General features: G+C 36.4%; 1 protein-coding gene across 3 annotated transcripts; it reads left to right on the top strand.

Annotated features, from left to right (window-relative positions):
* Positions 1-13,308: 13,308 nt before the first annotated feature.
* Positions 13,309-131,347, top strand: MIB1 (MIB E3 ubiquitin protein ligase 1). Of its 3 annotated transcripts, XM_058556823.1 has the most exons (21): positions 13,312-13,561; positions 34,453-34,624; positions 36,505-36,634; positions 43,002-43,106; positions 45,287-45,353; positions 47,385-47,589; positions 54,786-54,969; positions 61,586-61,730; positions 63,308-63,441; positions 70,059-70,166; positions 83,122-83,319; positions 85,644-85,795; positions 105,618-105,750; positions 108,748-108,834; positions 110,572-110,733; positions 113,070-113,251; positions 115,105-115,297; positions 119,811-119,889; positions 123,764-123,877; positions 125,164-125,264; positions 128,981-131,347. In XM_058556823.1, exons 1-21 carry the CDS (start codon positions 13,333-13,335, stop codon positions 129,119-129,121), a joined length of 3,021 nt encoding a protein of 1,006 aa, XP_058412806.1. In that variant the 5' UTR covers positions 13,312-13,332; the 3' UTR covers positions 129,122-131,347. The 3 variants fall into 3 exon arrangements, with proteins under 3 accessions (XP_058412808.1, XP_058412807.1, XP_058412806.1); XM_058556824.1 differs by lacking the exon at positions 70,059-70,166 and having other exon boundaries at positions 13,310-13,561; XM_058556825.1 differs by lacking the exons at positions 115,105-115,297; positions 119,811-119,889; positions 123,764-123,877; positions 125,164-125,264; positions 128,981-131,347 and adding an exon at positions 114,821-114,881 and having other exon boundaries at positions 13,309-13,561.
* Positions 131,348-134,685: the final 3,338 nt, after the last annotated feature.

Raw genomic sequence — 134,685 nt, 5'->3', positions numbered from 1 at the left:
ATAAACACTTGGGATGTTTCCACATTTTGGCTATTGTGAATAACGCTGAAGGAACATTGTCATACAAATATTTGTTTGAGTGCCTGCTTTCAATTCCTTTGGGTATATACTTATGAATGGAATTGCTGGATCATATTGTAATTCTTGTTTCTTTTTTTTATTGTGGCAAAACATACATAACATAAAATGTATCATTTTAACCATTTTTAAATGTACAGTTCAGCGGCATTAACTACATTCAGATTGGTATGCAGTCATCACCACCATCATCTCTAGAACTTTTTCATCTTCCCAATAGAATATTTCAGTGAGATGTTATAATTGTGGTAGATATTGGAGGTAGAGAAGTAACAGAAGAGAAAGTTTGTACAGTTTGGCCCTAGGAATTATAATTGGACTCACTGCCAATTTGCATCTTTTTCTGTGATGGAATGCCTGAAAACACTCAAAAGAGTTCATGGTAACATGAGGAGTTGCTGGAATTTATATGTGGAATGTTTGACTACATGCCAACAGAAAGGGAAAAAATTGCTCTGTAAAGTCTTCGTGGGAAAAAAACAAAACAACTCTAAGATTTCACAAGAATCTTGTTGCATCTTTCAAGTTCTTACTGTTGGTAAATTTAATTTGGGAGGACAAAGGAAAAGAAGTGCTGTTTGTTGGTTGGGATCCGAGGTGTTAGTACAAATTTGTGGGGATGATGTGAGTATGTCTCAGCTCCCAAAGACAGATTCTGACAGCCGGGGAGTGGGGAGAGGCCGATATTGTTCCTACTTCTGAGCAGAGTGCCTTCAAGAGCCAGCCTGGCACACAGGTCAAAGATTATGGCCCCTATGGCCCTTCATTTCTGACAAGTGGGGCCACACAAATGTTTGCTGTGACTCCTCAGACAGCAGCCCTTGGCACTTCTCAAACCTAAGCATGTTAGGATATATTAAAAAGTGAACCAAGAACCATTATATGTACAAATATTATTAACTCCTTTGTCATACACTTGAGGCTGCTGGGACCAGAGAAGTTATATGGTTTACTGAAGCCCACAGAGCTAGTAAGCATCAATGTTAAGCTAGAACCAAAGTCTCCTGACTTCAGTGCTCATTTCATTTCACCACATTGTTTCTATTCAAAACGCTGACACTATCTAAAATGTCAGATGATTTCCTCTAAATCTGTTTGAATCTCAGAATTCAAACAATTTCAGTTTAAACTCTGCAAGAGATGTTCCAACATAATCATTAGTATTCTTTTTTCAAAATGTTTTTTTCTTGAGCATTTATTCCACTTTCTTTGCGCTGGTTTCCTTGCTTCTGCTCTTGGACCAAGTGCTCTGGGTAGAGCTGACATCACACCCAACTCAAGAGTAACATGAAACCCAGGCCTATCATGATCTCAGAGTTTGATTCAAGGATAGATATATGGTCCACGCAGTGTTGTTTTGTCACAAGGAGACTTTTGCGGGGAACGTTGGGAGAGGCGGGGACCTCTTTTTTGCTGGAACTTCTAGCAATAAGGATACACGAAGCTAGGAGCTTGAGGCCACTTGGTGACGACAGAGGAGGCCAAGAAAAAGAAAGGCAGAAATGAGAAACAGAGAAAAACTGAATCCTAAAGATGTTGTTTGAGCTCCTAAGTCAATATACATATTAATCTAGAACTTCTGTTTTTTTCAGTTATACAGTCTAATAGATTTCTTCTTTTGGTTAAGCCAATTTGAGTTGAATTTTCTGTCCTTTGAAGTAAAAAGGTCCCAACTAATATAACATTGTTTTCATTGTTCTGAAAAAATAATTTTAGAAAGGAAGAGGATGGAAGTCACTAGAGAGTAAATTTAAGTAACATACTTAATTATGAGTCAGGAATTTGAATTAGTTAGGATTGCTTTCAGCTTCACGTTACAAAAACAACTAAATAAGAAGGATCTAAAAACAACTTAAACAAGAAGGATATTTATTATCTCATATAAAAGAAATCTAGAAGCAGAGAAGCAAGGAAGTACCAGGGTTGGTTAACTCATCAGTGCAATGATATCATTGAGGACCCAGAATCCCTTCTATGTAAAAGTTGGGGCATAGACTGGGAAAAAGTGGGACCCTGAGACTTAGAATGAAGACATTTGGGTAGATTCAGATAAATCTGAGACACTTGAACCCTGGTGTCCCCCTTAGAGTCTTCTTTTTTTTAATGTACAGTGTTGACTAGTCCTTCCTTCTGTTTTTTTTTTGAGGAAGATTGGTCCTGCGCTAACATCTGTTGCCAATCTTCCTCTTTTTTCTTTTTTCTCCCCAAGCCCCAGTACATAGTTGTGTATCACAGTTGTAGAGCTGTAGCTCTTCTACGTGGGATGCTGCCTCAGCATGGCTTGATGAGCGGTGAGTAGGTCCGTGCCCAGGATCCGAACCGGTGAACCCTGGGATGCCGAAGAAGAGCATGTGAACTTAACCGCTATGCCACCAGGCCAGCCCCATATTCTTCTTTTTTTGTTTCTTTCTTTTTCTTTTTCACTAACTTCTTATGTTAAAATAGTTTAAGACTCATAATAAGTTGCAAAAGTAGTACAGAGTTCCCATGTACACTTTGCCCAGTTTTCTCCAACGATAATATTTTATATAACCATAGTACCTTGTAAGAAGTAGGAAACTAGCATTGGTACAATACTATTAACTCAGGTACAGACCTTATTCATATTTTGCCAGCTTTTACATGCACTCTTTTTTTTTGAGGGAAGTGTACAGTTGTATGAAATTTTATGATATGTGTGGATTCAAGTAACTATCACCACAATCAGGATTCAGAACTGTTCCATCACCACAAAGAAACTCTTGTGTTACCCCTTAACAGCCACACCCTTTCCTCAGCTCTAACCCCTGGCAACCACTGATCTGTTCTCTATCACTATAATTTTGTCACTTCAAGAATGTTGCATATTTGGAATTATATAGTATGTAACTCTTTGAGATAAAGCCTGTGAGATCCATCCAAATTGTTGTGTGCATTAAGTTTGTTCTTTTATTGAAAAGTAGTATTTCATTCCCCTGAGCTGTCTTTGCCAATCAAAACACTCCTTTTCCCCATGTCTGAGGAGACTAGTCTTCCGGTGATTGAAGACCCTGTAGTGAATTCATCTGAAGTAGTTCCTTGTCTGACCTGGGAGAAGATAGATTATAAAACCCCCCCAAACTGCAAAATTTTGCAAATTTATATTGTCAAAGACCTAAGACTATGTGTGGGAGTGGATTCTACAAGTGCTAGACAAAAAAGAACAGAACTTAACATCGGGCTGGGTCGAATTTATCAACATGGGAGCCCTTACCAGAGTTTTCAGACACAATGTGTAGCTCAAGCAGCAGGTCAGCTGACTGAAAACTGGACTTAATGGTGGTTTACTTTTCAGTAGGTGGAGATGCCAAAACTTCCCTGATATAATTTCAAGGAAGGAACTCAAAAGCTTCAGGAGTAGGAAAAATTGTCCCAGAGGACACTCTCTTCACTAAGATATTGAGAAATGCATTGATGAGGGGATCACCATCGTCTTTAAAAAGCTCATTGACGGCTGCCATCTACAGGTCAGGGATGATAGTGGGCAATTTCATCATTGAAACAGGTTCCTTGATTTCAAGCCAGAGTAACAGAGGCCAGGTGTCAGTGCTTAACCACCAGAGACTAGGTAAATGCACTTACTAAAACGGGCGATAAGACCAGAGTGGCAGTCAGATATTTTAACTCACATAGATCTTTGGTAGTGGCTATTAACCACAGTGAATTAAATAGATGGGCACCTTAAGTAATTTTTGATCTACACAATCAGAAAAACTCTAGCCCTAGTAGGCAGAGATCTGTTTTGAGTCACCACAGTGAAGAGCCATGGCTTTCCATCCAGTGTATGGAGTGGTAAGCCATTTCACAGGTCCTTGAATGAAGAGGAGGCTAGGTCTTCATGAGAAAGGACCCTGTGACACAGCCAAAAATTTATCCTATAACTCCCCCACCCTTTTTCTCCCCAAAAGGTATCAGCAGCCATTTTCCAGAGTGAATGGGCACTAGGGAAAGGGAAATTTCATTTTTAGGAATTCCTATATACTGGCTATGAGTATGCCAATCCTTGTGGGCACCCAAGAAGCCACTGGAATCCATTGGTCAGAGTGGTAGCTTATGGCGGTCACATGGTTAATCCAGTTTTGGCTCTAGTACATTCTATAATGATAACCACAGTTAGTTCCCTAGTTTCTGAATGCCGAGTTGGAATAGACATACTTGGCAACTGCAAGAATATGCACATCGGCTCCCTGATCTATGGAGTGAGACATAACAGTAAGAACGTCCAAATGGAAGTCTTGTAACTGCCCTTCTTACTGAAACAATAAACCAAAAGCAAAACCACATCCCTGGGGGAAGTGCAGAGGTTAGTGCCGGCATCAAAGACTTGAACATGCAGAGAGAGTGATTCATATCACCTCCCTATTTAACTTGCTATTTAGCCTGCAAAGGAAGATGTGTATTATTGTAAAGTTAATCAGGTAGTGACTCAACTACAGCTACTGTTTCAGATGTGGCCTCTTTAATGGAACATATCAATATGCAGCTCCAGCTATCGCAGCTGTTATAGTGGCAAGTGCTTTTTTCTCAGTGTTACTTGACAAGTATCATTACAAACATTGCTTTCACCTAGTAGGAGCAGTAGCATAAATTCAATGTCTTTCCTCAGGACTATGTAAAGTCTACTGCTCTCTATCATCATTTAGTTTAGAGAGACCTTGATTGTCTTGCCATCCTACAGGACTTCATGCTGGTCCATTATAGTGATGACATTATATTGATTTGACTTGGTGGGCCAGAAACATCAAGAATCCTAGATGCCTTAATAAGACACATGCATGCCAGGGGATGGGAGATAATCTCCAAGAAAATTTAGGTCTCATCACTTTGGTGAAGTTACCAGGAGTCCAGTAGTATGGGGCATATGAGAATATCCTCTCTAAAATAAAAGGCAAGTTGCTGCGACTTGCCACTTTAACTGCTAAAAAAGAGGTAAAACACTTGGGCATCTTTGGATTTTAGAGGCAAGATATATCACATTTGTATTGCTCTGTCCCATAAGCCAGTTTTGAGTAGGTCCCAAAGCAAGAGAAGACTCTGCAGCAGGCCTGGACTGCAGGGCAAGCTTCTCTGCCATGTGGGCCATATGACCCAGCAGAGCCAATGCTGTTAAGTATCTGCGACAGATGGAGATACTATATGGATCCTCTGTCAAATGTTGATAGTAAAATCCCAGTGTAAAACTCTAGGGTTTTAGTGCAAAATTATGCCCTCTTCTGTCAGTATTTTCCCTTTATGAAACAGCTCCCGTTTGCTCCTGCGTTGTGGTTGAAACTAAATGCCTGACCATAGAATACCAAATGAGATATATGCTTTGAACATGTGACCAATATATGGTGCTCCCATAGTCATAATTGATAGGTTCAGGAATCAAGGGTTTGACATGGCTCTTTTCACTATCACACTAATAAATAACTACCCTGGAAAAATTTTTTGATTCTCATTTCTACAACTTTGTGTTTTACTGGTTTAAAGAACTTATTTCCCAAATGAGGAATGTTTGTACCAGAGGACATTAAAATATTTCCACTGAATTGGAAGTAGAGACTGACACTTGAATATTTTGGGTTCCTCAAGCCACTAAACCAACAAGCAAAGAGAGAATTACTGTATTGACTGAGTGATTGGTCCCAATTATCAGGTGGAAGTGGGATTCCTGCTACAGAAAAGGTTAATAAAGGACAGTTTTTGGAATCTAGAGATTCTTTGGGGCACATTTTCATATTGTTTACTTATGTTCCAGTAAAATTTAACGGTAGCCTACATGCATTAGTTAGGTTTCTTCAGAGAAACAGAAGCAATAGGATGCGTATATATATATATATACATCTTTATATTATATATATTATTATTATATTGTATTATTATTATATATAATATATAATTTTATACATATATATATAAAGAGATTTATTATAAGGAATTGGCTTATCTTATGGAGGCCGAGAAGTCCCAAGATCAGGAGTTGGCAAGCTGGAGACCCAAGGAGAGCTGATGTGTATGTCTGAGTCCAGAGGCTTAAGAACTAGGAAAGCCAATGGTGTAAGTTCCAGTCTGAAAGTACTACAGACTCAAGACCCAAGAAGAGCCGATGTTTCAGGAAGAGTCCAAAGGCCAGAAAAAAAACTATGTCCCAGTCGAAGTAGTAAGGCAGGAGCAGTTACCTCTTACTCAGAGTTTTTGTTCTATTTAGGTCTTCAGTTGATTGGATGAGGCCCACTCCTATAAGAGAGGGCAATCTGATTTGGCCAGCCCTTGGGGTCCAGTGGTTAAGATTCAGTGCTCTCACTGCTGCAGCCCTGGATTCTTTTCTGGGTCAAGGAACCGCATCACTTGTCTGTCAGTTGTCATACTGTGGTGGCTACATGCTGCTGTGATGCTGAAAGCTATGCCACCAGTATTTCAAAAACCAGGAGAGTCACCCATGGTGGACAGGTTTCAGCAGAGCTTCCAGACAAAGACATACTAGGAAGAAGGATCTGGCTACCCACTTCCCAAAAAATTGGCCATGAAAACCCTAAGAATAGCAGCAGAGCACTGTCTGATAACAGTTTCTGAAGGTGAGAGGATGGCGCAAAAAGACCGGGCAGGGTTCTGCTCTGCTGTACATAGGGCCACTAGGAGTTGGAATCAATTCGACAGTACTAACAAGTCTGCTTTACTCAATCTGCCTATTCAAATGTCAATCTCATCCAGAAACACCCTCACAGATACACCCAGAATGACGTTTGATCAAATGTCTGGGTACCCCATGGCCCAGTCAAGTTGACACACAAAATTAACTATCACACTACAACAACCCACTAAGGACTGAGAATGAAGTCCTTCAGGAATGAAGATTTGGAACACCTGCCTGGTATGGGACTCTAATCAGTTGATGTGCTGGCTGGGGGAAAAGGAAATATGGGCTATGTAATGGAAAGAGGGAGTTATAAATATCAACTACAGCCTTATGACCAGTAATAGAAATAAGGACAGTAACAGCTATGCTGATTTTCTTCCTTTCTTACATTAGTTTCCTAGGGCTGCTGTAAGAAATTACCAGAAACTTGGTGGATTAAAACAACAGAAATTTATTCTTTCATAGTTCTGCAGGCTACAAATCCAAAATCAAGGTGTTGGCAGGGCCATGATCTTTGAAGGCTCTAGGGAAGAATCTTTCCTTCCTTCTTCCTAGTTTCTGGTGGTTGCTGGCAATTCTTGGCATTCTTTTTTTTTTTTTTGTGAGGAAGATCAGCCCTGAGCTAACATCCATGCTAATCCTCCTCTTTTTGCTGAGGAAGACCGGCCCTGAGCTAACATCCATTGCCAATCCTCCTCCTTTTTTTTTTCCCCCCAAAGCCCCAGTAGATAGTTGTATGTCATAGCTGCACATGCTTCTAGTTGCTGTATGTGGGACGTGGCCTCAGCATGGCCAGAGAAGCAGTGCGTCGGTGTGTGCCCGGGATCCAAACCCGGGCCACCAGTAGCGGAGCTCGCGCACTTAACCGCTAAGCCACGGGGCCGCCCGGCATTCTTGTCTCATGGGGCATCACTCCCATCTCTGCCTCCACTGTCATATGGCCTTCTTCCCCATATGTCTGTGTGTCCAAATCTCCTTTTCTTGTAAGGACACCAGTTATTGGATTTAGGGCCCACTCTATTCCAGTATGACCTCATCTTAAGTTGATTACGTCTACAAAGACTCTTTTTTCAAATAAGGTTATATTCAAAGGTACGGGGTGCGGGAGTAGTTAAGACTTCAACATATCTTTTTGGAGGCCATAATTCAACATGCAGCACTTGTTATGTATAAAACCAATTATTTTTCTCCTTCTTATTTCCCTATTTTTTTTATTGAGGTATAATTGATATAACATTCTATTAGTATCAGGTATATGACATAATGATTTGATATTTGTATATATTGCAAAATGATCACCACAATGTCTAGTTAGCATCTGTCACCATATATAGTTATAGAATTTTTCTTATCATGAGAACTTTTAAGATCTACTCCCTTAGCAAATTTCAAATCTGCTATATATATATATATATTTTTTTTGTGAGGAAGATCAGCCCTGAGCTAACATCCATGCCAATCCTCCTCTTTTTGCTGAGGAAGACTGGCCCTGGGCTAACATCCGTGCCTATCTTCCTCCACTTTATATGGGATGCCGCCACAGCATGGCTCGACAAGCAGTGCGTCCGTGCATGCCCGGGATCTGAACCGGCGAACCCGGGGCCACAGCAGTGGAGTGCGTGCACTTAACTGCTTGTGCCACCGAGCCGGCCCTGCAATGCAGTATTCTTAACTATGGTCACCATGCTGTACATTACATCTCCATGACTTATTTATTTATTATTTATTTTTTTCTTGGTGAGGAAGATTAGCCCTGAGCTACCATCCCTGCCTATCTTCCTCCACTTTATATGAGATGCCGCCACAGCATGGCTTGACAAGCTGTGTGTTGGTCCGTGCCTGGGATCTGAACCTGCAAATCCTGGGCTGCTGAAGTGGAGCGCGCAAACTTAACCGCTACGCCACTGGGCCGGGCTCCTCCATGACTTATTTATTTTATATCTGGAAGTTTGTACCTGTTGGCCCCCTTCACCCATTTCACTCATTCCCCAACCCCACCTCTGGCAACCACCAATCTATTCTCTCTATGGGCTTGTTTTTTTTTTTGGCTCCCACATATAAGTGAGTTCCTACAGTATTTGTTTTTCTCTGTCTGACTTATTTCACTTAGCATAATGCCCTCAAGGTCCATCCATATTGTTGCAAATGGCAAGATTTCATTCTTTTTTATGGCTAAATAATATTCCATTGTATATGTACACCACATTTTCTTTATCCATTCATCCATCAATGGACCCTACTATTTTATATAAGGAGTGTGGGTGGTTGTTTGAGCCTTCTCTCTTTATTTTTGGTCAGTCTAGCAAAATGTCTGTCAATTTCGTGGGTGGTTATTAACTTTATAATGTAGGTTAGAGGGTATCCAGGAAGGATTGTGGCTGAACTAGAAGTGGAATTATCTATATGGTAAGGGACGGGACTTTGTGCCTTCTCTTTTTGGGGATAAGGGGTGAAGGTATCTTCATTTTAAGTGGAATAGTTGCATCCTGTTAGGCAGATGCATGATGTTGTTATGCGGAAGTTTAAGTATGGTGGAATGGTGAGAATGGTGCTGAGTACCCAAAAGGGTAGACTATTCCTGTTATTAGAGAGACTAATGACAAACCAACTGACAAGAGGAGAAGCCATTTTTTGTTTCCTGCTTCTGATGGAGCTTCTAGCAGCTTCGGGTTTCTACTCAGGCAGGGCAGTTCCAGGGGCTGCAGTGGCAGAGTGTGCCCTGCACTCATGGAGCTCTGACTTTGGCAGTGGTAGTGACAATGGTAGGCAACTTTAGGCTCCTGGTCCCCTGCAGCTTCAGTGTGAGTGTCAGCCAGCTTCCGGGCTCCTGGCTTACTGCAAAACAGCAGCAGTTCCAACCTCAGCAGCCTCAATGGCACAGTGATCATGGAGGTAACATCGTTTTCTCTTTTGCTCCTCTAGCCCTAGGGGTGGTGTTTCCCAGTAGTTATTAATCCCTTTTTGCTTCTGCAGCCCTTCCAACACTTTTGCAAACAGTTTGCTGTATTAAATTCCTTCTGTTTGAATACTTAGAGTGATCTATGTTTTCCTAAGTGGACACGAGCTGATACACCTTTCTTCTTGGGCACCCAGCGAAGCTACCCTTTTTCCTCCCTTTTAGTTAGATGTGACTGAATTCTAGATGATGAAATGTGATTGAGTGATATATGGTATTTTGGGGGCCAAGACTTTTGAGAAGTGAGTATGCTCTCTTCTACACTTTTTCCTACTTTCATAAGCTAGACTTGGATAACTTTAGGGGATGGTGGAACAGTATGAGTATCTGAATCACCATGTGGAGGAAAGCATTAGGCTATTATATGAATGGGAAACAAAAATTGTATCTAAGCCTTTATGTGTTTTGGGGTCTATCTGTTACAGCAGATAGTGTTACTATACTAAAGTTACCCTCCAAATATTACACATTTTTTGTAGACTGTAAAGCAGCCACAAATTCATTCATAGTAGTAGAATAGCAGGTGAATAGCAAAACTACTTCATTTCTGGGGCAAGGATTTATTTATTTTATCTTACTTATGGTTGGAATGAAAATCTTACTAGTTTTGAATGACTCTAAATGTTTCAGAACAGATGGGCAGATAAGCAAACATATGTGCAAAATGACTGGGTTCTAAACTTGACAGACTCATGTATGACATAGTGGTCTCCAAAGTGGGGTGCATCTCCTTTGGAGAATACCAATTTAAACATGTATGGATGCAGAAGATGATCTACTGGAGTGAGGAAAGAAAGTATGAAAGTTTTCTATATATATCTTATCCTCTTATAATTTCTATTTTTGAGTATGTTTTATTACATATGTAATATGGTAGTACATATATAATTTATGAATAAATAAGTACACCTATTAGAAGTACATGTTCAAAAATTTTGTACTGAAAGGATGTAGGATCAAAAACATTTAGAGACCATTGGCAAACTGTATTGATTTAAGGGCCTTGAAACAGTCTTAGCAACATGATATTGTCATAGATTCACAACATATTTAATAAGGGATGGATAGATAAGAAAGTGTTTAATATCGAGAAATACATCCAGAATTAGATGGGTTATCATTTTTAGCTCTATCTCTTAACTTCCTCTGTAATCCTGGACAAGTTACTTAGTCCTGGTCTCATTTTCTTAGCAAATATGGGGATTGGGCTAATTTGAGGTTTTCACACTGTGCTCAGTGGTACTCCAGAGGTTTTGACGAGTTTCTGTAGAGCCCTTGCAAAGGTAGGAGGAAGGAAAGACTACAGGCAGGCTCCTGCCTTGCTATATTGCTTCATCTAGAGTAACTAGCTCCCTTTATAGATCATATGCACAGCGAAAGAACAGAGGGTTTGGGGTGGGGGGAGAAAGAAAAGAAAACCACTGGGCTAGATCACCTCTTAAGAACCTTTTCCATTTTAAGGGTAAATAAAATTCAAAGTTACAACTAATCTCTGGTAATAAGAATAAAAGCCATGTCTTAATAAGTATAAAACTTCCCGGATGAGATAAACACAATTAAACATGTGGAAAGCCATTATTAATATGTGTTTGATGTAAAACGCAAGGTTGCACTATTGAGTTTAACATCTCAGTTGGCCTCTACTTGAGTAACTTACTTTACAAAGTCAACCACAAGTATAGCTGTGCAGTGGCTATATTTTTTTCTAAAATCTTTTTATCAGCTTATTAATTCATATGATCAATTTAACTGGTTAACAAGGAAAGAAGAAAACCAGAAAAGATTCCAGAGAGAGAAGACAGAGTTGGCAGAGTAGGAATACTTAACAGCGCCCTTAATTGAATAGTTGCAGTTGAGTAGCTCTGGCAACAGCACCTTTAAAATTTCCAAGATGAAAATGTTTGAAACAAACTAGAAATTTGGCTGGCCTATTTTGAGCAAATATTTTAACTGTTTAGTTTCGAAAATTAGCTCTCCTTGGCCTTTGGGACTCCATGTTGGCATTTTCCTGTTACTTCTATTTACATGAAAAATTAAGAACATTTTATTGATTTCACTACATAATAATTCATTGGTTACATTTTACATTCCCTTTCTTTCCACTTGATTATTCGATTCTGTTCGACTATTCCCCCCTACCTTGACTCAGGAAAAGCAACAGTGTGCTAACAACAGTGTGCCAGCATGCGTGCTGGGCTGTGAAACAGTGGTTTTAAATCCTACACAATATATTGTCCTTGAAGTACTATCAGCCAGAAACCACTCTCACAGTCCTCTTATTTTTCTCTCAAGGTTATATTTTGTGATTGGGGCAGAATTTTGTCGTGAGTGGGGGAGTTATCGATAGGCAAGGTGCTTGTAAACTCTTTCCCAGGAGCTTGCGTTGTTGGGAGTCTCCTTACCACCCTGACTCCGCATGAAGGCGAGACACACATCATTCAGTACCATTCTGCTCAGCTTAAAAACATCACTAGTCAGCCACTCTGATTTGAAATGTTTCCAATTTACACTTAATTTATGCTATAATCTATCCTATTCCCTGCCCGGTTAAAAAAGAAGACTACAACAACACGGAACCCAAATTCACACTTAGTACACCCAGGTACACTAGAACTCAATGGAAGACTGACTTCGTCATAGCTACCGAGTTTCAGCAGCCTGGTTCGCATCCCCATCCTCACTTCCTCCGCCTCCACCTCCAGGCCGGCGCGACGGAATTCCTTCCCCGTCCTTTCCTTATAGCCAATGGGGCGCGCCGCACCAACAGTAGGCGACAGCTCCAGGGAACCGCCCCTCCGTCGCCCCAGTCTGGGGCTGGGCGTCTACCCCATTTTTTCCGGTCTGCGCGCATGCGCACTCTCACTGGGCCCTGGAGAGACGCTTAGGCATCGATTTTCCTCTCCTTTCTTTTTCCGTCGCGCGGCTCACCAAAACCGTTCCCCCTTTACTGTTGCTGAGGAGCCCTCTGCTAGTCACGCAGAGGAGGTGCTGCTCCGGCCTTGGGCGCGGCAGTACCCGGATGTGGAGCCGCTCTCGCCAGGCGAGGACTCTGTGGCGGGGCGGAGCGCGGCGGCGTGCGCGCGGGCAGACAGAAGGGGGCCCCTGGGCCCTGGCGCTCGCCGGACGCCGGGAGGTACCACCGCTGCTCACGGGGGAGGCGGCGGCGCCGGCGCTGGGGAGCCCGTCCCGGAACGGGGAGTCAGGGGAGGAAAAAGGCCGGCAGTTAACCTTGCTTCCTGCCGCCCTCGCCGTCCCCCCCGGGCCAGCCTCCCCCGGCCCCCTGCGCTCCCCGCGCTCCCGGCCGGGGGAGAGCGTGGTTTCCTGGCGGCCGTCGCTGTAGCCCGGCCGGGGAGCCCGGAGGAAGCGGGGGAGTCCCCGCCCACGGCCCCCTCCCCCCTGCCCGCCTGCCGCCGCCGCCGCCGCCGCCTCCGAGCCGCTGCGGTCTGGCCTCCAGTCCGAGCAGGGGGCGCGGCGGCGGCGGCGACGGCTGGGGAGCGGCTGTGGGCTCGGCGGGGACCGCGCCGCCGGCCCCGTGAGTTATTCCCACGTCCCCCTGGGCTCGCTGCCGCCCCCGCCCCCGCCGGCGCCGCGAGTCCGGCCCGGGCCCAGCTCCCTCACGGGCCCCCCGGCGGCAGCGGCGGCGGCCACCGCACGGGCCCCGATGAGTAACTCCCGGAATAACCGGGTGATGGTGGAAGGGGTCGGGGCCCGGGTAGTGCGCGGCCCAGACTGGAAGTGGGGGAAGCAGGACGGCGGCGAGGGCCATGTGGGCACGGTCCGGAGCTTCGAGAGCCCCGAGGAGGTGGTGGTGGTGTGGGACAACGGCACCGCCGCCAACTACCGCTGCTCCGGGGCCTACGACCTGCGCATCCTGGACAGCGCGCCCACGGGTAAGCGCCGGCCACCTGGCCCCGGGCCTGCGCGCGTGGGGGGAAGGGGCGAGGCCGGGGTGGGCGTCCGGCCGCCTTGGAGAACCTTGCGGTGGAACGCCTCGGCCGCAGCGCCCGGCTGGAGTAAGCGGAAAGGGAAAGAGCCAAAGAGAGTTTTAGGTTCAATATCTAGTAAACAAAAACTTGCCTAAAAGACTTCCCTCCCGCCTTCCCCAGTCCCCAAGGGAAATGATGGCAGTACCATCACAGAATGCTTTCAAGCCTGGAAGGCACAAAGCAGCGGGGAGACAACAGACAGTTCCCTTCCTCCTCCTCCTCCCCCTCGTCCTCCCCCTCTAGGGAAGGGGTCTGGAGGGGCCATTGAAATTAATCAGCCTCTAAGTGATAACTGTCTGAAGGGAGGCTTGCCTTGCCATATGGTGTTCACTTGACCGGTTACAATTGCTGAGGGGCCTTTCTTACCTCAGATTTGTTGAGGTTTTTTTTCCTCTGTCTTTCTTACTCTAACACGTAGAAAGACTTGAAGTTCAGTAGCCTAGTGCTACTTGGGCCCTGTGGAATGATTTTTCTTCTGAATTGTTTCATTTTATATTTTTATACCAGTAGAGGGAAAAACAGTCTAAGCTGTTGAACCATTTCTTTGTGTTAAATACTTCTTCCAAGTGGAAGATAGGCACAGGGGACACCTGATATGTTTTTTTGTTAACATCTTATTTCATTTGTAAGGTTATGTCAGAGACTTATCCATTAACACAGCGATGAGTCAATGTCCTTGATTCACAAAATTTCAAGGATATTTGTTATTGACTGTAGAATTTTTATGTAGTCTGATAAACTGAAGGCTTGCTCTCACAAAATAAAGATCTAATTTATTTTAATGGAATTCATTTTCAAATAGATTTATCCTTGATATTCTATTCACTAGAAAATAGTTCAAATTTAAGATTTCATACTTTTCAGAATGCATAAATAAGCTCCTTCTAAGGCTTTATGATTGAGTTTGACAAAGCCTAACAAATCCTGAAATGGGTACGTAGTTATTGTTAGCAATAAAAAGGAAATTAACAGAAGCCAAGTCAGTTTTTGAGTAGGTAATTCATAGGATTATGTTTCTTAGCTGGCTTTTTAAACATTGAAAAGGATATATGTACAGGACCAATAGAAAAGATTCAACAGTACAAAAAGGAGGCAGCCATTGTTACTAGTTTCTTGGGTATTCTTACAGAATACTCTGCATCGCAAACATATATATTAATATACTGCAAATCTACCACCCTTTTAAAGCCCAAGTGGTAATAAATTATATTCTCTTCTGCACTTCTGTTTGTTAACTTAATAAAACATATTAGTGATTGTTCCATGTTAGCACTTATAGGTCTACCTTATTCTTTCATAGCTGCATAGTATTCCAGTGACTGGATGCAGTAATTTATTTAGCCAGTGCTTTGTTGATGGTCATTTATATTGTTTCAGGTCACCTTATTTACAATGATGCAGTGAATAAATCTTTGTACCTAGGTCCTTGTGCATATGTGTTGAGTACTTCTGAAGTGGAATTGCTGCATCAAAGGGTACACATATTTGGGGCCGTCCCCGTGGCATAGCAGTTAAGTGCGTGTGCTCTGCTGGCTTGGGTTCAGATCCCGGGCGCACACCGAGGCACCACTTGTCAAGCCATGCTGTGGTAGCGTCCCATATAAAGTGGAGGAAGATGGGCACGGATGTTAGCCCAGGGCCAGTCTTCCTCAGCAAAAAGAGGAGGCTTGGCATGGATGTTAGCTCAGGGCTGATCTTCCTCACCAAAAAAAAAAAAAAAAAAAAAAAAGGGTACACATATTTAGCATTTTTATAGATGTTGACTAATTGCCCTGGAAGACATTTTTTACCAATTTACACTCCTAGCAACAATGTATGAGGCATATGCCTGTTTCTGCACACTCTTAAAATTTCATCATGCTGGTTCAAGCTAAAGTTTGACCACAACTCACTAATTTGAAGGCATCTTGGGATCAGTAATTGTAGGTTTATGGGGAAACTGAAATATCTTTCCAGGGTAAAGGTAAAGTGTAACATCCTGTACCACTGATTTTTGAAGGGATGTTAATGTTATCTATATGTTTTGTAGTATGGAGTTTATCTGTCATATAAATATTCATTATCTTGTATAAAAGCAGGTGTTTTTCAGAGGTAATTGTTTTAAAATCTTAGTTTAATTTACAAGATAATTTTACACATTATTTAATTTGTGTGTAGCAATTCATCTTGTTCATCTGATTCTTTTAGCAAACATTTTGAAAGCATTTCTAGATGTAGGATAGCCTTATGAAATGCTTGTTGAAATGTATTTTAATTTCTATGGCTTAATTTCTGCAGGTTTTCTTTTTTTTTTTTTAAAGTATTGAACAAATCACAAACCCTTGGCTCTGGTTTTGCTCCAGAACTATAATACTACTTTCAGTGTTTTTCTTATCTTTTTTCTTCAAAATATTTAATAATTAATGTCCATTGGCATTTTATTACATTCTCAATATTTGCTAAATATATTTATTATATACAGTACTTGATATTTATTTATATAATAGTTAAGTAAAAAAATTTAACCTTTCATTTGGAAATAATTTCAGGCTTACAAAAAATTACAAAACTAGTAAAAAGAGTTCCCTTCTGCTCTTCACCCACTTTCTTCAAATGTTAATTAACATCTTACAAAATACAATTATTAAAACCAGAAAAGTAACATGAATACTATTAACTAATCTACAGACCTTATTCAAATTTCACCAGTTGTCCCACTAATGTCCTTTTTCTGGTCTGGGATTCAATCCAGGGTCACATATTGCATTTAGTTGTCATTTAGTCTCCTCCAGTCTGGGCCAGTTTCTCGGTCTTTCTTTGTCTTTCATGACCTTGACGCTGACCAATAATTTTATAGACTATCCCTCAAATTGAGATTGTCTGATATTTCCCCATGATTAAATTCAGATTATGTATTTTGGGCAAGAATATCATAGATGTAATGTTTTGCCCTTCTTAGTGCATTATATCAGGAGGTATAGGCTACCCATATGTCTCATTAATGAGGGTGTTAACTTGGCTAACTCACCAGCATTTTTACCCACCATTGCTTTGCACCTTTAGTGCAATGCCAACATGAAAAAGGCAAATAATGTCTTGGTATTGTTATGAAAATACTTTTGACTTCATAAAACCCCTGAAAAGGCCTTGGGGACAACCATAGGGGTTTAAGAACCACAGTTCGAGAATTACTGCCCTAGAGAGAATCTCCCATTGGGCATCAAGAGGCTTGTATAAGAATATTCACAGGAGTGTTGTATGTAAAAGCAAAAAGTTGGAAAAAACTTAAATGTGCATAACAGGAGAATGAATAAACGAACTGTGTGAATTTATACAATGGAGTTCTGTACAGAAGAGAAATTAATGTTAAGCAAATAAAGCAGGAAAATAAAGTTTCTTGAAAAAGAAAACCTACGGTGTGTTAAAATGCACAACAATACTATTTATTGTTTAGGGCAGGGTTTCTCAGTTTTGGCGCTGTTGTTCTTTTGGACTGATTAGATGATTCTTTGTTGTTGTCCTTTGTATTGTAGGCCAGCATCCCTGGGCTCTACCCACTAGTTGCAGTCATGATAACTCACAATATTTCCAGACATTGCCACAAATCCCCTGTGTGGGCAAAATTGCCCCCAACTGATACTCATTGGTTTAGGGATATGTACATGTGTGGTTAAAGTATACCAAAAAAGTAGTGATAAATGCCACGTTCAAGGGAGTGGATATCTTTATGTTGAAGGAAGTAGAGTGCAGTTGATGAAAGTACCTCAGGGGCTATAACGATTTTGGTAATGTTTTATGTTTTAAACTGGGTGGTGGGTGCATAGATGTGTTATATTTTTATGCCTTTTTGTGTGCTTGACATATTTATAGTTAATTTGAAAAAGTCTTAATGATATTTACCAGAGGATAACTGAGATTGTCATTCTTTGTTCCTTACTTATACCTGCATTATATGAACAGGAAATTTATTGCGGTATGTTTGGGAATTACAAAATGGGTGATGTTTAAAGTAAATTCTGTGCAACTTTTCTGAGAGTTCAGGATTCTACAGTGGTTGGGTCATTGTGAATCTTTCCCTTATTGCGTGTTGGAGATTTTGTCTGAGGGTTGTATGTGGGGTCTGTAGTATTTTGGCATATAAGCTTTATTTTTTTTCTTTCAGATAACACACGATAAGTTTGAATTTATGGTCTAGAATAGTCAAACCTTGAGAAGAGGATCATTTAGTATATATTTGAATGATAACACTTCTATCCAGATATATTTGGTCAGTTTGTAGTGAGCAAGAAGATTGTGGAAATATATGTATGTTATTGTTGAATTAGTTTGGAGTTAATTTTGTGAAGTCTATTATTAAGTAGGCATAGTTGACCTTTTATCTTTTAGGTAGTGATTTTACAGGATTTGGGGAGAAATGTGTTTTTATTTAACGCTTGTTCTGTGGTCACTTGACTATAGTGTTGTATTGTTCCCAGGGAAAGAGTCGAGAGAATGATTTTGGGTTTCTTTTTTTAAAATTATTTATTTATTTTTCCCCCCAAAGCCCCAGCAGATAGTTGTATGTCATAGTTGCACATCCTTCTAGTTGCTGTATGTGGGACTCAGCCTCAGCACAGCCGGAGAAGCGGTGCGTCGGTGTGCGCCCGGGATCCGAACCCGGGCCGCCAACAGTGGAGTGCGCGCACTTAACCGCTAAGCTACGGGGCCGGCCCTTATTTTGGGTTTCTAATTGAGGTTCTTTCTACCCTCTTGGGTATGGATAACAGAAAGTTAGAGGGATTAGGTTTATTCAAAACTGGCTTCCAGTATTGTTGGTCCAGGCTGTTTTGGGGGCAGTTCTTTGTCCTTTTCTTCCACCCCCTAGCTAAGAGTGCTTTTTAGGTCACATGTGGACAGACTTCTCAGATGTCAGTACTCAATTGAAGGTCTAAAAGTGCTCACCCTGGATAAAAAATGAAATGAATTAATAACCCTTAGCTTTTCCTTTCTGAGGCCCCCTATTTCTCTCCCGGTTTGTTTCTAGAACTACAGGAGAAAAGAGTATTATAAGGGGTCAGAGCCTTAGGAAAAAAACAGGACTTATGGGAACAGTGTTTAGGAAATAGGATGCCAGACCTAAAAGGGATGAAATGTTGTGAGATTTTTCTTGCTGATGGCACCTGTGGGGAAAACTTGATTTTTTCTTACCGATCCTACCTATTTTAAAGACTTACGTAAAATGTCTTTCCCTTTTTATCTCTGTCTGCTAAAACAATGTTTTAAGTGATGAAAGTCCATCAAGTTTTAATACTCCCTGTAGATTGCAGCTTGGTTGAGCTGAGGACCTCAAGAAGGCGAGTAACCCCTGTATCAGTACTTCTCAAACTGTAGTAAGCACACAGATTACCTGGGGACCTTTAGAAATGCAGATTCTGATTCAGTAGGTATGGGATTCCGTGAGATTAGTTCTCACAGGTTCCCAGGTGATGAGATGTTGCTGGCTCATGGACATACTTTGAATAGCAAGATGCTAAGTGACTACTTGTCACTTGAGATGCCCAGGCTCTTTGTTGTCTCCTTTTCCCCTCAGCTGATTCCAAGCCTTGATTGTTTGTTGGTAATACATGTCTTCAGTTTTAGAGATTGATGTTATCGGGCAGGGAGAAGAGAAGAGTGTGTACATCTGAAATAAAGGAACATGAAATAGCTTTCTAATATATGTATTTGTTTGCAAATATAACACTATCTTAATATATATTTCTGGTTGTATACTTTACTGCTTTATCCCTCTGGTTGGATTAGATATATTTTTTTTGGATGTGTTTCCAGATAGCCACTCACCAGGGTCTTTCCTCTACTTTCTTTAATTGCTAGACAATGTGATCCCAGTGCACTCTATGCTTCTATCTGTTGCCGTAGGTATGCTGTGTTGTAATTGTCTTTTACACTAGATTGTTAGTTTGAGAGGAAGGAGTGTGTGTGTATGAGTGAGTGATCCTTGTATCTCCATTTTCTAGCAGTTATGGCTCTGAACGAATATTTTCTGAATAAAGTGCTCTTTTCAAAGAGCTTTTGATTCATTTGATTTAAGGTTAGATAAATATTATCTTAAAACAGGTAAAAGGAAACTGAGAGATTAAGAAACTTGTCCAATCATAAAGCTAGTGAATGGCAGATACAAGGACGAACAGTCAGTTCACGCTTTTCCCTCTCTCTCATTCTGTCTTCCATTTATAATATAGTAGTTCAGAAACGTCACCATTTGTATCACTTTTCCTGAGGGAAAATTGATTAGGAAACTTAAATAACTTACGCTAGTCTGTGGTATGGTTATTTGATTAACTTATTGTAATACTATTGTTGGACATCAATGGTTTTTCTGTTTGTGTGTGTATACAATCTGTAACAGGAGGGGCCGGTCCGGTGGTGCAAGCGGTTAAGTGCACGCACTCCGCTGTCGCGAACCGGTTCAGATCCCAGGCGCGCACCGACGTACCACTTGTCAGGCCATGCTGTGGCGGTGTCCCATATAAAGTGGAGGAAGATGGGCATGGATATTAGCCCAGGGCCAGTCTTCCTCATCAAAAAGAGGAGGATTGGCAGATGTTAGCTCAGGGCCGATCTTCCTCACAAAAAAACAAAAAAACAAAAAAAATAGTCTGTAACAGGTAGTTCATTATATATAATTATATTTAGCCTCCTTTAGAAAACATATCAGTCCTGTGAAAGAGAGTTTTTGCTGTCAAAGCAAGTAATTGAACTGCACGTGAGGCTGTCAGATTCTCCAGCTCCAGCTGGTCAGCCTTTGCTATCATGGTATTGTTTTTTTACTTTATTGGGGTTCTTAATCTTTTATGTTTTCTTTGTTCCAAACAGTGGCTCAAAGTCCCAGTCATCCTGCACTCTTGAAGCCAAGCTCTGCACTTGGCAGAGGATATGACATTGTCATATCTACTAAACTATCAGATCTTACCCAATATTCAAATTACTGAAATCTCACCTGTTTATAAAGCTTCTTTTGTTTTACGAGGAAAATCGGCCTATTAATATTTATGTTTGTATGTGTGTGGTCAGGGGCAGCCTAGATAATTACATTACCTGGTGTGGGAGAAAATTTTCAATTAGAGGTTAGAAGCCAGCTAGCTGGCTTTTTCCTTTAACTATAAAATAAATGGATTAGATCAATTTAAATATAAATTTTCCTCTAGCTTTAAAAATTTGATTTGATGTTAATAGCAATGAGCTAATAACTATTCACACAGCTAACTCACAGCTAACCCAGGAAATACAAATAAAAAAAAGATATCTTTAACCCCAATTGGATTGACAAAAATTAGAAGTCTAAAAATAGTATGTATTAGGGCCGGCCCCATGGCTTAGTGGTTAAGTGAGCGCGCTCCGCTGCTGGCTGCCCGGGTTTGGATCCCGGGCGCACACCGACTCATCACTTCTCCGGCCATGCTGAGGCTGCGTCACACATACAGCAACTAGAAGGATGTGCAGCTATGACATACAACTATCTACTGAGGCTTTGGGGGAAAAAATAAATAAATAAAATTAAAAAAAATAAAAATAAAAAAATAAAAATAGTATGTATTGATAAAGAATATGGGGAAATTAGAGCTCTCAAGTTATCGAGATTGTACATTGGTACAACTACTTTGAGAAGCAATTTGGCAACACCTTGTAAACTTTGAGAATGCACATATCCTGCAACTGAGAAAATTCTAGGTATTTTTCTATGAGATCTCAATCACACATCCATAAAGAGACATGTATTAAGAAATTCATTGCAGTATTTTTTATAAAAGCAATAATTTGGAAACTACTAAAAGTTTATATGTAATGAGTATATTATGTTACATGCATCTCAGACAATAAAATATTAGCAGTTAAAATGAAAGAATTAGCCAATATTTACCAAATAGGTTGTGAAAAAGTAGGTTTCAAAGGGACACTGTAGATAATACTGTGTTTTTTATGTAAATTTTAAAGAAGACTAAAAATTATGGAAAAATATATGTAGAAAAAGGATAAATGCTAAGACTGAAAGGATCTAACCTTCAGGGTGGTATTTTGGTATTTTGCTTCTCATCAAAATATTCTTTTTCAAAAAATGAGAGCAATGTGATTTTTCTTCATTGTTTTTGAAAATCTTGGTTTAATATGTTAGTAAATCAAGTCTGATTCTAAGTTCAATTTGTTTCCATTCTTGATTTTGCTTAATGCTATAGCTTTTAGGAGACCTCACAAAGATAGATAATACATTTCAAAGGGAAGAGGTGCATTTCTGGTGTATGTATGCTGGTTATTAAGCTCTTGTCTCTTGGCTTCAAAGCCACCTTCTGTACTCTGCCATGTGAGCCTGGGCTGAGACTCCGCACATGATATTTCCCCTTTGCTAGCTGGATGCCTGGTGGCTCTGCCAATAGGGCATGCTGGAAGGAGACTGGAGGGGGAGAAGGGACTTGTTCTTTCCTGTTTTGTTTGCTCTTCCTGTCAGTATCATCTCAGCAGGATTTCAGTATCAGTATTTGATTCCAGTTTGCTTATTTCCAACACCACCAGAAACAGCCTCCATTGTGCCACCTCCTCCTCCCCCTCCACCCCAGCAACACCAGCACCAGCACGATCCCTCTTTAAAGATCTGGATCCCTGCCCTATGGGAGCCCTCCTTTAAGCCTCTTGCATTGTAATAATCCCATTTTTTTCATTGTTTCCCTATTTCTAGAGGTGGTGGATTGGTTTCTGTCTCCTGATTGAACCCTTGACTAATACAATGTGTTTACCAAATCTCAATCTTATTTTTCTATCCTGTTTACCAGTTAAGTAAAAATTTTCATTGAAATTTAGCTGATAAATTTTCATTTTTTCTGATGCTAATCATTTCTTACAAATGAGTTGGAAGGTGTTTCATTTTTATATTTTGAATAAATGAATTAAAAATCCACTGAATTTAAAATGAAGTAAAAAACTATTTTCTTTTAAGGATGCAGATGTGAGAGTTTATTGGTGATACACATTGCTTCAGCATTAAAGACCGTGTAATGATGGAAACATATCCAAACAGCAGTTTTCACATTGCTCAGTCTAGTTTCTTTTGGATAGCATTTATTTTCTCATTTATTGTCAGACATCATTTTTACCTGGAAGGGACAGATTAAATGGGTATAATTAAAGAAAAAATCTCCTAAAGAGCATAACACTAATGACTGCTTTTCATCACAGAAAATGTGTGCAATTTTGGAACACATTATCATTTTGTAAAAGAAAAATATAGAACTCATTCTTAATTTTGACTCTTAAGCACTTTGTCTCAAGATAATCAACAATGTGTGGTTTTGTATCATTAGTATACACCCCACAAATCTGATTAACTAGGCACAAAAAGCTGCAGCATGTCTTAATGTGCCAGAGGTGAGCAGCAATGTTAGGCCCTCATGCTCTCACCTCCCACTCACCCTCAGTATACCTTGTGTTCCCTGTGTGACATGTGATTTTTTGTGGGGACCCACTGAGGGTGCTAGTGTCAACTGACTAATTTACAATGAGTAAAACCTAATTTCATTCTTAGATTTTTAGAAAAATAAATATGAAAGTAAATGTTGTAATGAAAGTTAACTCTTTATTCAGAATGCTTGGGACTGAGTTTATAAACTTTTGAATTTTAGAACTGTAATATGATGTGTTTGCCACATAGTACATAACTAACACCCATTTTGAGGTCCACAGCAGCCCCTTGTAATCAAATACAGTAATATTTCTGCAGCGAAGCATATGAGTAATTATACTAAAGGGATAAATAAAAATTACATACTGTATATAGCCTGTTGTTTGTTCAGATCATGGTTTAGCACTAAGTGAGTTTGCTGCTAATTTATTAAAAAACTTAAGAGTGTTTGGATTTTGGAATTACAGATAAGAGATTGTGGACTTATATTATTTTCTCTTGCATTTCAAAGGATCATCTTCTGTGTCTCCTGGGTCATGTACCTCACTTTGGAAACCATTGCTCTAAGTCAGTAAGCAAGAGCTTATGCATTTTAAGTACCTGTAGGAAAATGGCTTTTTTGGATTATTCCTCCTCATTCTCCTCAACCCATTTCTTTACTCACGTACTTGTGTATGTCCCCGCACTATTTAGCTTGCCTCTTTTACCATCGTGTCTGGATTACAGCAATTGAACCATCTCCTCAGATGGAACTAGGAACACAGCAACAATTTTTATCTTTGTAAGCCCATAGATTAGCTCTATGTAGAGTAGATAGGTTCCTGTAAAATAGTCTGGTACTTAAGTTATCTTTAAAACTTGGTTTCTGAGGGAAAGTTGGTTCTGAATTCTAAACCACTGGCTTATAAATGAACTTGTAGAACTCAACTAAGGTAAGGTGGGGTTTAAATTAGTAGAGGAGCTAATGGAACATAGCAGATAGTCCAGACATTCACTTTTGGCTTTGGAATACTTCTTTTTTAAGCACATTTACTTTTGTAGATACTTGCTTTGGTTAGAATTAATTTATATTCTCTAAGCACACTCATGATGTGAGTGTTTGGTTTTCTCCAGGGGTGGATTTATGTTCTTGATGATAATTTTGTCCCTAAAAAAGCAAGAAATGGAGTGGAAACCTTTTGATATTAAAATCATTATTTGAATTTTGGGAGTTTTGCAGGGCTAGTGATAATAATTCATGAAATCTTGGGATTGTGATATCTCACATTATGGTGCCTCGCTTACCCCTCTCCCCCAGTCTCTCTTCATGGAGTAGTGGAAAATGCACCAGCTTAGTAGGGAAATCCAAGTATTTGTTCATTCTTGATTTTATCAAGTGGGCCTGTTAACTAGGAGAATGGACTAACATTTACTGAGCTCCAGTCATGTCAGGCACTATGCTAAGTGTTTTACATACTTTATCTCATTTAATCCTCATAAAAATGTTATTCCATAGCCTTCATTTTACTGGTGAGATAACAGGCCATGAGAAATGAACTAACTTGCCTAAGATTTCACAAGTTGATGGTGGAGATTCAAATCCAGGTTTGCCAGCACTCCCTGGCCCCCCAACTTTATAACAGTCTCTTTGAGCTTTAATTCTTCATCTGTAAAATGAAGTTGGAGTAGGTCAGGGTACAGAGACAGGTGTTTTGCTTCTAAAATGAAATAATGAGTTTTTACCAGTTAGCATGAAAAAAAATTAAAGTGGATAAAATTCTTAATTTTGTTTGACTTTATTACGTTTCTACCCCTATGTAACAAGTGCTAGATATGTTACTAAAATTGCCAATTGTGTGCCTAATTTGACACCTTGTGTCTTTTGTTGGGACTGTGTGGGGCATGATGCAATTTTATTAAGCAAGCTTGTAATAAAGGAGAGTAGCAAAGCCTGCAAAAATAGAAAAGAGAATAACTTGTCCAACAGAAAAGATACGATGAGGGAGTTGTAGATTTTGGGTGAGACATCTTCAAAGACATTTTCTTAAGGCATAACAAGAGTTGGATGGAAGTAGATGGTGTTTCACTCTAATACACTATTGAAATTAATTAAAAATAGATAATATTTTTAATTTTTAAAACATTTCTCTTTGAGATTTATTTGAATATTAGAATAGGATTTAATAACTTGTATTTTGAGTTCGGTAGGTCAGATGGGGAACATGATGCCCTAGATATGTAACTGTTTTTCATATAAGATCAGAATGAAGTAGGAAAACACCCTGGTAAAGTGAAGAGCATAAGAGGCCAAGCTTTGTAATCAGACCCACCTGGGTTTGAATTTTGGCCTGCCACTTGTGTTGTGTGACTTCAGGCAAGTTACTTCTCTGAGCCTCAGTTTCTTCATCTATAAATGGGGATAATAATGCCTACCTTTTAGTATTGTTAGGAAGGTTAAATAAAATGTATGTGAAACACCAAACTTGATACTAATGAATAGTGGCCAGGATTATTAATAATAACAAACCTATTTTTATTAATTTAGTAATACTCAAGAGTAAGGAATGTGGAGTATACCAACCAGCTGGCAGGTCACAAAGGCCTCACCCTAATTAGGAATTTTAATTACACTCGAGACAGTTTCTAAACCAGTAAGTAGTTTGATGGTTCAGGGAGAATAAGATGCATAGTCTAGTTGGTTAACCCTCTTTAATCTCTGTAAACTTTTTGTCCCATTGATTTAGGGTTAAAGTTGAATGAATCCGTAAATCAGAAATAGGATTTCTTGGTTGGTTGAATGACATCAACAAACAGTTTTGCCACAATAAGTAATTTAGTTTAAACACTGGTTAATGACTTGTAAATTATTTTTTAATGTTAGGTGAAATCTTTTAATTAGGGCGCCATACTAGTCTACTAGGGATGTTTATTTTTTATTTAAAAAATGTTTAAAAATTTATTATATAATATTTAAGATATCCAAGTAGATACGTGATTAATAAATACCTGCAAATCCATCTAGAAATAAAGCATTACTAATATATTTCAAATACTCTGTGTACTTCTTCCCAATTTCATTCTCTTCCTTCCTCTCCTAAGGTAACCACTATCTAGAAATTAGTTATTTCCATGGGTTCTTTACATTTATGCTATATTTTTATACATCTGTAAACAATATATAGTACTTTGCGACATTTTTTATTCTTGTATAATTGAAAAATTCAGCATTATGGTTGAAGGATTCATCCATGTTGAATTTTGTGGCTGTTGAACATTCATTTTAGGTATTCCATTGTATACCTAATGTATGTTTCCACTCTCTTGTTAATGAACAATTATATTGTTTACCTTTTCTTTTGGTGTTACACAAAGTGCTAATTCAGATACTCTTGTTCCATGTTGAAGAGCTTTGCAGAGTGAACTGCTTGTAGTGAGAGCTCTTTCCGTCATCTTTTCTATCTAGAAATTTAACATTTTACTTAAATAAATCAGTGCTTTGTGAATTGGAGCTGTTTTCCTGGCTTTCTTAAGAACACGTGGTTATTGATCTTGAGTAGCATGTTTTACTGTTCTCATAAAATTTTCCAACAAAAAGATTTAAGCAATGTAAGTTCTCTAAGTTATTGAATTTAGGCGAGATGCCATTAAAAGGTAGAGCAGATGGTCATTTGAGTATTAGTAGAATGAGTCAAAAGCTGTCGTCAGGTGGTTCATTTAACGGTGGCAGATGTCTTCATAAAGCTTAGCCAAAGGGAAGGAGCATTCACTTTCTGGTCAATACCGTATTCTATAGGAAGGAGAAAAAGCACTAATAGGTTTAGTTAGGGAATTAAGTTTTATGAAATGAAAACTTTAAGGAATAACTCTTGCCAGTGCTAAGGAGGTTTAGACTAGGAGGGAATGGTTTTAGATGGGAATGAATTGGGTGGATGTAGTAAGGGGAAACAAAAAAGCTACCAAAGTAGGAGATCAGTAAAATGTTGGCCTTGTTGATTTAATGCCCTTTCTCCTGTTTTATGTTTTCTTTAAATATCAACTTTTGTTTTAAAGTCAATTAATTGCATTCTCATTAAAAATTCCATAGTGCTCAGTTTGGTGGTGGAGTGGGTTGCTTTATTTACTTTCTCTAGTTCTCAGCATTGGTCTGTTTCACAGCTGTTTAGTAGCTTTGTTGGCATTTGAACTATGGGAACCAAGAAAGGATTTGGATGTGCTTTTGTGTGCATTAATGGTTTCCCTGAAGTATTCTTTAAAACCATGAATCGTAAAAGGTTTTTTGTTTTTTCTTTTTTTTACCAGTTATCATTGTGTGTTTAAAAGGTTCCTTTTAAAGAATGCCTCTACTGAGATTATGAGCTCATGAATGTTATCACTATACTTTGTGGAAAATGAACTTTGAGATGAAAAATTTATAAAACTGGACTTTTTCTCATTTTGGTCAGGTGGGGAGGTGGGGATACATTTTCTCTATGCCTTTCATCAACCAGCTCTTATTTGAGGAGCTGTGCAGATAGTTTAGGATAAACCCCTACCCCTGAGTGCATAGTGGATACCAATTTGTTTAGTGCGTTTTACTTTTTGTGATGACATAGGAGACCTATTTTAGACCTTGTTAAGAAACTTAACCGTGGTGTGGACATTCACTATTACTGCTATTTGATATTAATTATGATGTTTTTGGTCATGGTGCTTTCCTGTGGTAGAACAGATTAGACTTCAGGCCTGTGGCAATGAGGAGTGTACTTAGGTAAGGTATGTATTGTCTTTTCATAAGCATGGAATAGCTCAGTTAGTGTAAGGGTTAAAAGAATAAAAACTTCTAAGTAGCCGTTACATACCAAATTGCTAAAGCAACTATTTGCAAGTTGGTTTCTCTAACTATTTACTTAGAGTCCCTCATGTTTTTATTTTAGCTTTTATTTTTTTTTCCAGTTTTATCATGTATATTTTTAATAAACTTTTAATTTTAGAATAGCTTTGGAGTTACAGAAAAGTTGTGAAGACGGTACAGAGAGCATTCATATACCCCACACCCAGTTTCCCCTACTGTTAACACCTTACATTAGGATGGTACATTTGCCAGTATTAATGAACCACTTTTTTTTTTTCTTTTTGCAGGGAAAGGTTCACCCTGAGCTAACATCTGTTGTCAATCTTCCTCTTTATTTTCCTCCCCCAAACCCTAGTACATACTTGCGTATTCTAGTTCTAAGTCATTGTAGTTCTTCTATGTGAGCCACTGCCAAAGCACGGCAACTGACAAATGGGTGGTGTGGTTCCACGACTGGGAGGCGACCCTGGGCTGCTGAAGCTGAGAGTGCCCAACTTGAAGCACTAGGCCATGAGGGCTGGCGCATTAATGAATCATTATTGATAGGCTATGGTTAGCTAAAGTCCGCACTATCTTCAGATTTCCTTATTTTTTTACCTAGTGTCCTTTATCTGTTCCAGGGTCCCATCCGGGATTCCACAGCACATTTAGTCGCCATGTCTCCTTGGGCTCTTTTGGCTGTGGCTGTTTTTGCCTATCATATATTTTCGCAAATCTTTTCCTCCAATTTATAATTTCCATTTCTCATTTATGTGTTGTTTTCTGATGTATATAAAAATTAAATTCTATATTTAAATATATCAGTATTTTCCTCAGTGATATCTTCTGCTGTATTTATACTTAGTTCTTCCCTACATCACAATGACTAAAATGTTTACTTATGTAACTTTTTTTTTTTTTAATTTTTTGTTTATTGCAGTAACGTTGGTTTATAACATTGTAAAAGTTTCAGGTGTACATCATTGTACTTCTATTTCTGCATAGATTACATCATGTTCACCACCAAAATACTAGTTACAACCCATCACCACACACATGTACCGAATTATCCCTTTCACCCTCCTCCCTCCCCCCTTTCCCTCTGGTAACCACCAATCCAATCTCTGTCCCTATGTGTTTGTTTATTGTTGTTATTATCTACTACTTAATGAAGGAAATCATACGGTATTTGACCTTCTCCCTCTGACTTATTTCATTTTGCATTATACCCTCAATGTCCATCCATGTTGTCACAAATGGCTGGATTTCATCGTTTCTTATGGCTGAGTAGTATTCCATTGTGTATATATACCACAGCTTCTTTATCCATTCGTCCCTTGATGGGCACTTAGGTTGCTTCCAAGTCTTGGCTATTGTGAATAACGCTGCAATGAACACAGGGGTGCATGTACCTTTGCAAATTGGTGTTTTCAAGTTCTTTGGATAAATACCCAGCAGTGGAATAGCTGGATCATATGGTAGTTCTATCCTTGATTTTTTGAGGAATCTCCATACTGTTTTCCATAGTGGCTGGACCAGTTTGCACTCCCACCAGCAGTGTATGAGAGTTCCCTTCTCTCCACATCCTCTCCAACACATGTTGTTTCCTGTCTTGTTAATTATAGCCATTCTGACGGGCGTGAGGTGATATCTCATTGTAGTTTTGATTTGCATTTCCCTGATAGTGATTTTGAACATCTTTTCATGTGTCTGTTGGCCATCTGTATATCTTCTTTGGAGAAATGTCTGTTCAGGTCTTTTGCCCATTTTTTAATTGGGTTGTTAGTTTTTTTTGTTGTTGAGATGCATGAGTTCTTTATATATTTTGGAGATGAAGCCCTTATCAGATGTATGGTTTGCAAATATCTTCTCCCAAATGTTAGGTTGTCTTTTCGTTTTGTTGATGGTTTCCTTTGCTGTGCAGAAGCTTTTTAGTTTGATGTAGTCCCATTTGTTTATTTTTTCTATTGTTTCTCTTGCCCGGTCAGATGTGGTGTTTGAAAAGATGTTGCTAAGACCGATGTCGAAGAGCGTACTGCCTATGTTTTCTTCTAGAAGTTTCATAGTTTCAGGTCTTACATTCAAGTCTTTAATCCATTTGGAGTTAATTTTTGTGTATGGTGTAAGGTAAGGGTCTACTTTCATTTTTTTGCATGTGGCTATCCAGTTTTCCCAACACCATTTGTTGAAGAGACTTTCTTTTCCCCATTGTATGTTCTTGGCTTTTTTGTCAAAGATTAGCTGTCCATAGATGTGTGGGGTTATTTCTGGGCTTTCGATTCTATTTCATTGATCTGTGTGTCTGTTTTTGTGCCAGTACCATGCTGTTTTGGTTACTATAGTTTTGTAGTATATTTTGAAATCAGGGAGTGTGATACCTCCAGCTTTGTTCTTTTTTCTCAGGATTCCTTTAGCTATTCGAGGTCTTTTGTTGTTCCATATAAATTTTAGGATTCTTTGTTCTATTTCTGTGAAAAATGTTGTTGGAACTTTGATAGGGATTGCATTGAATCTATAGATTGCTTTAGGAAGTATGGACATCTTAACTATGTTAATTCTTCCAATCCAAGAGCATGGAATATCTTTCCATTTCTTTGTGTCTTCTTCAATTTCTTTCAGAAATGTTTTATAGTTTTCAGTGTACAGATCTTTCACCTCTTTGGTTAAGTTTATTCCTAAGTATTTTATTCTTTTTGTTGCAATTTTAAATGGGATGGTATTCTTAATTTCTCTTTCTGCTACTTCATTGTTAGTGTACAGAAATGCGACTGATTTTTGTATGTTGATTTTGTATCCTGCAACTTTACCATATTTATTACTTCTAAAAGTTTTCTGGTGGATTCTTTAGGGTTTTCTATATATAAAATCATGTCATCTGCAAATAGTGACAGTTTCACTTCTTCCTTTCCAATTTGGATCCCTTTTATTTCTTTCTCTTGCCTGATTGCTCTGGCTAGGACTTCCAATACTATGTTAAATAGGAGTGGTGACAGTGGGCATCCTTGTCTGGTTCCTGTTCTTAGAGGGATACTGTTCAGTTTTTCACCATTGAGGATGATATTAGCTGTGGGTTTCTCATATATGGTCTTTATTATGTTGAGGTACTTTCCTTCTATACCCATTTTATTCAGAGTTTTTATCATAAATGGATGCTGTATCTTGTCAAATGCTTTCTCTGCATCTATTGAGATGATCATGTGATTTTTGTTCTTCATTTTATTAATGTGGTGTATTACGTTGATTGATTTGTGAATGTTAAACCATCCCTGCATACCTGGAATAAATCCCACTTGATCATGGTGTATAATATTTTTAACGTATTGTTGTATGCGATTTGCTAGTATTTTGTTGAGGATTTTTACATCGATGTTCATCAGTGATATTGGCCTGTAATTTTCTTTTTTTTTGTGTTGTCCTTGTCTGGTTTTGGTATCAGGGTAATGTCAGCTTCGTAGAATGAGTTAGGGAGCTTCCCCACCTCCTCAATTTTTTGGAAGAGTTTGAGAAGGATAGGTATTAAGTCTTCTTTCAATGTTTGGTAGAATTCACCAGGGAAGCCGTCTGGTCCTGGACTTTTATTTTTGGGGAGGTTTTTGATTACTGTTTTGATCTCCTTACTGGTGATTGGTCTATTCAAATTCTCTATTTCTTCTTGATCCAGTTTTGGAAGGTTGTATGATTCTAAGAATTTATCCATTTCTTCCAGATTGTCGAATTGGTTGGCATAAAGCTTTTCATAGTATTCTCTTATAAACCTTTGTATTTCTGAGGTGTCTGTTGTAACCTTTCCTCTTTCATTTCTGATTTTACTTATTTGTGCCTTCTCTCTTTTTTTCTTGGTGAGTCTAGCTAAAGGTTTGTCAGTTTTGTTGATCTTTTCAAAGAACCAGCTCTTGGTTTTATTAATTTTTTCTATTGTTTTTTTGGTCTCTATTTCATTTATTTCTGCTCTGATTTTTATTATTTCCCTTCTTCTACTGATTTTGGGCTTTGTTTGTTCTTCTTTTTCCAGTTCCTTTAGGTGCATTGTTAGATTGCTTATTTGAGATTTTTCTTGTTTGTTGAGATAAGCCTGTATCACTATAAACTTCCCTCTTAGAACCGCTTTTGCTGTATCCCATAAATTCTGGCATGTCGTATTTTCATTTTCATTTGTCTCCAGGTATTTTTTGATTTCTTCTTTGATTTCTTCGTTAACCCAGTCGTTGTTCAGTAGCATTTTGTTTAATTTCCATGTATTTGTGGCTTTTCTGATTTTCTTCCTATAGTTGATTTCTAGTTTCATACCGTTGTGGTCAGAAAAGATGCTTGGTATTATTTCAATCTTCTTAAATTTATGGAGACTTGTTTTGTGGCCTAATATGTGATCAATCCTGGAGAATGTTCCATGTGCATTTGAAAAGAACGTGTATTCTTCGGTTTTTGGATGGAATGCTCTGTATATATCTACTAGGTCCATCTGTTCTAGTGTGTCGTTTAAGGCCAATGTTTCCTTATTGATCTTCTGTTTGGATGATCTATCCGTTGGTGTAAGTGGAGTGTTGAAGTCCCCTACTATTATTGTGTTACTGTCTATTTCTGTTTTTATGTCTGTTAATAATTGCTTTATATATTTAGGTGCACCTACATTGGGTGCGTAGATATTTACAAGTGTTACATCCTCTTGTTGGATTGTTCCCTTGATCATTATGTAATGCCCTTCTTTGTCTCTTTTACAGTTTTTGTTTTAAAGTCTATTTTGTCTGATATGAGTACTGCTACCCCAGCTTTCTTTTCATTGCCATTTGCATGGAGTATCTTTTTCTATCCCTTCACTTTCAGTTTGTGAGTGTCTTTAGGTCTGAAGTGTGTCTCTTGTATGCAGCATATATATGGGTCTTGTTTTTTTATCCAGTCAGCCACCCTATGCCTTTTAATTGGAGCATTTAGTCCATTGACGTTTAAAGTAGCTATTGATAAGTATGTACTTACTGCCATTTTTTAACTTTTTTTTTTCCTCAGTGTTTTAGTAGTCCTTCTCTGTTCCTTACTTCTTCTATACAGAATTGATGGTCACTTTAGTTTGACCTCTGTCTGAAAGCTCTACTCTTTAACTCCCCTCCTCCCTCCTTTTATGTTTTTAATATCATATCTAACCTCTTTTTTGTGCATTTGTATCCATTACGTTCTAATCATGGAAATAGATAATTTTTCCTATTTGTGGTCTTCTCTTTTCCCCTTAAATCAGTCCCTTTAACATTTCTTGTAGCACTGGTTTCTTGGTGACTAACTCCTTTAATTTTTGCTTATCTGGGAAAATTTTGATCTCTCCTTCCATTTTGAATGATAACCTTGCTGGGTAGAGTATTCTTGGCTGTAAGTTTTTTCCTTTTAGCACTTTAAATATATCGTGCCATTCTCTTCTAGCCTGTAAGGTTTCTGCTGAGAAGTCAGCTGATAGCCTTACGGGGTTTCCTTTGTGTGTAACTTGACATTCTCTTGCGGCTTTTAGGATTCTCTCTTTATCTTTAATTCTGGACATTTTGATTATGATGTGTCTTGGTGTGGGCCTCTTTGGGTTTATCTTGTTTGGGGCTCTCTGTGCTTCCTGTACCTGGATGTCTGTTTTTAGCTTTTATTTTAATTGTGACATACACCAGCATCTCCAGTGCTTATACAGCATCTCCAATGCTTATGTAACTGCCCCAACTCACTCAGCTGCTTCCTAGAATTAATCCACACTCATTGTAGAAAACTTGGAAAACCACAAAGGGTAAGCCTATCAGCACATTTTGGGGATTATCTTTCTAGTTTTTCTGTGCACGTGTATTGTATGTATTAGGTAATTTATTTACCAAAATGGTATACTGTAATTCTTTGCAAACTACTTTATAAAATAACAATATAGTTCACCATGTCAGTAACATTTCTTCTACAACATGGTTTATTAACTGCATTGATTTTTTTCCTCTGTGGATTATCATAGTTTACACATAAATAGCCCCATATTTTTGACACCAGTAATGTTAAATTTTTGTTTTTACTACACACAATTTAGTATCTTTAGATGTACCTTTTAAAAAATTTGAAGGCAGTGTCAAGTCTTTTAAGGCATTTGAAACATTTTGTCTTACCTTCCATAGAGGTTGTATCAATTTATATTTCCTTCTCAGCAGTATCTGTCTGGCTCTCTTGACACCATCTTCACATGCACCGACATATTATTTTTCATGTGTGCCAATCTGAGAGGATAAAATTGATCTCTCTTGTGTTTCCTTTTTAAAATTATGGAATTAATAATATGTGTTTAATAAAACTAAATAATTCAAAAGTGTATAGAACAAAGCATGAAAGTGCCCTCCCCCTCCCCATCTGTGCACCTCCAACCACTGTCAGCAGTTTGGAGTGGGTTTTCAGATTTTCTCTGTTTATACGCTGTGTATACGTGTACTCACAAGAGCATGCGTGTGACTTCTAGGTTTTGAAACTATGTATGATACATTTGAAATATTATTTCCTACTTTACAAAATGCTGTGTTGTTATTTTTCCCCTTAGAGAATAATATTCAAGTAAATAATACTTGTCATTGACGTAAGCATGTATCCTTGTTTTAATAGGCATCAAGCATGATGGAACCATGTGTGATACCTGCCGCCAGCAACCGATCATTGGCATTCGATGGAAATGTGCAGAGTGTACAAATTATGATTTGTGTACGGTTTGTTATCATGGAGATAAACACCATTTAAGGCATCGCTTTTATAGAATTACTACACCAGGAAGTGAGCGGTATGGGAAACAATTTTTCTTCAGTTGCAATTCCTTTTTTGTGTTAAATTTTTTATACTATTAAGCCTTAAAAATAGGAGTAGGAAATCGTTTCTGGCAGCTAGTTTAGTCAGGAGGTAGCAGGTAGCAGGCTAGAGGTGGAGCAGGCCCCAGGCCTGCTATATAGTGAGAAAAGAGCTCTGTGAAGATGGAGCTGTATGTATTATTCCAAGATAATCTGGGCTATTCTTTGTCTCGTATAGAGACTTGGCACTACTACTCAATGTTTGGAAATGCAAGGGTAGCCCAAGAGAGGCTGATTATTTTCTTCTTACTATGCATTCTGTTCTATTAATTGCTATCAGATGAACACTAGGGCCCATTGATTGAATCAAGAGGCATTTATTAAGTCTATGGTGTAGCTGCTGTACTTGTGCACATTTGAAGATAAATAAGACAGTATTCTTAAGGAGTTTACAAGTTAAGGGATTATTTGATCAACAGTGATTATCATGTGATGTTTCGGACTTTCTGTAGAGATATGTGTTAAGTGTTTTAGGAGCAAAGAGAGAGGAGTATTGTGAATGGGTGTAGAGTTTCAGGTGATTGAGTCTTCTCATGTAGACATGGATAATGCATAGACGCAAGAATCTAGCCGGTCAAAAGGAGGCAGCAGGAGTAGTAGAAAAATGGATTTTGATGTCAGACTGTCTTGATTCAAATCCTGGTCCTACCATTTATTAACTGAGTAATTTTGAACAAGTTATTTATTTTTGTCTTTTGCTTACAATTTTTTAAGTTAGGGTATAAAAAAGACATTCTAAAAATGAATAGAATAATGAGATCAAGTAGAAAAACAAAAGAAAAAAAACCCCCAAATCTTCCTGATTTCATGAATGAGAAAGTTGTAGAAGAATAAAGGTTAGATGATGTTGGAGAACCAAGCTGGTCCAGGTAGTTGAGTGTAGAGTCTTTTTCAAGGTCCATAGTCTTCTGTAGGTGTGTAATGCCTTGGAGACAGTTTACTGTATGTCAGATCCAGCCCACAGATGTATTTTACTTGGCATATACAATGCTCTAAATTTTTGAACAGTTGCTAACCTGTTAAAATCAGGTGATTTCACACAAAAATCTAAGTTTATGAATTCTGAACACACACACACACACACACACACACACACACACACGGACACAGACACACAGACACAGACACACAGACACCCAGAAGACTGTCAACACTGGGCCTGCATTTGTTCATGGCAATAGGTGGCTAAAGTGTATAGAAGCACCTGCACCCTTTAGACAGGTGGTGCTCTTTAGTTCAGCAAAGTCCCTACCACTCCCTGTTGTCTTCCTAAGCCTGAGATCAAGTGCCACTTGCCATTTGTCATTGCTGTGGTGCTGTCTTTCTTAGGCCCTCATTTATATTACTTGCCTGACAGTTGTAGGGATTTAAGTTGGCTATCTCTAAAGTAGTGAAGAGTTTAATGATACTCTGAAGTGATTAGAATGGGTTCATGTGTTGATTGCATTACTGTTTACTTTTGTGACCTTGGGCAAATTACTTACCTTTTTGAGACACAGTTTCCTCATTTGTAAAATGAATAATATAATGATACCTTCCTCTTAAGGAGTGTAACAGACTTTTGTGCTTTTGTGTATAGTACAAGCTCAGTGAATATTAGCTGTTGTTGTTGTTATTCAAACTACTACTATTATCATCATCATCACCACCTATGGAATCTAGAAGGTATTCCTGTCACATACTGCTATAGAATGAACCAGAACAAAGAAAAATTTTTATATTTTCAAAATAACCCTTTTTTTACAATCTTGTTTAAAAAAATAAATTACTGTTACCTATTTTATATAAATTTGAAAATAAATAATTTTATTTTTAGGGTTCTGTTGGAGTCTCGTAGAAAATCTAAGAAGATTACAGCCAGAGGGATCTTTGCAGGTGCCAGAGTGGTACGAGGAGTGGACTGGCAGTGGGAAGATCAGGATGGAGGAAATGGCCGTAGAGGAAAGGTAAAGTTTTTTTCCTGATTCACCATGTTATTCTAGAGTGTTCTTTGTTCAGGAGATTTTTATTACTACTATAATTAAATTTCTTGGCCCATTTTTTTTCCTATGCCAAAAAAATTTTTTTTAAATCTTCATTTGTTTTTTTTCCTGGAAGAAAAGAGATTGTTCCTGCTCTGTTGTAAATATTGGCATTCCTTGAGAAGGTCGTTGGGTAGATTTTGCCTTTAGGCTTCATATTGCCATTTTGTTGCCTAGAATGCCTTTGTGAACATCCTCTTTGGACCAGTCCTCCCTAAGCAGTCTCATGCTCTCCACTTTCTTGATATTAAAATTTCATTTGAATTTACTTGTTTTATATTCCATTCCCTCAAAGTCCTGTCTGTTTCTGAGGGGTAATAAGGCAGCTACTTTGTTATCCAGTCCACTTAAGTCCGTTACCCTCCTCAGGTAGCGTGTAGAGCTGTCTAGGGGTCAATTATAGTGGTTGTTCTGAGGGGAATTTTGTACAGCCTGTTTAACTGATGTGGGGTAGCCAGAGATATTAGGGTAAGTGAGTTGTTGGTTTTATTTTGGGTTTTATGTTGCCTTTGCTGATTATTCATTCATTAATTCAGTCAACAAATATCAAATGTGTATACTCTGCGTTATGCTAGATTCTAGATGTACTGATGTCAGCAACATGTCATGTTTGAGACTTAGATGTCAGTCACTATCAGTTCCACTATTACCTTCTTGAAAAAATTGTTTTTAGCGTTGAGGAATGATTTTAAAGTCTGTCATCTGAGGAACCCTTCACAGGAACTCGAAAGTGTTTTTTGTACAATTTGGTACTATATAGATTCTTTTGAATTTAAGATTTTTAAATGTTTTTTCAAATAGATGTTTTCTAAATTCAGAGTATTATTATATTGATCTCATTTTAAATAATAAGGTCTAGTTTTAATGTTTGGAAGTCAGACAGATGTATTTTAGCTATTATATTTTAAGTACTTTAATTTTTATTAAGGAAGCAAACTTTTGCTTTTTTTTAAAAATTCAGTAAATATTTATTGAACACTTACTGTGTTCAGGCTTCTGTTTCAAGCATCAGGGATATAGCAATAAACAAAAGAGTTGAAGTTCCTACTCTCCTGAAACCTATTTTCTAATTAGGAGAGAGAGACAAAAAATATAAATCTAAATTCTGTGACTGTAGTGTAGCCCGTGGACCAGCAGTGGTGGTGTTACCTGACAGCTTGTTAGAAATATAATAATAGTTACCCTTCTTCCTAGACCTTCTAAATTAGGATCTTCATTTTAACAAGATCCCTAAGTCCTTTATATGCACATTAAAGTTTGAGAAGCACTGCTCTAAAAAGAAAAAGAGAGCAGTGTGGACTTGGAAAAAGGCACCACCTCTAGATGGATGGAATGCTGTGAGGACATGCTTGGCAAGCTAATGGCAGAGAAAAGGACCCCTTTGGAGGTGGGCACAGGAGCAACCTTGCCCCAGCTCATGGGGTGTTGGTAAGTGGAGCTCAGGCTGTATGTTCAGCCCCTACTCTCCTCCTTGGCGAGGCCCATTGTGCAGTGAACAACTTCCACAACCATTTGTAGCAGTCCTGAATCACATAGAAGAATGTATAAAACGTATGTGAAAGTTTAAAGAATATTAATAAAAATTAACCCTTTTGTTCCCAGTGTACAGATTAAAAAATAAAATGTTATGAGTACCTTTAAAAGCCTTCTGTTTACCCTTTTTCAGTTGCAGGCCCCCCAGGGCAGCTGAATTTTGCTATCATTATTCCATTGTTTTTCTTTATTGTTGTATGACTTAGTGCTGTGTACTACAACATTTAGGATTTAATTTTTGAAGAACCAAGTAGCAAGCACAAATCTAGCTATTGTGAGGACAGAGCAGAGTTACCACTTTAGATGAAGTCTCCCAGGAGATAAAAACCGAATAGAGTCTCTGGGTAACCGGTCTTACTTCTCTGGGAGTTTAAAAGAGGGCTTCTGGGGTGGTCAGTGGACAAGGTCGTTAGTGGGTTGAGGGTGCAGCACAGTCTGGATATCAGGCAGGGCAGAACTATGGGCCAAGTGCTGGGCATTGGGCAGGAATATGGTCAGAGGGGATGGGTTACTAGGTATTTTTTGCTTCTAAGCTTACCATGGGCCACCTCAAAATTTTAGTAGTAGGTCAAAGCAGAATATTCTGTGGGGTGAGATGAGAGACCTCAGCTGATCTAGATGGCAGAGAATGGAGGATGGAGGGGAGAATGGGAACTTCATTATTACGTAGTCCGCAAGCCAAGTACACTTGAGAATTAGGGTCAGGCTCACTTGTGTGTTGTGTCCTCAGGTCACTAAAATGGTATAATGACAGTAGGGATCTTGGTGATAAGATAGCCTTCAGCGTGTCTGGCCTATGAATCACAATGATCTGCAATTTGGGCAGATCACCCTTGGTGCCCAGCAGTCACCCTGGAAGCTCGCTTTGATAACTACCTTTTCCTCTTTCCTGGCTGGATCTCATGTTTTCTGTATTTCAGTACATTATCTTACTTAGCTTACTCTTTCCTTTCATAGAGTACACATTCTAGTAACTTCTTTTGAAAGAGAGCACGAGAAGTAAAATTTTAATGCTTTCATTCTAAATATCTTTTTAACTTTATATTCTTCCCCACAGTTAATTATATGGTCAGAGGGTTGGAAGTTATTTTTTTCATCAGCTTTTGAAGGCAGTTGCTGTTAAAGTCTGAAGCCATGTAAATGGAACTTGCTGGGGTTTTGTTTTATTGACACTTTTAGGGGGTAAAAAGTAGGCATTCTTAAAGCTTTGATTCGTCAGTATTTCATTTTTGGTTTGTTACGATTTAATACGTTACATTTTAAGAATGAAATGAGGAAAAATAAATGAAACCGTCTTGCACATGTGACTGTGAGTGAGGGAACTTAATATGATAATAAATCTTCAGGGTAACATTGTTTAAACACGTTTGAGATCAAATTCAGTTTTTATTTCTGACTTTTTGATCTTGTATGTGAATAAAGAGTTTTAAGTCCTCCTTTTTCCTTCAGTGCCAGCTGCTCTGTCCCAATCCCCTGGTGTAACCCACATGAATAATACGCAGGGTATGCTTTTCTTTTTTTTTTTTTTTTTGAGGTTTAAGATCCTTACATCACCTTCATTACTACATGTGTTCAACTATATGGCTAGCATGAGCTGTGTTATGGGTTATATACCAACCCAGGCTGATGTTGCAATATTAGTGCAATCTGTGGCCCACCACATGCTAGCATCTATCATGATTTGCATGGTGATAACAGTGTTCACACACAAAAATAAACATGTCAAGTGTAGACTTTGGCAAACATGATGTAAAGACGTCATGGAAGTGTGTAGTGTATTCTTAAAGGGTTTCTTAAGCACCACTACCTGTGTTAGTATTTTAAGACTATTTTTCATTTTACAAATGCTTTTGAATATATGTCAGTTAAGTATTTCATGTAGGTACAGTAGAGATAGTTTCTATTGTACACCAGAGTAGAAAGAGTAGTATAACAAATTCCCATGCACCCATCACCCAACTTCAAAAATTGCCAACATTTAAAAAAATGTAGGGGCCGGCCCCGTGGCTTAGTGGTTAAGTGCGCGCGCTCCGCTGCTGGCGGCCCGGGTTCGGATCCCGGGCGCGCATCAACGCACTGCTTGTCCGGCCATGCTGAGGCTTCGTCCCACATACAGCAACTAGAAGGATGTGCAACTATGACATACAACTATCTACTGGGGCTTTGGGGGAAAAAAATAAATAAATAAAAATCTTAAAAAAAAAAAATGTTAAGCCAGCCCTGATAGCCTAGCGGTTAGAGTTCGGCGTGCTCCGCTTTGGCGGCTCAGGTTCGGTTCCCGGGTGCAGGGCCACACCACTTCTCTGTCGGTAGCCATGCTGTGGCGGTGGCTCTTCTGGACGAACCAGAAGAACCTACAACTATACACAACTATGTTCTGGGGCTTTGGGGGGAAAAAGGAAGGAAAAAAAGGAGGAAGAGTGTCAACAGATATTAGCTTAGGGCGAATCTTCCCCTGCAGAAAAAAAAAATGTCATTTATTTGTTGAAGAAATCAGGTTCTTTTGATTTGGCCAGTTGATTCTTTATGATATTGTTTAACTTGGTCCTCTAACCCTTGTATTTCATATAAACTAGTTGTTAGATATAGAGGCTTGATTAGATTCAGGTTCAGTTTTATTTTGGCAAGAATACCTCTTAAGTGGTGCTATGTACTTTTTATTGCATCACATCAGGAGGCACATAAAGCCTAATTTGATTATCCTACCATTAGTGATGTTAAGATTGATCAGTGGATGCAGGTAGTGTCAGTTTGATCCGTTATGGAGTTTTTCAGCAACGTTTTTTTTTTTTTTTTTTTTGTGAGGAAGATCAGCCCTGAGCTAACATCTATGCTAATCCTCCTCTTTTTGCTGAGGAAGACCGGCTCTGAGCTAACATCTATTGCCAATCCTCCTCCTTTTTTTTTTTCCCCCCCAAAGCCCCGGTAGATAGTTATGTCATAGTTGCACATCCTTCTTGTTGCTGTATGTGGGACGTGGCCTCAGCGTGGCCGGAGAAGCGGTGTGTCGGTGCACACCTGGGATCGGAACCCGGGCCGCCAGTAGTGGAGCGGGCGCGCTTAACCGCTAACCCACGGGCCAGCCCTCAGCAACCTTTTACCTAATGATTTTAGCAGCCATTCTGCATGTATTTCTTAATCAGAATTGAAAGTATAAAAGTAATGTAGTTATTTTCTTATGTCTTCCACTGTGTTTCCCCCTCAATAATAAGTCAAATTATGTTAACAAATGAAGGAATTTTATTTAGTGATTCAGAGCTTGACTAGCAAACTTACTTATATCCCAAGTGATTTGAAATTTAAGATATATTTGATTTAAATAAAATATGTAGTCTTTGTTTTTTAGTTAGTGAAATGTTTTTTTGTCCTCCTTATAAAAATACAGATTTATTTAATCTAGCATTGCGTTTTTAAAAACAAATGAAGTAGAATCTGACTATATTAGAATCAGAAGGAATTTTTTGCTAAAGGTTGCATGTTTCACTTTAGAGTGTTAGAAACTGTTGCTTTGTTAATTATACAGTGGTTAGTTGTAAAAATCATAAAGCAAAGCAAGGCAGGGTTGGATTCTAAATTCAGGGTGTTAGTTACCTCTGTTGGAAGGCAGGAGGATGGAATTGATGAGGGGCACACAGAGGACTTGAAAAATACTGGTAATATTCTTTTCCTTAGGCTGATTTTCATTTCATTTTTTATTGTTCTTTAAAGTTTACATATGTTATATATTTTGAAATTAAAAAGAATGGACTCATTTACTAACAATTTGAAATATTTCTCAAATGTTTGGTTAAATCCTAAATATAAAACCGTTTTATCTCTATAAAAACACCATAAAATACATAGCTTACAAAACTGTTTCTTTAGTACAGGGTAAAAATGAAAGGGTCTTTATATCTTATTTGAAATAATAGTCTGTTTTTAAGGTCATGCCTTAAAAATTGTATTTAGCATCAGCCGGGCATTCTAAGTAGCTATGAAGGGTGGCTGATTATAGGTGTCAAGATGTAGAGAAGTAATGAGTTGCATATGTGTAACTTCCCCTTCTTAGCTGTAAACTGGTTTATTTGGGAATACCCCAGTTTAATGCTCGTTGTATGTCAGTTTTGTGTAGTTGATTCTTGGCCCTTAAGCAGTAGCAACCCTAGTTTTTATTTTATTTTTTTTAATATCAAATGAGCTTACGAATCAGTCTGGTGGCATGTGGGGCCTAGAGATTGTGTTTGGATTTCCATTGTAGGCATGGTGTTTTAGCTTAGATGGCCTGCTTTTTGGGGCAACTACTGCTGGAGGAGCAAAATCACTCAAGTCTTCTTTGAACACTGCCATTGAGCCTTGTGCTTCTCATCTTTTAGCTGACCAGAGAGCAGGTTTACCTTGAATCATTTTGGGCAGTTGGTTAAAAATTTAAAATTTTCTATCGTATAATGGGCTTAAGAGAATACACTGTTCTTTAAAAAGTAAAGATTTAAAATTTTGTGTTAAAGTGTATATTTTCTGGTAATCTAGTACTGTAATTGCTAAGCGTTCCAATTTAAAATTTCTACAGTGGTTTCATAAATTACTTTATAATTCTGGAAAAATGTCTCTAATTATAATTTAATTATACATTAGAAGTGACATATTTGGCAAATTAGTATTTTTCATGATCTTGTTACACGGGATGGCAGCTGAAATGATTTTTAAGATTTAAATATAGTTAAAAGAACTAACCTCTCCTCTCTGTTTTTTAAAAAATTATTTTCTCCAAAAATTCCATTAGGTAACAGAAATCCAGGACTGGAGTGCATCGAGCCCACACAGTGCAGCGTATGTTCTCTGGGATAATGGTGCTAAGAACCTGTACAGAGTTGGCTTTGAAGGCATGGTAGGTAGTACAAACCACAAAAGATGACAATATTGGATGGATGAATAAAGGGAAATAAAAATAGCCCTTATTGGTTTTTAATTTTTTAATTTTGTCATATCCTTTTGTCAGGATACAGCCATCTGAATCATGAATATGCAATAGGAGGGAAAATCTGTAAAGTGCAAATTTAATAAACTTTACATTTTTACTACGATTATTTAAACTATTTAATAGTAAATATGATTTTGTCCTCAGTTAATGTTTGATAACTTACTATACATTGATTGTATAGAGCTGATCCCTTATAAATGTAAGTAGGGAGTTTATTTACTAAAATCTGTCACAAAGATTTAGAATCATCTATAAGGCTGCTCTTTGGCATGGACATTGAGAATAGTATTATAATGAGATTTTTGTGGTATATTTGTATTCTAGGATCTGGTAGCTGATAAAAGTATAAATTACAATAGGTGTTAAAATTATTTTTTAAGGAGATTTTTTTCCCTGTATTTTTCAAGTGTGGTGTTGATAATTGAAAATGATTGTCCTAAAAACACTTTGAATTACTTAAGTGCTTAGGAGAATAATGGATAGAGAATAATTGATGAGCCTGTGTTTCTGCGCTTCGTGGATCATTGTTCAAATGTTGACCTCAGCTATTTAATTCATAAAGTATAATTAAATAGTATATCAATGTCAAAATATTAATGCCTTTTATATCCCTTCCATCTTGAATATATTCCTCATGCAAAGAATTCTTTAAATTTAATTTTTTTCCCACTGTTTTATGCCCCTCCTTAGGTGGGGAAAAAATACTCCACTGTCCCTTTGCTTTAATTTCTTCCATTTATATATAAAGCCAGGCATGTGAATCTAAACAAATACTTTACTTGCCAATTTTTATAATAATATATAGCATTGTTATCAGTTTTTCATTATTATCTTTGTGCCTCTCCCTGTTTTTAAATTGTGGATTCTTGAGGGTTCCAACTGATTATTAACTTGCCTCAAATGAAGCTTTAGTGCTTTATGTGCTCAGGTGCTTAATGAGTAGTGTGTATATATAGATTGATCCTGTTCTTGTTTATTGATGGCTGAGTAATATTTCTCTGTATGGTTATGCTGTTGTTTATTTAATGAGATTTCTGTTGACGGGGGTATCTGGGTTTTTTTTTTTCTTCCCATTGTTGCAAGCATTGTTTCAGTAAGCATTCTTTTGCATATATCTTTGCACATTTATGGGTGTATTTCCTTAGGATAGATTCCTAGAAGTGGAATTGCTGGGTTAAAGTATCAAATTAAAACAGTTTGACCTGTGTGTCTTTTTGGTTAGGATTGAACTAAATGTGATGCTCTAGTGGCAAAGAAGACTGTGAAAGAGAGTTGGGTTCTGTGTGTGTGTATGTATGTATAAAGGAGCTCCTTTCCTTAATAGAGTATGTATGTACTGATTGCCTACTATGTATATATAGGCATTTTTAAGGAAATGTACTTCTAAATTTTCACAGTAACCCTCAAAGTTGCTCTTCTAAGTTCATATTTTCTGTACTTTTCATTATACGAGGACTGCCTCCCCATTCAGATACTTAAATAATAAATTTGTTTTCTTATGAAAGCTGAGTGGGAAGGAACTTGCGTTAACTGAGTTATGGTGAAGTAAGGACTAAAGTTGACGTGTGTAGGAAAATTGACTGGACAAGAAATCAAATACTGGATTTGGTTCTGTTCTTTTCTACTTTCTGGCTGTTTAGTTTTGGATAATTTCCTTTATAAAATGAGTTAGTACCTGCCTTGTATATTTCATAAAATTGATTAGAAAGATCAAATGAGTTGAACTTTTTTTGTTAAAAGTATCTTTAAAATGGAATGTGTTAGGTACGTTTTAAATATTAGATATTTGTTATAGTCCTTTTTTTTAGCATGTGTTTTTGGAAATATTATAATGGTAAAGATCTAGGCATTTTAATTTTGAACTTTAAAAGAAAGCTAAAAATAAATAAAGTATGACCTATCTGAAGATCAAGTTTATAGTTTTTGATGGGTCCTTTTGAAAGCAGTGTTTAGTGTGACTGTTAACTCAGAACTACTCTTGACTTCTGCTGAGGGTATGTTCTGAATGAACATTTGTCTGTTTTAGATATTGACCTATGCTTGAAGTTTTCAAGGGTGATTTTTCTGATTTCTTTTCTTCTTCTTAGTCTGATCTGAAGTGTGTCCAGGATGCCAAAGGAGGTTCTTTCTACAGAGATCACTGCCCTGTGCTAGGTGAGTTAGCAGACTAGAGAAAATTACTTAAGTAATGGGTCAGAGTGCATGGAATCAGAAAAATGGTTAAACTGGACTTTTTAATTGGACTTGAAAAAAATTATTTACCACTAAAGCTGTTTAGAGAGATAGTTTTTTGGTTTTATTTTGGTTTTAAAACATTTCTTCTTTTTTAATGATTTATTTAGACTCTGAAAGACTTGTCATGTCTTGAGAATTGATATGCCATTTATATGTCATAATATATTTGAAACTTTTGTCTTTCATAAACTTCTATTGAAAAATTTTGTTAGATTATCAATGTTATATCTCTTAACACTACTGAGAATAGAATCTGACAATTTAATGCTTATAAATTCCTTAGAAGTTTTTGAAAATTGCCTTTTTAGTACAAGAACAGCTCCAAGATTAATGTAATATAATAAATACAACTTCATATATCATTAAAATAAAAAGAAAAGAACGAGAAAACCAAAACTAGCTTCATTTTATAGATTATTATTGCTATGGTGAACATTTACCACATTCTTTTTTTTTTTTTTTAAAGATTTTATTTATTTATTTTTTTCCCCCCAAAGCCCCAGTAGATAGTTGTATGTCATAGCTGCACATCTTTCTAGTTGCTGTATGTGGGACACGGCCTCAGCATGGCCGGAGAAGTGGTGCGCGCCCGGGATCCGAACCCGGGCCGCCAGCAGCGGAGCGCGCGCACTTAACCGCTAAGCCACAGGGTCGGCCCACCACATTCTTTTTTTTTTTTTTTTTTTTTTTGTGTGAGGAGATCAGCCCTGAGCTAACATCCGCCAATCCTCCTCCTCCCTTGCTGAGGAAGACGGACCTGGGCCAACATCGGTGCCCATCCTCCTCCACTTTATATGGGACGCCGCCACAGCATGGCTCACCAAGCAGTGCGTCGGTGCGCGCCCGCGATCCGAACCAGCGAACCCCGGGCCGCCGCAGCGGAGCGCACGCACCCAACCGCTCGCGCCACCCGGCCGGCCCCCCACCACATTCTTTTGATTGAGCCTTTAGTCCCTGAATGCTTTCCTTTCTCACGTGAACTCTGTGTTCTTCTTTCCAAATCATTTGATTTGTCCTTTTGCCAAAAAGTGCTGTTTTCTTGCAGCATGCCTTAATTTTTTTATTTTTTTTTTGATGAGGAAGATTGGCCCTGAGCTAACATGTGTGTCCATCTTCTATTTTGTACGTGGGATGCCACCACAGCATGGCTTGATGAGCGGTGTAGGTCTGCGCTCGGGATCCGAACCTGCAAACCATGGGCTGCCAAAGCAGAGCGCACCGAACTCAACCACTGTGCCACTCACTGGGCTGGCCCCTAATTTTTTTTTTAAAGGAGAGTGTAGAAGAGATACTTATGTTTTGATGAGCTCATCCATTTCTCTTGCTGTCAGAAACTTTCCTGTTTTGTGTCTTACCTTCAGAAGAAAAGTGCAAAGTCAACATACACATTCTGAATCCGTCAGCATAGTGTTTTATGATCATGAATCCTTTATTCCAGAACTAGCTTTGAAAATAACGTAGGGAATGGGCTTTGAAATATCTACAAGTGCTCTTTAGGTAAAAATCACAAGAACCATTTGGTAAAAAATAGTACTAAGCACTTCAGAGAAAAAAATAATTCCAGGGTTCTCTTTCGTATTCTCTAGTTAGTTATTATGGTCCTGATGCAGTGATAGTCAAAGAGTCATCCAGGCAGAAAAGTGAATGTTTTCAACACCCAGAACTTTGTGTTCTGATATGGGGTTGCATAGTCTTTTAAAGATTCTACTCTTGTTCACTCATTGTTATAAGTCATCACATTATTTCAATTTTAGAGTCTGATGTTTGTTTTGTTTTGTTTTTTTAAAGCTCTCCAGTTCTAGAATCTGATACTTACAGTATATTCTCAAATCATTTCAAGATTAGGTGGTAACTAAAACATCTAGAGCTTGTTCTTGTTTAAAGATAATGCAGTTGCATGTTGTTGCTGTGATTTTCCTTTTTCTTTGTCAACTCCCTTTGCAATTACAGGTGAGCAGAATGGCAACAGGAATCCTGGTGGATTGCAAATTGGTGACCTGGTAAATATAGATCTTGACCTAGAAATTGTACAGTCTTTGCAGCATGGTCATGGAGGATGGACTGATGGCATGTTTGAGACTTTAACTACAACTGGAAATGTTTGTGGCATTGATGAAGACCATGACATTGTAGTACAATATCCAAGTGGCAATAGGTTGGTGATATTTCTTAATTTTCAGTAATGGCAAATAAAGTTAGTATGTACACGAAAGAGCCTTAAAGAAAGCAAATAATGTGATATAATCAAAGTCTCCTTAAAGTTAGCTCTTAGTAGATAAAAATCCAGAATATGTTAGTAAGGTGGAGTGGAACAAATGATGAGAAAGAGAGAGAGAGAGAGAGAGTGTGTGTGTGTGTGTGTGTGTGTGTGTGGTGTGTTGTGTGTATGTGAATTTATATGAATATATTTATGATACAATATTCTGTGCACTTTTTTTCCTTCGGGGAGCAGAATGCGTTATATCAGTGTTAGATCCAGGTATAGCTAAAAAGTTCTGTGTTCATAATGGACCATATAAATCTACTCTGAATGACAAGGATAAAATTAAACTGCTGTGGCCCATATCTCCAGGGTCATCTCTTGGTAACACAGCTCTCCCTTGTCACAGACACATATGCACACACTAATCCTTATCAGCAACATAGAATTGCTTCCATTTCCTCAGTTCTGTACCTTTGCACATACCACTGTCTCCATGCAGAATACCCTTTCCTCCTTTTCTCCCTCTTTCTCTGGATTATCTCCTCTGTATCTTATATTGAGCTTATATGCTTTGGGAAACTCCTCTCTCACCCTCCCTACACTAGTCATCTGTTTAGGTCTCCTATTTATTAAAACAATTATTTATTTAGGTTGTGAGTCTTCTTTGAGACTGGGCCAGTGCCTTTTATTTATTTGACCCTAGGGGCCAAAATATATCCAGTTTACCAGTATGTTTGCAGTATTTTATTTTATTTTATTTATTTATTTTTTAAATTTTATTTTTTGTTTATTTTTGTGAGGAAGATTAGCCCTGAGCTAACATCCATCGCCAATCCTCCTCTTTTTGCCGAGGAAGATTGGCCCTGGGCTAACATCCGTGCCTATCTTCTCTACTTTATATGGGACGCTGCCACAGCATGGCTTGACAAAGCGATGTATCGGTGCGCGCCCAGGATCTGAACATGGGAGCCCCGGGCCGCCAAAGCGGAGCGTGCTCACTTAACCACTGCGCCACCAGGCCGGCCCGTTTGCAGTATTTTAAAGAAAAAGCAATAGTTAAATTGAATAATTGTCAAAACTTTATTACAGACGTGTATGTAAAGAAACTAACTCTATGAGGTTCTTTAAGGGAGGGATTATATATAGAATAAGAAAAATTAACATTAAGTTGCTTACCAAAGTATAGAATTGGCTGTAATTGTGTTCAAATCTTAAGGATATATATCAAGAGACACAGAAAAAGCATTTGACAAAATCCAACACCCTTTCATGATAAAAACACTAAATAAACTAGAAACAGAAGGGAACTTCTTCAGCTTGATAAAGGACATTGACAAAAAACCAACTTCTAACATCATATTCAATGGTGAAAGACTGAATGCTTTTCCCCTAAGATCAGGAGCAAGGCAAGAATGTCTGTTCTCCCCACTTCTATTCAACATTGTTCTAGACAGTCTAGCCAGGGCAATTAGGCAAGAAAAAGAAAAGGAAGAAGTTAAACCATCTCTGTTCTCAGGTGACATGATCTTGTGTGTAGAAAAACCTAAGGAATCCACAAAAAAAACTGTTAAAAATAATGAGTTCAGGAAAGTTGCAGGATGTAAGATCAGCATAGAAAAATCAATTGTATTTCTGTGCACTAGCAATGAACAGTCTGAAAATGAAATTAAGAAAACACTTCCATTTACAATAGCATTACAGAGAATAAAGTACTTAAGAATAAATTTTGCCCAAGAAGTGCAAGACTTCGTATACTTCAAAACTATAAAACATTGTTGAAGGAAATTAAAGAAGATCTAAATAAATGGAAAGATATCTCCTGTTTATGGATCAGAAGATTTAATACTGTTTAGATGGTGTATTAGTTTCCTAGGCTGCCATGACAAATTACCACAAACTGGGTGGCTTAAAACAATAGAAATTTATTGTTTAGGGCTGGCCCCGTGGCTTAGTGATTAAGTGCGCGCGCTCCACTACTGGCGGCCCAGGTTCAGATCCCAGGCACGCACCGACGCACCGCTTCTCTGGCCATGCTGAGGCCGCGTCCCACATACAGCAACTAGAAGGATGTGCAACTATGACATACAGCTATCTACTGGAGTTTTGGCGGGAAAAGAAAATTTATTGTTTCACAATTCTGGAGGCAAGAAAAGTTAAGGTGTCGGCAAGATTAGTTCCTTCTGGAGGCTCTGAGGGAGAATCTGTTCTGTGCCTCTCTCTTAGCTTCTGGTGGTTGCTGGCAGTCTTTGGTGTTTCTTGGCTTGTAGATGCATCACTCATTTCTCTGCCTCTGTCTTTCACATGGCCTTCTGCTCTGTGTGTCCCTGTGTCTTCACAGGACTTTCTTCTTTTTTTTTTTTCTGGGTACAAATTTTAGTTTCAAATGCATTCAAATCAATCTCTGATTAGTCAAGTTCAGACAGTCATAGGGAGATCATTTGAGACTGAGAGCCACATAGAGAGTCTCCTAGCCCACTATTTTATTTTCATCAGCACAACATTTGTAGCTTAACCATCTATGGGGAAGGAACGCTGAGGAGGCATAGAAGGAAGTTAATTGCTCATGGAAATTCTAAAATCCTTTAGGTAGAAAATGATCAAAAGCTAATTTCACATGACTTTCTTATAAGGACACCAGTCATTGAATTTAGGGCCCAGCTTAATCCAATATGACCTCTTTTTAACTGGATTATATCTGCAAAGACCTTATTTCTAAATATGGTTGCATTCAGAGGTATTGGGGATTAGAATTTCAACATATATATATATATATAAAAATATATATATATATATATATATTTTTTTTTGTGAGGAAGATTAGCCCTGAGCTAACTAACATCCGTTGCCAATCCTTTTCTTTTTGCTGAGTAAGATTGGCCCTGGGATAACATCTGTGACCATCTTCCTCTACTTTACATGGGATGCCTGCCACAGCTTGACAAGTGGTGCGTCGGTCTGCACCCAGGATCTGAACCTGCAAATCCCGGGCCCCCAAAGTGGAGTGTGAGAACTTAACTGCTAGGCCACTGGGCTGGCCCTGCAACATATCTTTTTGACGTAATTCAACCTATAAGAAATGACAGCATCCCCCAAACTAATCAACAGATTCATTGCAATCCCTATCAAAATCCTAGTGCCTTTTTTACAGAAGTTGGCAAACTTATCCTAAAATTCATATGAAAATTCAAGGGAGCCAGAATAGCGAAAATAATTTGAAAAAGAAAAAATCGGAGGACTCACAGTTCCTGATTTCAACATTTGCCACCATCAAGATAGTGTATTACTCACTTAAGAATAGACATGTAGATTGGTAGAAAAAGAATTGAGAGTCCAGAAATAAGCTCTTGCATTTAAGAACGGTTGATTTTTGACAAGGGTCCGACACAGTTAAATGGAGAAAGAATGGTTTTTTCAACAAATGGTGCTGACAGTATATGCGAATATTGAATCACTATGTTGTACACCTGAAACTAAGATAATGTTATATGTCAATTATACCGCAATTAAAAAAAAATAAAGCTACAATAAAAAAAAACCCTCATAAACATACAAAATGGTGCTAAGTCAACTGGTTATCAACATGCAGAAGAATGAAATTGGATCCCTGCTATGCACCGTATACAAATATTAAGTCAAAATGGATCACACACAAACGTAAGAGTTAAAACTACAAAATTCTTAGAACAAAACATAGATGTAAATCTTTGTGACCTTGGATTAGACAGTGGTTTCTTAGATATGACCTCCAAAGCAGAAGCATCCAAAGAAAAAGTGAATAAATTGAACTACATAAAAACTAAAAACTTTTGCATTTCAAAGGAAACTATCAAGAAAGTGAAAAGACAACCCATGGAATGGGAGAAAATATTTGCAAATCATATGTCTGATTAGGGACTTGTGTCTAGAATATATAAAGAACTCTTACAATTCAACAATAAAAGACAAATAACCCAACTGAAAAATGGGCAAAGGATTTTAATAGACATTTTTTGCCAAAGAAGATTTAGAGATGGCCAATAAGCTAGGGCTGCCATAACAAAATACCACAGACTGGGTGGCTTAAACAACAGAAATTTATTTTCTTACAGTTCTGGAGGCTGGAAGTCCAAGATCAAGGTGCCGTCAGAGTTGGTTTCTGGTGAGACCTCTTCTTGGCTTGTAGACGGCTATGTTCTCACTGTGTCCTCACATGGCCTTTTGTCTGTGCCTACTCAGAGAAAGACGTCTCTGATGTCTCTTCCTCTTCTTGTGAGGTCACTAGTCCTGTCGCATTAGTGCCCCATCTTTATGACCTCGTTTAGCCTTTGTTACCCTTAAAGGCTCTGTCTCCAAATACAGTCACATTAGGAGTTAGAGCTTGAATATGTAAATTTTGGAGGGAGACAGTTCATTCTGTAACACTCATGAAAAGATGCTCATCATTATTAGTTATTAGGGAAATGCAATTCAAAACTATAATGAGATACCATTTCACATATAGAATGGCTAGAATAAAAAAGTCGGATAATTACAAGTGTTGGTGAAGGTGTAGAGAGATTAGAACCAAACCCTCATACATTGATGGTAGGAGTGTGAAGTGGTCTAGATGCTTTAGAAAACAGTTTGGTAGTTCTCCAAAATGTTAAATATATGGTTACCATATGACCCGGCAGGTCCACTCATAGGTTTATACCCAAGAGAATTGAAAACGTGTGTCCATGCAAAAACCTGTATATGAATGTTTGTAGAAGCATTATTCATGGCATCAGCCAAAACGTGGAAATAACCTAAGTGTATATCAACTGATGAATGGATAAACAAAATGGATATGTCCATATGATGGAATATTATATTTGGCCGTAAAAGGAAGGGAGTACTGACATATGCTGCAACATAGATAAATCTTGAAACCATTATGCTGAGTAAAAGAAGCCAGTCACAAAAGGTCACATATTATGTGATTTTATTTATATAAAATGTCCAGAATAAGCAAATTCATAGAAACAAAGTATATTACCCGTTGTTAGGGGGTGAGGAGAGGGGTGAATGTGGAATGACTGCTAATCGTTATGGGATATCTTTCTTCAGTGATAAAAATGAAATTAGATAGTGGTGCTTGGTTTTACAACTGTGAATGTACTAAAAGCCACTGAAGTTTACATTTTAAATGAGTCAATTGTATGGGATTTGAATTACATCTCGAGAAAGGTGTTAATGAAAAGAAGGAAGAAAACGTAATTTCAGGTTAGCATGTACTAACACATTTTGTGTTAAATATTATCTTGTTTGTTGTTTGGAAATGTTAGGTTAACACAAATTAGGATTATTACTTGCAGAATTCTTCTTTGATCAAAATTCTTTCTTGGGCAATAGTTTTAACAGTAATATGACATTTGAGTTATAGAAAATAATATTTTTTTCTTTATTCAACAAAAATTTATTAAGTACTTATCCAGTATTAGGCCCTATGATTAGTGCTAGGATTACAAAGACAATTAAGACATGGTCCCCTGCTTTGAAGGGGTCTCCCTTTTAGTTTAGAGAGGCAAAACCAGAAATAACTGTATTAAAATGTTGTAAGTGATTATGATAGGTGAGTATTCAGGGTATTCTAAAGGTACAAAAGCAGAGTAGTCATTTCAGCTAGGCAAATCAGAGAAAACTTCAGAGAGAAAATTACATTTAGAGTAAGTTTGAAAAATTGACTCGATTTTCATCAGGGCAGGGAAGCACTGTAGGCAGAGGGAACAATTTGAGTAAATACTGTTGTATTCAGGCACTACAATAGGTCTAGTAAGTTTTGGAATATTGGAAGTAGGGTCAAGGGCACTGTGATTGATAAGGCTGAAAAGAAAACTTTGTGTATCTGATTTTTATTCCTAACTGGTCAGAGGCACTTCTTTCTCTTTGTGGTTGCTTTAGAAAGAAAAATTTACTTACATGGTTACAGGAATTTAATAAACAGATTTTTTTATGTTGTGACCTCTCAGAGTCTTTTATATGCTAATGACCATTAGAATTAAGGAGAGGAGGATATAATATGCCATATTGTAAAAGCTTATTTGACTAGGGAACTTTTTTGCTTTGGAGTGCCATGTGGGAGTATGGGAAATGTGTTACGTTGTGGTACAGCTATTTGGTGGAATAGTAAGTAGTCAATAAAATAGTGATTATAAAGATGGGAGCAGCATAGAAAAATGCTTGTGTATAGAGAAGAAGAAATCAGAATCCAAATTTGTTTTGATACAATGATTATAATCATTTAAAATACCTAACCATGACAAATTAAAACTAGATACTATTTTTATCCATGAGGTTGGCAATGGTAAGGGGAAATGCTGTACTCTTTGTAGAGCAGTTTGGCTGTAACTATCAGAATTGTGAACAAATATATACTTTGATGAAGTAGTTCTTTTAGGAATCTCTAATGACAAACTGACCCCATGTGCACAAAGATGTGCATACAGGGATGTTCTTTATGCTATTGTTCATAATAGTGAAAAATTGGAAATACTTTAAATGATAGTTAATGGGAGAATGATTAAGTACATTAGTGTATATCCATGCTATGAAATACTCTGTAGCCATTAAATTGAAATATGTAGATCTATGTCTGTGACATTGAAAAATAAATCTTCCAAGATCCATTCTCTGAGAAAAAAGTCACAGAATAATTATATATATATGTATATTATGATCCCCATTATGGAAAAGAAAGCAACTCTCTCTGCATTGTAACTATCACTCAGCATATTGATAGGTAATCTGCGAGGATACACAGTGGCGTATTAACAGTGGTTTCTAGTGGGGTGGGGAATGGTGATCCAGGTGTTTGTGTGAAATGGAGCTTTCGCTTTTTATGTTTCTGAATGTTTTAATTTTTAACAGTGAGTGCTTATTACTTTTATAACAGTTTTTTAAAACATGGAAGAGAATAAATCTAGACAGAAGTATAACATATTAGAGTGGTGAGATTATGGATGACTCTTTTCCCAAATTTGTATAATAAAATTATGAAGAGAAATACAAATCATTGAGGATGTAACTGCAAAGGAATGCTTTACTCTTTTGATATGTTATAGGGCTTTTCTCCCTGCAATGTTTAACTAAGAGTGTTGTGTTAAAATTAAGTAAACTTACCCACTTTGAGTTTTGGCTTTGATCTTCAGGTGGACCTTCAATCCTGCTGTTCTCACTAAAGCAAACATTGTACGAAGTGGGGATGCTGCTCAGGGTGCAGAAGGAGGCACCTCACAGTTTCAAGTGGGTGATCTTGTGCAAGTTTGTTATGATCTGGAAAGAATTAAACTTCTACAAAGAGGACATGGAGAATGGGCTGAAGCTATGCTCCCAGTAAGTATATGTAAAATAGTTCTGGACTAGGAATTATACCATGCTTATGTAGTTTTTAAAAGTACTTTAATTTTAGAAACTAAATTAGCATAATCTTTTGAGAGTTGTACTCTTCATTTGCAGCTAGGCATACTTATAGCTTTTATTTTCTAATTTATTTCAGTTAAATTAGCCCAGGGAGGTTCAAAAAGAGCTACAGTTAATATTTTTTGATAGAGCTATTAATGGAGAAGGTAATGTAGTGGAAGGCAACAGATGCTTTCCTGATGCTTGGCACCAGAAATGGGAGTGACGTGCTCATCCATCGCTAGCAGTGCTGGACCACTGCTGCTTTCCTCACTTGGAGCTCTACCTTGCTGAAACTTAGAGTGTGGAAGGGCCGCTCAGAATGTGTGCCTTCTGAGGCGACTTTGCTCCCAAAGAGCTACGGTTTAATTTTTTATTTATTTCAGTCAATACATTTTTTTTTATCATATGTTAAGCAACAACAAAAAAATTTGTTTGCTGCCTTTTCGTCCATCCTTCTCTTTCTCCCTCCGTCCCTCCCTTCTGTCCTTTTGTCCCATCCTGCTACTCCCCACACTGCCTTGCCCTTTATCCCATTTCCTTCCACCTTGCTATGTCCTGTTCAGCCTTCTACTTTGCCCACTCCCTGCTCCTGTCTCATCCAGTCCCAAATCCCATCCCGTTCAGTGTCGCCTTCCTGTCCCGTGTACCTCCCCTCCCATCCCTCTTCGTATCCCGTCCCCCCTACCCCCTGCGCTGTGTTGTCCAGTCCCTTGTCCTGGCCTGCACCTCCTTCTCTTCCTATCCAGCCTCAACTCCTGCCCCATCTAGCTCTCTGCCCCCTCCCATCCTGTCCAGTCCCCCCTCCCTGTCCTTCATGTTGTTTTGTCCCTAATCAGTCCATCCTTCCTTCCTGCCTTACTTCTTCAGCAGATATTTTAGCACAAACTGTGCCTTTCAGGCTTCGGAGATATAATAGTGAACAACACAGAAAAAAAATCTCTGTTGTTTTGGTGCTTTCATTCAAACACATTTCGTAGTTTACAGAGGCTGCTGATGTTATTTTTTATTGCTTTAGTTAGATATTGAATAAATGATGGTTGTGTATGTTTTTCAGGACTATATATTTTAGAATGTTTATTTTTGTCAAACAAATTAAGTTCTATATAATCCCTCTTTGTTTTGTTTGCTTTTGATATTAAAGTTGGTTAAAAGAATGTATTGATATACTTCAAGCCTCATTGTAGTGTGGTTTTATTTAAAATGTAATCTTTTGACTTGTTTTATAGGGGCTATATATACTATTTGAAGATTTTTCATAGTCAAGATATTTTTGTTTTTCCACTTAGCAATGACACCTTGTAGTTGCTTCTGTCTATTGAGTGCCCAGTTATTCCAAGCACTGTGCTAGATGATGTGCACATGTATACACGTGCACACGTACATGTATGTATACATGTAACTACATATACATGTAGACTTTATTTGTCTTAGGAATATTATATGTAGGTGGTGGTATGGCATCCTTGTATTAAAGATGAGGAAATCAGAGCTAAGATTCTGAACTGGAATTTGAACCCAAAAACTTAAAGTACTCTGTCTCCCCTATTAAGCGGCTGTAAAAGCAAAACCTCTAGATAATTTCTAGAGAGGAATTCTGGGATTCTATTAGTGGTGATATAGATTTGAATCTTCTCAAATCTTCTTGATAAAAATAGTCAACAACTAGATTAGCATAACCAAAAAAGCCACAAACAACTGTACCAAAGCCAGGTGACAGAGTAGCCTGTTGAGCCCTAAAATATGAATGAGTGGAGATAAACCACTGACAGCTACTGGGTCTGCATCTGTCTGTATGGCAGCAGAGAATAGTGGGGCATCGGATGGACCTGAGAACAGGGGAACTCCAGTATAGCTAACAAGTGTTCATTGGCTAGTGTGGTCACAACCACTGAACCTGAGAGGACTCTCGCAGACTCCGGTTTGGGGTGAGAGCAATAGGTCTGTGCTATAGTCTGAAGGGACTGGAGCAACCTGGGTCTGTAAACTCTCAGAAATAACCAGTCGAAGCTCCCTTCCAGGGCAGAGCCCTTCATTGAGGAGAAAGTGCTGAGAATAGAAACCAAACTGAGTAGGTTAGAGACAGTAGGGACAAAGGAGAGAGTAGGTCCAAATAAAAGTTGGAATGGATCATGGTGGAATCCCCATACACAATTGAAAAAAAAGAATAAGGAATAGAATAACTTCTCTACAGACAAATGAAAGTACATGAGAAAGATATGCACAGAAAACTAAAATCTAATAATGCAAAATGAGCTAAAAGAAATTAAGAAAATGATAAAAGATGTGAAAGAATGAATTAAATCATAATTAGAAATGAGGTGACAGAACTTAGGAGAGAATTGAAAAGATTGTTTCAGAAATGAAGAGTAAGATAGAAACAACACAGAGCAAATAAATACAACAGATAATGCCTTAAGAGAAATAGAAGATAAAAAGGAAGAATATTTTTAAAATCAAAAAGATAAAGTATATGAGAGAAAGTGACAAATATAAAATATCTAATATATGTGTATTAGGAGTCCTTGCAAAAAGGAAAAACAGAAACCAAAGCAATGGGATATAACAAATGCTAAAATGTATAATTCTAGAAAAATTTTCCTGAAATTAAAAGGTTTGAAACTAGATATTGAAAGGACGCATTGATGGGCTGGCTCAGTGGCATAGTGGTTAAGTGCGTGTGCTTCCCTTTCGTGGCCCGGCGTTCGCAGGTTTGGATCCCAGGCGCGGACTGGTGCACCACTTGTCAAGCCATGCTGTGGCGGTGTCCCATATAAAGTAGAGGAAGATGGGCACAGATGTTAGCCCAGGGCCAGTCTTCCTCAGCAAAAAGAGGAGGATTGGCATCGAATGTTAGCTCAGGGCTGATCTTCCTCACACAAAAAAATAAATAAATAAAAATAAAAGGACATATTGCATATCTGGGCAAACTGACCCAGAACACCAAACACTGAGCCATATTCTGGTAAGATAACTGAATCTTCAAGAAAAGAAAAAGTTCTTTGGGTATCTAGTAAAAAAGACAAAGTTACTTATAAAGGAAAGAAAATCAGATTGCTGTTAAGAAGTCTGATCTCAATGTTTTATGCCAGAAAACAGTGAAATAACATTTATTTAAGGTACTCAAAGAAAGAAAATGTAAGCTAAGGATTTAATATATAACCAAACTGACTTTCAAGCGTAAAGGCTACAGATTGCTGTAAACATGTAAGAATTCAGAGTCTTGTTCCTGTGAGCCTTTTCTGAGTAATCTAGAGAATTAGTTTCAGACAACCAAAATGACTACAGAGACACCAGCTGAAGGACTGGTGGTGATCACTGAATATATATTTATTTGTTGAACCATGAGTCTGTAATGGTTATAACGTAGATATAGTACACTGTGAAAAAGTGGGATGGGAATGGAGAGAGTGTAGGGAAAGTTTAATAAGGTATTTTATTGCCTTTTAATTATTAATTGAGACTAAATATTGTTAATTTAAAATCTGATTTAAAATCAAAATATTAGGGAGAGAAGAGGGAATAAGAGTATATAATATATAACTATAAACATAACTATTAGGACAATGTAGTTTAATATAAAGTTTTAATATAAACTTTATATTAATGAAAGCAAAGAATGGCAGGATTAACCATAAAGTTAAAAAATTGAGTGTTCATGTATAAAAGCAATATGATATAGGGGACAAAGGTAGAAGGGAGATGTCTTTGAATATGTCTTGTTTTATAGATTTAATCTGAAATCACATACACATTTTATACAATTATATAACAAAATTAAATTTAAAAAAGGAACTTCTAAAGTGGAAAATAAAATGAAGTGATTTTTAATCACAGTAATTTGTCTTTATGTCCTTATAGGGGAATATACCCTACAGAACTGCGTAGAAAAAGAAATATTTAACAATTTTCAGAAATCTTATTGTTTGTGATAGTGTTAATATCGTTATTCTGAGATTATTGTGTCTGTAATATGACAAAAAAAATGAGTAGTCACATGATAATTTTAATTGTTATTCCCAGTGACTTTGAGAACCAGAATGATTAGAGTGGGAAAAGGAGATACAGGTCTAATACAGAAGAGGTTCAGTAAAAACCCTGTAGTCTTGAATTCGAATTGGAAGTGTTTGAACTTCTGATTTCATCTTTTAAAACAAAATAAAACAAAACCCCCTTTTTCCTAGCTCAGTTCATGAAAAGGCTGAGAAACAATGACCATTCCAGTAACAATAACCAACTTTAGTGCCCAGATTGTGGTCTTGAAATAGCCTTTCCCTCTGTAAAGAACCAGGGCTCTTTGGAGAAATGGCTAATTCTAGCTCTTGGGGAGGAAGTGAACCTCAGAAATGACCCTCAGAAATGGCTAATTCTAGCTCTTTAGCAGGAAGATGATCCTCATACCAGATAGCAAGGAAGCTATCAGAGATTTCTAGGTCATGTTAAAAGGATCTAGCAGCCAACTTGAGGATTTCTTACTAAATTCAGAAACAGATGAACCTATTAAACTATACCAATTAGCAAAATTCAGGTTGTAAGAAACTTTATAGGACAAATAACCCTGTTTCTTCAACAAATAATTTGCAAAGAAAAAAAATATATGTAGACTTTCTTTGGAGCTTGATTTAAACTTAAACTATTTATGTTTATGACACAGTTGGAAATTTGAACACTGACTGGTATTTTATGTTACCGTAGAGTTATTGATAATTTTGGGTAGGTTGGTAATAGTATTGTATTATGTTTGTTTAAAAAAAGAGTTTACATGACAAAATAATACAGGAAGGGAGAATGGGTAGGGGAAAACTGGTTGATGAGTGAGTGAGGATTCAGTATACTATTGTCTACTTTTGTGTGTTTGAGATCTTCCATAATGAAGTTAAGGAGGAAAAAGCAGAATGCAGCCTCATAGAGTTTGAGATTATGGTGGAAAATTCCAAGTGAAAATGTCTAATGAGAAGTTAAAATTGGAGTGTGTTGGGGGTTAACAGAGGGATAAACAGGGCTAGAGAAGTGTATTTTGGAGTCTTTAGAAATAAGATGACAGTTGTCAAAGTGGATTAAATTTTTAAGAAAGAAGAGTAAAAAATTAGGGAATAAAATTTTGGGAGAATGAATAGATTTAGAGACCTGAAGAAGGAAAAGAAGTCAGTGAGTGGAGAAAAGGAAGGACCAGGCAGAAGGATTAGACTGGCATCTGGAAATCAAGGGAATAATTTCAAGAAGTGGGGGTCTGATGCTGTGGAGAGGTCAAAAGAGAAAAACAAGTCAAGGGCACAAGTCAAGGGCAATTTCTCCTCCAGTATTATCACTATTCTTCACCAATTTTGTAGTATTATTTGCTGTTCTGTTGTGCTCAAGAGATGGGTTTTGGACCTGAGTTTGAAATGGGGCTAATAATAGCACTTAACTTTCAGGGTTATACATATTAGGTGAGTCAACACATATAAAGCTCTTAGAACAGTATCTTCTACATGTTAAGAGCTGCTGCCGCTGATTGTGTTCTGCACCTGATTGCCCTGCTTATTCCCTTTATTTAATAAGCATCTTATTTCTACACACTTCTGTTTTGGAATCAGGCATGACTCCAAAAAGGATTTAAACATAGATGTAAGCTTTGAGCCCTTTTTGGTTTAAATAGTTTTTTTTAGAAATCAGAGTTTCTTTTTTAGCCTGGATTGATGATGGATTTTGGACTTCATGAGTTACAAGTTCTCAAGATATATCTTGTGGGGTTAAAGAAGAAGGGTTGAGGGCTGGCCCCATGCCTTAGCAGTTAAGTGCACACACTCTGCTGCTGGAGGCCCGGGTTCAGATCCCAGGCGCGCACCGACGCACCGCTTCTCTGGCCATGCTGAGGCTGCATCCCACCTACAGCAACTAGAAGGATGTGCAGCTATGACATACAACTATCTACTGGGGCTTTGGGGAGGAAAAATAAAATAAAATGCTGTATATAAAACTACTTGAATAAACTGACTCATATTTAAAAAAAAAAAAAAAAAGAAGGGTTGAGTATCAAAAGGCAAAATTTTGTGAACTTTATGAATAAGATAGGCTGTCATGATTTATTTTTGTTTTTATATTCTTGTGTAAGTATAGTAGTTTTACTAAAATATTTTTTAAAGATACTCTTTAAAGTTTGTAACTAGTAAATAACCCCTTTGAATATGGTTATCCTTTATTTATTTATTTATTTATTTATTTATTTATTTATTTTAATAATTTTATTTATTTTTTTTCCCCCAAAGCCCCAGTAGATAGTTGTATGTCATAGCTTCACATCCTTCTAGTTGCTGCATGTGGGACATGGCCTCAGCATGGCCGGAGAAGCGGTGCGTCGGTATGTGCCCGGGATCTGAACCCGGGCTGCCAGCAGTGGAGCACACACACTTAACCACTAAGCCATGGGGCTGGCCCATATGGTTATCCTTTAAAAGTTTTTTCATTAGGAATCAAGTAAAATTAATGCTTTACACATGTGAAAAATGGTGATTGATTTTTATGGTATATACTTTAGACTTGGAAACATGAATCTAATGTTTTTTTAAAGACTTTAGGTAAAGTTGGCCGAGTACAACAGATTTATTCAGACAGTGATTTAAAGGTGGAAGTTTGTGGAACATCTTGGACGTATAATCCAGCAGCAGTTTCCAAGGTGGCATCTGCAGGATCAGCCATTAGCAATGCATCTGGTGGTATGTTTTGTGTCATGTTTCTTTAAAATTAATATGTTTTACAATAGAACAATTGCTAATTGCCTATTGTCGTATACAGATAACCTCGTATGGATTCTTGTTTTTCTCCCAGATCACATAATGTCACTTGAATGTTAACTACCTTTTCAACTTTCACTGAAGATCTTTTTCTTTTTTCATACAATGAACAACCTTTGTTCTGGCTGAGGTATGCCCTGGAAAAGTTCAAGGGCTTCTCCATATCAAATCTGAGATACCTGAAATTTGCCATTCTACTCTTTATTTAGAGCTTTTGTTTTCTGACAAAGAACCATCACTTTCTTAGACTGCTTTATTTTCTCTGTATTTCCAACATTATTACTAGCAGATGGCTTTCTTTCTGGATATTTTTACATATAAGCCATATTTTTCCCCTATATTATACATGTTACAGTGAGTAGAAAACCATGTTGAGATGTGGATACGCTGGATGCTTGGGTAGACTTTTGCCTAAAATCTTTCCTCCCTATGCTCCAGCTTTATATACACAGACTCAGTTCATTCTGCATCAAATTACAAGTTACTCTATGTATATTGTTGTCATGCAGAAAAGAAGATAGAACCATAACTGTACATAATAAAAAAGTAAAGGAAAACGTTGGGTGACCTCCAATTTTATTTTGTAGAGCTTTCATACTTCCTCTCCCTCTGTCTCTTCTCTCCTGCTGTAATTTGCTAGTCTGCTTGAAGTTTAAATTAAGAGGTGTTTATTTTTACCTTGAGGTTAGATGGCATCACAACAGGCTGACTACATACGAATTAGAAGAGTGAAAGATGGTTACTATCCTTCTCTCAAATAATGTGGACTTAGTGTTGGTCCTCTGCCCCACTTTGTGATTTCTTTGCTTTCCAATAAGTAGACCCAAGAATTAAGGAGTAGAACTAGGTAGGTTCTCTACTGATTAGTGCTATTTAGAAAAAAATGTTATAAAAGTGTCTATATAAATACATCTCTGGTTTGTTCTTACTTTAGTCAAAACTAATCAGTTGTCACCTTTGAAGTACGTTATTAACACTTAGATGTCCATTTTCAACTGAAATTGGTTTGTCCCTAAAATAGTTGGCTAGATATCATAGAGATTACATTGCTTTTGCATCATAATCATTGACCTGTTGATTTATTCTAAGGTCTGTAGCATTGAGCTCTGCGAGTCAGTGTGGTATGCTTAAGACCTGAAAGGAAGTTTGTATCATTATGATACTCCCATTGTAGTATGTTCATTCATAATATCTTTGGTGTGACTTCTAATTGATGAATTATTATTTGTGTGTAACTCTACTTTTTCTGATATTTGAACTTGAAATACATGAATTGGAGAAAACTGGGAATACTTATGTGCTTGAATTGAATGCAGCGTTATATGGTAGTAATTATAACTTGTATGGGTAATATCTGTAGCATAGTACAAAAATAACATTAATGGTAGAAATAATAAAAAAGAAAAAGTATGTGTTATAGGCATATAGGTAATGCTTGCCTGTTAGTAGTTAATGTTTGAGATCCTCCTATATTAGCAACTTTATTTGATGCTTTACAGAAAGACTCTCCCAACTCTTGAAGAAATTATTTGAAACCCAAGAATCTGGTGACCTCAATGAAGAATTAGTTAAGGCTGCTGCCAATGGAGATGTTGCTAAAGTGGAAGATTTACTAAAAAGACCAGATGTGGATGTGAGCATTTTAAAAATTATTTTGAAGCGTATACAAAAATAGAATAGTGTAATGAACCTTATACTTCAGCAGTTATGAAGATTTTACCGCATGTGCTTCATCTATTCCTTCTTCCTTGTTTTTCTGAGGTATTTTAAAGAAGACACCACACATCATTTTTCAGTGTGCACTTCTAAAAGATATTGATATTTTCTTATTTTAATACTGTGACCTTTTTTATTTTATGATTGACAAAACTTAGATTTAGGTTTTTAAGTGGCTAGTGTCCTTTTGGGAAATTTAGTGAATTTTTCTCATGTAAATTTCATCTTGTCATGTCTTTTAAATATATTTTAATAACTTTTATAAGCAGTTTTCTATCCCTCTTTTTAAAACATTTAAACGTTTTCCTCTCCCGCCTCCTGTGAAAGTTGACTATTTCAGAGTTTATAATGCAGATAAATTGGAGGTGATGCATTTTGTACATCTTAATAGTTGATGTAATTTTACTGTTCACATAAACTATATTTTAAGTGGGCCATTTTGGTTCTTGCTTAGTCATCTGTTGGCTTTCCCATTGCTACTGTGCTGGCACTGATACGATGTTCAGTGCCCACCAGGAGATTGTAGATGGAGTGTCACTGTGATTCATTGTCGCTGTGTTGTGAGGCTTTTGTTGCCACACCTTTGCATGTAAGTATGCTAGACAGTTTGAAGAAGATCAGATCTATAATTGTAAGGTATAAACATTCCTATGAGCTCATGTGGCATTTTAGGTTTATTAGAGAGAGAGTAATTGCAGCAGCACAACACAGTGGTTTCTTGATTGATCACAAATAATTTGTTTCAGATATTAAAGTACCAAGTGTTTTTTGTGTTTGAAAGATAGAGTCAGACTTCTCATATATATATTTTATTTAAGGTTTACATTTTATTATACTTAATTTTTTTCTTCATTTAATTACTAATTTATTTTAGTTATTTTTTAACAATGTCATACATTCTAAAAATTTAAAGGGAAAAATAGTTTTACAAGGTTTATTATGAAAAACAACGTGTCCTTCTCAACCTTATTTTCCCATTCTTCAGAGGCAACTATTTTTACCTCTTTCAGCTGATTTTCTTCATATATTTACCTTCACATCTTCCAGTAACATACTTCTGTTATTTATTGATTTTTATGTTTTAGGAGTTATCTTTTGATACTTCACTGTGGAAGTGAGGATTCAGCTTTCTTTTTCCACTTCCAGCCCACCTTCACCACACATATACACACTCCTCCCAGCTCCTTAACATGGTTATATTGTGTTGTAATTTTAAGATTAGAATTAATTGTGCATGTTATTATTTAAATGACATTCATATCTGAGCTGTGGACGATACTGGAGTGTGTTTTCTTACAAACCTTTTTGTTTTCCTTGGTGTTCATAGTTGTTTTTTTTGAAAAACATTGAGGTGTAATTTACATATAGTGAAATAACATGGATCAGTCAGTTTTGACAAATGCATACACCCATGTGATCCACACTCCTATTAATATGTGGAACGTTTCTTTCATTCCAAAAAGTTCACTTGTAGTTTTTCCCAGTCAGTCCCTTTTAACCCCAGACATAATTAAATTTTTTTCTCATTTGTTAGTAATCTGTATTGTTATAATTAATTTTTCTCCGAACTTCTCTCTAATTGTCTGATCTCTCAAGACATTCAGGCACATCAGGTACGTATTCATTTCATCATCTAAGATTGCTTTCAGTGCCTTCTAATGTGATTCATTGGGACAGGTTGCCCTCTGCACCTGATGCCCGTTTGGAATGTCTCCTCATCCATCAGCCTGAGGGTTCCCTTCCCCTCTCTCCTGTGTTGGATTTCTTGTTTTCTGTATCCTTTGTCTGTTTCCACGTTTACTCTCTTTTGTGAAGTACAGTCTTTAGTAGCTTCTTAAGAAAGTGTTCATGGGAAATAGATCTCTAATATGTAATTTTTTTTTAAGCTTACAATTAAATTTTAGATGGGAATAGAATTCTAGGTGGGACATCATTTTCCTTCAGAATAATTCCATTTTCTGCCAGCATTCAGAATTGCTGTTGAGGAGATTTAAGCCGTTCTGATTCCTGGTCCTACACGTGAGCAGTTTTTTTCTCTCAAGTATGAAGATCTCTTTTTTTTGCTAATATTCTGAACTTGCACAGTGATGTGCCTTGATGTGGATCTATTTTTATCCATTGCTTTCGATGTTTGATCTTTTTATTCTGGAAGTTGTGTCTTTCCTATCTGGAAATTTTATATATATAAATGTATATATATTATATATTAGACTTTATTTTTTTAGAGCAGTTTTAGGTTTACAAACTAAAATTGAGAGGGAGTTACAGAGATTTCCCACATATCCTCTGCCCACATATGCATAACCTCCCCCATTATCAGCATCACTCACCCGAATGGTACATTTTTTACCAAGGATAAACCTACGTTAACACATTATAATCTCCCAAAGTCCATAGTTTACCTTAGGGTTCATTCTTGGTGTTGTACATTCTATGAGTTTGGACAAAAGTATAATGACATATATCCATCATTATAATAGCATACAGAGTATTTTCACTGCCCTAAAAATCTTCTGTGCTCTGCCTATTCATTTTTTCCCCCACCCCACCCCTGGCAACCACTGATCTTTTTATTGTGTCCATAGTTTTGCCTTTTCCAGAATGTCAGTAGTTGGAACCATACAGTAAAGCCTTTTCAGATTGGCTTCTTTCACTTAGTAATATGCATTTAAGTTTCTTCCATGTCTTTTCATGGCTTGATAGCTCATTTCTTCTTAGTGTTGATTAATATTCCATTGTCTGGATGTAGCACAGTTTATCCATTCAGCTACTGAAGCGCATATTGGTTGCTTCCAAGTTTTGACACTTATGAATGAAGCTGCTGTAAACATCCATGTGTAGGTTTTTGTGTGGACGTAAGTTTTCAGTTCCTTTGGATAAATACCAAGGAGCGTGATTGCTGGATCATATGGTAAGAATATATTTAGTTTTGTAGAAAAATGCCAAACTGTCTTCCATAGTAAGCATACGATTTTGCATTCCTATCAGCAGTATATGAGAGTTCCTATTGCTCCACATCCTTGCCAGCATTTGGTGTTATCAGTGTTCTGGATTTTGGCCATTCTAATAGGTGGTAGTGATATCTCATTGTTGTTTTAATTTGCATTTCCCTGATGACATATGATGGGGAGCATCTTTTCATATGCTTATATGTCATCTATATATCTTCTTTGGTGAGGTGTCTGTTCAGGTCTTTAGCTCATTTTTTAATTGGACTGTTTTCTTCTTGTTGAGTTTTAAAAGTTCATTGTATATTTTGAATAAGAGTACTTTACCTGCTATGTATTTTGCAAATATTTTTTTCCCAGTCCATGGCTTGTCTTCTCATTATCTTGATATTTTGTTTTGCAGAGCAGAAGTTCTTAATTTTAATGAAATCCAGCTTATCTTTCTTTCATAGATCATGTCTTTGGTATTGTATCTAAAAAGTCATTACTGTACCCAGGTCATCTAAGTTTTATCTTCTATGAGTTTTATAGTTTTGTGTTTTACATTTAGTCTATGATCCGTTTTGAGTTAATTTTTGTGAAAGATGTAAGGTCTGTGTCTAGATTCATTTTCTTGCAAGTGGATGTCCAGTTGTTCCAGCACCATTTGTTGAAGAGACTATCTTTGCTCCATTGTGTTGCCTTTGCTCCTTTGTCAAAGATCCTTTGGCTATGTTTATGAGAGTCTATTTCTGGGCTCTCTAGTCTGTTCCACTGATCTATTTGTTCTTTGGCCAATACCACACTGTCTTGATTACTGTAGCTTTATAGTAAGTCTTAGAGTCAGGTAGTGTCAGTTCTCCAGCTTTGTTCTTCTCTTTCAATGTTGAGTTGGCTACTCTGGGTCTTTTGCCTCTCCATATAATTTTTAGAATCAGTTCGTCAATATCCATAAAATAACTTGCTGGGATTTTAATAGGGATTGCATTGAATCTATAGATCAAGTTGGGAAGAACTGACATGACAATATTGAATCTTCCTGTCCATGAACATGGAGTATCTCTCCATTTATTTAGTTCTTTGATTTCGTTCATCAAAGTTTTTAATTTTCCTCATGTAGATCTCGTACATATTGTGTTAGGTTTATACCTAAGTATTAAATTTTGGGGGGTGATAATGTAAATGGTATTGTGTTTTTATTTGAATTTCCCTGATAGTTAGTGATGTTGAGCATCTTTTCATGTATCTGTTGGTCATCCATATGTCTTCTTTGGAAAAATGTCTATTCGGATTCTCTGCCCATTTTTAAATCAAATTGTTTTTTTGCTATTGAGTTATACGAGTTCTTTATATATTTTGGATATTAGCCCCTGATCATATATATGATTTGCAAATATTTTCTCCCATTCAGTAGATTGCCTTTTCATTTTGTTGATGATTTCTTTCGCTGTGCTGTGGTATTGTGTTTTTATTTTTAAATTCCACTTGTTTACTGTTAGTATATAGGAAAGCAGTTGACACTTGTAATATTAATCTTGTATCCTGCAATCTTGTTATAATCGCTTATTAGTTCCAGGAATGTTTTTGTTTATTCTTTTGGATTTTCTACATAAGTGATCATATCATCTATGAACAGACAGTTTTATGTCTTCCTTTCTAGTCTGTATATGTTTTCTTTTCTTTTCTTGCCTTATTGCATTAGCTAGGACTTCTAGTATGATGTTGAAAAGGAGTGGTGCTTTGAAAAGTTGAAAAGGTGCTTGCCTTGTCCCTGATTCTAGTGGGAAAGCTTTGAGTTTCTCACCATTCGGTATGATGTTACCTGTAATTTTTTTGTATATAGTCTTTATCAAGTTGAGAAAGTTTCCCTTTATTCCTAGTTTACTGAGAGTTTTTGTTTGTCATGAGAGGGTGTTGAATTTTGTAAAATGCTTTTTCTGTATCTATTGATATGATCATGTGATTATTATTTTTTCGTCGGTTGATGTGATGGATTATGTTAACTAATTTTTGAATATTTTACCAGACTTGCATACCTGGGATAAATCCTACTTGGTCGTGGTGTATAATTCTTTATGTATATTTTTGGATTCAATTTGCTAACATTTTGTTGAGGATTTTTGCATGTTCGTGAGGGATATTGGTCTGTAGTTTTCCTTTCTTGTAATGGCTTTGTCTGGCTTTGGTATTAGGGTACTGTTGCCCTCATAGAATGAGTTAAGAAATATGCCCTCTGCTTCTGTCCTCTGAAAGAGGTTTTAGAGAATTGGTATAATTCTTCCTTAAATGTTTGGTAGAATTCACCCTTCTGGGCCTGGTGTCTTTTTTTTTTTTGGCTCTTTGTCCATTCGTATCTGAATAAGATATTAAAAGGCCGATTGGTAGCTCTCTTTACCTGGACAGGACTTGGTGACTGACTTTGCATTATGGTGATTGTTGTGTGTAGAGCTTTTGAAGATCTCCAAATGCCGTCAAGTAGGTGTCTGTTCTCTATGGCTGTTCAGTTGTTTGAGGGAAGAAACGTCCTTTTTCCTGCCTAGAGACATGATGCATGGCAGCTAATACTCTGTCCTGGAGTTCGAGGAGTGGGCCTGGAGTGTGGCCATTGCACGTCAGATTTATACCTGTGGCCTCTCTTGTTAGCCCTCTGATGTGCTTGCATTTGCAGGCTTTGAATTTGTCTGGGGTTCTCAGCCGTTGTCTTCCCTGTTTCTATAATGTCAGAACTTCTTTGTCTGCTTGCTTTCTTTCAAAATTGTGTTGTTTTCTGATGTCAGCTCTCCCTTTCTCTTTGTCTTTATGGCTTTTGATGTTTGAAATTATTTTACTGTCTTCTTAGTGTAGTCTCAGGAAGGATAGGATATAAACATGTTTGGTCAGGCTATCATCTTTAACCATCTTTTATGGTTTTATGGATGGGAGTGAATGCGGTGAGATTAAGAAATTGCACTTAGCCTTGGGTATGTTCATGGGTAAGTTATGCATTCGCGTAACATTCAAGGTGAAGAAAAGATTGGAAATTACTGCTTTATAAACAGAATAATTGTATATAGCTCAATAATATATATATATATAGCTCGTTAACAATAACAGAATAATTGTATATAACTCATTAATCCTTCATGGAAGTTTGCTTGCAGTTGGTATTCGATATATTTGTCTAATTGAATTTATTTGTACTATAGTAGAAAGTATCTTCTCTAAAAGTTTTCCATTCACCTTATTGTCCTTTTTTATTGAAACATAGGATCTGAGATATAATAATCCAAATAGAAGTAAATATACAAAACTAGTGTAACTTATTTCCCTTTGTCTGTCCCTCCTTCTTTCCCTTGCTTTCTTTCTTTTTTCACCTTTGTAGATTGGCTAAACAGTTCTTTCATAGCTCTTTGAACAAGAGAAGTTACGTCTGTTTAAAAAAATGCCTGCATCCCTTCTCTAAATTAGAACAGTTTCTGGTGATCTGTACTAGGATATATGGAACACCAACCTAAATTGTTTTCATAGAATCATACAGTGTGCTAGATTTAAACCTATACTACGTGTATATATTGGCTCTGTCTGGTTTGTGACATTCCTTCAGCCTTTGGTTTTTTTTTTTCTTTAGGTAAATGGACAGTGTGCTGGCCACACAGCTATGCAAGCTGCTAGTCAGAATGGACATGTTGACATTTTGAAGTTACTTTTGAAGCAAAATGTGGATGTAGAAGCAGAGGTAATTAAACTAAGCTTGAAAACTATTTTAAGTAAAAATGGATGTCCCAGAAATAGTACTTCTATATCATGAGATGGATTTTTTTCATTCTTGAAATTTAATATTCACCTAAGGCTCTTGTGACTGAAAAGAAAAATTTGACAGATGACAACTTGAAGCATGTCTTGTTTTTCTGTAATCCTTCAATATTCTAGGCATAACCCTAAGTGAAGATAGGAGTTGTTTCCCTTTACTATGGTAGGACCAGGATGCTGTTGGGAGCCCTGTTGGGCTCATCTAAGAATTATACTGGGGAAGTTGAGGGAAGGGGAATATAGATCACGTAGGCCAAGATTTTTCCTGATCTGTGACGCCCGGAGGCCTTTCTTGGTTTTTTTTTTTGTTTTTCTCATAAGGGAACCAGTAAATTAGAATTTGTTTAGTCTTATTGTTTCTTATGTTAATGTGGATCTTTGAAGATTTTACAGTGCATTTTATTGCTCTATGTATATGCGCTTAATTTAATTTAGAGTATATTCTTATTAAAGGGAAATAAATACTTTTTACTATCATTGGAATTTCAATCGAGAATCTGTACGAGTGGAGTGAAGGATGGCTTCCTTTGTTGTAGTTAACTATAGCCTCATTACTTAAAATATATATTAGAATTACACTTGTTTTAGTCTAATGCAAGATTATTCAGGAGTAAGTCAAATTCAATCAAATTTAGACTAGGCAGAATGTTGCAATTTTGTCCAAATGATGCTCTCATCCGAGGAAGCTTAATAAGGACTTAAACTGGTGGACCAGCCTGTTTTTACTAATTAAAAAATTTTAAAGGTACCTATCTGAAAGGAGAAGTCTTATATTATTTTTGCTTTTTTCTCCAATTGTATGCATTTTGAGTTGTTGGATAGCTACTACAGAGCCATTGGTTTGTAGGTGTAAATAAGTCGTCTTTGATGTTGAAATTTTCTTTTGCCTAGAAAGAGCTTAAATTTTAAATTAGCATAATAGACATCATAAACTATCTGATAGTTTTATTACTGTGATGTCTTTATGAAAGAGATTATATAATTTGATTTTGCTTTTACAGTAGTAATTTTTAATTTAAGTTACATCTTTGTTGGTTGTGAATTTAGGAACCCAGTATGTGTTATAAGGTTTTTTGGTAATACGGGAAAGGCTTAATTTAAATTTAGTATTTTGTAAATGTCAGGCAGTTAGTTTATTTTATTATTGTGTTAGTCTGGTCTGGGGAAATGGAGTGAAATTCCCTGAATTGAATATCTCATTTTTAATTCAGTGAATCCAGAAACTACAATAGCAACAACTACTAAAATATCAAAGCCCTTCTGATTATAGCTAATAAGGCAAGAGACTGAAAAACCAAAATTTCTTTTTGCCTAATTTTTTTAAAAAGTATGCTTTCTGATTCAGAATTTAATTACTAAACCAGGCAATATAAGACTATCAATAAATTTGTGTTTCTAAAGACTTTTTGTTCACATGAGAAGCTCTGTAGAATAAGGGTGCAGCTTTGGGGTAGGAACGAAGTTGGCACTTTTTTTTCAAGAGTGGGTTTCCTTTTTCCTTAATTGAACTCAAATACAAAGCAAATAATTAGTTAATACTATAAACATAGTAAGACTGGAGTTGGAGTGAGGCTCAGTAGGCTAGGTGTTTGTAAATAATTTATCTTTCAGTTTGAAAACTATGTGTTGACTAGAGCGGTGAGATAACATGTGGACTTCTACCATACCTACTCATTTGGATTTAAGTTCCGTGCATTTATTTTCTGTTTTAAAAACCATTGTAGGCAGATTTAATTTGTAGATGTCTGGAGACATTTTTGATTGTGACTAACTGGTCAAGGAGGGGCGGGGAGAGTACTACTGGCATCTAGCAGGTAAAAACTAAGGATGCTACTGAGTGTCCTACAGTGCACAGGACAGCTGCCACAACAAAGAATTATCTGGCCCCAAATGTCAATAATGCTGAAGTTGAGAAACGCTGGTTTAAAAGATGAAGAAATTCATTAATTTTACAGATGCACTTAAATTTGTGATTCATCATTTACCAGTTTGTTATTAATTTTTTTATTGGACATTTTAAACATTTATAAAAGTAGAATAGTATATTGAATCCTATGTACTCATGAACCCACTTCAATTATTTTTCGTGACCAATTTTGTCTTATCTGTACCTCCTTACCTCCCACTCTCTCCACTAAATTATATTGAAGCAGATCCAGATGTCATATCATTTCATCTATAAATATTTATGTATCCTAAAAAGATAAGTGCTCTTTTTTTAAACTTTATTATACCTTTAACACACCTAAAAACAATAATGATTAACAGTGATTTTTAAAAATCTAATTTTATTAAAATTTTTGAGGTTAGCTGAAGAATAAAGAAAATAATATATTTTGTTCTCTGTTTATCTCATTCTGTAACATTTCATTGTTTTCATCTGCATTAGGAAGTGGGCTCAAGATAGTATAGATCAGGGGTTGCAAATTACGGGCCCCAGGCCAAATCCAGCCCTCCATTTGTATTAAGTATTATTGGAACACAACACACTCATTCATTCGTTTATTGTGTGTGGCTGCTTTTGTGCTACAACTGCAGAGTTGAGTAGTTGTGTGGTTGGGATGAGAGACTGTATGGCCTGTAAAACCTAAAATATTTGTTTTCTGGCCCTTCACAGAAAAGTTTGTTGGCCCCTAGTATAGATGACTATTGTAGATTTTTTTCAGTTGATTAAGCTGTTATCAAACTAAATTATTTAGTATATATCATTCCTTTTGACTATATGATAAGATTACATTTTTTTTTCTATTTTTTTTTTTTAAGGGGGCCAATTCTTTTTTTTTTTTTTTAATTTATTTTTTTTACCCCCAAAGCCCCAGTAGATAGTTGTATGTCATAGTTGCACATCCTTCTAGTTGCTGTATGTGGGACGCGGCCTCAGCATGGCCGGAGAAGCGGTGCGTCGGTGCGCGCCTGGGATCCGAACCCGGGCCACCAGCAGCGGAGCGTGTGCACTTAACCGCTAAGCCACGGGGCTGGCCCTTTTTTTCTATTTCTTAGGGAAAACTCAGAGAGCTATTTTGGAATGTTGGTTGTCTCCATGTATGACCTAATGAGTACAACAGGATTACATTCTGTTTCCTCCTTATTGTATAGGTAAAGGCACCAAGGACTGTGAGATCTTAGTCATGTTGATATAGGTGAGCTAATTTTAGATCCTCCAGGGACTCAGTATCTTTTTCTTACTGATAAAGTGTAAGAGTAAAGGTGTGGAGTGTTGAATGGAAGACCAGTTTTTTTTTTAAATTTTTGTGAGGAGATCAGCCCTGTGCTAACATCTGCCAATCCTCCTCCATTTTTGCTGAGGAAGACCGGCCCTGGGCTAACATCCGTGCCCATCTTCCTCCACTTTATATGGGATGCCGCCACAGCATGGCTTGACAAGTAGTGCGTCGGTGCGCGCCCAGGATCCGAACTGGCGAACCCTGGGCCGCTGCAGCCGAACGTGCGCACTTAACCGCTTGCGCCACCGGGCTGGCCCCCGAAGACCAGTTTTTAAAAGTGTGTCTTTTACAATAAGTTTTCAAATACAGTACAAATATATACTGAAGTTATCAGGAAACTTGGGGTGGTTTTATTATTTAAGGTTAATGAAAACTGTTTTGAATGGAGAGGATTAATAGTAGGGAACAATACTAGACTTTGTCAGAAAACCCACGTTGTAAGGGTATTGCTGTCTAAAATGGTATTGGGTGAAAAGTTTGATTGATATAAGCCTTAGTTTCCTCATGTATGATAATAACTTAAAGGGTTAGGGTTGGGATGTGAAGTAAGGGCAATAATTAAGATAGCAGTTATAGTATACAACAGCATGGGAATTTAAGGTGTTATTATTACTTGTGTTTGACTGTTCTTATTAAACATTTCTCTCCAACTGGTGGAAGTTAGTACAGTTTCTCAAGAACCAGATGCTAATTCTCTCTGATTCTGCTTGTCTAGTTAATGAAAACAAACTGTAGGAACATTTTATTTAATTGTAAAACTGAGAAGGAGAGGGCAAGTGGGCTTCAAGACTGATCAGTTTAAGGGAATTATTTTCTTAAAAACAAGTCAGGACCCAGAATAATAACCTCCAAAATGGTTCTGGGAATTGGTATACATAGGGATCTGTATTAATTCAGGTTGTGACTGGAGACTTCCCTCTTTCCCTACCCCTACACCCTTCCTCCCCCCAAAACTGGCACTGTTGAAACATGGCATGTCAAAGAAAGATTCTGTTTATAAGACCAGAAAACAGTCTTTAAGTTGCCTTTTGCAGGAAGGTAAACTAGAATCTGAGGTTGCCCAAACAAACAAGGTCAAGTTTTAGGGGCTGGCCCTGTGGCCTACTGGTTAAGTTCGGTGCGCTCCACTGTGGTGGCCTGAGTTCCGTTCCTGGGCGCAGGCCTACACCATTCATCAGCCATGCTGTGGCTGTGACCCACATACAAAATAGAGGAAGATTGGCCACAGATGTTAGCTCAGGGCAAATCGTCCTCAAGCAAAAAGAGGAAGATTGGGAACAGATGTTAGCTCAGGGGCACATCTTCCTCAGCAATAAAAAGAGGTCAAGTTGTAAAAGGGGACATGTCATAGTTTTACAGTCTTCCCTTATCAATAAATTCTTTTGGTTGCTCAGGTTAGTTCTTAAGAATCATCGATTCCTTTTTTTTTTTCATGTTCTTCATCTGATCCATCATTAAATCTTGTTGGTGCCTTAAAACATATCCAAAATTTAAGCAGTTTTCACCCTTCCTGCTGACACCACCCTGATCTTCACACTTCTCTTCCCCTAGATAGCCTCATGACTTTCTCTCTCACTTCTTTCAGGTATTGACTCAAACCTTCCCTGGGAGGCCATCCCTTGGCTGTCCTATCTAATCCTTCCTTACTATATTTTTTCCTTGGCACTTTTTGCTACCTAAAGTTTATTATTTGTTTACTCATTTTCTCTCACACTGCAATGTAAACTATGAGGGCATGAACTTTATTTTGCCCATTGTTGTATTCCCAGTGTCTAGAATAGTCTGAGCTCATAATAGGTACATAATAAATACACATTGAAGGAATGAATGAATGCATGAACAAACAATCCTGTTGAGGTTTTAATATGATCAAAATACCAGCATCTTGATTAATTGAATGAGTTTTAAGGAAAATAAGATGAAGTATAATATTACCTATTATATTTGAGAATAATAAAATAATTGAACTAATTTACTGAAAATGTCAGTGTGTTCAGGAAATGTTTAATTCAATTTATGTTAAAAATCATGATGGTTACTGAGAGGATTCTGGGAAGATGATGAAGTAGGAGGTACTAGGAATTTGTTTCCCCACCTAGACAACAACTGCACTGGCAGAATCTTTCTGATATAACTATTTTAGGCCTCTGGATTCTATTGAAGGATTTCTACTTTCAGGGGAAGGCTTGGAGGTTAATTACGGTTAATTTTGGTCAATTTCAGCTCTTAGCTCAGCAGGAGCTACCCATATCCCACCCTCCAGCCCAGTGGCAGGCAGCTAAGCTAAGTATGTGTTCCTGGATCAGGTTGCAGGAGGCACAGTGGGCAGTAAGGACCCTGTTGTACAAATATCAAGATCTGTGTTCTGATGGCTAATTGCTACTTCTGATCATGGAGGTGCACACACTGAGGTGGGCAGCCATTGTTCCATCCTCCCATTGTTGCAAGCCCTTTCTTATCAGCTGAAGTGACTTCCAGAGGATTTAAGAGTCTGCCCTTTTCCTTTCCCCTCCCATTTTTCTCTTTTTCTCCTTTTGGGAGCTTAGCATTAAAGTCTAGTACATTCAAAATCAACTGCATGTGTGAGGGAAATTAGAAAGTCACTGCACATGCCCAAGGAAAGCTGCAGGCTCAGAAAAGACCTGAGAAGACCTTAAGTTTACATCTCAGGCTATAAGCATGAAGAAGCCTACATCAGTCAAAAATAAAACAAGAAACAGCAAACTCTGTGGGAGGGAGAGAATTTGATTTCCAGAGTTACCACATTATTAGATTCAAATGTCCCATTTTCAACAAAAAATCACAAGGCATACAAAAAAACATGAAAGAATGACCTACTCAAAGGAAAAAAAATAAACCAATAGAAACTGTACCAGAGAAAAACCAGATGGCAGACCTACTAGACAAAGCCTCTAAAACAGTTGTCTTAAAGATGCTCGAAGAACTAAATGAAGTTGTGTAGAAAGTCAAGAAAATGATGTGTGAACAAAATGGAAATATCAGTGAAGACATAAATAACATAAAAGAAAACCAAAAACAAATTCTGAAGCTGAATAATACAAGACAATATGATACAATAACCTGAAAAGTATAAGAACTTAAAATGAAACATTCATGGAGGAATTCAGAGACAGATTTAACCAGGCAGAAGAAGGAACCAGTGAACTGGAAGATAGGACAATGGAAATTATTGAGTCTGAGAAACAGAAGAAATAAAAGGTTGGAAAAAAATGGAGAGAGCCTAAGCGACGTTTGGGAAACCATTAAGCTGACCATGATACATGTTGTAGGAGTCCTAGAAGCATAAAAGAGAAAGAGAGAAAGGGGCAGAGAGATTATTTGAAGAAACTATGGCCAAAAACTCCCCAAATTTGGTGAAAAACATGAATATAAACATCTAAAAAGTGCAGTGAATTCCATGTAGGATGAACTCAAAGGGACCCCCCCCCCACTGAGATACATTATAATCAGACTTTTAAAGAGAGAATCTTGAAAGCAGCAAGAGAAAAGTGACTTGTCATTTACAAGGGATCCTGTTAAGATTTTCAGCAGATTTCTCATCAGAAACTTTAGAAGCCAGAAGATAGTGGGCTGATATATTTAAAGTGCTAAAAAGAAAAAAAACCTATCAACCAGGAAGCCTATATCTAGCAAAACTGTCCTTCAAAAGTGAGGGAGAAATTAAGACATTTCCTAGACAAAAGCCGAGGGAGTTTGTTACCACTAGAGCTTCCTTGCAAGAAATCTTTTTTTTTTTTTTTATAATTTTATTTATTTATTTTTCCCCCAAAGCCCCAGTAGATAGTTGTATATCATAGCTGCACATCCTTCTAGCTGCTGTGTGTGGGACGCGGCCTCAGCATGGCCGGACAAGCGGTGCGTCGGTGTGCGCCTGGGACCCGAACCCGGGCCGCCAGTAGCGAAGGGCGCGCACTTAACCGCTAAGCCTCGGGGCCGGCCCTCCTTGCAAGAAATCTTAAAGAGAGTCCTGCAGGTTGAAATGAAAGTATATTAGATAGTAACTCAAAGTCATGTGAAGAAGTAAAATCTTAGTAAAGGTAAATACTTGGGCAATTGTAAAAGATAGCATTATTTTAACAACAGCGTGTAACTCTACTTTTTTTTCCTACATGATTTAAGAGACTAATACATTAAAAAATTATTAGTCTAAAATGTAGTTTTATTTTAACTTTGGTTTGTAACTGCACATTTTGTTATCTACGTAATTTAAGAGACTGATGGATTAAAAAAACAATTATTAGTTTATGTTTTTGGACACACAGTGTACAAAGATGTAGTTTTGTGACATTAGTACTGAAAGGGGTGGTGGGATGGAGCAGTAAATCAGTAGAGTTTTTTGTATGTTGTTGAAGTTAAGTTGATGTAAATTCAGATTAGAGTCTTATAACTTTAGGAAGTTAAATGTAATCCCCATGGTGACCAAAAAGAAAATAGTTGTAGAATATACACAAAAGGAAATGAGAAGGGAATTAAAATGTTTCACTACAAAAAATCAACTAAATACAAAAGAGACAGTAATGTAGGAAACAAAAGACATAAAAGCTATATGACATATAGAAAACAAATAGCAAAATGATAGAAGTTCTTCCTTATCAGTAATTACCCTAAATGTAAATGGATTAAACTCTCCAAAAGACAGAGAATGGCAGAATGGATTAGGAACAAAAACAAAAACAGAAAGCTTGTTCTAACTGTATGCTGTTTATAGGAGACTCACTTTAGATGCAAAGACACCAATCGGTTTAAAGTGAAAGGATGGAAAAAGATATTCCATGCAAGTAGTAACCAAAAGAGAGCAGGGGTAGCTATACTAATTTTACACAAAATAGACTTTAAATTAGAAAGGTTATAAGAGACAAGGACATCATTTATTAATAAAAGATTCAATATAGCAAGAAGATATATTAATTATAAACATTTACATGCTTAATAAAAGAGCATAAAAATATATCAAACCAAATTGACAGAATTGAAGGAAGAAATAGCTTCTACAATAATAGTTGGAGACTTCAATATCCTATTCTCAATAATGGAACAACCAGACAGAAGATAAGTAAAGACGTAGAGGACTTGAACAATACAGTAAGCCAACTAAAGCTAACAGACACACACAACATTCTGCCCAACAACAACAGAAAACACATGCTTCTCAAGTGCACCTGGGACATTCTTCAGGATAGACCATATGTTAGGTCACAAATTATGTCTCAGTAGATTTAAAAAGGTGGCTATCATACAAAATGTCTTCTCTGACCACAGTGTGATGAAGTTAGAAATCAATAATACAAGGAAAACTGGAAAATTCACAAATCGGTGGAAATTAAATAGCACACTCTTAGTCAATGGATGAATCAAAGAAGAAATCACGAGGGAAATTAGACAATACTTAGAGATGGATGAAAACAAAAGCACAACATACTAAAAGCTATGGGATGCAGCGAAAGCAGTGCTAATGGGGAAATTTATAGCTATAAATGCTTATATTTAAAAAAAAAGTTACCAAATCAACAACCTAACTTTACAACTTAAGGAACTAGAAAAAGAAGAAGAAACTAAACCCACAGGTAGTAGAACGAACGTAATAAAATATTCAAGCAGAGATAAACAAACAGAATAGAAAAAACAATAGAGAAAATCAATGAAACCAAAAATTGGTTCTTTGATCAGAAAAATTGACAAATGTTTAGCTAAATGGACTAAGAAAAAAGAAAACCAAATTACTAAAATCAGAAATGAAAGTGAGGACATTACTACCAATTCTATAGAAATGTAAAGAATTACAAGAGTATTATAAACAGTTGTTATGTCAATGAATTGGGTAACATAAATGAAATGGACAAATATCTAGAAACACAAAACCAACTAAGACTGAATCATGAAGATGTTACAGGAAATCTGAATAGACCTGTAACTAGTAAGAAGATTGAATCAGTAATAAAAAATCTCCCGACAAAGAAAAGCCCTGGACCTGATGATTTCAATGGTGAATTCTATCAAACATTTAAAGAATAACTAACACCAGTCTTTCACAAACTTTTCCAAAATATTGAAGAGGAGAGAACGCTTCCTTACTCATTCTATGAGGCCAGTGTTACCTTGATATCACAGCCAGGCAAAGACACTATAAGAAAAGAAAACTACAGACCAATATCCTTTATGAACATTGATGTAGAAATCATAGAGACAGAAAGTAGAATGATGGTTTCCAGGGGCTGAGGATAGGGAGAATGGGGAGTTACTGTGTAACGTGTATAGAGTTTTAGTTTTGCAAGATGAAAAGAGTTCTGGAGATGGATGGTGGTGATGGGTGCACAACAGTATGAATGTGCTTAATACCACTAAACTGTACACTTAAAAATTGGTTAAGATGATAAGTTTCATGTTATTTATATTTTACCACAAAAAAAAATCATTAAAAAAGCAAGATTGTTATTAAGGCATATTAAGGATTCAATTCAGCACCCATTTTGGTTCTTATTAGTTAGTAGGCACTGTGGTATATCCTGGGAATAAAGATGATTAAGTCACAGTTGTAGATGCCAAGAAGCTCACAGTCAAATAAAAATGACAGACTTGGAAACAAATAATTATACTGTAGTGTGATAAGTGAGATAATAGAAGGAGAGATAAATTAACTTTGTGAGAGTCAGGGGAAGTTTCTGTCAACTTAAAAAAAAAAAAGGCAACTGCAGAACAAAAGGAGAGCATTTATTTGGGGTCTTAGATTTGCAATTTGGGCAACACAGATTCCCTGAGCAGCCAGACAGGTGTCCTCCTGAGGAGTAAAAGTCAGGAGTTTTTATTAGCAAAATGGAGAGCCCAGACCAATTACCTCAGTTGTTTGTTAGGGAGGGTAGATTTATATTACAGTTCATTGGCTTACTCAAGGACATCTTGTTGCAACCAGAAAAAGTATATTTTTGCACAGTCCTTCAGAAAGTCCCTTCTCAGCAAATAATTCCCTTTTGGCAAGTGAGCAAGTTCAGCACAATTTCATATTTGTAACAAGATGGAGTCCAAGGTACAAAATGGAGTCACTGTTGCCACCTTGATTCACATTTCATAGGAGAGGAGTTGCGTGAGCTGAGTTTTAAAGGCTATCTATTCTCAAGCCAACAAGGTGATAAATGAGAGCATTGAAATCTGGAGAGCAGCATATGAACATATGGGGTCAAATAAGTTGATAAGTGTTTTTTATGTGAAGCAACTATGGCAACGGATGAGTCTGGAATGGTCCACAGAAGTAGGCTTTAAACGAGGTTTGTTCTATATACTAGAGTTACATTAAAGAGTTTTAAACGTAAATTTTGTGTTTTACAGAGAGAATTCTGTCTTATGTGTGAAAAATAGATTGGGATAAGAATAAAGTGGAGGCAGGGTGAGCTATGGCAATAGGTCAGGTGAGAGAAAATGTAAGGCCTGAATTAATCCGTGGTAGAACTGGTGAAGAGAATAGATACGAGCATAAATTGAGCAGCAAAAGCCATAGAATTTGGTGCTTGCATATAGGGGCTCAGGGAAAGGAAGTAGGTGAGCATGACCTACTCACCATGTTTTGTTGGTGGTTGTGTTGACTATATGGTCTTTGGTTCTATCAGCTAAGATAGAGAAGACTGGAACCAGAGCAGTTTTGGAAAGAGAAGGAGACAAGAGGGTAGAAAGAACCAAGATCAGTTTTAGATTTAATTTGAGGTCCCTCCACAAATCCTTTTAGGTAACCTTTTGGAGGCCAGCTATAATGTTGTCCCTCAGCATCTCATTTGGTGCCAGTATCAGACAGAATAATGAGCTGTATGTTTTAGGTTTATTTGGAATACTTAAGATGAATCCAAAAGAAGACCCTGTTTAAGGTCTTTGTGCAACTGAGGTTTCCTAATTTAGAAGAAACCTGGAAATAAATTTAACTGTTGTTTTTTAGTGCATCTGTATTTTTGAAAATCTTTTTTTTTTTTTAACATAAATAAATTGTTGACAGAACCTGCATAAAAGTGTTTCAGTAGCAGTTTTCTAACAACCATAAGTGTATGGTACACTTCATACATTGTTCCTCTTTGCATTCAGTGAGTGTGAGTGGTTCCTTTCTTAACAGAAGGAGTAACACTAGTTAAGCTTAAAAATTGTAACAGAAAGTAAATCCAGATTGGAGGTTAGGAAGATCTTTTTAAATATAAGATTCTGAAATATTGAAGTGCCTTACTAGAGAGGTTAAGATACACACGTGCGCACACACACGAACATAAATTTTTTGTGTGTGTGTGAAAAGCTTGTTTTTCTGGGATGTTTAATATAACGCTGCTCAGAGACAAAAGAGTTGAATCTTGTCTTTCATGTGATAGTTTGCTAGTTTCTTTATACTCAAGGTTGATAGGAACAAAAACTCCTAGCCTGGTTTAGCTGAAATATTCATAAGGTGGAAGTACTCCTGAGTCGTGATTTTCCTACCTTTTCAAGAATGGTTGTCAAATCTTTGTGGACTCCTGTATGAATGACTTTACTTTTTTTTTTTTTTTTGTGAGGAGGACCAGCCCTGAGCTAACATCCAATGCCAATCCTCCTCTTTTTTTTTTGCTGGGGAAGACTGGCCCTGGGCTAACATCCATGCCCATCTTCCTCCACTTTATATGGGACTCTGCCACAGCATGGCTTAACAAGCGGTGCGTCGGTGCACACCCGGGATCCGAACCGGTGAACCCCGGGCCGCCACAGCGGAACGTGTGCACTTAACCGCTTGCACCACCGGGCCGGCCCCAGAATGAATGAATGACTTTACTTTTAATATCCGTTTGAGAAGATACGCCAAGACCAAAAACTATTTTGAAATCAGCAACTGTTTTTTTTTAATGTATTTAAACACATTAAATGTATTTAATCACAACAGTGTTTATCTCTTATCCTTGAAAAGTAGTTAAATAATTCTGAGTACCATATGAATTTTCAAACCCCTTGCAAAAACCACTGCTCTGGAGAAAGTCTTAGAGCAGGCTTACTTTTGAAATGGAGTATGGAATAATATAAAATAAAAAAGGGTATATAATATAAAAAGTCTTTATAAAATTTTTTAAATGGAAAGTTTATATAGTTGTATCATAATTTAACACTTTCCTAATGTTAACTTATCGTCATGGCTGATAAATTAGGAGTAATGAAGAATTGAACTACTTCTGATAAAACTCTTTGTCCAGGGGCCGGTCCCGTGGCTTAGCGGTTAGGTGCGTCTGCTCCGCTACTGGCGACCCAGGTTCGGATCCCGGGCGTGCACTGATGCACTGCTTCTCCGGCCATGCTGAGGCCATGTCCCACATGCAGCAACTATAAGGATGTGCAACTGTGACGTGCACCTGTCTGCTGGGGCTTTGGGGAAAAAAAAAAGAGGAGGAGGATTGGCATGGATGTTGGCTCAGGGTTGATCTTCCTCAAAAACAAAAAACTCTTTGTCCAATATATGTGTGACATGATATATTGATCCAGGTTCATCATTCATCTTTGGAGTTAATCGCTATTCAAGTGAATTTCTAATTATTTTGTTGGCTCCATTCTGTTTCTCTTTCTCACATTAATCTGGTTCTTGGTGAATTATAGCTTCAGGTTTTTCTTTCTTAAGTATTCATTAATTCAGATTGAAATACTGATGTTTAGGATAAAGATGGAGATAGAGCCGTTCATCACGCAGCTTTTGGAGACGAAGGTGCTGTTATAGAAGTACTACACCGAGGCAGCGCTGATTTGAATGCTCGCAACAAGCGCCGACAGACACCACTTCATATTGCTGTCAATAAAGGTCATCTTCAAGTTGTGAAGACGTTATTGGACTTTGGCTGTCATCCCAGTCTTCAGGTAAAACTTTTAAAGAAATAGATTCTGCAGGTATTGCTAGAATCCTATTAGAGGGAAGTACTAGGTTCTATGGTAAGCATTCTGTTGTTATCAGTTCTTGCTTGTACAGTCATAGTAAATGATACCAAAGGTGTAGAATATAATAAAATTGGCAGCTATTCCTTCTTAGAAAAGCCTTTTTAAAGAAAATGTCAGATTAGTTTTATATTGGGGGTGGGGACGGGGACTTAAAGAAGTATGATTGGCTGCATTTCATAATAGTTACTTCATAACTATCTAAATTATTATTATTATTATTTTTTTTGTGAGGAAGATCGGCCCTGAGCTAACATCTGCCAATCCTCCTCTTTTTTTGCTGAGGAAGACTGGCCCTGGGCTAACATCCATGCCCATCTTCCTCTACGTTATATGGGATGCCGCCACAGCATGGCTTGACAAGCGGTGCGTCGGTGCGCGCCCGGGATCCAAACCGGCGAACCCCGGGCTGCTGCAGCGGAGTGCGTGCACTTAACTGCTTGCGCCACTGGGCCAGCCCCACTATCTAAATTATTTTAATTGTAGCTTAATTTATCTTAGAGTCTTGGTCTAGTCATTAGTCTAGTCTTGGAAGATTTTCTGTTTTAGAAAATATATAGGGTTTTAGGGTTGATTTAAAGTTGGATCTAATTTTTGAAGCAAGAGTCCTCTAAGAGGTGATTCTTCCCATCCAAAGTTTTAGCAACCGAATGAATTAAATTGGGTAGATCTTAGAGAAGTAATGAAGAAGAAGAACTGAGGACTGAGAGTTTGAGAAGAACTGAAAGAATCAGAGGTTTTGTTCAGCTAGCTGGTTATTAGAGACTAAAATTTTTGAGGTATAGCCATTTTGGAACTGACAGCTTCTAAGTGGATGGAAAGATTGGAGGATGGGGGAGGAACTAGGGAGTGTTAATCTGTTGAAGGAGAGGGAATTTATACCTGCTCACTTTTTTGGTCTAAAATGGAGGGCAAAGTCATTTGTTGAGAGTGAGTGGGGAGTGGTAGGTATAGAAAGGGTAATTGAAACGAATGATAAATGTTTGGAACAGCTACTGTGGGGACTAGAAGGCAGGACAGATCAGGGCTTGTAGGAGCTTATTCCAGCCGTGTTAAGAGCCCATCTCAAGTTGGAGTCTATGAATTTTTAGTGCCATCAGATAGGAGGATAGCAGATGGATTGTTGGAGTGAACCTGTATTAGGAATTTCTTATGTGGGTAGATGAATATATGCCTGGGATTGGCAAACTTTTTCTGTAAAGGGCCAGATAATATTTTAGGCTTTCATATGATTTCTGTCACAGCTATCCAGTGCTGCCATTGTAGCATGAAAGCAGCCACAGATAATACGTAAATGGATGTGTGTGGCTGTGTTCCAATAAAACTATTTACAAAAATAGGTGGCAGGCTGGATTTGGCCACCGTAGTATATACCATAGGTTAGGCTATACATGGCTTTACTGAAAATAGTATTTATGAAAGTATGAAATGAATGAGGTCTAAATTATCCATTTATGCAGATGACTGATAATGAATAACAACTTATTGCTAAATCAGTTGATTAATGAAAAAAAGTAGTCAGTAAAGGATTCAAGTCAAGATTCAAGTCAATCTTGAAAAAAAGGTAGACTGAGATGCCAGATTTCTTCTACATTTGTTTTCATTTTGAGTTAACTAGCTACTTTCCTGCCCTTTGAGAACATGTAGATTAGTGATTCTCAGCCATGACTGCCCAATATATTCAGCTGGAAAGCCCTGAAAAACTACTGATGCCTGGGTCTCACCCCTAGAGATTCTGGGGTAGTTGGTCTGAAGAGCAGCCTGGGTATCAGGATTTTTAAGAGCTCCCCAGCAGATTCTACAGCGCAGCTGAGGTTGAGAACCACTCACTTTTCATTCAGTGCTATGGGGCTCCAAGACTGGTGTAGGTTTGGTGTGGAAATTCAGGGTACAACAATTAATGGTGGGAATATGGTATAGCAGGCCATTTTAAACTAATGAATTTTTGGAGGCAGCTTTTCCAAATCATTAATATTGTTATTTGCTGAATTATCTTTGAGAGTACTTCTTTGATTTTTCTTTCTTTGTTGTGTTTTCCATCTAGATTGAGTATGAGTTTATTTACTATAATGAGGCTAATGTTTCTTGCCTGTATTTTTTAATTTAACACACAGCATGTTTTATTGATGTTTGTTGGATATGGCTTCTGTTTTTGTTTCTTTGTTCAGTAGTTCAGTATAAGTATTAATGTTACATGTGATGATTAATTGAAGAACTAATGAAAGTCTCTTTAAACTTAAACCAAAAAGGATTCTGAAGGTGATACCCCTCTTCATGATGCAATAAGTAAGAAACGTGATGACATCCTGGCAGTTCTTCTGGAAGCTGGAGCAGATGTTACCATTACAAACAATAATGGATTTAATGCTCTACACCATGCTGCACTAAGAGGAAATCCCAGGTAAAGATGTCACCTTTTACTATTTTATATGCAATTTAAAAATATTTTCCTATTGCTAGTTCTCTTTTTCTGATACTGATGAGGAGATAATTTTGGCTTATTGTAGTGTTTTAAATAGTTTTAAGGTCTGTGAAAATTATATCTTCATTAAATAGATTAGTTTTATGTGATGATTTTTTGGTTGTAAAACTAATACAAGTTTTACAAAATGGCTATTTAAATATATATTAAATATGGATATAAAGTATCAGGAATACTTGCTTATTTTCTAAAGATTTAATTAAAATTCATTTTTTTGTTTCTTCAGGATCATTGTCAGGGGTACCCTCTAATCATGTTATCCATTTGCATAGTAATTATTTTTTTAAACTTGTGGCTAAATAACTGTTAAGTTACCTAATTCCTTATTAATAATATAGTTTTATAAACTTCTAGTATAGATGTTCTCCAACCTTTGATATAATAATAGGTGGTCTGCTGAGAAAAGCATTTGCTGGTTAAAGTTTAAGAAAGACTTTTGGGAAGTCATAGAATTCATAAAATATCTGGAAAGTCCCACAGAAAAGGAAAATGCTTAGCTTTGCTTAACCTAGAACTTTCCATGACTGAATGTTTTAGAATAACTTTACCTTTAGAAAATTCTGCATTAGATGTCTTCTGTTGAATCAGCCCTACATGTCTTGACTGAAGGAAGTGTTCACTTTGGAGTTTGTTTGCTTATTTATTTATTTATTTGTGAGGAAGATCAGCCTTGAGCTAACATCTGATGCCGATCCTCTTTTTTTTTTTTTTCCTGAGGAAGAGTGGCTCTGAGGTAACATCCGTGCCCATCTTCCTCTACTTTATATGGGATGCCGCCCCAGCATGGCTCTACAAGTAGTGCATCAGTGTGCGCCCGGGGTTCTGAACTGGTGAACCCCGGGCCACCGCAGCGGAGTGTGCACTTAACCGCTTGCACCACTGGGTTAGCCCCCTGGAGTTTTTGATAATTTAATCGATCCTGAATTTTTTTTAATTGAGATATAATTGACATACAACATTATATTAGTTTCCGGTATGGAACATAATGGTTAGATATATGTATATATTGCAAAATGATCACCACAATAAGTCTAGTTAACATCCATCACCACACATACTGACAAATTTTTTGTGTGTTGAGAACTTTTAGGATCTAGTCTCTTAGCAACTTTCAAATATACAATACAGTATTATTAACTGTGGTCACCATGAATTCTTATTCTTTGGTTCCATATTGCATTTTTCTATCATGTTTCCTTCTGATTTTTTGCTATTTTTTAGCTTCTTAGGATCACCACTAGAGGGTGAGCACAGAGAACAAAAAGATTTTATTGCTTTTGCTTGTTGGTACCCATAAAAAGGGGTACACAATGTAGGATGAAATAAGTGACCATATTTTAGATTATGTCTTGATTTGTTTTTTCAAATTACAAGTATTTGAACACTTCACAACACTTGAAGTTGTGAAGGAGACAAAATAGTATCATATGTTCCCTGCCTTTCAAGTAGAAGATGATGATGGTAGCACTTACCACATGCCGGGCCTCTTCTGAGTGGTTTACATGCATTATCTCATTTAAGCCTTTGACTAGCTTTTTGAGGTAGGTGTTAATATCCTCATTTTATAGTTGAAAATGTGAGGCTTATAAAGAGATGACTTATTCAGGATCACACAGTTGACTAGTGGAGCAGCTGGAATTTGAGCAAGGTCTATCTGACTTTAGAATCGTAGTTCTTAAGCACTTTATATTACTTTTTCTGTATTATGGTCTATATGTGAAGCAAGACTGGAACACATGGACAGTGTGAATGATTTAACTAACAATGTGTTCATACGTCGCTCCCCATGCTCCTTCTTTGCTTAGGGTTATCTTTGACTACTCGCTCACTCATTCTGAACTTCCAATTAGTTCGAAAATTCCATTTACTCTACAAGTCTTTTCAGTCCATTCCATTCTTTCTATTTCCATCGTTGCTGACCTAAGTAGTCACCACTTTTACCTGGACCATTACAGTATCTTTCTAATTGTTCTCCCTCATTTCAGTCTTATCTCTGATTTTAACTTTCATACAGTTACCAAATTATCATTCTAAAAGTGTGTATCTAATGACTCTCCTCTCCTGTTCCCAAATCCTCAGTTGCTTCCTATTGTACATAGAATAAAATCTGTACACCTTGACTTGGCATTCAGACTCAGTTCTGGTGTGTTCTGTGCCTGTCTTTCTAACTTTATCTCCCACTAATTAAAAGCCCTCTGCCCACCTTGCCCTTTAGCTACACTACACTACTCTTCTTTCCTAAGTCTGTTTGCTTTCTTCTTTCATTTATTTGAGCATTTTCTTCTATCAGGACGCCCTTATCCACCTTCTTTATCTTAATCATCTTTCTTCCAGAACTAGATCTCATCATTGAAATTATTTTCTATTTGCCCTATATTTCCTTGTCTGTGTTCTTATTTTATTGCACTTATAATCTGCTTTGTACTGTCCCTTAGTATGTGCATTTTTATGTTTCTTTCTTTTAAAATTGTGGGCCCTCATATTCATCTGTATGTTTCCCACAGTGCTTTCACTGTAGTAGGAACTCAATAAATGTTAGTCTTAATTTGACAGTCAGCACAGTGTTAATTATCACAAGAGTGTTTATATCAATTACAAAATAAATTCTGTAGAGAAACTGTTAGGAGTTCAAACAGAGCAATTACTTCAGATTAGAATGGTCAAAAAGAGACTTTATTGAGGGAATTTAGATTACAGTATTAAATCATAAAGTTTAAGATAAACTGAAAATTGAAGTGTTTAGCAAATGAGTAACTTGCAAATATTTTGAATTATTTTACTTTATTGGGAGTAGGTGTAGTATATTTAATAATGCCGAGTATATACAAGGGGGAGAAAATAGACTACTTTTGTTTGTTCAGTTTTTGAGAATTCCTCTGAAAATTTGTAAAATGACTGCTCCAAGCAGATAATTGGTGTCAGATAACATTAAGAAAAAAGGAAGAAAACCATTTTCATTCTACAACAAAGTGGTGCTTCAATTAAAGCTACATGACTTCTTTGTTCCCATTTCCTTAAGACATTTTATGTAGATTGCCAGATAAAGAGTGTGATTTTAATTGGACACTAAAGAGTATCAGAAGATGACACAACTTATATATCAGTTGTAGTTGCAAGTTGGGTTGTTTTGAGTTCTTTTTTCCTTATCAAATTTCTTATTCTTAAAATTGGCCCCTGTGCTAACCAGTGATGTCATAAGACAGAAGGAACCAATTCTGAGAAGTACTCAGAATTAAAAAAGTGTTTGGCTTTAACACTTATTTGTGAAAACCAGCTATAGTACATTTTTATTTCCAGAACCTGATGAACTTAGCATTTGTGGATAAAATATTAAATATGATTAACAAATGTGCTAACATTTTCTCTTTATAAGCATTTTATAATTTATATAACTTAATGACTTCATTACCTTGAATTATAACATTTTAATTTGTTCTTTGTGATCTTTGTTTTATATTGCAGTTATACTTCTTCAGTATTCTTGGCTTAACTGTTAGACTTTATGTATAGTCAATTTTAATCACAGTTGATGGTGCTTTAGTTAGTATAATTCTTAGCTATTTTTTGAGTTTTTTAATTAGAATGTCTATATTTTTTCTACTGTAAAAATATTACCAGCACAAATATTTACTTAGAATTGTTTTGATTTATTATGGTTAGTAATATGGAAAAATTTCCAAAATTTGTATGTGCATGTGTACACATGTGGAATTTAAGTATTATTCTGTTCCCTAGCTTTGCTTTTAGTTAACAATAATAATTTTTCAGCAATAAGTCAGTAACACAGTAGAGTTAATAATTATTGGATTTGCTTTTCTAAAAGAAAATGTAATTTTCTTTGTCATCAAAAATATGTCTAGATGTCCTATATTTCTGAAGAATGTACTTTGAAATCTAGATTTCAAAGCTGCAGATCAGTGGGGATTCCAGATTTTAAAGTTGATCTTGATGTTTCCTCATAATATGACACTAGCTGAAATAAAGACATTAAGAGAAAAGGAGTTGGGCGGGCCCCGTGGCTTAGCGGTTAAGTGCGCGCGCTCCGCTAGTGGTGGCTGGGGTTCAGATTCCGGGTGCGCACTGACGCACTGCTTCTCTGGCCATGCTGAGGCCGCATCCTACATACAGCAACTAGAAGGATGTGCAGCTATGACATACAACTATCTACTGGGGCTTTGGGGGAAAAAAAAGAAGAGGATTTGCAATAGATGTTAGCTCAGAGCCGGTCTTCCTCAGCAAAAAGAGGAGGATTAGCATGGATGTTAGCTCAGGGCTGATCTTCCTCACAAAAAAAAAAAAGAGAGAAAAGGAGTTATAAGCCATTTCTGTTCTTTCAGAATTGTGGAAGAGAATTATGTTTTTGCTGTGAGACACTGAGTACTTTTGTTGTGCTTTATAAAATTTGGAGCATTTTAGAACGCAGTTACAATATGTTTTAATATAGTAGTTTTTTTATTTTAAGAAATCTTAACTAAGAACAATGCTGTTTGTGTATTCTGATATTTGATATTTATAGAGATGTTTTCCCTAGAGTTTAGCCATATTATCTTTTCTTTTTGTATATGAGTAAAATTTCAGATTTAAATGAAGAGCAGAAATCATTTCTGTTGTTAAAAATGAAAACTAAATTTCTTTGGATTAGCATTAATCTGCACATTACTTAGGTACTTTTGTGAGGACGTTGCGCTTATAGCTGCCTTTAAGTTTTTAGAGCTCCCTCACAGACATAAAAGTAAATTAGCAGTATTCTCTGTAAAGCTGGCAAAAAACAGTATTTTGGAAGTGCTGGTGACAGTATTATAAAGTTACTTAGTGTAGTGTTATTTACAAATGTTTCGTTAATATAAATTGAATGTGAAAAGTAACAGTAAAATATGAGTGAACATGATGTGATATACATGTTACGTTTTCAGGTTAGCGCTAGAATAACTTCACAGGCATTTCTTATTTACTTATCTATCTATTCCCACAAAGACACTTACTAAATCTTACTGAATATGTGAGCAACTCATATTTTCCCTCTAGAACGTTGTGATACATTTATTTAACTTTTTAAATTCTGAAATATAGTCTGGTAAATGAGACTATGTTGAATATAGGAAGATTTGATAATCTGACCATATCTTGGTGTTTAGTGTTTTTCTTTTCTTATAAACTCTGAACATGCTGAGTGCTTTATGGTCATGTGTTACTTAATGAAGGGAATATGTTCTGAGAAACGCATCGTTCAGTGATTTCGTCATTGTGCAAACATCATGGAGTGTACTTACACAAACCTAGATGATATAGCCTAATACACCTAGGCTATTTGTTACTAATCTTATTGGAGTACTATCATATATGCGGCCCGTCGTTGACCAAAATGTTGTTATGCAGCACATGACTGTGTATAAAAAATGGCTGAGAGTCTATTAGATGATAGTATACTTACAGTTTGTCCAGTTTCTCTCGTTATGTGTCCATACATCTACCCTTGTAACATATAAATATATTGAATGTGACTGACTGAGATGTGATTAATATGAGCAAGGCGGCCTATGAACTTGAATGAAGTGATAAGATTTATTTACATATAACTTCTTTGGCCCACATTCTTTTAGGGGATGATCTTTACTTTGCAATAGAGGAGTGGTCAGGAGTTGACAATCGTGTGAACATCTAGGTTTTCAATACGACTTGTCATCAGTAACCCTTCATTAATTCTGAATGTTTGTCTCTATTTATTAAAGAACATTACATTGTCTGTAGTTTTATTGCAGTCAGTAAGAAAATTAGAGGGATATTGGATCATTTGTCATTTTCCTCTTCCTTCATTTCTCTCCACTGAGAGAGAGAAGCTTGTGTGTATATTTTTCGTGAAGGACGAAAGAGTGAGGAGAGTCATAGAATGTTATTATTTGAAGAGATCTTCATTTTTACAACTGAGGAAACAAGTATGGAGAGGTGAAATATCTATGTGAGTGAAAGTAGCAATGCCTAGCATTTTCTTTCTTTTTTGAGGATTAAAAACTTCTGGTTCGGGGTCAGAAGAATTACATACTTACTGTTTAAATCTCTCCACAAGGTATTCTGCAGTATCATCATCTCCTTTTTCACCTTACCCGTCAATATTCAGGTAAATAGCAGTAAAATTAAATGCTAATCCTATGGAAGATAGTGACCCAATGCTTCTAGAGTGTTATTTTATGTAATGTTCTATTTTTCTTTAATTTAAAATATGCACATGTCCATGCAAACCACACGGTGGCATTCCTGTTACGGTTTTAGGTGACCTTCCCAGATATTTTCTTCTCTGAAGGAAGTTTTTTTTTTATTATTATTATTATGCGGCATAGTCTAGATTTCATTACCATTTCTTTTCTAAAGGATAAGAAATTTAATACCAAGAGACTATATAGAAGTAAAATTATTTTATTTGAAATCCTTAAGTCATCCACACATTTTTCGTAAAGCTTTTTATAAATATCGTTAACCACTATGGCTCTTCCAAGTAGAATTAACAGTGACAAATTATTTGATTTAAACCACAATTTGAATAATTGAAATAAGTTGAAATTAGTTGACGTGTGATTGATACTCATAAATGAAAACGTTGGTTGTCCTGTAGTAATCAATGCATAGCTACAGCTGGTTGAAGGGGACCAAATCCATTGAAGAGGCGATTTGGTTCCATTTTACCAGCTCTAGCAAAGCATTGCAGTGCGGCTAGTTTGGGATCCAGAACAGTTAAAATGCTTTTTATATATAAAATTATGGTTATGGACTGTCTACAAATGTTAGAGATTTTCATATTGGTACTTCAGTCATTGAATTGTAAAATTTTCTGTTTTGAAGGCAGTTTTCCTACTGTGTGCTACTCTAACAGTTCAGAAGTCTTCATCCTTGAATATGTTGTTAATGCGTTAAGGAATTATCAGTGTACATCTTTGTTTTTAACACCTTCACTTAATTCTTAAATGTAGGGAATAACCTGTTTTCAAAACCAACAACATTTAAAGGAACAAATAGACCTTGATGTGTTTCCGAGTGTTTTCTATTTATCCCTAAGCAGTAAATTAAGTAAGTAAGCTAATAGGTTAAGGAAGAGTACTGCTAGTCACACGTTTCTACCAGCACTGCTTTTTTTAGTCTTATACTTGAAGACTAATAGCAAGTTGCTGACAGTGGGTGGAGGAATATGAGTGGCCTTAAGAAAGTACCTTTGCCCTTTGGTTTATAAATAGATCACACGTGTATTCAGTGTATTGCTTGGACTTGTGTTGAAAGGAGCTACCATGTGTGCCAACTTATTTTTCTTTGTTTTTGCTTATATAGTGTTACTAATCATCGGTTAGTAATTTAACCCTTTTAAAGATCTATTTCCTTGACTGAATTCTCTATTGTTTTGGGTACAGATTGCTTAGTTCTCATTCTCAGTTTAATAATACATTGACTTGTGGTAGTTAGCTATAATCCATGAATTTGAATATTAAAATCTACCATTTAAAACTCAATACAACAAATTTTTGTTATAATGTGATTTCAGTGTTGCATTTCAATATCGGGAAGGGATGTCTTCTGAAATATACTTGCTTAAAATAAAAGTTTGAGAAATTATAGTTTGCCTATCAGGTAAATGCTCTCAGTGAAATGTAAAGAGTAAAATAGTTACTGTTTTGAACTGAACTGGGAGAAGGTCAACATGAATTCAGGCAGTATTCAAACAATTCTCATATTAAGTATATTCTGCATCTGTTGGTTGGTAAGTATCTTGCTGCTGGTGAAATTAATGTAACTTATAATTCTTTCCATTATTTATTCTAATAGAAGTGAAACAGGTGTTAAATTGCCTGGACTTAAGTGCTGAAGATAGCAATAAAACTGGCTTCTATTTTTACTAGTTATATGGGAGCTGTTTAGTAGATCCAGTTGCTCAAGTGTGCTTTTGGATGGCAGTTCAGTTTCATATACTGGCCATATCGGGGCAAGGAGAGGCCATGGAAAAAAAAAAATAGTACAACATTTGATAATGTCAGCATCTGTTATCCCTGTCAGAGAGACAGTTGAAATGTTTGAGTTACACCAGTGTCAGCAGATGCCCAGAGTTTAATATGTACTCAGTTAAAAATGAACAGCTGATCTAAGTGATGGATGTGACATTTTAGAGTGATTGAAAATACTCTTAGATATGTTAAGTTAAACTTGTAGGCACTAGAATCAGTATATATAATTTTATTTTTTAAAATTAATAACAGATGCTGTCATTTTATTTTCTGTTTCTTATTATAGCAATAAAGGTCTTAGCGCTGGGATGTTTTCAAGTCCAGCTTGAAATATAAGTTTTTTAATAATATATTAAAAACTTTTATACCTATAGAATAACAAATATAATTGTTCATTATAAAACATGGGTATAGTAATACCCTTTGAGTAGTTTTATAGAGGAACCTCTACTTTTGAGATACGTATTTTCAGTTTTTGGTATTTAGGGCATGTACAATTAAACTTAACAAATGGAATGTGAAGCATTGCCATTCTGTTTGTGGATGATCAAAAAGAAGGGCTATGCTTAAGTGAGTTAAGCTTTGAACTAATTTTTTCTTTGAAAATGTAGAATTTTTAAATCATGAGCTTTTTATAATTTCCAGTAAACATGCAATTACTTATATGCTACCATATCTAGTCATTCTTTCATTCTTTATAATCTGTTGATAAAATGAAAATCATCTTTTGACAACTATCTAGTTGTCTTATTAAACAGAGAAAATTATACTTAACCTTATATCCATTTCTATTCAACTTGTGACACACAAAAAATTAAAAATATTATTATGCTTTTTACACATCTAAATATTCCAGTTGAAATAATATTTTCAGTAAGAAATGATTAGGATATATGAATATTAGTAGTAGCATTTCTTTTTTCTAAGTGTGTTGTAGCTTAAAACAGATACTGTTTATAAATTGTTGCTAGCATCTTTATTATTTATAATTTTTATTAATATATAAATATATATTATACAAAATAATTTTGTATAAAATACAAAAAAGTATTTTGGTATTTCTAACATGCTATAAATGGTCTATCATATTTATGAAAATTGAATTATAGTTGCATAATACTAATAAGAGATGGTTGTTCTATCTGTGTAAATTGGTTTCTTGATTATAGTGTTTTCATTTTATGTGCCCCCTTTGGGGAAAGCAAATTTAAGGATAATATAGATAATAAATTAATGTTTTAAAAATATTTGGCGGTCTATTGCCAATGGGCCCTGTTGACTTACAGCTGTGGCCCAGAATTTTGTCATTTTTCATGCATTAATCTTATGTTTTAATTTATTCTAAGTAATAACAGCATTTAAACTAGAGACTGGGTTAAGGACCTGATGAACTTGAAAACGACAAGGATCACTTTTTTTTTTCTTTGAGAGTAGAATTTTACTTAAAAGATAGTCTTTTAGAATTATGACTATGTAGCTTTCAAAAAAGAAAACCTAAAACAACAAAACTTGCTTCAGAAATTCCTCTAATATTATTAAATTAAAAATTTATCAAAATATGAAGAATAGCTGTTAATGTAAATGAAGTCAGCTTTTGTTATATCTTGTTTTTCTTAACAAATCAGTCGGCCCTGCTAATGTGTTATATTTAAATTAAGATCAAATTGTGGAGACAGAAAATAGGTCATCTGTATCCTTTATTCTTTTGTGCTAGTAATACTGTCTTCTCTTTTGTATTCAAATTTTAATCATGAGTGCTTAATTTAAAAATGTAAAATGTAGTATGTTTTAAACTTAAAAGATTTAAAAGGCGTTTCATGATAATTTTAAATCTATTTCAGTAGAACTTTTTTTCTTCACAAAATATAAATCTTAGTGACATTTAGTTTCCATCTGTAAGTATTAGGTACATTTTTATGGTGTTAGTATTACCAAAGGTCATCTCTTTGATGCTAGGTTAATTTATCATATGAAGGTCATTCACATAGAAAGAAGCAAGGGCTTCTTTTAGCTGCAATTTAGTTCCCTCTTGGTGGTTTATTGCCTACCAAAAATACATACTTCTTTACATTCCATAGCATTGTATGTTCATATGGGTACATAAAGAAGTATGTACTCTGAGTAGGTATTACTAAGTTGTTAGCTGTAAAAACATGAAATGTTTTATTTTCCCATTTGTTAGTAAAACAGTCAGCTTACTGATGTAGAGCAATGGTAGATCATTTGCAGAGACTATCAAAGACTAAACTTTTGATAACAAATTTACCTGAAGCATGACATTAGTGCCATTTATAGTTCCTTGTTCTTGGTGGACATGTACTTCTAAACATTGACCAGTTATCTGTTGAACTTTGTCCTGGTTTGGTTGTTTTTGTAAGAGATTCATAGAGTCAGTGGAGTTTTACAGAGTGTATTTCAGAAATTGGTAAGACCAGCGTAGTGTTTCTTCATAGTCTTCAGAGTGAATTTCTTCTTATTTTGTAGTTTGCCTCTAGAGCCTACAAATAGATAGTAATTAATTTGGTGCAAATTCTTTTTACAAACTAGATATCTTATTAAAAACTTAGAGTGTGAGTAAACTCAATTTTTAAAGATGATGAATTTTTTGTTTTTTTTTTTAAGTTCACAGATAAGAACTCATGATCATTTGAAAACTTCTTTGTTGTTCGTCTTTATTAGTTACTTAACCTGAATTTTGCACTTTGGTGCTTCTGTTTAGGTTAAATGTAAATTCAAATAAATGTATAAATATCTAATTTTGGTGAATTTAGTTTTTGATTCTTTATTTTTTTAGTATAAAGGATAATTACCAGAACAGCTGACTCTTTCAAAGTGTCACTTAAAAGAACTGAAAGGTGTTAGCCTATGAGCACTTGGGTTTTAGCTTAATCATTTAGCATGAAAAGAATTATAGTTGGTGTGTTGCCTTTGATTATTGTGGTATTAAAAGGTTAATTTAAAAGAAACCCGTACGAAATTTTCAGATTTGGGAAAAGAGGGGGATAAAAGGCAGGGAAAGTAGAATTTCTGCAGCGTGTGATAAAAAGCTAGTGCAGCTCATAGAGAGCAAATCAGAACATAGCAGTAGATAGCCCAGTACTACAGCAGTTTCAGCAATGCAGCATTAGAATTTCATCATACATATTCTGATTTATTTTTCTGGCCAACTAAGAGTAAGCATTAAAAAGTATTTTGTGATCTGCCAACTTTCTTGGCTGACTAAACCTTGAAATAGTTAATAGTTTTTAAAAAATGGCATACTTTGGAAGCAGGGTGTGCTTTACTAGGGATGCAAAATCATTTGATCTGAAATAATAAAAACTAAATCTTTAATAATGTAAATGACAGTAATGGATTTGTACATTTTTGAGATCAAGAGTTATGAGCCGTGGTATTTGAACAACATTCCTTTTTACACTACATAAGCTCTCTGCTTGAACTGTGAAATTAGGCTATGCCCAGATAGAATTTAATTTAACAATAAAAACATATATCGAGTCAATAATAGGTAAGCATGCAGAAAGTCATAAGCATCCTTAAAAGTACAGGCCCTGTGGTGCTGTTACCTGTGAGCTTAGTGTCATGCAGCGTTTGCAGCAGGAAGAGAGATAATGACCTAGAGAGTCATAGCAGCAGCAGCCATCTCATCTTGATGGTTCCTTCACTCTATTCGCTGATTCAGCACTTCTTTTCATGAGCTGGGTGAAGTGAGGGGAGGTATCAGTGAACACAGAACCTTACCTTTTAAGATAAATTTGAAAAACAAATGAACAAACAAAAATAAATCAGCCATCTTTTCCCTCTTCCTTCCCTTACTCTTAAAAAAAAAACTATAATAGAATTGAATCAACGTTGGCCATTTGATTTGGAATGTCATATTACCAGTATAGCACAGATATGAGTACCTTGTGTCTGCTGTACATAAAGTTAAGCAACCGAGGAAGGCTGCTACAACGGCCAAGAAAATGAACCTCACTCATTTCTCAGATAAAATGCTTCAGAAGAGGGGAAAAGTTGCAGAGGAAGTTAATGTTATAATTAAAAAAAGACAAACCGAAAAACAAAACACACCTCACTCCCCCCAAGTAATTGTAAACATTCACCCTATTTTCCTTTGCCCACCAGAATAGATTGGGTTCTTCTGACTTCCCAGGAAATATTCTGCATCTTTCTTGCTGTGAGATTTTTTTGGTTTTTAGTTTCCAGGATTAAATGGTAGATCTGTATTGAAGCTACCTTGTCATATCCAGAGGTCAAGTCTGCAAGCAAGGTCAGGACTTCCACATGGTCACTACAGAGGTTAACTTATATTCTTCCCTCAGTGGCCACAGGCTGAACTGTTGCAGCTTTATAGGCAGCTAAGCATTTGAAACATGCACTCCCAGGCAAACAGACTCTCTTGTGCCTCTCTCTTCCCTGACCATATTTAGTCAACCATAGCAAAAAATAGTCTCTCAGCTGTTGATTGTCGATCCAAAAGCTGAGGAAGCCTCTATCTTGCTTTCTGCCTATTGATTGTTCATCCTGCGGTCTAAACACTGCTTTGCCATTTGTCCTGCCCTTTTTTTTTTTTTTTTTAAAGCACTGCCAAATAAAGCAGTCTCTCATGTTTCCACTTACATTTCCCAGACTTTCACTGAGCTTGCGCTGAGACTAGGAAAGCCTGATGTGGCTGTCACTATACTTAGAATCACTGCAGAGAAAAAGGCAAGAGGAAAAATCACCCCGGCTAGTAGCAAGACAGTCTTTAGACAGATATGGAACAAGTAAAATCCCTCTGCTGCCGAAAGATATTTTATAACCTGATTCTTTGTTGGTAAAAAATATTATGGATAGTGATATTTTACATAGCTAAAGGCCCGAAGGGATTTTGTAGTGTTATCTTTAGAGCTAGTTGTTGCTATACATGCTTTTTAAATTTAATGAATAGTATTTGAATGAAAAATATGTGGAAATGGTAAATAGAACATGTATATTAAAGGTGGAGAGAGATCATTGAGGAAGAAGACAGTAGTGTGTAAATGAAATTTTGAAATGCTACTTAAAACTTTTAATTGTGTCAATTTCAGTTAAATTTTTATAGTGCTTAGATGAAAAACAGTCTGGAATACTTTTGAGAAATTATGTACTTGTATATTGAAACTATACATATATATAACTATTAAAATGCATTTTATTAATTAAATTTAGTTTATTTTCAAATGTGAAGTGGTTTTTTTATCCCTTCTATGTGTCGTTCCTCCTTAATTTTCTGTAATAGCATTTCTCAGAGGAAAAATACTTCTGCTATAAATTTTAATATTGAAATTTATTTTTTTAACCAAAGAGAAAAAATATAACATCAAATTCAACAAACTTGTGGAGATACAATTTAAGATCTTACAAACCTAAAAAATGCCCAAGAGAAACCAACTATACCTCGTTCGTAATTCAAATATATTCTCTTAAGTATTGATTCAGTTAAGAATTTAGAAAAACCGTTATCAGCTTTCTAAGCTCCTTCTCCTGCAGGAGAAGTTTGTCCTTGACCTTCTTTTTATCGTCAGCATTTAATACCATAGAGGTTTAATTATTTTGGATAGCTATTTTAAAACAGTGATATAAAGAATGCTTCTTTAGATATTTGGCAGTTTTAAAGAACCAACTTTTCCTAGAAATTGAAATAATCTTACGCGTATTGTGAGAAGGTGACACGTGTTTCAGAGTGTGTAAGATAGGTGAATTTTCAGGTTTCTGAATTGCTCCATATTTGCTAACTATTTTGTAGCAGTGAGAGGCTTTTTTTCCCCCGCTGGCACTTACATAATATATTAAGTGCCAGGCACTCTTCTTAGCCCTTTTGAATTTTCGTAACAACCCTGTGAGATAGGATTTGTGATTCTTTCACATTTTATAGATGAGAAAACTGAGGCATAGAAGTTAAGTAATGTGCTCAAGTCACCAGCCGTTCAGTTTGCTATTGCCAGAGTTTAAACTCAGATAGTTTGGCCTCAGACTCCGAGCTGTTCACCACCATGCCGTGCTGCTGCTCTGGTTTGTACTAATGAAATCAGTTAGGGAGTTACCACTCCTGGGGACTGGAGCATGCACCGAAAATATAGTATGTTGCTAATATCCTTGCCTCAGTATATTCAGAAAGGTGATTGTTCATTTGATTGTTTCTTCATTTGTTCCATGCAACAAAACTTTGAGCTTCTTATACTAGGTATACAAAGGGGACATAAAGATAAGCAAAATGGGTTTCCCTGGCTTACAACATAGAAGGAGAAAAAATAAGGGCTGACTGGTCATTTAAGAGATCATTTTGGTTGTCTTCAGTTTAAAAATGATCAAGTACTCACCTATACAACTCTTCTGCATCCTGTATTGTCATTTCGAGCTAAGTTCTACTACGTTACCAAATTTCTAGTAAATGAATTTAAGCTAAATTAATGAACCTTTTAATTATGGTACCTGTCAAAAAAGAGTTTGTAGGAAAAAAATAAAACACACCAAAAAAAGAATTAAAAAACATAAGTAATGTCTATTCACTGTAGTTCTTTCATTGAGAGAAAAAAACATCCATATTCATTTGTTAAAGTGATTACCATGGATAGCATTTTGGTATATACCCTCCTAGACTTCTTGTCTACATTCATTCAGATAGGGATGTGTATTGAACAAAAATGTGTTCAGACTTCTTACATGCTAACCTGCTTTTAGCAAGCCCAAAAGAACTTCTATGTGGGATTGATCAACTTTCTTAATAAGTTCCTTTATGGATTCTGGACCAACATACTTTAACTGATATTTGAGGGATTGTTCATTAACTTAGTAAACATTTCTTGAACCCCTAATATGTGCTATAGTGCTATTCTAATTTTTTTTTTTTTTTTTTCATTAAGTAATACTAATATATAAGGCCTCCACAGTATGGTTTGTTTGGAAAAACGTTGCCTATCTCTGAAGAAAGATTGCAAAGCATCACTGGCCCTAAAAATGGACCCGGTGCCATTTGACGATTACATACCAATGCAGACAGCTGCTTGTCTCCTCTACTTCTTAGAACTCATTTGTTCATCATTCAGCAAACGTTTGAGTGTTACCATGTGCCAGGGATTATGCTGGGCACCACTATTAGTTGTTCCGGAACTTAATGCTTCTTTGGCACTATTCACAAATGCCTGCTTAACTGGTAGTAAGATCTTATCTTTAAACTATCCATGTCCTTAACCTCTTGGAAAACAACCAGATTGAGAAATAAAGAAGAGTGTTGGAGCATTGGGGAAAATATCTCCAAATGTCATATACTGTGTTCCAGAGGTGAGAGTCTATTGGCTTAATAAAATGATTGATTTATTGAACTGGTAATACCCTTATCCCAGCAACTCTGTGGGCCTCTGTGCTTGCAGGATAACAACAGGCTCCTCTTAATTAACTAAGGTGCTGTAGAGAACAGCCTGCAACTGGCCTTCATAGTTATATTGTGGGTTCCTAAGGTTGTCTATCCCATGGAAAGAAAGGAGACAAGCCTCTCAGAGCAGCTCTTGATGTGAGGGTAAGGGGACCAGAGACTGTCCTGTTTAACTTCTCCTTAGCTTACCTTGCAGCCTGGGCCCAAAGATTGGCTCTTTTCTTGAGGCCTTGTATTATTTGTTTCTGTTTGGTTGGTTTTCATGGGGAGGAAGGTCAGTAATGAACGTTAATTAGTGACTTTCTAGTTATTATGAGAGTGTTATAGTTCTCTGTAAAAATTAATCTACCCCAAATCTCCAGTGTAGAAGTTTTCCAAATAGTTTATGTAGGTACTCCACCCTCAAGGGAATGGAACATAACTTTCTACTCCTTAAGTGTAGGCTGTACATAGTGACTTCCTTCCAAAGAGTATATTGTATAGCGTTCTGTAGTATAGAAAGGGGGAAAAAGAGTAACTTTACAGTGGAGAAACCTGACAAACACTGCCTCAGCCAGGTGATCAAGGTTAACATTGAGAGTGATGTCATGTTGATAAAATGCACCTTTGATGTAATGTGATGAAATGGCACGTTACCTTTGTGAACTTCCTCCCCGAAACTCATAATCCCAGTGTAATCATGGGAAAAACATCAGACAAATTCCAACTGAGGGACATTCTACAAAATCCCTGATTAGTATTTATCAACACTGTCTGTCAGAGTCATCAAAAACAAGGAAAGTCTGAGAAATTATCACAACCAAGGGGAGCCTAAGGAGACTTTTCAACTACATGTAATGTATTCTGGAGCAGAAAAAGAACAATAAATAAAAACTAAAGAAATAGAAATGAAGTATGGACTGTAGTTAATCACAATCAGTGCTGGTTCATTAATTGTAATAAATGTACCATACTAATGTAAAATGTTAACAATAGGAGTGAAGAACTTTCTGTACTATCTTCACAATTTTCTGTAAATCTAAGAGTTCTAAAATAAAAAGTTTATATACAAACAGCAACAACAAAAATTAATGTCACTCCTGGCTAGTTGACAGTTGACTTTTGTGTTAATTTTGATTTGGGGCTATCTGCAGTGTTTCTTCCCATGTTAATCAGGAGTTGATTTTGCTGTAATTGAGTTATCAACAAAATAGTTTAGTCTTGTGTTCTTTTAAAAGTATATTAAGGCAAGAGACTATATTTTAGAATAATTTTTGTCAAGACCATTCTTTTTTTTTTTTTTTTTTTTTGTGAGGAAGATCAGCCCTGAGCTAACATCCGTGCTAATCCTCCTCTTTTTGCTGAGGAAGACCAGCCCTGGGCTAACATCCGTGCCCATCTTCCTCTGCTTTATATGGGACACCACCACGGCATGGCTTGACAAGTGATGTGTCGGTCTGCGCCTGGGATCCGAACCTGGGAACCCTGGACTGCCGAAGCAGAGTACGCGAACTTAACCCCTATGCCACCAGGCCAGCCCCTGAATTTTGCATTTTAATATTAGGATTTGATTTACTTTGTAGAATGTGATCTAGAAGTGACGAGGATTATTTTGTCACTTCCAACAGTAGCCTGGAATTACTACCTTTCCCTTGTTCTGACAGTTCAGTTGTGCATATTGTGCTAAGAGAGGAAAAAGCAAAAAGACACAAAGTAATGAGAGAGCAGAGAGGCAACACGCTTTCAAGAATACATATCTGTTTCTGTTTAAATGCCTTAGTAACTTGCTGAGCCGTTGGCTCTTCTTTCTGAGGGGCCTCAGCTTTCTCTACCTTGTTCACTTATAAAATGCAAGACTGGAAGAACAAGTTAAGTGATGGCTCCATCTCAGCAGACAGCTTATACTCAGAGGTTGAATTGCTCCTCTTTCTCTGTCCTTCCTTTGAGCTGTTGGCAGTGTAATATGGGAATGTACTTCTGAAACTGGAGTGGAAGACAGAGGGAAACATGGTTCCATAGGAACCAACTTCTCAGGAATATCTATTCAATAATGTGACTTAAAAAAACAACTTGATGAAATTAGTGTGGACCACACTGTGTAATTTAAAGCTTACTGTAACATTTATATATCTTAGCTACAAGGAGTAAAGTTGCAAATTAAAAAGATTGAATATAATAAGCCCAAATATTATCTTAGTGTTTTAACTTACATTTTTTTAATCAAATTAATATATATACGTAGTTAAGTCAAATAGTACTACAAAGCTTATAATGAAAGAGAACTGTCTTCTGCTTTATCCCTCTTCATCTCTGTCCTCCTCCTCCACCCCCCAAATAACTTGCTGCTTATCCTGCAATTTCTTAGTTTATCAATTGTAAACATTATCTACTGATTTCCTGTCATGGAAAGTGAATATTTAAAACTGTTAACACTCTCTATTACCACCATTTCTGTCAACATAGTTATATCACAGTTTTTCTTTAAATCAATAATGTGTTTGCATTATTATTTTTAATGATTATATTTTGTGTTTAGTAAAACTTTTTTTCCCATGATTTAATACTTGCATCTTCAAAACTCTCCAAAAGAATTATAAAACTCCTATAAATTCTGTTTTTCCCATGGTCATGTGTGTAGAGTAATAGATAATGTATGGCATTAGCATCATGATTATGTCATATCCAAACATTCAGTAGTATAATGTTGGACCAGTACTTTTCCCTGTTAAAAATCTGAGTCCAGGTCTACATAATATCTAGTATTTTATTTTAATCCACTGAGTGAGGAGGATTAGAATCCTTATAATTACTGAAAATGAACTAAAGCAGGAAACCTTAGCTTTGTGTGAGGTTCATGAATGGGATTTAGGGGTCTGTAGACTCCCTCAGAATTGTAGGTAAAGATTTTTACGTGCATTTCTCTGGGGTCCGTAGATTTCCAAAGAAGTCTATCACCCCTAAACAATGATTGTAACTTCAGTAACAACCACTGAAGGATATCTTTAAGCTGTGATTCTCAATATACTTTGTATCATAAACCTGTTTAAAAATCTGATAAAAGCTATAAACTTCCAAATTTGAGTACAGTTTTAGAGGTTCTGGGATACTCGAAAGCCTGCTTTCAGACTTTTTGGTCTTCCTACATGGGATTCATAGACCACTGCCATTAAGGAAACATATTCTGGGTCATGTTAGGCCATAGTATCATTATTTTAGAGACTTAAACAGTTTCATTTACACACATTCTTATTCTGCATCTTCAGACCGTTTCTCCACATGTTTATAACATTTCTCTGTTTCAAAATTTTCTCTCTTGTATATATCACCCTAGGAAAAACTATCCCAATATGTATCTTACTATTATTTCTTGCCCTTTTTTACTCTCACTGGGACAATTTTAAAAGCTTTTCTTTTCTGCGTTTACTGCCTTTTTTAGGTGTGGGGGAAGATTCAGTGTCTAACATATATATATATCAGTGCTGTCCCTGCCAAGTCCAATACTCCTTACAGGAGCAGCTACCTTAGGTCTCAGTCTTAAAAAAAAAAACAATTGGTGGATAAGTATATTAAGGGAACTTTTTTTCCAAATTATATTATGAGGTTTCCACATACAACCTTTCTGTTAAGAAAAGTTACTGATGTATGTTAAGAAAAGTTGCTTCTAATTTCACTTTTCTTTTTTGGGAGTAGGGTGACTTTTTCTTTAAGAAGTATCATTTCTTGATAATTAGTTCCTCTGTTCTTTTATGGTTTAATCTTTGGTGTTCTTTGGGATAACTTTGTCTTTTTTGCTATGAAAATACTTTGTTACCAATTCTTAAATTTGAAGTATTAGATTATGACCATTTTGTGTCTTTTGCTGTCAACTGGATTTAGCACTACTAAATGACATATGTCAGATTTTTAACTCTGCAGAGTTCATGATAATTTGCCAGTTACATAAAATTTGTCTCAATTATCACTATTTTTCCTACTTTGTTATTGTTGTTACCTGGTTGTTCTTTATTAACTCTTTTGTTAATATGTACTATTCAAATTGAACCTAAGAGATTCCACAAAGCTAAAATTGTGTCCTTATTAGGATAATTTTTTTTCTCCTTTGGTTTTTTTTCCTCTCATAATGTTTCCCCTTTGTAGCACTCTCATTCTATTTTGGTTCTATTCTCCAAATAGTGATATTTTGTTTACTTCTTAAAATATCAAAAAGCTGTACATTTGAGATTTAGAAAAATTGAATTTCTGTTTGTCTCTAAGGGCATAATTTTCTTTACAGAGGAATATTTTCATTTGATTTCAGAAGTTTCTTTTGAATATTTTTTTCTAAAGAAAATAAAATATTAAATATAAAATTATGTAAATATTAAAATAATGTAAATTTGACTTTCAGTGCAATGCGTGTTTTACTATCTAAATTACCAAGACCATGGATTGTGGATGAGAAGAAAGATGATGGTTATACTGCCTTGCATCTGGCTGCCCTTAATAATCATGTTGAAGTGGCTGAACTGTTGGTACATCAGGTAGGAAAAGCAGTTCAATAATTTTTAACAATTTTGGACCATTGCCATTCATTTATTACTTCATCACCTACCTATTAGTAGGTTACAATAAAATCCCATGATGATGCAAATTCAGCTATAGTGCATATTCAGTCTTCTGCCTAACAGTGGGTCTGCCTAACAGTGGTTCTTAAATAGAGGGAGGTGGTGTGTGTGTGTGTGTGTGTGTGTGTGTGTGTGTGTGTGTATGCGAGTGGATCCATCAGCTCAGTATTCCCTCTGCGCAGTCTTTCTGGATTGGTCTGATGAAATGGGCATCAACTAAAAGGAATTTCCCAGAATTGCTGTCGCTGTTATAAAAGTATCAGTCAGCCATGGGACCAAGAACCATCATGTTGATATCTAAGCTGGGGATTGCCATCAGGTAACACCAGGCTGTAGCCAAGATCTGGGGATTCAGTTCATGACTCCTGATGAACCTCTGGAATCTGTGGCTGGAAAGTGACACAGGCTCACCTTAGTCATTTCATTCATCTCAGAAATAGAATGACTCTGCATTTTTATGAAATTGGATTTTTTTGGGAACCTATTTATTGATTGCAGTTTTATGATGTTTTAGTATATTCAGCAAACTTGTTAAGTGCTTTAATCAAGCATATGCCATATAGAAGCACTGAAGTTACCAAAGAATTATCTGTGATCCCTGACTTCAAGGAACTTACAGTCTAGTTAAGAAGATGAAATAGCAGAAAAATTTAGTAGATAGTACATTATATATAATTAAGTCCCAGATCATAGGATAGACACTCCGTAAACTACAGAAATTTAGATAACGAAATAGTGCATGGGGGCTGGCCCCGTGCCCTAGTGGTTAAGTTCGGCATGCTCCACTTTGGTGGCCTAGGTTTAGTTCCCGGGCTCAGACTTACACCACTCGTCAGTGGCCATGCTGTGGCAGCGACCCACATACAAAACAGAGGAAGATTGGCACAGATGTTAGCTCAGGGTGAATTTTCCTCAGCAAAAAAACAAAAAAAGAAATAGTTCAAAAGTTAAACTGCCTTTCCCCTGCCATTTTAAGCCTTTATTAAAGTTCTTTCTATTAGGAGTATTGTTAATTATTATAAATTCCTTTTCATCCAAAATCTAAGGGACTGACCTTAAGCCAATACCACACTGTCTGCATTATTATTGCTTTATAGTAAGTCTTGAAATCAGTTACAGTAAGTCCTCCAACTTTGTTCTTCTTTCTCAAATTACTTTAATATTCTAGATCTTTTGAATTTCCATATTTTAGAATCAGATTATTAGTTTCTATTAAAAAGTCTTTTGGTAGTTTGATTGTTTTTGCACATACTAGATTTATCTTTAGGTAATTTTTTGATGCTATTGTAAATTGTTTTAAAATTTCAATTGCTAATTCTGTATTACTAGTATATAGAAATACAGTTTTTTTTGATATATTGACCAGGTATCCTGACTTTGCTTAAGTTACCATTGGTCATTAGGGAAACAGAAATTACAGCCACAATGAGATACTACTACTCACCAACTACAGGGACTAAAAACCAAGTGTTGATGAGGAGGTGGAGCAGTTAGAAATCATAAACACTGCTGGTGTTTTTCAAAGCAGACACTTTGAAAAACAATTTGGCAGCTTCTTCTGAAGTTAAACATGTGCTCACTGTGCGATCTAGCAATCCCACTTCTAGTTATGTACCCAAGACAACTGAGGACACATTTCCACACAAATACTAAATATTTATAGTAGCTTTATTTATAATAGCTCCAACCTGGAAGCAAGCCAGATGTTCATCAACTAGTGCCTGGATAAACAACTTATGTACATCCATACAATGAATGCTACTTTGGAAAATCTAAATGGTGGAAAAGTTCAGGAAACTTAAAAAGAAAATCCCTCACCTTCTGCATTTATATGAGAACAGACATGGTAAGAAAACAAGCTGAGATCAGTACCTCATGATCAACTCAAAGAAACATAAAGTAAAAACAAACCTGAAACTCCCATCTTCCAGAATATGTCATGGCATTACCGGAGTTTCAGCTCTGCGTGATGCTCCTAGCAAGGGCACAGGTAGGTAAGTATCAGACTTGTAGTCAGAGGGCATGAATGGTTCTGAGACGTAAAAAGAATGATAAAGTTTATCTTTTGAATCTGTAGCCCTTTTCTTAATTTCAATTTTTTTTTTTTTTATTATACTAGACATTGTGCTAGACAGTTTACATGTTACTTTTCTTAATCCTCTCATTGACTCTGTAAAGTAGGTTATGCTGTTACCATTTTGGAGCTGAGGAAATTGGCATAAAATGATATAATGCTTGCTTAAGTTTACAAAGCTCATAAGTGGCACTGCTTGAACCCAGGTCCCCTGATGCTCACAGTTCAGTGCTTTTGCCTCTCAGTCCCTTTCCTTTGTCCTTGGCATCATATGTTCCCTTATGGTCCTTTGGCTATCCCAGGACCCTGATGGGACTTGCTGCTCTTCCTTTAATATGTATTTTTAATACTAATTAAGCATTGTCATCTTCTCACTCTCAAGCAAAGTTCCTTTTCACTGAATGGGGAAGAGCTCAATTATGCAACAAGAGGAAGTGACCTTATTAGGTCACGAATATAAATCTGAATCCCATATGAACTTTTCAGGAAGTATTTACAGTTAAAAGGAGCTGATTATCTCCATTGCTCTATAATGGAGATTGGAAGGAAACTATGTTTGACTCTGTCCTGTACTTTCTCCTTTAACTGTTCTTAGATGGAGTCACCATAATAAAAATAATTATTTTAAACTTGCTGTTCTACTTCAGAAAGTTTGCTGCCCCATCCGTTTCTTCCTGTGTTACCTGCAGCTGTTACCATGTGAGAACAATGCCCCATCAGCTAGAGGAGAGAAGAGTGGTCAACAGTGTCCAATATTGTTTATTCCTCACAAAGAGTTACAGTTTTAGTGTTTTTCACTGTTGTCAAATTTTAACTCTGTAAACTTTGTTCTTCTTCAGGGTAATGCAAACCTCGATATCCAGAATGTGAACCAGCAGACTGCCCTACACCTTGCTGTGGAACGACAACACACCCAGATCGTGAGGGTACAGTGTTTACTGACATGTCTCTGAGCTTACAGTTGTATTTTAACAGAGTTCTAGAATGTCTTGAAATTTAAATGAAACGTTAGATTTCTCAAAAGGCATAGTTAGATGTAAAAATTATGATTTTAGGCTAATATTTTATATCAATTGAGAGAATTTTAATTTATAATAGGGAAGAGTCTTAAAACTCTGATATTCAAAGTCTTTATAATTTTGTTGCCAGACTTGTGAAATCCCAGAATATCAAATCATAGAATTTCAGGGCCGGCCCCATGGCTTAGCGGTTAAGTGTGCGCGCTCCACTGCTGGCGGCCCGGGTTTGGATCCTGGGCGCGCACCAATGCACCACTTCTCCGGCCATGCTGAGGCCACGTCCCACATACAACAACTAGAAGGATGTGCAACTATGACATACAACTATCTACTGGGGCTTTGGGGAAAAAAAAGGAGGAGGATTGGCAATAGATGTTAGCTCAGAGCCGGTCTTCTTCAGCAAAATGAGGAGGATTAGCACAGATGTTAGCTCAGGGCTGATCTTCCTCACCGGAAAAAAAAAAAAAAAAATCATAGAATTTCAAAGTAACATATAAAATAGTTTTTAAAAAGTACCTTGCCTCTTAATTTGTATAATTGAGAGTGAGCCATTATTAAAAACTTTGGCTGGACTTTTGCTGCAGATTCCAACAAAGCTGAGATATGTATTTTTATTTTATTCATCTGGTTTTTCTAGACAAAATATTTGAAAGATTATCTATTTAAAATTTTTTTGTAGAGTAGTGATTCTTAAAGTTTGGAGGCTGAACCAGCCGCATCCTAGAAAGGTCCTTGGACCCTACCTCAGACCAGCCAAATCAGAACCTCCGGGGTGGGGAACTAGCAATCTGTGGTTTAACAAACCCTGCAGGTAATCCTGATGCAGTTCAAATTGGAGAAGCACTGCCCTAGAGTGACATTTTATGTAACCTTTTTGGAACAAAGTTAAAAAAAAAGAAAAAGAAAGGTAATTTGCTAAGACAGGTAAGACCGTATGCTTGAGATTGGCTTCTGTGTACAGTGTTTTTCTAAAACTTTGATAGCATTTGTAGAAAGGATTAGGAAAATTCTTAAAGCACCATAAGCAAAGTCTTAAATAAAGTTATATTTACTACTTAAAATCTATTGAAATATATCAGTTATGCATTTTATGTAAGAAGTTGTAGTTTAGCAAACAATTCACATTTATTGTATTTAAAATTCCTCTTGTTAAATATTCTTCCTTTATCTCTGAGAATGACTTTCCTTATGTGACCATACATTTGGAGAAAGTTGACCAAAGATAATAGAATAAATAATAACTTTTGCTTATTTGTTTAAATAATAGAAGAATTTTGAGCATTATGAGTTGGTCCCATTGGAAGTACTTAAAATGTCCCAACTCACATATCTGAAATTAAAAGGAGAAAAAAATTGTCCTAAATTTCCCCCAGTTATCTTGATCTTAGAGTAGGTGAATTAAGCAACATATTGGTTCTCATTTCTTTCTGTTATTTCTAATTTGATGTATTTTAATAACCAGAGCTCATCACTATTTGTAAGGAGCCATAGGGGTATAGAGTAGTAGGAAGCAAATACATAAAAATAATTAGCTTTAGTGGCAACTCCTTCAGGTGGGTCCAGGGCTCTCTCACTGTTGCTGTAGAGATGTTGTAATTTCTTGTGGCAGGGATACTTTAGCAAAATGAGATGTTTCTCTTTTAGCTTTTGGTCCGTGCAGGTGCCAAATTAGATATTCAGGATAAGGATGGGGATACTCCTTTGCACGAAGCTCTGAGGCATCACACCTTGTCTCAGCTACGTCAGCTCCAAGATATGCAAGATGTGGGGAAGGTTGATGCTGCCTGGGAGCCATCCAAAAACACAGTGAGTAAAGATAATCTTTGATTCAGTACTAGTGGAAGCATCTTTTAATGCAAGATCTTATATTTATGCTAATTTAACCTGCTTCTGATAAAATATTTTATCAGAGCTAGGTAGAAATTTAGTTTATGAACTAAGTACTAGTCACATATTGCTTTACATTCTTACCAAAAGTTGTTTTGTGGTTCTTTTTTAACTGTAGCCATTCAAATAGGTGTGTTGTGATATCTTGTTGTGGTTTTAGTTTGCATTTCCCTAATGACTACTGATATTGAACATCTTTTATCTTTTCATTTGCTCGTTTGCCACGCACACATATTTGATGAACTGTTCATTATTTTGTTGAGCTGTTTTCTTACCATTGAGTTTTGAGAGTTCTTTATATAATTTGAATACAAGTTCTTTATCAGATATGTGATATGTACATATTTTCTCCTGGTCTGTGGCTTGTCTTTTCGTTCTTTTTTTTGGTGAGGAAGATTGACCCTGAGCTAACATCTGTTGCCAATCTTCCTCTTTTTTGCTGAGGAAGATTAACCCTGAGCTAACATCTGTGCCCACCTTCCTCTATTTTGTATATGGGACGCTGCCACAGCATGGCTTGATGAGCGATGCGTAGGTCCGCACCCGGGATCTGAACCAGCGAACCCCAGGCCACGGAAGCAGAGTGCGCAAACCTAACCGCTATGCCACCAGGCCAGACCCATGTCTCTTCATTCTTTTAGTAGTGTTTTTGGAAGAGCAGAAGTTCTTAATTTTGATGAAGTCTAATTTATCAATTTTTTCTTTCATTGTTTATCCTTTCTTTGTCCTATCTGAGAAATCTTTGCCAAACCCAGAGTTTCTCAGGTTTTCTCCTGTTTTGTACTAGAAGTTTATAACGTTTTAGCTGTTACATTTAGGTCCATGATTCATTTTGAGTTAATTTTTACATACATAGTATGAAGTATGGATCAAAGGGGCTTTTTTTTTGCTTGTGGGATCCAGTTGTTCCAGCACCATTTGTTGAAAAGACTGTCTTTTTCTGCTTAATTGCCTGTTATGCCTTTATCCAAAATCAATTAACCATATCTGTGAAGTCTTTTTTCAGATCCCACGTTCTGTTCTATTGGGCTGTGTCTTGAGCTGTGTGATACCAGCCCACTGTCGTGATTACTGTAGCTTTATAATAAATGTTGAAGTCAGGTAGCATAAAGTCCTCCAATTTTCTTCTTTTTTGAAGTTGTTTGACTATTGTAATTCCTTCACCTTTCCTATGAATTTTAAAATCATTTTTAAGAATGTAAAGGGGTTCTGAGACCAAAGAGTGTTTCAGAATTGCTGCCTTTCTCTATGACCAAAGGTAAATTCTCTAACTCCTGTGTGCCTCATTTTTCTCATTTTAAAATGAGGGGAGGAGAGTAACTACCTCCATAAGGTTGTAAGGATTAAATGACTTAATTCATGGAAATAGTTCTTGGTCCATTGTAGATACTCTATAAATGTTCACAATTATTATGACTATTTTCAAATAAGATGTTTGAATCAGTAGCTTGGATGATATCAGAGCCTGATTTGTCTCATTCTTCATTTTTGGTTTAATTCCTAGGTATGGTTCTTTCCTCAGTTTTCTCTCCCCTTATTGTTTCAAGTTGGTTGCTAGCAGCTCCAGAGCCAAGCTGAATAGAAAAGAGAGTACTGTTTCCTCAATATCTCAATCAGAATTCCTGTTCCTGAGTTTCATTGGCCTTAAATTGACCTGACTTGGGTTATATGTCATCCCTGAACTAATCACATAGATGAGGTGGGAGGTGGATACCTGACTGGTTTGAGTCATCTTTGGTCCACCTCTAACACTAGAGAGTCGGTCAGTCCTCAAACTATATGCCTGAGAAAATTAGGGGTAGGAGGGAGGGGGAATGGCTATTAGGACTGCACCTCAAATGTCCACCATATCTATATAGTCTGTAAGTTCTTCCCAGACATGTATTTTTATATATAATACACACATACACACATTCATATGTTTATAGTCATGTACTGCATAACAGTGTTTCGGTCAATGACGGACCAGACTCCCTATATGACAGTGGTCCCATAAGATTAGTACCATATGGCCTAGGTGTGTAGTAGGCTATACCATCTAGGATTGTATAAGTACACTCTGTGATGTTCATACAACAGGGAAATTGCTTAACAACATGTTTTGCAGAGTGACACAGGTCTCTGTTTTTAAGTGATGTGACTCTCTCTATATATACATACGTATATACACACACATACATATATATATAGTTGGTGGTAAGAGTTGATAACAGATTCCTAAGGGGAAAATAATGACTCGCTTCATTTGATTTCAGTTAATAATGGGACTTGGTACCCAGGGGGCAGAGAAGAAGAGTGCAGCATCTATTGCGTGTTTCTTGGCTGCTAATGGTGCTGACCTTAGCATTCGAAATAAGAAAGGTCAATCGCCGCTTGATCTCTGTCCTGATCCAAGTCTCTGCAAAGCACTGGCAAAGTGTCATAAAGAAAAAGTCAGGTTTGTATTATTTATTATCATAAAACTTAATATTCTATACATAAAATATCATGTGGTTTCATAATGGAGGACTTGATTACTTGAAAATGTCTTTGTCTTTGCTCTTCCTCTATCTTTGTGTTGACCCTTTCTTCTTTAAAAGTTTTCCTACAGGTAGCGTGTCTCTTATTTCATGTTGTATTCTCTACATTATTAAATATGATGCTTTGTGCATAATAAGTTCTAAAAAACTTTTCTAAACCAGTCTGATCTTCCAGTACCCTTATATGTTAGAGAAATTTATCTATAAGGAAAGGTCTCACTAGTGAAAATGCTGTGATTATATGTATTTAAAATTTTAATAGACTGTTTCAAAGAGAGGCAATTTACACGCTCACCTGTAGGATATATCTCACACAAACTCTGTAATAATTCTGGCACCCTGCACAGTGCCTCACAGATACTTCGTAAGTATCAAAGAAAGAATGAACAAATGAATGAACCAATTCCTATGGAGTTTTCTCTAAAAATGATCATTTCAGCCCTGGTGTCCTAGTGGTTAAGTTCAGTGCACTCTGGTTCCGTGGCCTGGGTTCAGTTTCCGAGTGCAGACCTACACCACTCATCTGTCAGAGGCCATGCTGGGACGGTGGCTCACATACAAAAAGAAGAAGATTGGCCCCAGATGTTAGCTCAGGGCAAATCATCCTCAGCAAAAAAAAAAAAAAGAAAATCGTTTCACACTTGTCTTCTTTTCCAAAAGTAAAATATGTTAATGGTTTTGGTTATTGTTTATGATATAACTAAATTTCTTATTAGATATTATAGACATACCAAAAGATAGATCTCATTTCTTTTTCATCCAAACGGTGCTGTACAGCTGTTACTGCTCTTTATACCTGGTTCTTATCGTTGGACATTTCAATAGTTGTTCCTTGACCTTTGTGCTCCTTTCCCTCTCTTATAATTTGTGTGTAGTGATGAAATGACATCTCTTTGGAATCCATGCATAGAGCTGTGTTATAGGGAAATTAATAGAATGAGGTGTATACATTTCTTTAAGTTTATCCTTAAGGAGAATACAGTTCTATTACAAAAAGGCAGAATGCATCTAAAAATATATAGATACAAGGCGCTATAATTACTGCAGTAATAACTTTAACACTGGGGTCTAAGTTGAAAATGCTTTGTGTATGTGTGTCTGTCTGCACATGTGTTCATGAGTTTCTGAAGATTGTAGTGGAAATGGAGTATCCTTTTTCTCTAGGAGTAGTTTGTCATTTGCATGTATTTCTGTGTCTTGTATCTATATATTTATAGATGCAGTCTGTCTTTATATATCTATAGATACATTCTGTCTTTCTATAATAGAATTTTATGCTTCTTAAGGATACACTTAAATGTCAAAACAGCAGCTGCAGTGACATATTTTCTTATTTGTCAGTTGTGGATTCTGATGCTGCTTCATTCTGTCTGTAGTTAGGATAACTAACATGGGCTCTGGTTAGGATTTGTTTGATTTCTGTGCCTTCCTTAGCTGGTTCTATATAGAGTGAAACTGTGTTTATGTTGAATTTTTTTTTCATCTAGTGTTTTTGATTTCCTTGTTACAAGAAGATTCACCCTTTTCCACTAGGTGAGGATTTGTTCACTTGAAATTTGAATAGTATTAGAAATATGTAAAGATGCAGAGATGTATATAAATAATAGTATATAGTGTTTCACATACAGATATTAAAGCTTAATTTTTTAACATAACTAAAGCTGTTTTTACATATAATAATGATGCCCTACATGTTTTTAAAAATATTTTAATTAATGAATTTGTAACAAATATTCTGATAGGCTTGATTAGAATTATTTTCTTTTATTAGTGGCCAAGTGGGTTCTCGAAGTCCTTCTATGATTAGTAATGATTCTGAAACCTTAGAAGAGTGTATGGTGTGTTCAGATATGAAGAGAGATACTCTTTTTGGCCCATGTGGACATATTGCTACCTGTTCTTTATGTTCTCCACGAGTCAAGAAATGCCTCATCTGTAAAGAACAAGTTCAATCCAGGACAAAGGTAGTATGTTTTTAATATAATATTTTATCATTTTATGAAGTTCTTTGAGACTACAGTTAATAAGATTATATAATGCCATGTGTCTGTTTAATTTTGTTCTTCCTAAGAATGATTAAGTATAGGAATGTATAATTTATACATTTATCAAGAGACCAATTATGAGTTTCCTTCTTATGTGTAAACTGTAGTAGTTAAAAATAAAAGTAATCTACTGTTTTGCTTTCAAAGCCTCTTATAACCGAAAGATGTATTTAATTCCACTTTGTATTGTAGTTACTTGTACATTTCACCTTTTTTGAGTGCATGGATTGATTTGTATTGTATTGATCTTTATAGAAGACCAGTTGATTTTGTTTTTTTGGCATGTCACACATTCTGGATTTGTTTGATTGTTTTATCGTGGCATTGTTTAATTTGTTTCTATATCCTCCGTGTTTCCTGTAAACTAGAAGTTAGATTTAACAACTTGATTAGGGTTAGCTTACACATTTTTGGCAAAAAAACTTCACAGATGATGCTATTCATTTTATAGTGTGTCCCACCAGAAAGCAAATAAAGTCTGATTGTCTTGCAGTTAGTGATGGCCAAATTCTGAATCCAGTCTTAACTTACGTCATCTGACTCCTTTTGCTTTTTGAGAAATAGTATTCTTTTCTAGACTTCTGATTTCATTCTTTTTCCATATAACCTAGTGCTTTATCATAACTGTACCATCTTACTCATTTTGGTTTACTGAAATAATTGATTTTCTTTTTCAGTTTTTCCTAATGTGTGTGTAAAGTGAGATTTAAGTCTCTTACAAATGATTTCTCTCAAGATGAGTAGCTTAAACCAAAAGATACGTTGGTTTTCTTTGGTTTCATATATGAAGTTTACACTCTTTTTTTCATTCCCTTCTTTTTATTATTTTCATTTTTCTTTTGATGTCTCCTAAGCTATTCATTAACCTTCATTAATTAGAAAGGAACTGGCACTAATTCTCATAATGAATTAGCTGGTGGTGACTTAAAAAGTGTTATCTTACCAGTGCATCTTACATTTTCATAGGGAACCTTCTAAGGCTGGATATTTTTTATGATCCAAATGAATATATCTTTGGTAAAACTTTTGGTGCAGGAAAAAGTATAAAGAAGTTATTTTTGGATGGGAAGTGCTGGAATAGTCGTACATGTGTTGCTGTTTAATCTATTTGTGAAGCTGAGGAGGATGAGCCAACAGCACTTACTGTGTGCCAGGCACTGTGTCGGTACTTTATGTGCATTATGTTTGTGTCAGTCCTGCTTAATAAATTAATGTGGATCATTCTGCCTAGTATTTATAATTTACTTTAGTTACCTGCTTACAAAGTAACAGTTTGGGAAAGAATCTGAAAGAAAAAAAATTAAGCCATTCTTTTGTTAGATTGGACTATGAATTCTGCTGTCGTGCTTGAAACTTTTTGTTAGATTAAGCCCTATTTCAACAAACCTTTATTGAGTACTTGTTTTGTAGTCAAGACAGAGATGTATATGATAATTCCTTGCTAAAAATTTGTAATCTCTTGGCAACTATGTTTTACATTAAAAGCTCGTCTGCCATATAGGATGTTGTCGGTGCTTTGAGAGAGAGTGTAAAGTGAGTTCAGAGCCCCAGGTTGTCAAAAGCAGAGTCTCAGATATGGAATAGCCCTTACTCATCGTCTAGTCCAACTCTAGGTATTTACAGTAGGAAGAACTGAAGCTCAAAGAAGAATACTAACAGTTTGGTCTGCAACACAGTTCTCTGGATTCTTAAGTCCCTCTTCTTTCCACTGTGTTATGGTACACAGACAAAATTAAAAACAATGTCTATAAGGGAGGGTTGATGGAACAGGGAGGTAGAGAGGAAGGAATATGCTGTCATTTCTTTTTGGACCAGTTCTGAATTCCAAGAATTAATAAGCTTTCAACTGACTTTTTGAATTATGGAATTTTTTTTTTTTTTAATACATAAACTAACACACCCACCAGATAGATTTGCCAGGTTGGTTGCAGAGCCTTTGAATATAAAGAACTAGTGACCCCAAGTGGTTAAAAGATAATGAACATCTTCACTGAAGATAAAACAAATTATAGAATTAGTATTTGGAGGGAGGGAGAATAAACAAACTTGGTCTCTTTAGCAATTAAAGAAATACAAATTTAAAAACTATGAATTATTATTAACCATTTTTGTCAAATTAGCAAAAATAAATTTTAAAAAATGCTAGCCTGGAAAGTGGGAAATGGGCACTCTCTTAACACTGCTGGAAAGTAATGGAATAAATGGATTCATGTTTTTGAGAGACTGTCCTGATAATATATATATAATAAACATGCTTGGATATGGTAATCCCATTTCTGGGAATATAACCTAAGGAAGAAATCCAAAAAGGGGAAAAAATTATGGTTCCAAGGTTTTTTATATGTGTATATTATAGGGGAATGGGTAAGTAAATGATTATTAGATCAATTTGCTACGTTATTTTAAACTCTTTATAAACAATTCAAGTACATAGACAGTTGAATTGGGAATCATTTTAAAAACCAGTACATCACTGTATAGAGAGGATAAGAAAATTATCATGTATTGGGCACTAATTTTAAATTAGACATTGAATTAAACACTTTACACATAGTATCTAATTTATATTTTTTTCATGGTCATATTTGAATCTTTGGCCAGTACTTAGCACATATAGTTCTTAAAATATTTGTATGAAAATGCTTCTTACGTACAAATGGCTAGATCATCAGAGTTTCGCCTCCTTGCCATCATTGCTTTTGAGACTTTTGTCCATCTCTCTAGTTGCTAACATTTGGGATTTTCATTTTTTTTTTCACCCAGATTGCGCCTACTTTTCTGTTGACCTTACTAGCCAGCCGCATAGCTAGCTGACACACCTTTGAAACTTAGCCATGGTCCTCAGCCCTACCCAGTCTCCTTTATGAAAGAGGAAAGTCTTTGTCAGGAGCTATGAAAAATTAGTGTGCCTACCTCAGGTCTCTTAGGCACCTATTTCCAAGGTCTTCCTATTTCTGCTCCCCACCTGCCGTTCTAGTGGTGTACTGCTTAGTGTTTGCAGTCTGGGGGTAGATTGGTGTACTGAAGGTAACCACTCCCTCATTGTAGTCTGACCTTGAATAGGACTGAAGCCTGGATGTGTCGTCCTTGAGTTGGAAAGAACACCCTGGTCGTGAGTCCTGTAAGCTGTAGGATACTGAAATTTGTTTCTTTCAACTGTTTTGAATCAATTAGTCAAGTTAGAAACTTAGCAGATATCTTATTAGATTTTTTTCACCATTCCCCACGTTTTATTATTTACCAAGTCTTCTTAAATATTTCTCAAAACTCTTTCTACTCCTCCATATTGCTATGTCTTAGTTCAGTTATGCCCTCACTATCTCGTATTTAGAATTGTTCAAGGGTATACTTGAATTTGGGTCACTTAACTTCTCTATCTTCTAATTTACTCATTATTATTCTATAAAGAGGGATTGTTCTTTAATGCTCAGATAAAAAAAAGCTGCAGCTCAACTATGTTAGGTAATTTGTTAGTATTGGCGCTAGAATTGGAATCCAGGAATGTCAAGATTCTGACCAACTGTGTCTTACTGCTTTCCACATTACTACAACTATGTAAATTCTATGTGCACAGCAAGATGTAAGTTGGGCAAGTCCATAGAGAGAGAGTGTGTGCAGTATTTGGTTGTTTAGGTGAAGTTATAGGTGAGTGATAGTCATCATTTTTGGACAGTAATATAAAATGACACAAGATATGGGTAAATGTGAGTGTGTCAGAAGAGAGAAGAACAGGTGCAAGATGGATGTGAAACCAAGGGCAGTGTGGTGGGGTGAGGGTGAAAGGGGCCAGGCCAAGGCTAAGAAATAGTTACACACTCACAACTCAGGTTAAGAAGAGATGAAGAAGAGGTAAAATCGAGGGAAATTATGAGTAGGTTGTGGAAGACTTGTGGCTTTAGAGATCAAGAAGAGAGAATAGTGCAAAGCTTTGGGCTCCAGCCATGTGGGGGAATTGACCAAGTCCTGGAAAAGGTTGTGTTAGGTAGAGTTCCTTCAATGTGGGTAAACAGAAGAATCCACCTTGGGCTGTAGCAATCTGGCTAATCTAGCTGGATTTTTATTAATATGAGAAATCTATCTTATCTTAGTCATTTTTTCTTTTTCTTTTTCTCTCAACAGTAGTTTTCAAAAAAAAAGAAAATTGAAGTCTAGTTTGGTCTTCCTGACCTCAGAGGAAATGGAGTTTTGCTATATCATTCTTTAGCGCAGATGGGGAGACTAAAGTGGAAATAGAACCTGTTAAGCTGCGGTATACAAAGATGCAAACTCTCTTTACCAAGAGAGTAAAGGGACAGAGCAGTGTGTGTGAAATTCCTCTGTGCCTAGGAGTGTTACCTTATAGAGGAAATACATTTGGATACAAAAGGAACTGTTAGAGTTACTAGATGTATCTGTAGATGTTCACCCGTGTGCTGTAACCTCTTTTTTGTAGATTGAAGAATGTGTGGTATGCTCTGACAAGAAAGCAGCTGTTCTTTTTCAACCATGCGGACACATGTGTGCTTGTGAGAGTAAGTAGCCTATATAAAACTTCCTCAGTATTGTTATAAAAATAGAATGTGAAACAAATTATATCTTTGAATTTTTTGTGTGTGATAACTCACGAACAGAAAAGTTGGTGGGCCTCTAGTACTTTCCATTTCTTTCTCTGTACTAGAATGTCACCTATTTTCCTCCTTGCCCCTGAGCGTTAGAGAATGTGCTGTGTTCTACCAGCCTGAATTTTGATTTCATTTGTATTAGCACAAAGGATCTCTTCTCACACACAATAGAAATTTATTTCCAAAAATGAATATTAAGACATTTAGTCTAGCTTTTTTCCACATAGAAAATTAGCACGTCTTCGTTAGTCTTCACCTTAGTATTGCCTCTCTCAAGTACATTCCCCACTGCTAAAGCACCCACAGCAGCCATTTGGGGCTATAATTTCTGGCCTTCTTAACCTTTCTTAACCTCTATGTCAAGAGAGCTTGTGGAAATCTTTTCTTTGTGAGGATAATATTAAAGTTTGAGAGATGTTTTAAACTTTGCTTTTCTATATCCCCCTTGTTCTTTTTAAGTTCATACACTGTTCAGTATTAATATTCTCCTCTTCCCTTCGCTTTTTACATTTGTCAATGAAGGATTTTAAACAAGTTTAACAACTTATACCTTACTTATTGAATGACCCCAAGGTAAAGCATGGTGTTTCCCATTTACACAATAGTTCAATCAGTATGTGTTGATTTTTAATATAATATCTGACTAAAGTAAGATAGAAATTGTATGACAGATGACTTTCATTGGCGTATATTTGCTTTAAGCCTTGGTGTTTTTTTCATTCTGACAGAGAGCTCATTAACTAAAGAAAGGATCAAGGTTTTTCCACTGTAACATTCTGTCGCTCCTAACTGTTTCTGTTTGCCAAAGGCTAGTATATGGCTGTTATCAATGTCAGAGGGCACGGAGAGAGACATCTGTCTTAAGTAAAAAGACTTGGGTTATTAGAGTTTTTATAGACCAGGGGTTAGCAAACTTTTTCTGTAAAGGGTTAAATAATAAATATTTTTGGTTTTGTGGGCCACATGGTTTCTATAGTAACTATTCAACTTTTTCCAACTACTCAACTCTGCCATTGTAGTGCAAAAACAACCATAGACAACATGTAAACAAATGGGCCAGACTGTTTTCCATTAACTTGGTTTACAAAAAAAGGTGGCAGGTTTGGTTTGGTTTGGCTTACAGGCTGTAGTTTGCTGACCCCTGTTGTAGACCAAGGTGATAGCTACAGAGACTTGAAAGCTAGTTATAATTAGTAGTTGATAACACAGATTCTAGAGCCTTAATGGATTTTCCCCAGGAGTTTCCCAGAGTTTTTACATTGTCCTTGCTTTAAAATGTAACAAGAGCAACAGCTAACTTTTACTGGACTCTTAACTCGTACCAGGCATTTTAATCTCTTTTTGAGTATTTCTTCATTTATCTTCACAACAACCCTAAGAAGTAGATTGTTTTCTCCATTTTACAGACAAGTTGTTAAATATTTATTTTCTAGGGAAGATGAAATTAAGGTGCAAAATGTCCCTCTCTCAAGGAGTATGCAGTAAAGCGGTTAGTACCCATATCACAGTAACGTTAAACAGGGTATTGGAGTCTTGAAGAGTATAGAGTGTCTTGACAGGTCAAAGGAAGGAGAGATTATATCTTTTTTGGAGGGACTGAAGAAAAATTTTAGGGTAACAATATAACCTAACTTAACAGTTAGAAGAATTTGAGATAATTGTGATTATGTATTGAGGTAATTAAATTAATCTTTTAAATTTAAGAAAAAAGATCTGCCCTCACATTGAAAACAAATCCCAAACCAGATTTCTACTAGCATTATCTCCTACCCAATGCATCCTTCATAGCCCAGCATCAAACCCATCTCTCTTTAGGCCTTGGCATGAGATCGGCCTTGAGAGCAATTCTCTGTCCACCAGCATAAGCACTCTTATGAGTATGTGCCCCCGACCTTGTCCACATCAGTGGTTTTGTGCTTTGTTAAAGTTTACTGTCTTGTCATAAGTTATCCCTGGATATCCTGCGACAATTTCTGTTATTTTTTCTGTTTTTGAAATGATAAGACATTTGGTACATAGGCTAAGGTATGGAGTGTACTTTCATAATAAATGCTAATTGGAAAGAAGTTGTTGAAGTGCTATGTGTTATTTTATAATTAATTAACAACTTTAGATGTAGTACAGTCATGCACTGCATAATGACATTTAGATCAATGGTGAACTGCATATACAACAGCAGTCCCATAAGATTAGTACCATAAGGTTAGCCTAGGTGTGTAGCAGGCTATACCATCTAGGTTTGTGTAAGTACCGTAGGGGAAGAAGAAGTTTTCCTCTACCCTTCTAGGTTCTTCTGGCTGACCTAAGAATTAAATTGACATGAGACAGATTAACAGGAGAAAAACAAACAAAAGTTTAATAACATGTATACATGGGAGAAACTGAGGAAAACCGAGTAACTCGCCAAAATGGCCAAAGCCCTCGCCTTCAATACCATCCTTAGCTAAAGACGGGGAAGATATTGGGGGTCGAGAGAGTCAGGGACTTCAAAGGAAAGGAAGACAATTCACAGGTAGGTGAAAAGGAGCAAAGGTTTGGAAAACAAGTGTGTGTTTGGCCAGACAGAAACAAGAGAACACAGAGGGGAGGCCAGCAAACAGGCTTTTCTAGGTTCCTCCCTATCTCCTGCGTAGTTCATGTTATCCTAAGGTGACAGCTCACTTCCTGAGACAAGTTTTTTATCTGAATTCTTTTAGGCAGTTAAGAGAGAGGTAATAAGGAAAAGTTTCTGAGTCTTTTGTTTCTTAAAAATAATCCTTGTGTTAAAGAGACACATTTTGGGGTGGCCAATTTTGTTCCCCTTAGTACGTTCTGTGATATTTGTACGATGATGAAATTGCCTAATGATGCATTTCTCAGAATATATCCCTGTTGTTAAGTGATGCATGACGTATTAGCAATCAATAACCTATAATTGTGCCTAGATATTTCTTCTTGGGATGGGAGAGCATTTTACTGATATACAAGTATTAGAGAGTCCATCATGATAAAATTTTGATATTTTCATGACTGCTACATTAAAAAAGTAGTCACTAAGTGATTTCCTTGTTAGAGTACATCAATTTGATAGAAAGAGACGGAAGAGAATTTTTCAAATATTATAGGAATTTTAGAGATAAACTATTTATAATAGAAAGTATTTTTAGAAAATTATCATGTGAACAACCTTATAATTCTATTATTAATTAAAATTTATGAAGGATCTCTCCTTCCTTTATTGTCAGGCCTTAAATATTTATGATGTTGCTTATTCAAAAAAAAACAGAGAAGCCCCCTGTCACAATTTTGTTCCAATATATTAGAAAATGTCATTATTTTCTCAATAATGGACTCTCTATGTTAGAGGCTACCAATGGAGAATTCCTGGTTTGATAACATTTTAAGAAGGTAGAGTTGTCTATTGATACAACTTAACGTTTATCTCAGTGTTAAAATTAAGTTATAAAAATGAACAGAGAGGGGTCAGCCCGGTAGGCGCAAGCAGTTAAGTGTGCGCGCTCCACTGAGGCAGCCCAGGGTTCGCCGGTTCGGATCCCAGGCGTGCACCGACGCACCACTTGTCAAGCCATGCTGTGGTGGCGTCCCATATAAAGTGGAGGAAGATGGGCACAGATGTTAGCCCAGGGCCAGTCTTCCTCAGCAAAAAAAGAGGAGGATTGGCAGATGTTAGCACAGGGCTGATCTTCCTCACCAAAAAAAAAAAAAAAAAAAAAATGAACAGAGAGAGGCAACCCTCTTATTCATGTTTTCTCTTGTAAGAAGTGTCCTTGTTGCTGTTTTCCAGACTGTGCTAACCTGATGAAAAAGTGTGTGCAGTGTCGGGCAGTAGTTGAACGCAGAGTGCCTTTCATTATGTGCTGTGGAGGGAAAAGTTCAGAAGATGCCTCTGATGACATCTGTAAGTAGATTGTCTTGGGCATTTTCACACTTTGCTTTCTTCTTGGGACTCGCAGAAACATCTCTTCTTATGTATAGTATACTGTTGCCTTGTAACATAAGGTACGTGACTTGAATCTACAGAAGAAGAGGTTTTGTTCTTGTTACCTTACAAGGAACCTGAAATTATATATGTTTTTAGTTTGCAATATGATTATAGAACTTTAAACATCAGTCTTTTAAGAAACCTCCATGTATGATATAAAGAATATTGTTATATTCTTGCTTAAAGAAAATTTGCTATCTGTTTTTAAGATGAAATTTAGTGTATCTTGGGGGAACATCATATTACAAATTATCTTTTTAGTTTACACAACTATTAACCTCATTCCTTTACGTAGCAGGTTTACCTAGTGCATTGAAGTATTTTATGAAATAGTAATTATTTGGGACAGAGAAACTGTAAACTGAAGTGTAACCCAGTGAACAAATGGAAAGGTGAAAAGTGAATTGTTTACCTTCAACCTTTTCCATAGTACAGCTGTGTAAAAATATTTTTTATCTTTGCACTAGACATAAGCTGGATGGTATCTTTGATTTCTTTGTTCTGTATACAGATGAGGAAGAAAATTAGCATAGCCACTTCTGCCCAGGGCTTTTTGTCTATATTACCCATAGAGCAGAATAAAAATACCAGGCACAGATTAACTAGAGTAAAAGACTGAGAATCTAGAGAGTAGGAAAAGTGGAATAAACAGTATCCCTCTGGTTAGCAGACCACTGATCACGGCCTTTCCTTCATGAAGATCCTCATCTCAGAGCAGTAACAACAAAGAGAGTCGGGCATAACGAAGGAGTCTAGGCTTTTGTGTGTTCTCATAAACATCATCTAAGAGACTTGAAGATAATTGCTGCTGCCAAAACTGGCTGAAATGCCATGCTGCTTACCTTCTTGGGTTCGTACAATTCAGGATCAGAGAAAACAAGCATAAAGTGTATTTGTTAGCTTGCCAAAGGAAGCAAGTAGAGCCTTGGAAAACCCAGAAATCTGTGTGTAGATTGTTGCCCAGCTGCGTTAAATATAAGTAGAAGTTAATGTGCAAAGTTATTTATTTTTGAAGATTATAAATGAAAGAGTATAACATGAATGTCATTACTGTATTTGTCATCTACGTATGAAAAAATTTTTAAAGAGAATTCTAATAATAGTCTTGTGTTTTTTAAATTAAAAAACAGTAATAATTTTAGAAATAAAAAAATCCTTGTTGTGAAAAGTCATAACATTAAAATTTTTTATCTATATTATAGCAAGTGGAAATATTCCAGTGTTACAGAAGGACAAGGATAATACCAATGTCAATGCAGATGTGCAAAAGTTGCAGCAGCAGTTACAGGACATTAAAGAGCAGGTAATAATGATTTCTTCGTGGTAAAGAATGATTCTGAGAATGGCATTTTGTATTTTTCTGTAAAACTACAAGTGTTTTCTGTAGTGAGTGTGGTTATCACTCACTATATAGAGCGATAGTGTATCACTTGCAGTATTTGAATATTTGCAATAGGTAAAATCTGATCAGAAGACTTCATCAGGCACTTTCTAAAACAGGAAACACACTGACTGATAAACATGAAAAGATGCTTAACCACATTAGTAATCAAGAAGTGAAAATTAAAACCACGATGAGATGCATTTTTGAGAGGCAAACTCAGTGTTAAAAACTGTCGGTATCAAGTGTTTAGGCAGAATATGTAGCAGCCATAACTCATACATTGCTGGTGGGAATACACATTAATAAAAACACTTTGGAAAAGTTTGTCATTATCTAATAAAACTAAATCGAGTATTGTTTGAGGATGAACACTTAGGAAAAAAAAAATCATACAGAAAGTGTTTAGAATCAAGGGTACTGGTTTTCTTGGCTAGGATGGCCAAAGAGGGGGCATGAGGGAAGTTTTTAGAGTACTGAAACTCCATTTCGTGATCTAAGTGTCAATTATGTGCATTTGATCAGTTTGTGATCTTCTGTTAAACTGGACACTTAAGATTTGTGCACATTTCTATATTGATGTGATACTTCAATAAAAAGGAGAAAAGCATGTATATATACAGTAGTCACCCCTTATTTTCAGAGGATACGTTCCAGGACCCCCAGTGGATACCTAAAAACTTGGATAGAACCCTGCAGTTTGCTTTCCTCCTTATCTGTGGTGTCACTTACTGCAGTTCAGTTACCTGTGGTCAGCAGTGTGTGTATGTATATATACATGCACACCATACAGAAAAGCCAGGGAGAGAAATGCAAAATTTAGAATAGGGATTATCAGTGAAGGGTGGAAGGAAAGGATTGGGGAGAACGTATAGACGGGCTTCAGAAGAAAGGGTAGCATTCCATGCTTTAAACTGAATGGTGGTTATATTGTTCTTTATATCTTATACATACCAACGAAGTACTCTTTTATATCTACTCAATGTCTAATAAAAGCAACAATAAAATAAATGTTAGCTAAAACTTATAGCTATGTGGCAGAAAAGTCTTTTTTTTCCCTTTACCTTAACATTTGACCCAACAATTAAATCTGATTTAAAGGATTGAGCAGCAAAGCGTGTTCTTTGTTTAGTATGGCAGTCATACCAGTGTTGCTGTGCAGTTGTCAGAGTCATCACTCTTATCTTTTCTATCTGACTTTATAAGAAAGTAATATAGTCAAAAGATAGTGACCCAGGGTAACTAATGACCCTTGTGATACCTAATTTAGAATTAAATGTATATATTCCTTAGGAATATAAACAAACCTATCTGAGAAGATGAAAACTCTTTAATTGGGCCAGTTTTTCTTTTGAAATTGGTACCTAGTAATACTTGTGATATAGTGAATAAGTAAAGATAAATATGGATTTATAAGTTCTTAATGTAGGAATATTAAAATAGGAACATATTTAGCTCATTCTGATGTAAAATAAAATGTTTAAAAATTTTTAAAGCTTCTTAGAATCTCAGTTCCTTTCCCATAAGACACTTACAGAAAGGTAAAACTGAAAACACAGCTTCTGTGAAAAGCATTTTATCGCCTAATTGTGAATTAAAATTGTTCGTGTAATGATTAATGACATGTATTGAGCCCTATTATGGATCCTAAAAGAATAATTCAGCCTACCTTTATCCAGAGTTTACCTTTCTAAAGAAATTTCTTCTTCCTTAAATAATCTTTGTTACCATATTTTCTCACTGAAGTATTTAAACAGTTATAACAAAACTCTCTGAGGAATGATGGGATTTCTTGTAGGGACTCCTTCGAGGTTACCAAGAGAAAGCATCTGAATAACTCTTTCTTTTTTTTATTTTAAATCTCCAATCTATTATCCCAATGTCTCTGAAACAGACAGAAATTAATTTCATATGCTATTGAGGATATATTAATCTCAAAGTAATTTAACCCAGGCTGCACAGATGTGTTTACTTTTTTTTTTTTGTGAGGAAGACCAGCCCTGAGCTAACATCCGATGCCAATCCTCCTCTTTTTTTCTGAGGAAGACTGGCCCTGGGCTAACATCCATGCCCATCTTCCTCTATTTTATATGGGACGCCGCCACAGCATGGCTTAACAAGCGGTGCGTCAGTACATGCCTGGGATCCGAACTGGCGAACCCCAGGCCGCCACAGCAGAGTGCGCACACTTAACCGTTTGCACCACTGGGCTGGCCCCCGTGATGTGTTTACTTTTGGAAATAAGAGTTATTAATGAACTATATGGAACTTTAAAAATTTAATGGAAAAGGAACTTTTTTTTTTTTCCTGGTGAGGAAGATTGGCCCTGAGCTAACATCTGTTGCCAATCTTCCTCTTTTTGCTTGAGGAAGATTGTTGCTGAGCTAGCATCTGTGCCAGTTTTCCTCTATTTTGTACGTGGGATGCTGCCACAGCATGGCTTGATGAGCGGTGTGTAGGAATATTAAAATAGGTCTGTGCCCGGGAACTGAACTGTGAACCCCAGGCTGCCGAATCGGAGCATGTGAACTTAACTACTACACCACTAGGCCAGCCCCAAAAGGGAACTATTTTAATGACACTAAAAAGCTGGTTTGGTTTTTTTTAAATTAAAAAAATATGATTTTTTTCAGCTTTGCTTCTCAAAACTTTTAGATAAATTTGAAAATTTACTTTGGAAGGGTAGGGTTAACAAGTTAGACTACAATTCCTTTTTTTGTTTGTTTTTTTCATAATGATCTCTGGTATTGTCAGAGTTGGTAACTGCACTGTCATATAGATTTTAGGCCTAGTTTATTAATCGAGACATTCTTTATTTCATTTCTATGTTATGTGGGAAAAGTATAATTCAGAATGAAGTATTATGATATATTAAGATAAAATATGTTTTTATAAATATAAAATGTAAAATGTATTTTGTGAATTAATACATGATTTTCTAGAATGTTTTCACAGAAGTACCTAACATACTTTAAAATTCTTCTGAGTACATGATGTTACATTTATTAATATGTTAAGTAAGGCTGATGGTTTTTTACTAAGGAATCTACATTGATAGTAATGCAGTGCAGCATAATGTTTAAAAGCAAGAGCTCTGGGGCCGTGTGACCTGAGTTTGCATTATGCCTTGTTGTGGGAAAGTTTTTAACCTCACTAAGCCTCAATTTGCTCCTTTTTAAAGTAGGACTATAATAGGAATGAGGTTATATCACGTCTGGCTAGTGTTGGGCATGTCTTCTTAGCAACATCTCTATACTGCTCCCCGCTCCCTGTAGGCCTGATACATTGTGTTATTTTCATACAAGAACAGCATAGCACCTAGAGTTGGGGATCTGAATCAGACCGAATGGAGCTATTTTCATCCATTTCCTATTAGATTTTGCATTTGCATTTTTGTTTTATATAATATTTATTTTATGTAGTGCCTTTTATACTGTCTTGACAGTACAACCAATATTTCTGTTTTATAGAGATGGCATTTTAACTATTTAAAAATTAAAAAATATTTTTTAAAGCAGCAAAAGATTATTTGACTAAAACAACAAAAGAAAATTTATGATGTTACAGAGTTGTCACGTTACACTTTCACAGTATAAAATGTTTCAGCATTTATAACTTTATTTGTTATCACATTCCAGACAATGTGCCCTGTGTGTTTGGATCGTCTGAAGAATATGATATTCCTCTGTGGCCATGGAACATGCCAGCTTTGCGGAGACCGAATGAGTGAATGTCCTATTTGTCGCAAGGCTATTGAACGAAGGATTCTTTTGTATTAACTAAGAAACTCAGTGTGTTTTGTTAGCTAACGTATTTGCTCGTGAGATCTTAGTGAGCTTTTAAGCTAGTCGGAGGTTCTAATGAATTAATTTTTAATATCATAGTTTCTTTACTAGAGTGTAATTAGACTGTAAATGTACCAGAATTGAAAAACTCTACAAAACAGTGTTTGAAGCTGTGGGTTTTTTTTTTTTTTTCTTCTTGTTTAATGTGAGACATCAAATCTCTGTAATTCATAGGTAGTTTACTTTTGGCTTCTAAGAGGGAAAAATCCTTTAAGGATCTCCTGTTATTTTTGTTTTTGTTGCATTTTCTCTTATAGTTGATAAATTTGTTAGACCTCAAAAGATACACTTCCTTATGATCAGCTATCCTTCAGTTTATCATGATTTTACAGTGAGTTGACACAGGTACTCAGAAAAGTCATGCTTCAAATGAAAGGGGCAGCTCAAACCATTATGTCACATATATTAAATAATAAAATTATAGTACAAGTTCTACATCATTAAGGAATATTAAAAAGAGGATTCCCTTTTTAAGATAACATCAAGTTATTTAAATGATTGTTTCTGAATTCTTAGAGTAAATGGAAGCATAGAATGACTTTGCATTTACCTTATTTTCTAGATTTAAAAGGAAAATTGTTTAACTTGAATCAAATTACCAGTTTCAAAATAACTGGTAGACATGAAAAGGAAAAATAAGCAATCAGTGGGGAACTGAAGAGGGGGAAAGTATCCAAGAAAAGAGTACCTATTAACTGACCATTAACAGTTGCCTTTCTAATATTAATTTATACACTGTTTTGTTCGGCTGGCCTTTAAGAAAATGTCTGTGAAAGTGTACCTCAGTTTTCCCTGTGGTTACTTATCCAGGCTTGATCTGACCAGTAAAATGATATTGCCCTATTTGGGCCTCTGAGGTTCCATTTAGCTTTTCTGGTGTACTGAAGAGTACCCCCGTGATCTGAGAAGGATAACGCATTGTCCAAAGGCAACCGTCCTTTCTTCTCCATATCTGTTAATTCTGACAGTGTTACTGATTCTACCTTCGTCATAGGCCTTGCTTCCATTCTCTCTCAAATGGTAACGCTTACTGTAAAGAAGAGAATCTCTCTTTATACCTATGGATGAGGATATTATTTAAAGTGCCAGCAATATCTAAAACATAGTAAATAACCTAATAATAAATGCTTACTTTAGAAAGAGTGACCAGGACATATACAGAAATATGTCTGGTTACCTGTAGATTTTTTTTTTTTAACTCACACTTTGACTCTAGAGCATCTAATCATTTTCTCTCCTTTGAATGAATAATCTTACAATGTCTAGGATGAATATACACATAAATAAGTGTTTTGGGGTTCATTGCTGCTAGATTATAAAAATATCAGCTGTTTACAATAGTGTCTACTATACTGTGTATAAGCTTACTCCTAAGGATAGTTATCTTTTTTGTAGTTTTTTCCCCCTTTGAATCTGGTTCTTATTTCAGTTTTTCTGCTACAACAACTAAATTTGAAAGTACAAAGTCTCTAGCTCTCATAACCTCATATTTCTGGCTATTTAGTGGCTGCTGCCTTTGCAAGTCCTGGTGAAAACAGTTGTGAGCTTTGCTGGCTGATTTGTAGTCTCTAATTCCATGTCTGTGTTCAGCTGAGGAACGTCATTTAGAACAGTACAATTTTTACAACTTTTAAATTTGAAAATTTATATTGACTCTACCAGTTATCTGATAAAGGGCCACTGAGGCCATTTTTTAAGCCATATTTTGAAGTTGTAAAAAGATGGAATATCTGACGAATGATGTTCACAGAAAGAGACAAACAGACTATTTTCTTTCAGATTTGACAACAGTGTAAGTCAGGATTTTCCTTTTCTTCCATGCCATAGGCCACCCATCTCTTTTCCACTAGATCACCTGGTAAGGAGGGAGCACCTGGCTGACTCCTGCATAGTCTGGCCAACCAGAGAATTGTATGGTCTAGAGCTCTACTTTACTTAAATCCTTTTTGTCTTCTGAGCTGTAGTGCTAAAACTTATATCCCTAAAAGGCAATTTTACCTTCCAGACTAGTCTGTTTCCTCCATATTAAAAATATAATAATTTATGAACTATTACAAAAGTCATAAAGCCACTATAATTATAGTGCTATGTACTTGTGGATTTTCTGTATTTGTACCACTTTGAAATTTGTTTAATGAATAAAAAATGTTTCTCTATTGATGTTTTAAAGCACCTGAAAAATTATTTTAAATTTATTTTGGGTTTGTGAGAGAGAATAAGACTAAGAACTTAATTGTTTCAGTGACTCTCCTCTAACTCTGTGAAACTGCTACCTCTTATGATGTGTCTCTCAGCAGTATTTTCCCAATTAGGTATATTTCCTTCTCATTAGCATCTCTTTATCTTGTGCCTCAAGAGAGCTTTTGCTTTTCATAGAATCATTTAAAAAGACAAAACGGACATGCATTCATTCAAAAACGTATTTATTGCGCTTCAGGAGCTAGATACACAATTGAAAAAAATGGTCAGCATCTTAGCACATACAGAATTTATCATGCAGACATTGTATATTTGAAGTAATTTGTAGTCAAAACGAAGGAATCCAAAGGTACTGATACATTTCTTCCTAATATTTCAGAAGAGTTGTCATTAAGTAGTATTTGAATTCCCTCTCTGTACCTCTCACTCCTACCACATTTTCTCCTTCCTTTTTCTAAGATTGCCAGCTTTGTTACCCAAAACATACACACAACTTACCAGATGGTGCTATTGTAATCGTTTTTCTTCACATAATTTAACAGTCTTACTGCTTATACTATATACATATTTAATTTTGTTGGGAGCAAGAAGGTTTTTCAAGAGAAGATCATTTTGTATTAGTATAGGAATATTATATTAGACAAGTGTTCAGTTTAGCTGAGTGAATTATGCTTGGTTATTTGTAATTTTAAACATTGCAAATTGACCAGCTAGCTACTGAGGCATAAAATTAATTGATAATGTTGAAAATAACTTTCTTAAATTTTTATCTTTGATGGCTTTGGCTTCTAAGAGCATTTTTGCATATGAAATGCATTTTGCTTAATATTTGTCCAGTTGAAATTTTGAAGCTTGCTGGGTCATTTTTATGTGGTAGAAATATACTGTCTAATTATGTGTTGCCCAATTGCTGTTCTTTGTTTATTATGAATTTTGGACCCTTTTGTACTAGGAATTAGTTACACTTATGAACCAAGAGAACTAGTTATGGGATAGGATAGGGAAGATAGTGAGGGGTTGCAGCAAGTAAGAAAGAAAAGTCGGTGTTTGAGTTTAGAGGGTAAAAGGGGATCATGTAGATTTCAGCAAAGCGTTAAGTGGAGAGTATATTTAATTGAACCATAAAAAGGGTCTTTCAGCCAGTTTTTAGTGTATTTTAAATTGACAATTGCTTTGTGAATTATAGATTTTAATACAGCTTGCTTTAAAAAAAAAATCCAAAAGGAAAAGCACTTATCCTCTCAGAGTATCTAAAATATTTTATGGTAATAATTTGTGTAAAAATTGAATTTTGGAATAGAGTTTTTGTGGGGTTTTTTTTATTGTGGTAATAACAGAACATGAAATTTACCATCTTCACCACCATTTTTAAGTGTACAGTTCAGTAATGTTAAAGTATATTCACATTGTTGTGAAACAGAGCTCCAGAACTTTCTTATCTTGCAAAATTGAAAGTCTATACCCGTTAAACAACAGCTCCCCTTTCCTGCCTCCCCCCAGTGGAATAGAATTTGATTAAATATAAATCAAGAACCATGTGAATTAATCGTAATAGTTTGTGTTTTCAAGATCTAAAGTCATGGTAAACATCAAGTTCCTAAAATTTGAGGGAATGACAGAATTTCTTCCCTCCCAATTATCATCGATCATAATTGCATAGGTTTTAAATGTCTGTTAATTGGGTTTGTTATTTCATTTTGAGCCAGAGGAGAGAAACACATTTTAAATATTAGAATAGGTTAGCTTTGAATTTGTACTAAATTGGGAAGGTAATAGATTTTCACAAATTATGTGTACCTCGTTGTTGAAAATATCAGTTATCTTTAAGTCTACTTGTAACTGTTTCAAAATACTTTTTTCTCTCAAAAAGCCAACTAATTTTATTTGCTTGAATATCATGGTAGGAATGCTTACTGACATTACTTGATAATTATATATAGTCTTGAAACTTTAACATATATATGTAAAAAACTATAACAACATTAATAATTATGGTTGTACTCAAACATTAAATTTAAAACGTTAAATTTGAGGAAAAACTGTTAAATGCTGTCTCGTGTACATTGCTTTGCTACAGTGAGGGGGCAAATCCTTTAGATTGAGCCTTAGTTTACTGATAAATGGTTGGTAGTGGGAGAAACTAGAGTATAAAAATATGAACTAGATAGTGGAGCTGATGAATTAAAATTGTAAGTTGCCACACTAGCATTTTCTATCTTCTTTTCTGTCAGAGTATTACTTTTCCAGCATTTATTCGTATTTGTGACTAAGGAGGAGACAGAAACCGGAGGTTAAAATTGAGATTTCTATTTTGCTGAAGATTTAAGCAGCAGGTACAGGAAGGTGACTTGTCACATCAATTTGGTGCCTAAATCCATAACTACAAGTTATAATTGACATGTACAAAATGTGTAAGAAAGATAATATTGCTGAATATTTTACTTTTCCTGTTTATTCATATTTGATTTGTTTCATAAACGTGACTTCTTTCCTCCAAAAAGCAAAATGGTCTTGTGATTTTCTGTAAAATAAAAAAATGTGCCATCTTGTCTGACATCTGTAATTTCAGAAAGCTATTGAAAATTCTGACTCAGGGCTTTTTAACAGTTTAAGCAATTGTTAATTATATTTTGGAAGGTCCATCTACATAATTCTTCAGTGCCTTGAAAGAATTATTAACTTGGCAACGCTACACTAAGACTTTGTAGAAGGTGGTTTTTAGTGTGTGTGTGTGGTCACACACACGTTTCCAAGTTGTATTGCTTAGCTTGTGTAATAGCAGTACTGCATGTGTGCTGGGTTTGGGTAATTCTTTAAAGGAAATTCTCTAGATTTGCACTTGATGTTTGTTTGTTTGTTTTTTTTTAACTGATTATTTATGGCCATGACACTGTTACCAGAAAAGTAATTCTATGTTAAGTCTTCATGCAAAGTCATGTATCAGTAGCATGTGGGAGAAGGAGATAGGGTTCATCCAGTTTGCTATTTTGGTATGAAAATTATCAGTAAACACTATAGTAAACAGATTATCTTCCCCTCAAATAAAAAAAGACCTTTTGTTCAGGTGATTTGGTTAAAAAAAATTTTTTTAAGGAAATCACAAATTGCATGTCATTCTTAATGCTAGTCTTACTTAGACTAAATCCACAACATTGTTTTTCTGTTCAGTTCAGTGTGCTTGTGTCGTACTAAATATAGTATAGTCAGTGGTAGAAAGCAGTTCGACTCAGCAGTGTTTTGCTTTGTATTATTCCAGTGTTTTTACCTTTCACTTGATTAAATTTAAAGTCTTCCTTGTG

The sequence above is a fragment of the Diceros bicornis genome, chromosome 16 (genome assembly GCF_020826845.1).
Source record: "Diceros bicornis minor isolate mBicDic1 chromosome 16, mDicBic1.mat.cur, whole genome shotgun sequence".
Lineage (NCBI taxonomy): Eukaryota > Metazoa > Chordata > Mammalia > Perissodactyla > Rhinocerotidae > Diceros > Diceros bicornis.
Note: the sequence above shows the minus strand (reverse complement) of the source record. Positions and strands in the feature narration are given on the sequence as shown.

Coding starts and splice junctions, on each gene's coding strand:
- MIB1 (XM_058556823.1), top strand. CDS start 13,333: ATGAGTAACTCCCGGAATAACCGGGTGATGGTGGAAGGGGTCGGGGCC. Junction 83,320..85,643: donor GCTGTCATCCCAGTCTTCAG/GTAAAACTTTTA, acceptor TAAACCAAAAAG/GATTCTGAAGGTGATACCCC. Junction 108,835..110,571: donor AACACACCCAGATCGTGAGG/GTACAGTGTTTA, acceptor TTTCTCTTTTAG/CTTTTGGTCCGTGCAGGTGC.